The sequence below is a fragment of the Prunus avium genome, chromosome 7 (assembly GCF_965620075.1).
Source record: "Prunus avium chromosome 7, drPruAviu1.hap1.1, whole genome shotgun sequence".
Taxonomy (NCBI): domain Eukaryota; kingdom Viridiplantae; phylum Streptophyta; class Magnoliopsida; order Rosales; family Rosaceae; genus Prunus; species Prunus avium.
Window position 1 is genome coordinate 19,020,770 of NC_142290.1, and position 144,179 is coordinate 19,164,948.

The window sequence follows — 144,179 nt, forward strand, 5'->3', positions numbered from 1 at the left end:
CAGCAGCTGCTTCTCTTGCTTGAGGCCCAAAGCCAAGTTGGTCAAAGAGTGACTTGAATTTTGGATTCCTTTGGAGGACTTGTGAGGCCGTGGGTCCCTGCTTCAGACCTAAATAACGTTCCATCGCACTTGCTTCAGCCTTCGTAAGATTGTGAAATGTTACAGCAGCTGTTTCCTGCAGCACAGTCGAAGCCCCCAAGTAGCATCCTTCCGGCACGTCCATCGGGAATACTTCATTGGCTGTGCTATCATCCCAACCATCAGCAAGGGGCCATGGGATGTTGTAGCTGGAAGGTTTCGAATATTTGCACCAGTAGGCTTTCTCCATGTTTCCACAAGGCTCCCAAATAGCCTCGGGCGGCTTCGGGTCATTCTTCCAGGGGTGGCACAACTCATCGTCGTCGAGCAAATCATCAGAGCATGTGATGACAGCAGCTATCTCTTTTCCCCTTTGTTTTGGCAAGGGGTCTTCATCAATAGTTTGCTTCCTAGAGGGAAGTTCGAGGACTCCCCCATGTATTTTAGCATGTAAAATCCTCCTTAAGCTTTGACAAGCCGTGGTTGGGTGCCCTACAAACTGATGGTAACGGCAGTACCTAGGATCATTTTTCTCCTCTCGGGTAGGAATTTTGTAAGGTCTAAGAGGCTTGATTGAACCATCAACAATCATTGTGTCGAGAATGGCATGAAATTCTTCGTCTTTGCAAGGTAATGGTGGGTATGTCTCCCTATCCCTTCGCTTGCATGAGTTGTAATCACCTGATGATTTATAATCCACAGCCAATGTCTGATGCGTCTCCTTCTTCTCACTCCTCCAGCTTCTTTGCCCAGCTGGTTTGACAGACATACTTGTCTTCCTCACTGCTTCCAGCAGCCGAGAAAATTGACTGATGCCAATATTCTCCAAATAAATTCTATAATCTGCCATGATATTGCTAATGCAGATTTCAACCAGCGCCTCCTCATCTTTCTCGTCATAGCAATCCAAGGCCAGGTCCCGGAACCTGCGCACGAAGTCCACAGGATCCTCCCCATGTTTTTGGCGTGTGTTGTTGAGTTGAGTGGTTGTGACTCTCTCTTCATGCTGGAAATACTTTTTACAGAACCTACTTGCCAAATCTTCTCATGAACGAACAGACCCTGGTGCTAGTGTTGTATACCATGTATAAGCACGGTCAGTAAGGCTCTTTGAGAATTCGCGAAGCCGGAGGTTATGGTTGCCAGCATGTGGTCCCAAGGCATCAAGGAATCGATTAACGTGCTCCTTCGGGCTTCCTTTCCTCCCATCAAAGAGGACAAAGGTTGGTGTTTCATAGCCCTTAGGATATGGCTGCTGAAGCAGACTTGATGGATACGGTGGTTGAGGAATATACTTCCAATCCTCTTGGCTTCTACTCAGTTCTTTTTCCAGCATAGCAATGACATCTTCTTGGGTGACAAAAGACGGTCCCGTTTGTTCAAACCCCTTCCTGAGAGCAGCAGACTCCTCTTGTGGGTGTTTCTCATATTCTTCGCTTGGCTTAGAGACCGAACTTTTCAGCTCCTTGATCGTGTCTGCCATCTCCTTTTGAGTTTCTCCCATGGCATGGATGGCAGCGATGAGGTCTGAGAGGGTGAAAGCTCCCTCACTTGCACGTCCTTCTTCTCTAGAGGAGGCATTTTGCCTTGATTCCGAATCACCATGGTCTGGCCCTTCTTGAGAAGTCGTGTTATTGCTTCTAGTCTTCTTCTTTGAAGGCATTGGTTCAGATATTGGCTTAATCCCTAGCAGAGTTGCCAATTTATGTAGGGGCCTTTTTCTCCTGGCAGCAAGTGGGCTAGGCTGTTGTGAAGAGCAATCTGATGCAAGTGTCCCCTTTGTGTCTGAGTTCGAAGATTAAGCCCCAAAGATGTCTCGAAAGGGTGATGACGCCTTAGGAAACTCTTTGGTTACCTTCACCAATGAAAACAACAACAAATTACAGAGAAATCTTCTAGCTTTGCATGAGAAGATTATGGCATGGGAGCAAAATTATCATGGGTTTAGCACTTGAGGAGAGAGAGCTGTGAGTTCCTGTGAGAGACATAGGTTCTAAGGGAAAGAGAAAGTGATTCTAAGGAGGTTTGATGAACGGGGAGAAGGATGGTGAAGAATTGTGGGTAATCTTAGCAGTTTCCGGCAGCTTGACGGTAACTCTGTCAAAGCTATGCCAATCTACCAGAACAAGGGAAATAAGGGAAATGGGCAAGGATAGCACAAAAATTACTAGGTTTGCATGTGAGAGAGGAAGCTTGCTCTCTGAAGGTTGTGGGTTGTGTTGTGTTGGGTAGAAGGGGTCCTACTTATAGTTGCTGGGGTTTGTTCTTCTCCAAGAAACCCTAATGGTTTCTTCCCAATCTTTCTAAGCTTTCCTCTTCCTTTCTTCTCCTCTTTCTTGACTTACTTCATGGTGGCAAGGTCAGCTCTGCCCAATCCCACAAAATCAGAGATTTTTGGGAGCTCCAGGCTTCTTCCGGCGGCTGCCTCAGAGAAGAGCTTCCATTTTCATCCATCTTCTTTCTCCTCTTTCTTCCTCTTTCCATGGCCAAATCTGCTGAAGGAAAGAAAATGGGTGCGCCTGCTGGTTTAAGGGATGGCATCCTTCCTTGCGTGCCAAAATCCCTTGGTCTCTTGGATGCTTTCACTTGGAACTTGTTCGTTAGCCTCTCAACAGCCCTTCACATGTGGATTCCCCAAACCCCTGCGTGATTTTGTCTTTCAGCCGAATGCCAAGGTTGGTGGTGCTTTTTTTATTTTAATTATATGGGCTTTTTAAGACAACCACATGATCTATCTAATGGATGAGATGGCTTTATCAAATGTTGGGCTTTTTGGTTGGCTTATTCTAATTGGAGCAATGGGCTACTTTGGTTGGGCTACTCTAGTTGAAGCAATGGGCTATTTTCTCTCTTGTGCTTACCCATGTTTGGGCCTAAGAAAATGGGCTTGAGTCCCGAGGCCCCCAAGCGGCCCGGGACTTCTATTTCTTGACCCATCGACGGGCCCCATGACAATTTGTTACCATCCATACCACAACCCACTCAAGCAAGCCCCAAGCATTTGAGTGGCTTGGGCCCACTTAAGCTTGTAGTGTGATTGGGTGCGAAATAATAATTTCCTGCTTGGCATGGCATGTCGCTTGGCATGGCATATCACTTGATAGGATAATTGGCATGAATTTGCAGAGCTAAATACATCTTTATGATTTTAATCTCAATTTCTAGCGTGACAGATTTTTATTCGGCATGACATGCAGGGTACGGCTTGTGCATGGTAGACTTTTGTGTACTCCAAACCGGGTCTTTTTTCAATAATATATTGTTTTGGGCTAGGAATTTATTCGGGCCCAACCATGGATTTTTTGGGCCTCAACAGTAGTATTTAGTTTACTTGTTTTACAAGCTATCTTCACTTACACAATCTCTCTCTCTCTCTCTCTCTCTCTCTCTCTCTCACTCTCACTCTTTTTCTCTGCAATTGCAGTTATCTGTGTTTCTACTAAAATGGCTGGTACTCTCTGGAATCTGAATTTCTGAAATTTTTTTGTGATTTAGACGACGGTTTATTATTTACCGTCGTTTAATGTTATTTAGACGTCTGTAATTATTACATACCGTCTTCTGTTATGTTTTACCACGATGGTTTATTTAATTGTTTTTACTTTTTGTACGAAGTCATTTTTCTATTTCTTTATTTCTTAAAACAGAAATCCGGGGATGTAGTAGAAGGAAAGATAGTTGAACAGATAGAAGGAAAGATAGTTGAACAGGTAAATTCAACTAATTCTTACATACCGTCGTCTGTTATTTATTACCACGACGGTTTAATTTAATGTTTTCACTTTTTAATTTTTTTTACTTTTTGTACAATGTCTTATATATATTTCTTTATTTCTTATAACAGAAATCCGGGGATGTAGAAAAGATAGTAGAAAAGATAGAAGAAAAGAAAGATGAAGAGGTAAATTCTCATAACTTTGCCTTTTTCATTTGTTTTTCAATTTTCAGACGTCGATATTTTCTTTAAACCGTCGTTTGTTTTAAATTTCCACGGCAGTTTTTCTTTAATTGAATGTTTAAATTGTTGTACAAGCTTTCTTATATATGTATCTCTTTATTTATTAAAACAGCAATCCAGTGTTGGAGAAAAGCAAATTGAAAAGCTAAATTCATTATCTATGAATTTTGCATTTGAATTAGACGTCAGTCTTTTTTTATACGACGTAATAAATTATCATTACGACGGTATATTTTTCCCGTCGTGTAACTTATTTTCAAAAGACGTTTTGTTATTTAAACCGTCATTGTTATTTATTTACCACATCACTTTATGTTGCTTTATTTCTTCAAACAGAATACTGAACTACCAGATTATTCAAAGCTGGAGTTGCCATCTTCTTTACAATCCCTTTGTAATGCGGAAACGACACTAAAGCCTCAGGAGAAGACTATGACCTTTACAATTGAGAAGGAGGTGTTTGGCATAGATCGTACTACCTTCGTCTTGCATGAAGATATTACACAGTTTGCTGGCATGGAAGAAATTGGGGCTACTGTGCACTACTACAAAAAGGGCAAAAGACGACCAGTAAACAACGACGGTAGATCAAAAAACCGTCGTTGTTTTTTAAAAGACGACGGTAATATAAACCCGTCGTAGAAACATACTTTACACACCTAAAAAACGGGTACATGTATAGATATTTTTAAACCACGACGCACCAAATTTAAAAAGCGTCGTCTTATTACAAAGGTATTTTTCAGAGTTAAAATCTGAACCTAAAAACAACGACTGCATCTATGAAATCACCGCCGTAGAAAGTAAAGACGACGATATAAAAATAAGACGCCGTGTTAATTAATTAATAAACACGACCCAATTTTCTTAGTCAGCGATGCATAAATTCAAAAGAATCTACGACGGTTAATTACAAAAAAAATCGCCGATTTAAATTAAGTTACCACGACTGTAAATATAAATTTATCGACTTTTTAATTATACTATACTACGACGGTATCCATAACTCTATCGTCGCATAATTTCACTAACCACGACGGTTTGTTAAATTAACGACGTACAAATTTTTTACCATTATTCGTCTATCATTACCAGAATGAACTCTGTTCCTCATTATAATCGAACCATTATTTGTTTTTTACCATTGTTCCTCATCATAATCGAACCAGAATGAACAAAGGCAATGTTTTAGAAGTGGATGATGTGCCAATTACTCTCACAAGGAGTTTGAGGGCAAGAAGCTTGTCTCAGCCGCCAAGGAAGGTCTCAAGCTTGATGAGAGTGAAGACGAGGCAAAGAAGAAGGAAGAGTTGAAGGAGAAGTTTGAGGGACTCTGCAAGGTTGTGAAGGATGTTTTGGGTGACAGAGAGAGGTGAGAAAAAGTTCAAACCCTAATTGAAAAATGAAGACGACAGAAAGACAGAAAACCCAATATTTATAAAAAAAATATTATATACCACGTCAGTTTTTTTAAATTATCGACGTTTATAAGATAACATAAACGTCGTTTAAAATTAAATATAGACGTATAAATAAATTAACAACGACGCTATATAAAAATGACGTTGTAATTTTTTGGAAAATTAATTTATTGTGTAATTAAAAAACTTACACGTCGGTATGAGTAATTAAAACGACGTGGTTATTATTGAATATAAGGTCGTTGGGTAAATTGGAAAATGACGATTCATCTTTTTGAAGAAAAATGCGTCGTGTAATTCGATTTAACAACGTCGTTTCATTAAAACATAGGGTCGTGTAAAGTAATATTATAGGGTAGTGTTAACACTAGCACCGTATAATGTTTCATACTAGGGCGCATACTATTAATAGCGTCGTTTTTATGAAACGGTTTTTTATTATTTTAAACTTTTCGCCTTACTGACCCATACTTGCACTGTTTCCAAACCCGAGAAAAACTTTCAAGCTTCTCTCATTTTTCATTTTCAAAGAACTGTTTCAAACTTTCAAGCTTATCTCCGAGAGAAAACTCTTCGTCTTCCTCTCCTCTTCATCTTCATCTCTGAACTGAAACACCAAACTCCAGGAGAAAGCTTTCATTGCAAGCAAAGGGTAAGCATTTGTAGAAGGATTTTTGTTCCTGTTTTGCATGCGCATATCATTTTCGTTTTTTTAAATCTTTTTACATTTTTTCTTTCCAAGTTTGATAAAATTTGCAGACAAAGACGGAAAGTTTCCAAGTTTGAACACTACTCTGGTTCTTTTACTTCAACTAAATAAGACGACGGTGGCTTGTTATTTACGTGGTTAGATATATAGACCACAACGGTTCGTCAGTCACCCTAGCGTCGTGTGAAAGTGTTCTTCGTTGTTTTTTAAATTATATTCTTTTTTTGTATTTGATTTTTAAGGATATATTCATCGCAGGTTTGATTTCTCTGAACAATGGTTTTTGTTTCGAAAATCTTTTTAATTATTTTTCTGTTGAAAATATTTTACGTTTTTCTTAATTTGTTTTTGTGGTATAGACGACGGTATATTAATATTTACGTCGTTTTATTTTCATACCATGGCGAATTTTTATTATTAACGTCGTTGTAGTATTTAATACTCTGTTTTTGATTATATCATAAGACGTCGGTTTTTTATTATTGACGTCGTTGTAATATTTTATCACGTCGGTGGTTAATTACGTCGATTGTTTTGTTCTTACGTCGTTTGAAATATTATAATACGTCATAGTTTATAAATAATCGTCGTGTTTTTTCTTAATTTCACTGATATATTTTCACTTGCAGGTTTGATTTGTCTGTAACCATGGTTTCTCAATCCCAAAGTAAGGAGTCTGACTTGAAAAAAAATGAAAGTAAGGAGCTTAGAGTTGTAAATCCTCAAGCCAAGTCCTCGAAGAAGATGAAGTTTGTTTCATCTTCTGAGACAGAACCAGCCAGCATGGCAACTATTTCAGAGGAGGCAAAGTCAGGTCGGGGTATGAGCACAATGCCCCGTGTTGTGAAGAGAAAATTTCAGAAAATTAAGCCTGTTGTTGAGTACAATGAAGAAGGGAAACCATTTGGCCTTGCACATAGTGAAATGATGTCCTACATTGGTGTGTTGGCATGCTCTAGAGTCCCACTTGTGGACAAGAAATGGGCTCAAATATCCAAGGATATAAAAGAGCAGATTTGGGAAGCCGTTGACATGGCTTTTGTGGTTGGTCAAGGGGGCAAGCAAATGGTGCTATCTTCTGCCGCCAAGAAATGGAAGGATTTCAAGTCTACACTAACGAGGGTTCATATCCTTCCATTCATCAAGGAGAAGGAGAAATTAAGGCAACCCCCTGAAACATACAAATTCATAGAGAAAGCTCAATGGGATGCCTTTGTAGCTTCAAGGTTATCTGAAAAATTTGAGGCTGTGCATGGGGTACAATCACAGAGGAGGGAGAAACTTGAGTACAATCATCGATTGTCTCGAAAAGGATATGTTGGTTTTAAGGAGCAATTGAAGGAAATCATGCCTGGGGTAGATATTGATCGATCTACCTTATGGAAAAAAGCTAGAGAAGACAAACATGGTAACATCTCGGATCCAAAGTCTGCAGAGAAAGCAAAATTAATTGTAAGCCTACTCACTCTGTTTTAAAAAATTTATTACGTCTGCTGTTATATTTTTACGTCGTGTGAAAAATATTACTACGTCGAAATATTTTAAAACGCGTCATTAAAGGTCTGAATCTGGAATCACTACTCTGTTTTTTGTAATTATATCATAAGACGTCGGTGGTTTATTATTGAAGTCGTGTTAATATCTTAATAACGTCGGTATTTAGGTAGCGTCGTCTGAAATATTATATTACGTCGGTTGTTATGTTATTGAGTCGTGTGAAATATTATATTACGTCGATATTTTTATAAATACCGTCGTTTGTTTCCTTATTCTGACTTTTTATTATGTCTTTTTGTTAGGATGATTTGCAAAAGCAAGTCTCTGAAGGCACTCTTTCTCTGTCAGGAACCAATGATGTTTTGACATTGGGTTTGGGTCTCGAGCATCCAGGAAGAGTTAGAGGGGTAGGGGCTGGGATTTCCCCTAAGCAATACAATTTACCTAGACAACAGAAGGTAAAGTTTGCCGATCAATTGAAGGAAAGTGTAAGACTTGTCCTTCAAGAAGAGACTTTGAAAAATGGAGGCTAGATCAAGGGAAGAGAGGTTAAAGATGGAGGCTAGGACCAAGCAATTGGTAGAAGCTGAGAGGGAAAATTTGCTGAGTCAGCTTTCCAAATACATCCCCAATTTTGATCCAAGCGTGCTGAAACTGAATACAATGTCCCAAATCCAAGGGCAAAGTCCCAAAAATCCAATGTCGGACAAAGCAAGCTGCTCTGGGGCACTTGATGTTAGAGCCCTTGAATTTGAGAAGGATACTGCCAAGAATGGGGAAAAGCATGAAGAAATGGTAACGTTTTTTAACTTTGAATTCTCTGTTTCTCTGTTTATATTTACCGTCGTGTTAAAGTTATACAACGACGCATTTTTTATTAAACCGACGTTTGATGTTATTTAGACGTCTGTAATTATTAAACCGTCTTCTGTTAACGTTTACCACGACGGTTTATTTATTTGTTTTTAATTTTTGTACAATATCATTTATATATTTCTTTATTTCTTAAAACAGATGTCCGGGGAAGTAGAAAAGAGAGTAAAAGGAAAGATACTTGAGATAGTTGAACAGGTAAATTCTCATAACTTAGCCTTTTTCATTTTTTTTTCAATTCTCATTACCGTCGTAATTCTTTATTTAACGTCGTTTAATGAATTTTACACATCTGTAATTATTACATACAGTCGTCTGTTATTGAGTACCACGACGGTTTAATTTAATTTTTTACTTTTTGTACAATGTCATATATATTTCTTTATTTCTTATAACAGAAATCTGGGGAAGTAGAAAAGATAGTAGAAAATATAGAGGAAAAGAAAGATGAAAAGGTAAATTCTCATAACTTTGCATTTTTCATTTGTTTTCCAATTTTCAGACGTCTATATTTTCTTTAAACCGTCGTTTGTTTTAAATTTCCACTGCATTTTTTATTTAATTGAATGTTTAAATTGTTGTACAAGCTTCTTATATATATATCTCTTTATTTATTAAAACAGCAATCCAGTGTTGGAGAAAAGCAAATTGAAAAGGTAAATTCATTAATTATGAATTTTGCATTTGAATTAGACGTCGGTTTTATTTAAACGACGTAATAAAGTATTCATTACGACGGTATTTTTTTCCCCGTCGTATAACTTAATTTCAGACAAAGTTTTGTTATTTAAACCGTCGTATTTATTTATTTACCACGTCACTTTATCTTGCTTTATTTCTTCAAACAGGATACTGAAGTACCAGATTATTCAAAGCTGGAGTTGCCATCTTCTTTACAATCCCTTTGTAGCTATGTGGAATCGACACTAAAGCCTCAGGGGAAGGCTATGACCTTTACTATTGAGAAGGAGGTGTTTGGCATAGATCGTAATACCTTCGTCTTGCATGAAGATATTACCCAATTTGCTGGCATGGAGGAAATTGGGGCTACTGTAGTTGCAGTATATATGAGGTTTGTCCTTATTTTTATATTCATTTGACACTCGCCTTTATGTTGAAAAAAAAAAAACACTCATGGTTTCAATTCATATCTTTAGGTGCCTATTTGATCATTTGAAAGCTGCAAATATGGTAAATATGGTTGGCTTTATAGACCCTGCTCTAGTTAGTGCCGACGCTGGTTCATTAACTGAAAGATCGCGTATCATATTCAGTCGACTTCAAAAAACAGATGGTGAACAGATTTTCCTGATGCCTTACAATCCAGGGTTAGTCTCCAAACAAAAAACTGTATTTTGTTTGCTCTGCATATAAAACTATTTAACCTTTATATTTATTTTGTGCAGCCGTCATTGGGTCTTGATCATTGTGAGAGCAAAGAAGGAGACCTTCTATTTTCTGGATCCACTGCCTGGCAATCGAGTTGTGGATGAGGAGGGGAAAAACATAGTGAACAATGCTTTAAAAATGTATAATTCACATATAGGCAGAGTAGGCCGTAAAGCAACTCTTTGGAGAACTCTGCCCGGCACTCCAAAGAAACTAAGCAGCGTAGAATGCGGGTATTATGTCATGCGCTTTATGAGAGATATCATAAAGGATACTTCCCTGGAATTTGAGAAGATGGTAAGAAGAAAATTTTCAAATTTATTTTTATGTGGGTTTTTATATTATCAACGACGGTAAATTAAAAATACCGTCGTTTAATATATATACTACGTCGGTAAATTAAAAATAGCGTCGTCTGTGAGATTAATCTTTGTTTATGGACTGCAGTTTGCCAAGGGAAAGGATCAAGCGCCATACCCCCAAGCTGCCATTGAAGAAGTTAGGAAAGAATGGGCAGAGTTTGTTTGTGTTCATATGGAGTAGAGGAATTTTAGCATACTTAAACATTTTTATAAAATGTACAAATTTTGTTAGAATTAGACAAGTTTTTGTACAAAATTGGTTAGAATTAGACATAAACATTCTTCAACATTCTTTTTTTCCCTATGAATTTCAAATAGGTTTTCATTCTTTTTTAAAAACGGAAATTGTGTGACCGATGTGTAAACGCACTTGCAACGACATAATTATATAGAATACCATCGTCTTTATAACTATCAAAATTCAAAATATTCATAATAAATTTAAAATATAACCAAAAAATGCACCGTCAACCTCCCTGTAAATTTGTTGAGGTTTTCATGTTGTGAAAAACCCAAGATCATGCTGAACCAAATTTGTTGAGGTTTTCATGTTGTGAGAAACCGTAGTTTTTTAAAAAGACGTACACACATAACAACGTCACAGTTTTAAAAAGCGACGTAAAAGGTTTTTCAAACGACGTTGTTGGTTCTATAGACGACGTTGTTTTCTTGATTTTAGACGGCGAGAAGTTAATAGTTGAGGTCGTGGAAAATGGTTTGTACGTCATTTTCTGTGTAAAAATGGCCATGGTTTTAACTTTAAATGACGTTTGTTTAAAAATTACGTCGTTTATTATAATTTAAAAGCGACGTGGTTTGTGGGTTTTTAAAATAATATTTTATTCTATTTAATTCGAAATATTCATAATAAATTTAAAATAAATCCAAAAAATGCAACGTCAACTCCTATGAAGTCATTGAGATATTTTCTTCCCCCTTAAGCTTTAAAAAATTAAGTTTGAGTTATACAAATTTAAAATTACCACAAAAAAGAAAAATGCTTTCATGAGTCACAACATCACTTATACTTTAATGGTTTAGGGTTTAGGGGGATAAAGGTTTATTTTTGGGGTTTAAGGTTTATGGTTAATATATATTAGGCAGTAAAACCATAAACCCTTTTCTAAAATTATTTAAACATATATATATATAATTTAGGGTTTATATTTTATGGTTTAGGGTTTAGGGTTTAGGGTATAGATGTAATAAGCGTCATGTTTATTTATATTTTTAACGACGGTTTTTTTGTTTTCCGTCGAGGATTATTGAAGGGCGCATTTCTAAACCGTGGTTTCTTTAAAATGACGTTGTACACACATAACAACGTCATAGTTTTTACAAAGCGATGTAAAAGGGTTTTCAAACCGTCGTATTATAAAGTTATAACGACGGTAAATAATTCATAACTGACGTAGTTATCACAACTGCCGAACGACTGTGTATTTTAATAAACCGACGTGGTTACTTTGGGGTTCTGAAAACGACGTTGTTCTCTTTTTAATACTCGCCAAATGACTTTTGGATTTCCGATGTAGTTATGACAGCGCTTGTTTATCTAAACTGACGTTGATTAGTCAAATATGACGTCGCTATGTATATTAGAACCAACGTGGATATTTACGATATTTTGTTTAAATATGAATTTTTCACGCGTTTTTTAACTCTCAGTTTTCAATTAGGATTGCAGAATGATTCCTCACAAGACCAAGCATGGGTTTGCTAAATCCTCCTGTGTAGCAAGGGTGAAACCAGCTTTAGAACCTGCATGGGTTTGCAGCCGCACTCAGGTGGTGGTGGCTGTAGTGGGTTCCTGATGCTCCTTATGATAAGATAAAGCCCTAAACACTCACAGAGACGGACTCAGGTGGTGGCTGTAGTGGGTTCCTCCCAAATAAGAGAAACGTCTATTCATTCTGAACCTCAAGCCCACTCCCAGCTTCTTCCTAGCCCCCACTCTCCCCACCCCAAAGGCACAACCCACAACAGGTTCTAAGGCTGGTTCCACCTTGCTACACAGGAGTTTTGAAGTTGATCACTGTGGAAAAGGGGACTACAATGTAACCAGGAATCGAGGAGTGAGCTTTTCACACTTTGTTGATTTTGATTTTCTGAAATTATTAGATATTCATCTGTGGCTGTGCAGGAGCTTGAGAACAAGAGGAAGGAGAGGGCCCAGCTTGCATATGAGAACAAGCTGAGGGTGAAGGCAGAAAAGAAACCACGATGTATTTGCCAAATTTGTGTACATATATTGTGTAAATATTGATCAATATTTAACACGAAGAGATTTGCCTTTTAAGATGAAAATGTTGTTGAGGATTGAGAATTAAATTTTGTTTTGTGTTAAGAAAGATATTACCAAAATAAAAGAAAAATTAATTAATTTTAAAAAGCTATAAAAATAAGACGGCGGTTTACAGAGAAGGCAGACGTATAAATTGAAAAAATACGATGGTAATTTGAACTTAGGACGTGGTAAATAAACACGACAGTAGTGTTGTAGATACCGTCGTAGTATACTCCAAAATAATAAGTCGATAAATTAATCTCTCGCGTCATGGTATATTATTAAACACGTCGTATTAATTACATTATACACGTTTAGGTCGTGGAAAATGGTTTGTACGTCGTTTTCTGTGTAAAAATGGCCATGGTTTTAACTTTAAACGACGTTTGTTTAAAATTACGTCATTTATTATAATTTAAAACGTCGTTAATTTATTAACGCCAACGTGGTTTGTGGGTTTTTAAAATAATATTTTATTCTATTTAATTCGAAATATTCATAATAAATTTAAAATAAATCCAAAAAATGCAACGTCAACTCCTATGAAGTCATTGAGATATTTTCATCCCCCTTAAGCTTTAAAAAATTAAGTTTGAGTTATACAAATTTAAAATTAAAACCAAAAAGATAAATGTTTTCATGAGTCACAACATCACTTATACTTTCATGGTTTAGGGTTTAGGGTTTACGGTTTAGGGTTTATATAAATTTAGAAAAGGGATTAGGGTTTAGGGTTTTATGGACGAGATATTTTAGGACATAAAACCCTAATCCCTTTGGAGAAATTATTTTTTAAAAAAATATATATATAATTGTGGTTTTATTTATTAGGGTTTAGGGTTTAGGTTATATTTGTCTATTAGGGTTTAACGACGGTAGTTTGGTTTTGCGTCGTAAGGATATTTACAACAACGTCATTTTTTAAATAAGCGTCATGTTTAGGTTGAACTTTTAACGACGGTTGTTTTGTTGTTTCCGTCGATGTTTTTTAAAAAGCGCGCTTTCTAAAAATTTCACCTTGACCTAAAATTTTCAGATTTTGCTCTAACTCTTATACTTGTAACCCTGAACCAAGTTGGCCATAGTCTGTGACCTAAAACATTTCGCTCCGCTCTCTCACTTTAACTCTAATTCAAAGTTGGGCTCTTCGTCGAATCCAAGTTGGCCATAATCTGTGAGCTCTGCCTACCTGTAAGTACAAACCCTAATCTCATGTTTGTAAATTCATTGAATGATATTCAGTTCTGTGGTAAAGGGTTTTGTGATTTTTTAATGTTGTCGACGGTATGGGTTAATGTGTTTAATGTTTAATGTTTTCATGAATCGTGAATGGATATAATGTTGTCGGATCTTTTAATCACTCTCTGTTATTATGAATCGGGAATGAATTTAATGTTTTCATGCTTAGTATATGTTGGTTTCGTGCTTAGTATATGTGTTCTTAATACCCAACATAAAAATTAATGTATATGTTGTGTTCTGAATATATTTTGGGTTCTTGAAAATAAATTGGGATTTGGATATCTTTTTATGCATACGACGACGGTTTTTTTAACAAACCGTCGTTTGTAAATATATACCACGACGCAGTTTTTAACTACCGTCGTGGTTCAAGTTCGCTGGCGTCTGTTTCTTGCTAGCATTAGACGACGTTTTTTTAAAACCCATCGTCTATATATGTGTAATACGTCTTTTGTTGTTTAAAAACCGTCGTCTGTATACTATATTATTTGCTATTAAAACCTTATATAATCTGCTATAGTGATAGTCATTGCTTGTCTTTTCACCTTATTATAGATAATAGGATATAGTGTCGGAGATGGATAAGTCATGGATGCACTCGGATAGAAGATCGAAGGCATATGAGTTAGGGGTGGAAGCATTTTTGCAATTTTCTGTAGAAAATCTTCTAACTACAACGCATATCCGTTGTCCATGTGTTAAATGTGTGAATTTGAAATTGTTTGGGGTTGGAATTATAAGGGATCACTTATACTTTAATGGAGTTGACCAAAGCTATAAGAATTGGACATTTCATGGAGAACCTTGGGAACCAACTACTAATGCTAGTAGAAATGTTGAAGAAGATGATGACCATAGTAGGTACAGTTTTGTGTCTGAAGAAATAGAGATGGATGATAATGATTTTGGTGATTTTGGATCCGATCCTTATGAGTTTGCTAATGTGATTGGGGATGGAGATCAACCATTGTAACCTGGTTGTAGAAAGTACACCAAATTATCGGCATTAGTGAAGTTGTATAATTTGAAGGCAAAACATGGGATGAGTGATGTATGTTTTGCAGAATTATTGATACTTCAGGGCGAGTTGCTTCCAGAAGGAAATACAATACCGGCCTCTATGTATGAGGCAAAAAAGACTTTGTGTGCATTGGGGCTGAGTTATGAGAAAATCCACGCATGCCCCAATGATTGCATCTTGTATAGGAAGGAGTATGAAGATTCAACTAATTGTCCTACTTGTGGTATCTCAAGGTGGAAGGAAACCAAAGATGGATTCTTGAAAGAGGGTGTGGCAGCAAAGGTGTTGTGGTATTTTTCCTCCAATTCCAAGGTTTAAAAGGATGTTTCAATCACATGAGACAGCTAAGAATTTGACTTGGCATGTTGCTAGAAAATTAATTGACGGTCAGATGTCTCATCCGGCGGGTTCCCCGTCTTGGAAACTTGTTGATGATAAATGGCCCGAGTTTGGTAATGAGCCGAGAAACTTGAGATTGGCTCTTTCATCTGATGGATTCAATCCCCACAGTTCTCTAAGTAGCAGATATAGTTGCTGGCCAGTTATCTTAGTTACATATAATCTCCCACCATGGCTGTGCATGAAATGAAATTTCATGATGTTGACTTTATTGATTTCCGGTCCTAAACAACCTGGAAATGATATAGACGTCTACTTGGAGCCTTTGATTGATGATTTAAAATCTTTGTGGGATGGGATTAGAGGAGTGTATGATGCACACATAGGAGAATACTTTACACTCAGAGCTGCATTACTGTGGACCATTAATGATTTTCCCGCCTATGGAAACTTATCTGGTTGTGTTGTTAAAGGATATAAAGCTTGTCCAATATGCGGCGATGATACACCTAGTCACAGGTTGAAAAATGGCCACAAAATTTGTTACATTGGGCATAGAAAATGGTTACCAATCAATCATCCATATAGGAGGCAACGTGCAGCTTTTAATGGGAAACCTGAATATGGCACGCCTCTGGAGCCATTAAAGGGAGAAGAAGTGTTGCATATGGTTGAAGATATTAATTACATATGGGGCTCGAAAAAAGGGGGAGGTGGAGGTGAAAATGATGGTGACAGAGTTTGTTGGAAGAAGAAGTCAAAATTCTTTGATCTTGAGTATTGGAAATACCTTCCAGTGAGGCATATCCTAGATGTTATGCACATTGAGAAGAATGTTTGTGATAGTATCATTGGTATATTGTTGGAGATCCCTGGAAAAAATAAAGATGGGATTGCTGCTCGGTTAGATTTATTGAACATGGGGGTCAAAACTGATTTGCAACCCGAGTATGGAGAAAGAAGTACTCGTTTGCCTCCAGGGCCTTGGAATTTGTCAAGAGCAGAGAAGAGAGCGGTTTGCAATTCTTTCTATGGTATGAAGGTCCCTGAAGGTTATTCTTCAAATATAAAAAATCTTGTATCTTTACAAGATTCAAGATTTCTTGGCCTTAAATCACATGATTGTCATACCTTAATGCAACAATTGCTCCCTGTGGCAATTCGTTCTGTTTTGGAGAAGCCTGCAAGGTATGCAATAACTCGTTTGTGCTTCTTCTTCAATGCTATATGTGCAAAGACGGTTGATGTTTCCAAGCTAGATAAGTTGGAAGAAGATGTAGTAGTTACTTTGTGTTTGCTTGAAAAATACTTTCCACCTTCATTCTTCGATATCATGGTTCATCTAGTAGTACATCTTGTCAAAGAAGTTCGTCTATGTGGGCCAGTATATTTTAGATGGATGTATCCGTTTGAAAGATATATGAAAGTTCTAAAGGGGTATGTTCAGAACCGTACTCATCCCGAAGGTTGCATTGCGGATCGTTATATAGCTGAAGAAGCTGTAGAATTTTGCACTGAACATTTATCTGATATTAGTACAATTGGAGTGCCATCAAGTCAGAAGATAGGAGTTTCAAAGCCATTATCAGGTTGCACAGTGAGCGTAGTTGATCGGGACCTGTTGAACAAAGCACATCTATATGTCTTGGAGAATACGGAGGAAGTCCTACCTTATATTGAGTATGAGTTTTATTCTTTAAGTTTCCATTTTAAATTATTCCTTATGTTAAATTTAAGGTATGCAATAATTGATTTGGACCGTAATGCTTGAATTTTTCGTGTCATGTAGGGAACATATGATCCACATTAAGGCTGCTTATCCAAAATTTAGAAAGAGAACAAAGTGGCTACAAGATAAGCACAATAGCACTTTTATTCAATGGCTACACTTCAAGGTATATGTTATTCAATAACATATTGGACTTTTAATTTTCTTCTTTCTATGTTAGATTGAATTAAGATATGATTAATTTGCAGGTTCAAAGTGAACTTGATGAGGGAGGCAATCATGGGGTATCAGAAAATTTAAGGTGGCTAGCAGCTGGTCCAAACATGGCAGTGCCATTATATAGGAGCTATCTTATTAAAGGTGTTAAATTTAACATCAATGCACAAGATGATGTGCGGACAGTTCAAAATAGTGGAGTTTATTTACTTGCACATACCATGCAAGTTGCTAGTGCCAAGGATAAAAACCCAATTCTCTCAAATATGGGTTTTTATGGTGTCATTCAAGAAATTTGGGACCTTGACTACCAAAAGTTTACAATCCCAGTCTTTAGGTGTGATTGGATAGATAGTACTTCCGGCCTTGTAGTCGACGAACTTGGATTTACCCTTGTAGATTTGAGTAAAATTGGACATAGGAATGACCAATTTGTTTTGGCTTCTCAAGTCAAACAAGTATTTTTTGTTGACGACCCGATGCATCATGGTTGGTCGGTAGTGTTATCAGCGCCTAATAGAGAATATAATGATGTTATTGGTGATGATGTCTTAGGTGATGTGAGAATTGAGTGTGAGCCATTTACTAGAGGGATGCCAAATGTTGACACATTTGATGAACTAGTGGGTGAGTTTGGGAGTCAAAATATTCGAGATGGGTGTGAAGATATATGGATTGAATGATGCTCTTGTAATTTATTAAATTACTTATGCCCTAAACAGCACTACTGTATGACATTAATTTTGTAATAAATTGTAATGTGTTTTCTTCACTTTCATTATGCAGGTTTTGGCCACAAAACAATCAGTACATAAAATACTGGTTCAGTATTATAAAACGACGGTCCTCATAAAACTGTGAAAAACAGACGTCTGTTTTCATAAAATTGTCAATAAAAAACGATGTTTTGGAGCATTCAACGACAGCATTGAATTTACCGACGTCTAAAAGCGAAGTAAAATTGAAGAAAGACGAAGGTATTGTGAAACAGTTATTAACGATATCACGTCGGGGAAGCATAAAGAGCCGACATGTAATTACAAATAACACGACTCCAGTACCATAATACCGACGTCTAAAAGGACAGATATCGAACCTGAACGTTACAAAAGACGATGTCTTAGAGCATGAACTCGTTCGTAACAAATCAAAAATCGTCGTCTTAAAATTTTACCACGTCGCTTGTTATATCAAAAACGAAGTAAAAAATAAACAATTCACGACGTAATTTGATATCCATAGGTAAATTTGTCGACGTAAAAAGATATTTTGACGTCGTTCTTTTACAAAAACAACGTTATATTAAATATCCACGTCTCTTTTTTTATTCTTATGTCGTTACATATATTTTCCACGTCGATTGGCTGAAAAACTTCGCCGTCTCAGATATATTAGACGACTATTCTTTTGGTAAAGACGACGTATAAATAGAGAAACACGGCTGTCTTTTACATGATCACGACGTTGTATATAAAATACGACGACGTTTATAGAAATAAATATGTCGTAAGTCATGAGCCTAACATATTTTCCACGTCGTTTATTTTATATACAATGAAGTGGAAAAACCATATTATGGAGTGGCTGGTGTATTGCATAGTTCTAGCGTTTGGATTTCACTCAAAACTCACCGAATGACTCCTCCCACCATATTATGATGTTTCCAAAGTTGTGGGCTCGATCTGAAATCCATAGGTTTAAGAAATTGGACAATAGAAGTTCGTACTCAGTTTGTGCCTTAAATGGAGTGGTTGGTGTATTGCGTAGTTCCAGCGATTGGATTTCGCTCAAAACTCGGTGAAAAACTCCTCCCACCTTGTTATGACGTTGCCCAAGTTTTGGGCTCGATCCGAAATTCATAGGTGCAAGAAATTGGACAATTCAAATTCGTACTCAGTTTGTGCCTTAAATGGAGTGGTTGGTGTATTGCACAGTTCAAGCAATTGGATTTCATTCAAAACTCACCGAATGACTCCTCCCACCTTATTATGTTGTTGCTCAAATTTTGGGCTCGATCCGAAATCAATAGGTGTAAGAAATCGGACAATTCAAGTTCGTACTCAGTTGTGCCTAAAATGGACAGGTTGGTGTATTGCATAGTTCTAAAGATTGGATTTAACTCAAAACTCACCGAATGACTCCTCCCACCTTATTATGATATTTCCCAAGTTTTGGGCTCGATCTGAAATCCATAGGCCATAGAAATTGGACAATTCAAGTTCGTACTCAATTTGTGCCTTAAATGGAGTGGTTGGTGTATTTCATAGTTCTAGCGATTGGATTTCACTCAAAACTCTCCGAATGACTCCTCCCACCATATTATGATGTTTCCCAAGTTGTGGGTTCGATCCGAAATCCATAGGTTTAAGAAATTGGACAATTCAAGTTCGTACTCAGTTTGTTCCTTAAATGGAGTGGTTGATGTATTGCATAGTTCTAGCGATTGGATTTCACTCAAACGTCTCCGAGTGACTCCTCCCACCGTATTATGATGTTACCCAAGTTGTGGGTGTGATCCGAAATCCATAGGTTTAAGAAATTGGACAATTCAAGTTCGTACTCAGTTTGTTCCTTAAATGGAGTGGTTGGTGTATTGCATAGTTCTAGCGATTGGATTTCACTCAAAACTCACCGAATGACTCCTCCCACCTTATTATGATGTTGCCCAAGTTCTGGGCTCGATCTGAAATCCATAGGTTTAAGAAATTGGAAAATTGAAGTTCGTACTCAGTTTGTGCCATAAATGGAGTGGTTGGTGTATTGCGTAGTTCTAGCAATTGGATTTCACTCAAAAGTCGCAGAATAAGTCCTCCCACCCTGTTATGACGTTGCCCAAGGTTTGGGATCAATCCGAAGTCCATAGGTGCAAGAAATTGGACAATTCAAGTTCGTGCTCAGTTTGTGCCTCAAATGGAGTTGTTGGTGTATTGCATAGTTATAGCAATTGGAATTCACTCAAAATTCACCGAATGACTCCTCCCACCTTATTATGTTGTTGCCCTTGTTTTGGGCTCGATCCGAAATCCATAGGCCGTAGAAATTGGACAATTCAAGTTCGTACTCAGTTTGTGCCTTAAATGGAGTGGTTGGTGTATTGCATAGTTCTAGCGATTGGATTTCACTCAAAACTCACCGAATGACTCCTCCCACCTTATTATGATGTTGCCCAAGTTTTGGGCTCGATCCGAAATGAATAGGTGTAAGAAATTTGACAATTCAAGTTCGTACTCAATTTGTGCCTTAAATGGGGTGGTTGGTGTATTGTATAGTTCTAGTGATTGGATTTCTCCCCAAACTCACCGAATGACTACTCCCACCTTATTATGATGTTGCCTACGTTTTGGGCTCGATCCGAAATCCATAGGCCATAGAAATTAGACAATTCAAGTTCGTACTCAGTTTGTGCCGTAAATGGACTGGTCGGTGTATTGCATAGTTCTAGCGATTGGATTTCACTCAAAACTCACCGAATGACTCCTCTCACCTTATTATGATGTTGCCCAAGTTTTGGGCTCGATCCGAAATCAATAGGTGTAAGAAATTGGACAATTCAAGTTCATACTCAGTTTGTGCCTTAAACGGAGTGGTTGGTGTATTGCATAGTTCTATAGATTGGATTTAACTCAAAACTCACCAAATGACTCCTCGCACCTTATTATGATGTTTCCCACATTTTGGGCTCGATCCGAAATCCATAGGCCATAGAAATTAGAGAATTCAAGTTCGTACTCAGTTTGTGCCTTGAATGGAGTGGTTGGTGTATTGCATACACTACTACAAAAAAGGCAAAAGACGACTGGAATTCACCGTCGTTTATCGGGTTTTCAAACCGTCGATCGACCGACATCTTTTCCAAAGTAAAACCCCGACGGTAAATCACCGTTGTTGTTATAACAAACAACGTCATTAACAAATAAGAACCGACGTCTGTATACTAAAAAATGAGCCAAAAAATTGTCTAGGATAAGAAACGTCGTTTAAATAGATAAAAGACGTCTGTAAATAAATAACAGACGACGTTATTAATACATACTACGTCACATCTATTTATATCACCGTCGTGAAATAAGTTTTCCACTTCGTTTTTTTCATTAATATTGACGTGGAAATAGCGGTTAGGGTAATTACTTACGACACATGTATTTCTATAAACGACGTTATATTTAATAAACAACGTCGTCCACAAATAAAAGACAACCGTGTTTCAGAATTTATACGTCATCTTTAAACACAAAACCGTCGTTTCATATCTTTTACATGGCACAAATTTCCAGTCGTTCGCCGTATAAAATTATATTAACGACATGATCTGAAAATAAACGACGTGAAAAATATGTTAGGCTCATGACTTACGACTAGAACTACCCAATACACCAACCACTCCAATTAGGAACGAACTGCCTTTCAACTTTAATTGTCCAATTTCTTACACCTATTGATTTCGGATCGAGCCCAAAACTTGGGCAACATCAGAATATGGTGGGAGGAGTCATTTGGTTAATTTTGAGTGAAATCCGATCTCTAGAACTACCAAATACACCAACCACTCCAATTAGGAAAGAACTGCTTTTGAACTTGAACTGTCCAATTTCTTACACCTATTGATTTCTAATCGAGCACAAAACTTGGGCAACATCATAATATGGTGGGAGGAGTCATCTGGTCAATTTTGAGTGAAATCCGATCTATAGAACTATGGAATACACCAACCTCTTCAATTAGGAATGAACTGCCTTTGAAGTTGAATTGTCCAATTTCTTACACCTATTGATTTCGAATCGGGCCCAATACTTGGGCAACATCATAATATGGAACATGACGCTTATTTAAAAAATGACGTCGTTGTAAATATACTTACGACGCAAAAACAAAATACCGTCGTTACAATGTCAAAAGAAATATGACGCCTATTAAAATAATTGGGTCGTGGTATCTCCATACGACGTAAAAAAAAACAGACATATTAGAAAATTAAATAGACAAATATACCCTAAACCCTAAACCCTAAACCCTAATAAATAAAACCTAAATTATATATATATTTTTAAAAAATAATATTTCAAAATGGATTAGGGTTTTATGGCCTAAAATATCTCGTCCATAAAACCCTAAACCCTAATCCCTTTTCTAAATTTATTTAAACCCTAAACCCTAAACCCTAAACCATTAAAGTATAAGTGATGTTGTGACTCATGAAAACATTTTTCTTTTTGGTGGTCATTTTAAATTTGTATAACTCAAACTTAATTTTTTTAAAGCTTAAGGGGGAAGAAAATAGCTCAATGGATTCATAGGAGTTGACGTTGCATTTTTTGGATTTATTTTAAATTTATTATGAATATTTCGAATTAAATAGAATAAAATATTATTAATAAAACCCACAAACCACGTCGGCGTTAATAAATTAAAGACATTGTAAATCATAACAAACGACTTACTTTTAAAACAAACGTCGTTTAAAGTTAAAACCATGGCCATTTTTACACAGAAAATGACGTACAAACAATATTCCACGACCTCAACTCTTAAGTTCTCGCCGTCTAATATCAACCAAACGACGTCGTCTATAGAACCAAGAGCGTCATTTGAAATACCTTTTACGTCTCTTTTTAAAAAACTATGACGTTGTTATGTGTGTACAACGCCATTTTAAAGAAACGACGGTTTAGAAAAGCACTCTTCGTAAATCATCGACGGAAAACAAAAAAACCGTCGTTAAAAATATAAATAAACATGACGCTTATTACATCTATACCCTAAACCCTTAAACCCTAAACCCTAAACCCTAAACCCTAAACCATAAAATATAAGGGAAATAGCGGTATATACCACCAAAATTATAATCTCAATTAAAAATACCACCGGCTCCCAATTTTTTTACAACTAACATCTATAAATATAAAATTATTGTCCACTTATTGTACCTGTTAAGCTCATAATTTCATAAATATACATGCCCTATTTACTTACTTCTTTTGCTTAGTTTCCTAGATTTCTATGTTATTTGCCTCCCTTTGTGTGTTTTGTACGCCAAAAAAGCATGAGAGCATAATTCATGCAATTCAAGCATGTTAAGGCCTAATTTGGATGAAGGGAAGAAGAGCAAAAAGACAAACTCATTTTTGGCTACAGCCCCCTGCCAGTCCAGTTCCGTAGGTCATATTGCAAGCTTTGTTTCAGCAACCTACATAGCTCGGATGAGGCAGCATCCTTCATGAAAGTTGTTCCAATGGGTGTGTACTATAACATATCCAAAATTCAGCCCCATTGGATAAATCTGGAGTCCGTCACCTAGCAAACACAGATCCATGCTCAGGATGGATTTTTGTTAGCGAGCAAACTGAGTTAGAATTTCATTTCGGACTTATCTTCTTCATCCAAGCTTGGATTGGGCCAATACTTGTGTGGTTGGATCAGACACATTCTGAACTTCACAAAGGACATCTTAAAGTCGTCATTTGCTTAAGAGAAGCCCAAGTTGTAAGCCCTTGAAGTTGCTGGTCATGCTGACCTCAGGATGAGCTATTGTTTCTGGTTGGAAGCTTGGTCATGGTGACATGAAGATGAGCTAGGGCTGCTGGTGGGATTTATTGGTGAAGTGCATCAACCAATTCAAGATTTTATAATACAAGTGTTGTATGCATTAGCCATATTGAATTCAGATTTTCACTTCCCCTAGGCCTATAAATAGGGATGTTCTCTAAGCTTGTAAACACACCCCAAGGGGGGGAGCTCTCAAACACTTCTCTAGAGCTCCCTTCCCTTCTCTCCCTCAAATTCTCTTAGTTTCTCTTTCTAGTTTTCAATTGTTATAATGAGATCTTTGTGCTGAAATTTTCCTTTAAGTCTTTCCAAGTTCTACTTTAATTTTCATTGTTATGTAAATTCTTTTCTTTAGTTTCAAGTTTGATTAGTTTCCAAGTTTCAATTATGATTTTTGTTCTTATTCATTATGCTTATAAGTTAATATGCTAGTTTGAATGATTGATCACCATTTAGGCTTGCATGTTAGCTATCTTGGTTTGAATTAAGAGTAGACACCATACTTTAATTCGAATTGAACTATGAATAGGAAGAGTATGTATGGACATTCGACAACAGGGATTAGATACATGCTTGGTTGTTTAAATTGTTCTTCTATGCTTAATGGGTTCCTAATGCTTAATTTTAGGTTAGACAACAAATGATCAAATTAGGGAATTAGGAACACAAGGTTATGACCACACACCATGGCTTAATCATACATTAGCTAGAATCAATCCGTTAATCTAATTGAACTTGGGAACTTATCTGCTTGAGTTAGTTATTTTCTTTCTTCCTTGTTTTATTTATTTCCCTTCTTTTTCATTTCTGTTTTGTGTAGGGAAAATGAATTGAATCATTCAATCACCAATCCTCGTGGGATCGACCTCGCACTTACATACGCTATACTACCGAACGGCTCGTGCACTTGCGAGTATCACAAGTTGAGGATGCAGCTGAATCCATTTTGGTGCAGCTGAAATCTACACAACAGTACCCATATCAATTTTTCAGAAATTGGCTTCTCTCTCTACTCTATCTCTTCGGCCCGTCTCTCTCCCTCGTGTACCTCTCTCTCTCCGACGCAATTGTCTTTCTCCCTCAGCAGTGGCTGTTCATCCTCTCCACCGTTGACATCCATGAGGTACTCTTCATATACCTTTTCTTTGAAATTTGGTTTATGGTGTACAGATTTGTAAGAAATTGGTTTAGGGTTTTAGTGTTTAGGGGTTACTCAGAAATTGGGTTTGGGTTTATGGGTTTCTATGAACTGGGTAATAACTCACACCCACTCTCACTCGCTCGCAGGCACTGTTTCACAGAAATCAAACTCTTCATTTTGTCACAGAACGTTTGGGCTTCGTTCAGCTTTGTATGGGTAAGTCCCAACTATCTATATTGTTTGATGAGATTTTAAGCTCTGGGCTCTGTGATTTCTACAAGAATTAATTCCACAATATTCTGATTTTACTTGTTCAAATCAAAGCAAAGGAAGGGACGTTGTTTATGGATGGGTAATTGTCAAAAACGACTTCTGGAATCTACATGCTTATAATCAAATTTTGCAGATTGTCAATGGTCCACAGTCCACATTTGAGATTGAGAATTTTGTATGTTCTTGTTAGGCTGGTTTTGTTTTACCTCTTCAATCATTGTTAGCATATGGTTCTCTGGAACTTTTGAATAAATTGTTTAATCAGATGTCCAAACCGTTGGAGTTAATATCTTACTGTCGTAATGCATTTCATTTTCAGGCAATATGCAAGGATAGCCGCATTGTTCCTGGAGCGGCAACTACTGAAATTGAGTTAGCTAAGAGAGTAAAGGAATTCTCTTTTACAGAAACATGGTAAATGGCGTGAATTATTATTTTCTCAAGATGTTGTCCCTGAAACATAAAATAAAATATTGATGTCTAGACCAACTATTGGAACTTGATTTTGTAACCATTTTCCCAATCATAGATTTCTGATTGGGCAGTAGTGCAATAACCTACTAAAGAAACAATGGTTTTGCAGATTGGATCAGTATGCTATAGCAAAATTTGCCGAAAGCTTTGAGATGGTGCCTAAAACGCTAGCTGAAAATGCTGGGCTTAATGCAATGGAGATCATATCTTCTCTATATGCTGAACATGCATCAGGAAATACCAAAGTTGGCCTCGACTTGGAGGAAGGCCGTTGCAAAGATGTGTCAACTCTTAATATTTGGGACCTCCACATAACTAAGTAAGCTGCTCTTTGTCTTGTAACAGTTCATGCTTTTATGTGAAAGTTCTCAATACATTGAATGCTGTTACAGCTGTGATGTTTGATGCAATTTTGGTTCTGAATTTTCATTAATTTTGGATCTAGAATTTGTTTGTAGAGGAAGCTTTTATTAGTAATCCCATTTTTGGTGGTTTTGATAGCCAATTAGTTCCTGTTGCGTACATTAGTCTCTCTTGGCTCTCTCTGTCTCTAGCGCAACTCTGTGTCTCTCTCTTTGCTCTCTTTCTTATAGCGCAACTCTTTCTCTCTCTAGCTTCGTTATGTCTCTTTCTCCCCCTATTCGGTCTCTTGCTCTCTGTTTGGAATCGCGAACCCCTCCCTTTAGGTATGTCTTCTGAATAGTTGCTTGCAACCTTGAAGCTCTAGTGGATTGCCGACCTCGAAAAGGTAGTGTTGATGGTTATTTTTTTAATATCAGTGGGATTATGTGAAATGGGTTATATTTTGATTGTTTGGGTTTGTGTTAAATTCGTTTTGGTTTTAATTGCTTTGGGTTAGGTTTTGTTGAATATTCATGCTCATTCATCTGGGTTTGTACCAATTGCATTTAGATTGGTCTGGATATGTGAATCTTGAAACTTGGGATTTTCCATTTGATGTAGTAGATCTGTATAGTGTGATTCTGATGAATTCTGGTTCACTGCTGTGTTAGTGGTGTACTGCTGTTGTGTTTGTGTTATTTTGCTATCGTATTGCTGTTACGTTGCTGTTATATTGCCATTATATTGCTGTTATATTGCTGTGATATTGCCATTGTATTGCCTGGTTATTGTGGTTATATTGTGTTAAGGTGGGCTTGAGTTCAACTACAGTTCTTGAATGCCAACAAGGATTTGAGCTTGAACTGTAATGGTTTGAGAAGTTATTAATTTTGATTGGCTTGCCTTAGTTAAAGGACTCAGACTAGTGGCAATTTGAGTTATATTGCCCATTGCGTGTTTATGCTGGCTGTGTCTCTGTTAGGTGGGCAATTATCTGACCGAAGTCTTGAGAAGGTTGGCTTGAACATGAGGCACATGATCTGAAAGTTAAGTCATGATTGTTGATTACGTGTGCCCTCATGTGATCAAAGAGACAAAAGCCACCCCATTTGATCTGAGGGATAAAAATCTTACCCCCCCCACCAAAAAATAAATAAAAATCTGTCTTAGTTATGAATAAGTTTGTAATGGTGTTAGGCGGACTTGACTAGTTATGAGTAGTCAGTAATGGTTACATGCATCTCAGACTCTCTATTTCTTTACTAAGCCAATGTCCCAAAAGCATATTGATCACCGTATTAATTTCTTATGACCACATTCTCCAAAGGATCTTATGAGTGCTTTCAATTTGTCAACAATGGCAAAAAATGGCCTACGTTGCACCAAGTCCTTGTTGGCTGTACTTATGACAAATATTTTTGATTCATGGTTTTTGAGGGGACGATTATCTTATGGTTGGTTACAATGGGATTCCATTCAAAATTATAAAGTTTTTTAATATTTCATTTTTTACTTATTCTTTGGTTTTCCTTTTGTATGTTTGTCTCTTGAATGATATCAAGAGGTTGCATGTTGATTGATGGCGGTTAGTTGGGAACAGTGGGTTCTAAAATTGACCTCATTGTTTGTATTTTTCTTCTTCTTCTTATTAGATCATGGAGAAATATCTATTTTGATTTGAAATTCTGCATTTTTGAAATATATTGCGTTGGTGTTACTTGTGTACCTTATCTGTTAATATTAGCGTCATAACAAATTTTCTTATGCCACAGAAATCAGCTGGAGGAGTTTTGCTGCCCAAATCAGCCGTTAAATTTGAGCGGTATCTTATGGGAGTAGTATGCCTACTGTTTCTGTCTCGTTATGATTAATTTTTTTTTTGAAGTAACAAGTTGAATATCAGGATATTCTAACGAGCATTGTTATTCTCAGATTCTTTCTGTTGGTGCTGAGGTTGGGGAAGTCAAGGCTGGAAAGAAGGTGAGCAATTAAAACATTCTCAAATAATGGCAACTGTCTTCTGGTCTGAAATAATGTTGATTTGTGACATATATTGTTGCTTAGACAATAAGTTTCTGAGCTAGTGAAGTTTTTTGTTGTTTAATGGTTTATTTCCAAGTAGTGATTTAGGTGCTTACCATGTCATCTGAATTTTGAATCCTTATCCTTTTGCAGGTTCTTTTCGCGGACATAAATGCATATGAGGTAAGTAGAATTGATTCAGTTGAAAATATTAGGGAAATAGCGGTATATGCCACTGATTTTATAATCTCAATTAAAAATACCACCAGCTCCCAATTTTTTTTACAACTAACATCTATAAATATAAAATTATTGTACACTTATTGCTCAGCTAACACTTTTTCTGTAAATCACCTCTCGCGATCAGGTCTCTCTTTGGCTCCGTCTCGCTCTGTCTCTGTTTGGCTCCGTCTCTCGCGCTCTCAGTCTCTGGTCGCTGAGGTCTCACTCTCTCTTCTCTCTTCCTCTGCCAGCGGAATCCGTTAATTGAAGATGCATGCCATCGATTACCTGAACCAGGTACTGTTGATCGACATTTTCTTACGGCTTAGGGTTTATGGGTTTGTTTGAAATTGGTTTAGGGTTTAGGGCTTTCTCTGAAATTGGTTTAGTGAGTTCTCTGAAATGGGTATAGGGTTTAGGGGTTTTTCAGGGTTCAGGGTTGCATATTGGATATGGATAAGTTATCTTTGTTTTTCATATTCTGTTGTGATTATTTGGAATTTCAGTTTGGGGAGGAATATTGAATGTGTAAACAAAGGGCAAAGAACCATATGCGGGGATGTATATTAGTTTTTGGTGCACAATGGGCTAGTTTAGAAGTTAGAGTACCTGCAGATGTGTTGCTTGTGCTATCTTTTAAATGGATTTGAAGAGCCTATACTGAAATAGCAGCTCCTTCCCATTTCCCTTCTCATTCGGGAAGCATTTTCGTGTTAGGCCGTTGGTTTATCAGTGACTTATTTGTTCAAACAATATTGGATGTAACTAGTGTTTCGTATCTAATTGTAGAAACGAATTTGCAGGTTTCTAGTGAGCAGAAGTCACCATAACTTTATCTTTTGGAGAATATTGTAAAGAATAGCGGACGGGACTACATAAAATATTTTGTTGTCAGACTCCCTGAGGTTAGATTTCTGTTTTTTGTGATGCCTCTCATTTCTCAGCATGTTTTTTGTGGTTACGTAACGCAACTTCTTGATTTATTGACATGTAACAATGTCTGAATCAACCTGGAATACACAACATATTTAGTTTGAGGTTTAACTAATGGCAATTGGGATTAAATTATCTTTGATATCCACACTGTTCACTGCTTATGAATTACATTGTTTGTTTGAAATAAAATGATGTTTTTCTGCACAATGTGTCATTATTACCCCGCTGTGTCAAATTGGACGATAGGCTTCACTTCACTTCACTCCGTAGTTACTTTGTAGTCAAAAGTTTTTCCTATTTTTTGCACTTGTAGGTGTATGAAATGGGAAAAACTTTTGTAGGAAGCCTTTTGAAGATAAAATATAAGAGAAGGACGTGGGAAAATATAAGAGCACGGCTTGTGGACAGAAAATGTAACATAAGGAAATTGGAAAATATAAGAGAAGGAAATGGGAAAATATAAGAGCAAGACTTGTGGAGAGAAAAGATAAGGGTTGATTCCACAATGAATGTGTATTTTTTCTGTCATGGGCCATTGGTGAACAAACATGAAATGCATATAAAGTTCTATTGGGGCTGTATTGTAGGTTTATCACTGATATATCTAGTGCATATTGCCATGAGATGCATCTGTATTGTGTGTTTATTGCTTGTAATTGTGTATATTTAAAAGGCTTGAAATTATTTGTATAATGGTGGTGTGTAGGGAAATATGGTCTCGAAAGCAAAGTTGATGATTGCTGCGGATGAAAAAATCCAGGGAAAGGCGTTGACCCTTTCCCATACAAAAACAGCGATCTGTACAATTAAGGACAAATTTAGTGGGCAACAGTTACAAAGGTTCAAGGACAGTTGTTTTGGCCATTTGTTAGTAATTGAGGACCTGAAGTGGACAACACAAATTATCCATGGCTTGTTGTTGAGAAAGGCAGACCCGAGGACAGTTTCTCAAGTCAACGGGATCAAATTCATCGTTGGCAACAAGGTCATACAGTTCACAGCGCAGCAGTTTGGAAAGCTTCCCTTCATTCCGACTGCAACTAATGACAACTGCTCATTGAAGAAGAAGTATTTCTGCAACAATAAAACGGTCAGCCTTTCCGAACTCGAACAAGCCTTCATCGACTGCAGTGATGAGGAGGACGTCTTCAAGTTTGGGCTGTTATATTTCGCTGTTTTTGTGCTGTTGGGCAGTGAAAAGCATGTCAACATTGACATGCGCTACTTGAAATTGGCCGAAGATGTTGAAGACTTCCAGAAGTATCCGTGGGGTGCTGTGTCATATGCCAAGACAAATTCGTCATTGTTGAGGGCACTGTGCGCAGAGTACCAGCGAGTCAAAGTGCCCCAGAAAGCCTTAAAAACCCAAAAATCAGCAAAGCAATCCAAGACAATGGCAAGTGGTAGACCAAGGGAGTACCACATAAAAGGATTTGGCTTTGCACTTCAGGTGAGGAAATATTCGTTTATGTATAAGTTCCATTTACTTTGTTTACAGTGATTGATATATTTTTCTTGAAAACAGATATGGGCTTTTGAGGTGTTTCCAGCATTCGCTGCATTGCATATCGTTGTGCGCGAACAGAATGCCCAAGTCCCTCGTATAGTACAATGGAGAATCAATAGTTTGCCTCGTTTTCACGAAGTCATGAGTCAAGTCTTTGAAAATGCAGAGGTTAGTTCTGTTTATAATACTAATGTTATGCTTCTGATTCAAATTATAGGTTTAATAATATGTTTTTTGTCTCTCTAAATTGCAGGTTGATGTGCAACCTCTCCGCCCATCTGTAATTGAGAAGCAGCAGCCGTATTGGAGTTGGGGTGACGATGTTGACGACACTGAAGAAGTTGTTGAGTTGTTTGGCGATGATGAAGAACCGAAAACCAGCACTTCTGCCTCTGTGCAAGAAAAAGACGAGGACATTGCTGAAACTGCTAGCCGTCCATCGTCTTCTAAGGCAAGCATTACATTTTTTCCAATATATACGTCATAATACAATAGGAAATAAACTGCTGTTGATGGGAAATATTTTCGAAATATTGTAACATTTGCGTTATAACTTAATGCAGGGTAAAGTCGCGTCCACTGATTTACGCTGTTTGAAGCCTGAGTTTGAAAGGACAAAGGATGAATTGGCCAAAGTAGCCGATTCGAATCGAGGACTTCGCAAGTGAGTGCATCAGTTGGAAGAAATTGTACGGACGGAGTCCTTGAAACGTGAGACAGAGTCTGCAAAATATAAAAAGTCAGTGGAGGATTTTGGCAAGAGCCTAGCTTCCATGGAACAGTATTTCAAGGGGGAGATAGAGCAGCTGAAAAAAATAAGTAGTGGGTTGAATGAGGGTGGGGAAGGACATGAGGACCTCCGTAGTCCTCATATGAATGAAGGACCATTACATGACTATGGTAGTCCGCATATAGAACCGGCAGCAATGGAAACAAAAATCCCCGGTGATGGAGCCGAACCATCCGCAGCCTTGGTAGTCGAAGAGGCACAAATGGTCACGTCCGTTCCTCACTTAGAAGTGCATGAAGCAGCTGAGCATGCACTTCTCGAGAAGCTGCCTACCCCGGAAGATGTGGCCGGGTGTGACGAAATCTGCAAAAGACTGATGTTTTTATTAGAAGATTGGAAAATAAGTGATAGTATGGCATCGGGAGGTCCGATCAATCCTCCAAGTATACCCAAAGTGAGTAAGGCTGGTGATGGAGAAGGGTCTAAAAGTGTTGAAACAAAAGAAGAGAAAGGTAAAGGCTGTAGACAGAAGCGTCCGTCCCACAGTTTGTGTAGTCCATTTACTGATCCGTTGAGGAAGAAGAGGACGATGAGTGTGTCGGATGCGACTGAAACCCCGCCAAGTTTTGATCCATCAAAACCCCTTCCCATTGAAGATGTGAAGGCAGTAATGGAGTTTTGCATTGGCTGGAAAAACGAGATCAGGTTAGGATTCTTTACCTTCAAAATCCAATGTTCATGTTATGCTAGTATGTGCTGATATAGAAATGAGAGAATTACCAAGTTCACTTTAATATACATGTGTATATTTGTGATGAACAAAATTCAGACTTTGTTAAAGCAAAAAAACATATTGACTGCTGCTGTGAAATGTATTTTGTTAAATATAGGTACTAAGAAATTTTGAATTGTAGTTTATTATTATAACATTTAGACTCAAAAGAAGACAATAAAACAGATTTAGAAGAGGTTGTAATAGCGGCTCCTTCCGCCCATGGCATCTGGTCTTCTCCTCCATGTTATGTTCCTCATGTTCCTCGACTCTGCTAGTGTCTTTCCTCAGTGATATTAATGCAGTTGAGGATCTGGAACATTTGGATGGAGGGCAATCGAAGATTTTGTCACGGTCAGTTAGGAGTAAGGGCTGAGGAGTTATGGGATAGAGTTAAATTGCGGGCTTCTCTTTGGGCATCGGGTTCTAGGCAGTTCAAGGATTATCATTACTCTATAAACTTGAGAGACATGGCTGCTGTCTTAAGATGATGTTACCTAAAGTCTTGTTTTCTTCCTATAGTTTTATCTTCAGTCATAGCTGCCTACATTTTCTTTAGTTGTTCTGGAGTTTTCCTTTTCATTGTTTAATCGAGGTTTTTTCCTCTTGATTATCAATAAAACGTTTCTATTCATTTAAAAAAATATTAATGCAGTCGAGGATGTTTTTAAAGTGTATATGGCAGTTACCTGTTGGATTATGGTTATGTGTTCAAAGAGTTTCTTAATCTAAAACAAATTATTACTCGAACAAAGAATTCAACTTACGGTCACATTTGAAGTGAAGACAAACACTGTTGAAATAGAAGACAAATAGAATTGCTTGGTTGTCGTTACAATTTGAAGGCTGAGAAACTGGGCCAGAGATAAGTAGTTTACCTAAGAATACTCAATTGGTCCTCAAGGGGACAAAAATGGAGACAAATAAAGTCAAGATGATTGGGCACTAAAACATGGAGATAAAATGCAACAATTTTTTAGTTTTCTGTTTTATCATGTTTCTTCATATTTATATATACAATTTGAAAGTTTTGTTACAATTGAGGCAAAATTATTCCACTCCCCAGTGAAGTAGCTTCCTACTTACCAAGAATTCTATATTTGTCTCACCTAATTGCTACATATAAGTCAATTCATTATTTGTCTCACGTAAGGCCCATATATAACTCCCTCATTGTAGCCGGACTGTAGCCGGATTTCAACTTCTGCCCGTAGGGCCTCTGCATGACGGCCATGTTATTGATTGCTCACGGCCCAATGTGCTTATAGTATAATTTGACAGCATGTATACGACTAATATTTTACAATATAAACAATTTGAAATGGGAATTTATGTTTCTGCCTAAGTTATGAAAACTTTTATTTTAAATGGGACAATATTATTTTATATATGTTGTGAAAACTGTTACCAGCTAAGTTCTGATCGGGAATTTACGTTTTTGCCTCTTGTAGTGCGGAGGTGCAGTTGGAATCATGTTCGGTGGGCGCTGATTTTTTCTACAAATTGATCGATGATACGGAATGGATTAGCTCAAGGGTAAGAATACACAAATCTCTACTTTATTACGATACTTCAAATGTTTTCTAACCTTTATTAAGTGTATAGTTGTATGAAAGTGTGCTCACATTATATACGTGAACTTTCAGCACTTGGACATGGCAACCTTTCTCATCCGGAAAAGGCAACTTGCGCATCCGTTGGTATTTGGAACTCACTGGACAACGGCTGATTGTTGCTTGCAGGTCAACATGTTACCATTTGACATTCACTGCTTCATTTGCTTTTGGTTGTCATTATGTAATATGCCTTCATTTCAATGTGTGCAGCAATTTCTAGAGCCGGTGAAAGCGACTGGCAAGACACGTGGAGCGAAGAAGGCAGCTGCTGCAAACATCAGTGAGCTTACACCCAGCAAATTGAACAATATACATCACTATGTGCGCGGTACGTGGCAACACGGGTATGGCCAAGCTTGGACAAAAGTTAGGAAGGTGTATTTTCCATATAATCTGAAAGGGGCCCACTGGGTTGCAATCGAACTTGATTTCGTCAATCATACTGCAACTGTGTATGACTCGTACTCTGATTTTACCGCCACAAAGAAGCCAGTTGGACTGCTTCGCCCTATTTCCGAGACGCTGGCACGAGTGCTGTTTGAAATGCACTTTTATGAAGCTTCTGAGCTTGAAGACGTTAAGCAAAGGGGGCTGCAGATGTCACGCTTTACGGCATTCTCAGTTTGCACCATTGGAGATGTGCCACAACAACGAGATGGGTAAGGTTTGTTAATTTAGTCGAGTTTAGAAAATATTTTACATAAATGCATTTCTAATTTCCCAACTTATTGGCTTGACAGTGCGTCTTGCGGAATCATGACGGTAAAATTCTTGGAGCATCTCAGTGCTGGGATTTCGTTAACAACAATTGACCCTTTGAAGAGCAAATATTACAGACTGAAGCTTGCAATAGAGGGTTTAAGGGGGGAGGCATATGTATGAGGTATATGTCTTCATGTCTGTGAATTTTGTTGACTGTGGACTTAGGACTTGGGAATTGACTGTGCTGATTAATTATGCAAAGGAACTCCTTTATATGAAGATGCAGACGTGGATGCTTTGCTGGAAATTCCTGCGTTTTTGCTAGAGCTACTAGGTTTAGTTATTATGTGTAGCAACCCGGGTCTTTGCCCCTGCTGTATAATGTGAGGTGTAATATTGTACAGTCTAAAAGCAGTGGGTAATTGCCTTACATGGCACACACACTGTTTCGATTTTGAAGGTTACCTATTTTGTACACCTCCATATATAAATATTGTTGCTCTTTATGGATGCTTTTGTAGCCATTGTTCACATTATCTGTCTGTGGTTTTGTTTGCAATTTATGTGATATAGGTAAAATTCCATTTCCTATACTGGGAATCTGTTAGTGGACTTACTGAAGCATACAGCTTTCTTCATATTTCTGAATTTAGTTTTGACTTAGTTCGTTTGAAATAATGTCGGCCGCAATTCTACTTTTGTGCGTAGCATTATGTTGTTATTGGCTTGGCACTATGAACTGACTCGGTGGTAGTTACAAATTAACATACGTCTTCTTTCTGGAACTGACATTCATAAACTCTATCTATGTACTTCACCCAGTTGTTTTTGCAGGTCGGTCTCAACCAAGTGTTGATTGCAATATTGTAAAGAAGATGACCATACACTGTTATTTTCTGTGGGCATACGTATGAGATGCCTTAGCTTTAATTGGTTAGGTTGTTCGAAGTTTTATGTACACAATCTCACAGTCACGGCCAAGTTGTTTTTCATTTCATGTACTTCTCCGGCCTTTTTTATCCCCCATTATTCTGATTATGGAGATGAAGTAAATACTATTGTGGAGCTTATAGCATGTTTACTTTATTTTGTGGGCTTAATTGTGTGAGAGATGCCCTTATAATGGCAAACAAACAGTTTTGACATCAATCGTTTGAAACAATTGAAATCACACCGTGTATTATTATGAATATTTTTGTTTCTTCGTCCGAGAACAAGCAAATTGGTTAGAAATATCAAATTCCGCATGGACCTAGAGTTCTACGGTACCATCCTAGGATACTTCACACTGGTCTTGGAAGGACATCTAAAACGGTTAGTGTAATGGATTTTCTTTTGTCTTCTATTTGGACCAAGCATGCCAAAAATCATTCTTGTTTTCAACCTTACTACACCAAATGACATGGACATATGATATAATAGCAATATCAGGCCAATATACATGCACTATAGAGGCAATATTAGAGCAATAGAAGGATAATACGATAGAAAAAATATAACAATATACATCCAATAAGGTCGCAATATGAATACACTATATATACAATACAAATGCAATATGAAGCAATAAACATACAATATACATACAATATAACAGCAATATTAAGTGAATCTACATACGATACACACACATCCATTACAGACTACATTTTACACATGCAAAATAAATCGTCACCGAAGCTTAACAGTACTATCCCGCGAAGGGAAAACGAAGAAGCAGTAGAGCATTACATTAACAACAATAAATTTGGCTTACAAACGAAAAAAGCAAACCTTAATGGGAAATTGGAAATTGTGGATTTCAACCCAAAATAGGACTATGTAAACTGCAAACTTGGAAAATGGGAAATAAGGAAACTTGGAAAATTTATAACTTGGAAATATAGAAGAAAAGGAAAATTGGAAAATCCGAAATACGGAAAAATGGGAACTTGGAAAATTGGAAAATTGGAAAATTGGAAAATTGGAAATAGGAAAAAAGGAAAGTAGGACATAGGATAAATGTTGGCGAGTAGAATAAATCCTATTCTATTTGGGTTTTATTTATATTTCCTTTTGTATAGATATTATGTAATTAGGATTCCACTTATTACTACAGGTCACCCTACTAGGGTTTGTAACCTGTATTATAAATACCTCATTTCAGAGAATGAAATATATATGAAAATATTCTACCCATATTGTTTGACTATAAAAGGACACTTGGAAAATTGGAAAATTGGGTAATTGGAAAATAAAGCAACTTCCAAAATTGGAAATTGAACAGAAGGAAACTTGGAAAATAGGAAACAGGAAAAAAAAGAAACTTTCAAAACATGAAAATTGGAATAAAGGAAAATTGGAAAAATGGAAATAGGAAATAGGAAAAAAGGACAGTTGGAAAATATGCAAATTCGCAAATTGGAAAGTTGAAAATTGGATAATTGGATAATTGGATAATTGGACTATTGGACTATTGGACTATTGGACTATTGGATACCGGGATAATTGAAAAATAGCAAATAAGGCAACTTGGAAAATAGCAAAATTGGAAATAGACCAAAAGGAAAGTTAGCAAATTCGAAAATTTGAAAATTTGAAATAGGAAAAAAGGAAAGTAGGAAATAGGATAAAAGGACACTTGGAAAATTGGAAAATTGGGTAATTGAAAAATAACGCAACTTCCAAAATTGGAAATTGAACAAAAGGAAACTTGGAAAATAGGAAACAGGAAAAAAAACAAACTCTGAAAACATGAAAATTGGAAAATTGGAAACAGGAAATAGGAAAAAAGGACAGTTGGAAAATAGGCAAATTCGCAAAGTGGAAATTTGAAAATTGGAAAATTGGATGGATAATTGGATAATTGGAAAATTGGACTATTGGACTATTGGATACCTGGATAATTGAAAAATAGCAAGTAAGGCAACTTGGAAAATAGCAAAATTGGAAATAGAACAAAAGGAAAGTTAGTAAATTGGAAAATTGGAAAATTGGAAAATGGAAAAAAAGGAAACTTATAAAATAGGCCAATTGGAAAAAAGAAAATTGGTTAATAGAACAATTGGATAATTGGACAAAAACAGAAAATTGGATAAATGGAAATAGGAAACAGGGACACATGGAAAACGAATTGAAATTGTGGAAATGGGAAATAAGACAATTACCATATTGGACAATATTAGTTACTTTCTCCATTAGCCAAAGCAGGCAACTTTTTTTAATTACATAATGGGAAAATAGGAACATTGAAAAATTGGTAAACTTGAAATAGAACAAAAGGAAACTTGGGAAATATAAGGATGGATAACAATTGTCGTGTCCGTGATATTTGAAATCAAGATAACTTTGAACGAAGTGGACTGTTATTAGACCAAATGCCATTGACATACGATATAATAGCAATATAACAACAATATACAGTCACTATAGAGCCAATACTGATACAATATGTGGATGATACGATAGCAATAGTTTTACAATATACATACAATAGGGTAGCAATAGTCAAGCACTATATATACAATACAAATGCAATATTAAGCAATATACATGCAATATTAGAGCAATAGTAAGTTTATCTACATACAATACACACACATCCATTAGAGAATACATTTCACAGATGCAAAACAAATCGCCCCCGAACCTTCTACAGGTCCATCAAAAGATCCATGTCTTTGTCCTTTGTCCTCGCTGCATGCACGAGAGTATGATGAGCCATTCCCTCAGCACCCATATTCAGCACCTCCCACACACCAGCTACATCAATTTCACTCCACTTGTAGTTTGGTGAGATGACCGAAGCATAATCTCGGAACATTTCAAAGCCGTTGTTGAAACATTCAACCATTTCATGGTTATATTCTTCAGATTTTGTGAATTTTTCGACGGCATCTTTCTTTCGCTGTTCCAATTTCAACTTCAACAACTCTAACTTTTTGCTCCGACTTTTTGCTTTTAGAGTTTGCTTAACTTCTCCAGCAAATGCTTTGTTCAACTTGTTGGCCAAGTTTCCCATAACTTGGCCATCCAGATCGCATTTGGTCTCCCACCAATCTGTTGCCTTTGACAAATATTGGAGCTCGTGCTTGACCGCAGATATTTGGTCAAGCGGATCAGTGCTCTCGGCCTCACTTCCAGATGAAGTGGGATCATGCTTCGGAGTCAGCGGTGGAGATGGGAATGGCACATGCCACGGCAGGTCCCCCGGGTAACTGACTTGGTCGTTTGGAGGCCGTACATCCGACATGTTGAAGTATTGAAGTATTGAAGTATTGAAGTACTACAAATCACAGCTGCCGACTGCAACAAAACAAATAAACGTAGATTCTGTGTCAAGTTGTAAACGACAATATGGTTAGCTTTAGTGGACAATGTTTGGCTTTGAGTAAGACTGATATGAAGTACTGATATGAATGTGGAGACTGTTTGCCTTTGAGTAAGACTGATATCAAGTACTGATATGAATGTTTGCCTTTGCCTTTCAGTCAGACTGATATGAAAGTTTACCTTTCCCGTCAATTAAGCTGCCTATGTTGCAGTTATATATAGGAAGGTTCATATAATGGGTATGTAGTGGGTGCATTAAATTGATGGGATTGCAAACTACACCATTAACTCCTTGGCTGTAATTTACAGCAATACAGCATTACATTAACAACAATAAAATTGGCTTACAAACGAAAAAATGCAAACCTTAATGGGAAATTGGAAAATAGCAAAATAGCAAATTAGCAAAAGTGCAAAATTGGAAATTGGGAAATAAGGAAACTTGGATAATTGGAAAATTGGAAATAGAACAAAAGGAAAATTGCAAAATTGGAAAATTGGAAAATCGGAAATACGAAAAAATGGAAACTTGGAAAATTGGAAAATTGGAAATAGGAAAAAACGAAAATTGGAAAGAGGAAACTAGGAAACTAGGAAATAGGAGAAAAGGACACTTGGAAACATGGAAAAAGGAAAAAAGGACACTTGGAAAATAGGCAAATAGGAAATAGGGAAAAAGGACAGTTGGAAAATAGGCAAATTCGGAAATTGGAAAATTGAAATTTGAATAATTGGAAAATTGGATAATTGGAAAATTGGATAATTGGATAATTGGAAAATTGGACTATTGGACTATTGGACTATTGGATACCTGGATAATTGAAAAATAGCAAATAAGGCAACTTGGAAAATAGCAAAATTGGAAATAGAACAAAAGGAAAGTTAGCAAAATGGAAAATTGGAAAATTGGAAAAAGGAAAAAGGAAAAAAAGGAAACTTAGAAAATAGGCCAATTGGAAAAAAGAAAATTGGTTAATAGAACAATTGGATAATTGGACAAAAACAGAAAATTGGATAAATGGAAATAGGAAACAGGGACACATGGAAAATAGGAAAATTGGAAACGAATTGAAATTGTGGAAATGGGAAATAAGACAATTACCATATTGGACACTTTGAATTACTATCTCAATTACGCAAAGTAGGCAACTTTTTTTAATTACATAATGGGAAAATAGGAACATTAAAAAATTGGAAAACTGGAAATAGAACAAAAGGAAACTTGGGAAATTGCAAAATAGGATAAAATAGGCACAAAAAATGAAAAATTGGATAATTGGAAAATTGCCTAATTGGATGACAGATGGAAAATAGGAAAATTTGAAAAATGGAAACGAATTGAGATTGCTAAAATGAGAAATAAGACAATAACCATATTGGTCAATTTGAATGAGTTGATCAATTAGGCAAATAGGCAAATCCCTTTTTTGAATTACATAATGGGAAAATGACCAAGTTCGGAACATCCAAAATAGAAATATATGACAAAAAGGCATACAGTGAACTGGGTAATAACTCCCGCCCAATACTATCCCGCCTAACACTCCCGCGAAGCCCTCCCGCCAATGGCTCCACCTAATCCCTCCCGCCACTAACTCTCTCTGTTACTCCAGGTCATTAAAACCTGCCTATATTAATCAACCCAGCTGTTTGAAATGAAAGCTTCCATCACATTAACTCCTGCTTGCAGCCATTACCTTCCCCACTGATTTCACTCACATCGCATTTAGTCCCCCTTTTTTCCAATGAAGTCATACACCAGCCTACATTAAATAACAAAGACGATGGACCATAACCTCACACCAAACCCAACGCTTTCAATTACTGAAGGAGGGGAGACTGAAACAGAAGCCAACTCACCCAATTCACTCACTGCAGACTTGGTCCATGGCATGCAGCAATGTCGAGGCAATACCATGTTTTGGAAAAATCGTCATGCAGACATAGTATCAAAAATTGTGGAGGGCCAAGCTAGATGGGATGTCATAAGAAAGCGCACAATTCGCTCTCGTTATCATGCCCGCATGCATCTCGTACATATAAAGGCAATCAAACGAAAAATTGAAATTGGCCATACCACTGCAATTATGGTATTCAAGGAATCAGAAGAAATGGCCAAGTTGAAGCAACAACAAGTGGAAAGGGGATTTGAACTATTTCGTAAGTTTGCAAAAATAGTGGATCCAGCAGGAAACTGGGCCAACATCACTGTGGCCGGGGTCATGAATTTCATGGGTCGTGGTCGCCGCACTTGAAGAGTATGCAAACTTCGAATTTGTCAATAGCAGGGAAATGGAACTATGAGGTGGCCTCTTTTTGTATTATGTAACCATGGGGTGGCGTGTTGTTGTATTATGTAAGTTTGGAAATAGGATTTTATGGAATGATCATGCCTCTTTTTGTATTTGTGCATACACAGTTTATCGGTGTCCAGTTCAGTGGCGATATAGCAGCAATAACTATACAATAAACATGCGTATAATGGCAATATTATGTCAATACGGGTACAATACAGAGGTGATAGAGTTACAATATGATCGTATTACAGTATGTACTGCATCAGAATATGTTTCAAATTATTTGGTCCTAAAAAAGTCAAGAACAAAATTATTAAGTAATTACAACCTGGAAAAAGGATGAAGTATACATCCCTTAAAAGACATATGGCCTACATTACAGACCTTAAAAATGAACTCTCTATATATAATGCATGCCTTGTAGCACCATCACATCCCCCCCTAAATTACACAAACATGACACCCCAAAACCTCATGCTCCTTCCTCTTTCAACCCCTAAATTATCCATTGGATGCCCACTACTAGATCATTGCTTGGGGGGTGGGATACCCTGCAACTCCATAACAGAATTGGGTAGGGGAGAGTGGTTCCGGGAAGACGCAGCTTTGTCTCCAACTTACGGTACGAGCTCAGCTCCCACCCTCACATGGCGGACTAGGGGGCTCCTCCGTCTACATATTCACAGAATTTAGCTTCTCATTTCGTCGATTGCAACAACTAGGCAACCTTTATCATGCATCATACCCCAACTTAATAAGGTTGGAGCCATTGGAAGACATATATGTTCGTGGTGTTCATGATGCTCAAGAACTCATCCATGTCCTTGGAGACATAGAAGCATTTATTGCCATTGATCACACCCGCCTACCTGTCAAACTCATTGTCGTTGATTCCATTGCTGCATTGTTCCGATCACAGTATCAGACAACACCGGCAGATTTGAAACGGCGGTCGGAAATGTTCTTCAACATATCTGGGACATTGAAGGGTTTAGCAAATAAGTTTGGGTTGGCGGTGGTTGTCACCAACCAAGTGGTGGATTTTATTGGGCCACATGATGGAGTGAATGGGGTGAGGTTGGGAAACTTGGAGTCCCTGGACACATCAGGCAGACGGGTGAGTCCAGCTTTGGGACTGGCTTGGGCACATTGCATAAATTCAAGAGTGTTCTTGGCAAGCCATGAGCAATCTATTGGGGTTAACATTCGTAATGCTCATTCAACAACTATATGTAGTCAAACACATAGGACATTTCACCTTGTATTTGCCCCACATCTGGCCTATGCATCCGCCAAATTTGTAATCAGAAAAGAAGGTTTAGTCGGAGTATCAGGGTAACTGTGTAATAAAGGAATTCTAAGAACTTTAATGTTTTGGATCCTTTTGGAATTACATTCCAGGCCCTTTAATTTCGCACTCAAATTATAATAGCAATCTGGAAGCAATACCAGTGCAATAAAAGTACAATAAAATAGCAATCTGGAAGCAATACAGCATGCTGTAGCAATGCAACCCAAATTATGCAAATTTAAAACAATTCCCATTCAACATAACACGAAACCCACCACAAATAAAAGTAAAGTTTACATGACCTACCAAAGCAACACAAATCATATTGTCTAAGATACATTGCGCAATGGAATATTGTTTTTACAGGTGCTTTTATTGTGGCCTCCGGAACCACACCTTGAGCACTTTCTTCTAATGGTGCCCTCTCCTTGCGAGGGAATTCTTAACTTCTTTCGTCTGCCTGGCATGACCCTTGCAATGGGAGGCAGCACAACTTGACTTCGAACATCTTCAGGAATATCCCACCTTCCGTGAGGCTGTACCGGGTAGATGCTATCCGAATAAGCATCCATCCAAGTTTTCCGAGTGTAATACCGAGAAGCCTTTGAGTATACATTTACTTTCAAGAAGCGGCAAACTGCAACTACATGCTTGCAAGGTAGCTGCTCAAGCTGAAACTTTCTACAACTACAACTGTTGTTCGTCAAATCTACGAGGCCGTCCATATAACCGTCCAAAACATTATACTGCGCATTATTTAGTTTAACCACATTCATCCTTGCAGCATCCTCCAACCTGTTCCTCAACTTCTTCTCTCCAAAATTGGGGCACAATGTTGTTGTGCAATTCAAAGCCAAGTCACGACGTTCGGTGAACCATTTCACAAGGAGATTCATAATTTCCCCTATCAAATGAACCACTGGCATCATCCTTGCAAACCTAAGGACTGAGTTGATTGACTCCGCAATATTTGTTGTCATTACATTGTAGCGGCGTCCATCCATGTGAGCTCTAGACCACTTATGTAAACCTGCCTCTTCAAGATATTGAGCAACATGTTCCTTTCGCTTGATCTTGTGAAAATGACAATCAAATTCAGCAATGGAATAAGATTTCGCAGCCTTCTCAAAGTGCATAAGTATGTGATCATACTTTTTCAACTTGCAAGTGCGTTTCATGTTCCCCTTCATATGATAAAAGCATATGCCATGTTGCGCCGTTGGAAAAACTTTGTTCCACACATTCTCTATGCTAACATTGCGATCAGAAATAATAACAAGATTGGGACACTCACCAATGGCTTCATGAAGTTTAGTGAAAAACCAATGCCATGATGCATCCGTCTCCAAATCCCCGATCCCAAAAGCAAGAGGATATATATTTCGATTACCATCAAATGCATTTGCTACAAACATAACACCCTTGTACTTGGATTTTAAATGAGTGGCATCCACGGCTATCACTGGGCGCATGGAAGAACGAAACCCTCTAATACATGCGCCAACCGCCATAAAGAAATACACAAAGTGATTGTTCTCATCAGTTTGGATGTGTGTTTTTGTGCCGGGATTCATACGCTCCAATTCATAGCAATAAGCTGGAAGGATATAATATGCCTCCTCCGCTGATCCTCTAATGGACAATAGAGCTAACTCCCTTGCTTTCCAAGCTTTCGAATAATGGATGTTGAAACCAAAGTTGTGTTTCACATCTCTCATAATGTCACTTGGTGTGTATATTGTCCGAGAATCCTTAAACTTCCTTTTAAATGAAGTGGCTACAAGTGCTGCAGTTGCTTGACGATGGTTGTCACTTACAACCCTCAAATCACATTCATGGACAGTTGTACACCTCACAATCATGAAGCTGTTATCTCCAAATCTCGATGCTCGGACTCGCCATGGGCATGGACGTTGACAACAAACCACAACCAACCTCTTAGTGCAAGACAATTGCACCTTAAATTCAAAGTGGCCTCTTAATGCCATCAACTGTAACTCCGTCAACAATGCTTTCTTAGTAGAGAAAATTTGCCCAACTGTAATTTTCGGATTCCAATCACTTCGCGAAAACCCCCCATCCAAATAAGCTTCTCCATCATTTACACCGGCTTCATTGTACCGGTTCTGTTCACCTATTTCATTCGAATAATGTTCACGAATGGGTTCAAATTCTCCTCCTAAACGCATTATTGGCAGTTGGGCAGATGTGTTCAAGCAGCCCAAAATAGGAGGGGCAGAGTACACTGACACTTCATTTCTTTCAGTACCATTATCACCACCATGCATCTGATCCACCTCGCTAAAATCAATCATATCCATAAAATCTGTCCCTACTTCACCTCCCACATCAGTGCCATTTGTATTATTCCAAGTTACTTCATTGCTTTCAACAATGGCAACTGAAGAACGACCCATCCGACTACTATCTGTCGTGATATGCATACTATCAACTACATCATTTCTCAGTCCTTTATCTTCTATACTCACGAGTAAGGGAGCTAGTTTTGAAGGTGTTACCTCAGAATTGTACTTCATAAAAAATTTTACATCATCATCGTCCTCAATCTTTATGTGCTTCCACTCATTCGAGGCCAGCAAAACTGAGAATTTTAAGCTAACCTTGTCTTCGCTGCTGTTTGTATTACCAATCTGATGCACACGGTCCAACAGTTCAGCAAATTTGATGGTCCGTGGAACTATTAAGCCTTTTGACTCACCCCCTTCGTATTTGCACATCTTCTTCGAGGTGACCCATTTTCCATTGTAGCACACGAGAATAACAATTGTCTCCATTTCTGACCATGACAAAACAACATTTCATTAACACAATATAACCACAATAAACACACAATACAATAGCAATATAACTACAATATAAAAACAATATAATAGCAATATAACGTCAACATAACAGCAATACGACAGTGAAATAAGAGGAACGCAACAGCAGTACACCAGTAACACATCAGCAATCACACTATACAGATATACTACATCAAATGGAAAATCCCAAGTCTCAAGATTCACATATCCAGACCAATCTAAGTGCAATTGGTACAAACCCAGATGACTGAGCATGAATATTCAACAAAACCTGACCCAAAGCAATTAAAGCCAAAACGAATTTAACACAAACCCAAACAATCAAATTATAACCCATTTCACATAATCCCACTAATTTTAAGAAAATAACCATCAACACTACCTTTTCGAGGTCGGCAATCCACTAAAGCTTCAAGGTTGCAAGCAGCTATTCAGAAGACATACCTAAAGGGAGGGGTTCCGATTCCAAACAGAGAGCAAGAGACCGAATACAGGGAGAAAGAGAGAGAGAAAGAGCTGCACTATGGGAAAGAGAGCAAAGAGAGAGACACAGAGTTGCGCTAGAGAGAGAGAGCCAAGAGAGACACAGAGAGCTGCGTTAGACAGAAACCTAAGAGAAAGAGAGATGTGCCAGAGAGAGAGAGAGAGCTGAGTGACCTCAGAGAGACCAAACTTTCTGAACTTGTGAAAATTCAGCAATAAGTGGACAATAATTTTATATTTATAGGTGATAGTTGTACAAAAATTGGGGAGCAGTGGTATTTTTAATTGAGATTATAAAATCAGTGGCATATACCGCTATTTCCCAAAATATTATACAGCTCTGATGTTAAGAGTCTAAAATAAACATTGATGAAGGACTTCCACCGTTTTATATGAGTATATTCCATCACATTGTTAACCTGTGCGTTGTAACTTCTGGACACTTAAATGGCATAGAACGAACTTATTTACTTAACAATTGTCTTGTTTCATTTGCTATGACATCAAAATTATCAACTATCTAATCTCGGTTGGCTAGCATGATTGTCTGATACAATCACAGCTTATCTTGTGCCTGTTCCAGAGCATGCACAATTATTGTGTTGAGCATTTCTGACACAAAATTGGCACACGTTCTGTCTTGACTCCCAAGAATGGCCGACTGTAAAACAAGGAGCTGACATTTTTATCTTCTTTATAAACTGAAGTCTATGTTGTGCAAATGGTCTATGAATTGTTGCATGCAATGGGTGCATATGGATGCTTGCACTATGGATTGCCATTTTCTTTTACTGATAATGCATTTTTGACGTCTCAGGTGGATTTGGGAACAGATGGCAGGCACTGCTTCTGCAAAGAGAGTGAATTACTGGCCGTAGTTGAATAAAGTTTCAGCTACGGGTAGGTACATTGTTTTACAGGATTATTTTGTGAAACTTTTCATTGTCAAGATGGTTTTCCATGCAGTGTCTCCAACTCCCAAAACTATATATTAAGTTCAAATTTGTTAAGTACATGCTATTTCTGCATATGCATTGATTGCATGGGTTTTTGTATTATTTAATCTCCAATGTTGACACTTTAGAAATATTGGTAGGAAATTGGAAGGAGTGGGGAGAGGAAGGCATGATTTTACAGGAGGTCTTCCATCTGGATTTTTAAAAACCTTCTGAGAGAAAAGGTCTTGATCGTTGGATCAAATCCACAGTTGGGATTAGCTTAAAAAGTTATAGTAAAACTTAAACCAAAAACTGAAGCAGATTTGTTTGCTGTTTAGTTGGTTCAATCTGATATAGAAAGCATTCGAAATGGAATTGCGAATCCGATTAGAGGTTTTAAAGATGTTTAACTCATTTTCTGGTTGAATTTGTTTTAATCTGTACCATACGTACAATTTCTCCACAGCATTTTGAATGGATCAAACATCATATGAATCCGTCCAAAAGAAAAACAAATAGAAACACAGCTAATATAACAAAGCATTCTTTAGCGATCCCAATATCGGGGTATCAAAATGTATAAAAAATAGGCCACTACAAAAGAGCTTATAAAAAATCTTTAAATGAAAATGAACAAGAAATGGTGAAAAAGGTACGAGGAATATCGCTTGTCTTAAAAAAATAAAGATACGAGGAATATTGCTCTCAACTCCACACAATTGATCTTGGTTACAATTCACTGGTAGGGAGAATTCCTGACGAGCTTGGCACCTTGTCAAAGCTATTAAAAATAGCAGTTGACAACAACAACCTGACCAGGAATGTTCCTTACTCTTTCAGCAACTTATCATCTCTTGGCTTTCAGCAACTTTTAATAATTTGAATGGAAGCATTCCAGATATCTTTGGCCAAAAGACCAATATTAGCTATCTTGCTTTGGATGGAAATAGCTTGTCAAGTATGATCCATCCCTCCATCTTCCTTTTCCCTTCGCGGGATAGTATTGTTATGGTTCGATGGCGATTTATTTTGCATGTGTAAAATGTAGTCTGTAATGGATGTGTGTTTATTGTATGTAGATTCACTTAATATTGCTGTTCTATTGTATGTCTATTGTCTTAATATTGCCTTTGTATTGTATAGATAGTGTATGCATATTGCCACCCTATTGGATGTATATTGTAATACTATTGCTATCGTATTGTGGTTATATTGCTCTAATATTGCCTCTATAGTGTACGTATATTGGCCTAATATTTCTATTATATCGTATGTCAATGGCCATTTGGTCTAATAACAGAGCCTCCACTTCGTTGAAAGTAATCCTGAATTCAAATGTCACGGACACGACAATTGTTATCCATCCTTATATATTAGCATGAATTGATGTTGACCTTTCAAATGATAGTTGGAGTTGCACATCGATTCATATTCAAAAGAAAAGTAATTCTCTCCCTCAATGAATCTTCGTTCAAAAGAAGGCAGCTATCAAATATTGGGTACAAAAATGCAAGATCCACGGTAAATTAATTGGGCACAAACCACATATTACAAAACCAGGATGATTTTTGGCATGCTTGAAAAGAGAAGGACCAAATACAACAGAAAAGAAAATCCATTCAAGCTTTCTCACTAAACATGGCTCAAGCACTTGACCATGGTTTCAATCCAAACCTACCCAACAAGGGCATACCGCGTGTCCATAGTAACAGAAGAGTGGCATTTACAAAGCATGAACTGCAATATGTTTCTTTTTCTCCTAAACAAAATTGTTACTAAAATGGAACAAAAGATCCCTAACATAGAGCAATACAAGCAAAGATAGTCAATTGTCATACACACAAAATTAGTCCTCATCCATCCCTACAGGCTGATCTCTCTTACTAGGGCCACCTGCTGGTTTTCCCATTATAATCTGCAAGATAGTCAAAGCACTGTCAACAACCTTTTTTTTAATGAAGGTATTAAACATTAAATAGGCTGCAATCAGATAGATTCATCATTTCTCACACATTTTTAGCTAGCTAGAAAACCCCCAGCATATAGATTTTCTATTTACTATCAAGCCTTCTGCACTGAAGCCATATTCATTATAAAAGTTCAACATTTCCCAAACGTAACTTTCAATTTTATTTTATTTTTCCAAGTTAAAAACTAACATTTGCGACCGTTCTTTTGAGTTATAAAGGAGTTTGTGTTCTGAGTACACATGTGCATACATGCATCTGTGCCAAGTTAGGGGAACTTTAAAAAAAAAAAAAAAAAAGACTTCACAAAAAGTCTAAAAGTATAAAATTAAATAAATAAATAAAAAGAATAGTCAACTAATTCATAAAGCCTCAATTTTTTTTATAAAAAAAACTGTATGTATAGCATTTTTTCTGCTTTGGCCTCAAAGATGCAATCAGGGATTCAAAGATGTAGTTCATACCAAATTTGGGTACTTCAAAATTAGGAAAACCATTGACAAATACGTAGTTACTAGTTACCTGATCTACCCGTAGAACAGTGCAGGCAGCATCTGCAGCATACTTGAGAGAAAAGAACCTGCAACAAACAGCCCAAGAAAGAAGATTGATACCTATATCTCATACGAAACAACTTCCTGGCCAACTTAAACATGTTGATTTCAATAAATTAATGAAACAGAACTATCTAAAGTTCATAAAATACCCAAAATGTTTGAAGTCGAGATGTTTCCAAGTTACTATTTATCAGTTATCCAAAGAAATCCTCACTTATTCCCGAATGCTATAATTCCTAAAAATCCTAAATGCAAACCATCAATGCTATTTGTAAAACAAATAAAAAATAAAAAGGTTGGCATTGTCACTCTATTATCCTCTAGAAACCAACCATTTACTGAAAAAGAAAGATAAGAAACCTTTCGTAGTGGATATGTGGCTTAATTATTTACACAAATGAAATATAATAAAGAAAATAACAGAATGACTGGGTCCCCTGGTGAATAAAGGCTTTCAGCACAAAGATGTAGTTGTTAGACCACCAAATCATGAACTAAATTTTATACATCATATATGCATAACCTCCTAGCCCTATTAGCCGGCCAATGGACTTCAAAATGCACCACAATCCTTAAAACACCCATGCCAGTTAGTCACACTTTGATACAGAAAATCAACAGAAAGGATACCAATAAGATGAACCATTAATGTACGCAACAGGAACTAATTGGCTATCAAAACCACCAAAAATGGGATTACTAATAAAAGCTTCCTCTACAAACAAATTCTAGATCCAAAATTAATGAAAATTCAGAACCAAAATTGCATCAAACATCACAGCTGTAACAACATTCAATGTATTGAGAACTTTCACATAAAAGCATGAACTGTTACAAGACAAAGAGCAGCTTACTTAGTTATGTGGAGGTCCCAAATATTAAGAGTTGACACATCTTTGCAACGGCCTTCCTCCAAGTCGAGGCCAACTTTGGTATTTCCTGATGCATGTTCAGCATATAGAGAAGATATGATCTCCATTGCATTAAGCCCAGCATTTTCAGCTAGCGTTTTAGGCACCATCTCAAAGCTTTCGGCAAATTTTGCTATAGCATACTGATCCAATCTGCAAAACCATTGTTTCTTTAGTAGGTTATTGCACTACTGCCCAATCAGAAATCTATGACTGGGAAAATGGTTACAAAATCAAGTTCCAATAGTTGGTCTAGACATCAATATTTTATTTTATGTTTCAGGGACAACATCTTGAGAAAATAATAATTCACGCCATTTACCATGTTTCTGTAAAAGGGAATTCCTTTACTCTCTTAGCTAACTCAATTTCAGTAGTTGCCGCTCCAGGAACAATGCGGCTATCCTTGCATATTGCCTGAAAATGAAATGCATTACGACAGTAAGATATTAACTCCAACGGTTTGGACATCTGATTAAACAATTTATTCAAAAGTTCCAGAGAACCATATGCTAACAATGATTGAAGAGGTAAAACAAAACCAGCCTAACAAGAACATACAAAATTCTCAATCTCAAATGTGGACTGTGGACCATTGACAATCTGCAAAATTTGATTATAAGCATGTAGATTCCAGAAGTCGTTTCCATAAACAATGTCCCTTCCTTTGCTTTGATTTGAACAAGTAAAATCAGAATATTGTGGAATTAATTCTTGTAGAAATCACAGAGCCCAGAGCTTAAAATCTCATCAAACAATATAGATAGTTGGGACTTACCCAAACAAAGCTGAACGAAGCCCAAACGTTCTGTGACAAAATGAAGAGTTTGATTTCTGTGAAACAGTGCCTGCGAGCGAGTGAGAGTGGGTGTGAGTTATTACCCAGTTCATAGAAACCCATAAACCCAAACCCAATTTCTGAGTAACCCCTAAACACTAAAACCCTAAACCAATTTCTTACAAATCCGTACACCATAAACCAAATTTCAAAGAAAAGGTATATGAAGAGTACCTCATGGATGTCAACGGTGGAGAGGATGAACAGCCACTGCTGAGGGAGAAAGACAATTGCGTCGGAGAGAGAGAGGTACACGAGGGAGAGAGACGGGCCGAAGAGATAGAGTAGAGAGAGAAGCCAATTTCTGAAAAATTGATATGGGTACAATAAGTGGACAATAATTTTATATTTATAGATGTTAGTTGTAAAAAAATTGGGAGCCGGTGGTATTTTTAATTGAGATTATAATTTTGGTGGTATATACCGCTATTTCCCTTATATTTTATGGTTTAGGGTTTAGGGTTTAGGGTTTAAGGGTTTAGGGTATAGATGTAATAAGCGTCATGTTTATTTATATTTTTAACGACGGTTTTTTTGTTTTCCGTCGATGATTTACGAAGAGTGCTTTTCTAAACCGTCGTTTCTTTAAAATGGCGTTGTACACACATAACAACGTCATAGTTTTTTAAAAAGAGACGTAAAAGGTATTATACAAATTTAAAATGACCACCAAAAAGAAAAATGTTTTCATGAGTCACAACATCACTTATACTTTAATGGTTTAGGGTTTAGGGTTTAGGGTTTAAATAAATTTAGAAAAGGGATTAGGGTTTAGGGTTTTATGGACGAGATATTTTAGGCCATAAAACCCTAATCCATTTTGAAATATTATTTTTTAAAAATATATATATAATTTAGGTTTTATTTATTAGGGTTTAGGGTTTAGGGTTTAGGGTATATTTGTCTATTTAATTTTCTAATATGTCTGTTTTTTTTTACGTCGTATGGAGATACCACGACCCAATTATTTTAATAGGCGTCATATTTCTTTTGACATTGTAACGACGGTATTTTGTTTTTGCGTCGTAAGTATATTTACAACGACATCATTTTTTAAATAAGCGTCATGTTCCATATTATGATGTTGCCCAAGTATTGGGCCCGATTCGAAATCAATAGGTGTAAGAAATTGGACAATTCAACTTCAAAGGCAGTTCATTCCTAATTGAAGAGGTTGGTGTATTCCATAGTTCTATAGATCGGATTTCACTCAAAATTGCCCAGATGACTCCTCCCACCATATTATGATGTTGCCCAAGTTTTGTGCTCGATTAGAAATCAATAGGTGTAAGAAATTGGACAGTTCAAGTTCAAAAGCAGTTCGTTCCTAATTGGAGTGGTTGGTGTATTTGGTAGTTCTAGAGATCGGATTTCACTCAAAATTAACCAAATGACTCCTCCCACCATATTCTGATGTTGCCCAAGTTTTGGGCTTGATCCGAAATCAATAGGTGTAAGAAATTGGACAATTAAAGTTGAAAGGCAGTTCGTTCCTAATTGGAGTGGTTGGTGTATTGGGTAGTTCTAGTCGTAAGTCATGAGCCTAACATATTTTTCACGTCGTTTATTTTCAGATCATGTCGTTAATATAATTTTATACGGCGAACGACTGGAAATTTGTGCCATGTAAAAGATATGAAACGACGGTTTTGTGTTTAAAGATGACGTATAAATTCTGAAACACGGTTGTCTTTTATTTGTGGACGACGTTGTTTATTAAATATAACGTCGTTTATAGAAATACATGTGTCGTAAGTAATTACCCTAACCGCTATTTCCACGTCAATATTAATGAAAAAAACGAAGTGGAAAACTTATTTCACGACGGTGATATAAATAGATGTGACGTAGTATGTATTAATAACGTCGTCTGTTATTTATTTACAGACGTCTTTTATCTATTTAAACGACGTTTCTTATCCTAGACAATTTTTTGGCTCATTTTTTAGTATACAGACGTCGGTTATTATTTGTTAATGACGTTGTTTGTTATAACAACAACGGTGATTTACCGTCGGGGTTTTACTTTGGAAAAGATGTCGGTCGATTTCACGACGGTTTGAAAACCCGATAAACGACGGTGAATTCCAGTCGTCTTTTGCCTTTTTTGTAGTAGTGTATGCAATACACCAACCACTCCATTCAAGGCACAAACTGAGTACGAACTTGAATTCTCTAATTTCTATGGCCTATGGATTTCGGATCGAGCCCAAAATGTGGGAAACATCATAATAAGGTGCGAGGAGTCATTTGGTGAGTTTTGAGTTAAATCCAATCTATAGAACTATGCAATACACCAACCACTCCGTTTAAGGCACAAACTGAGTATGAACTTGAATTGTCCAATTTCTTACACCTATTGATTTCGGATCGAGCCCAAAACTTGGGCAACAACATAATAAGGTGGGAGGAGTCATTCGGTGAGTTTTGAGTGAAATCCAATTGTCACATCCCGGGATCGGCTCCGCCGTAGCACAATATCGTCCGCTTTGGGCCCCCCTCTCTGCCCTTACGGTTTTGTTTCTAGGAGCTCACGAGCAATTTCCCAGTGGGTCACCCATCCTGGGATTGCTCTTTCCCCTAACTCGCTTAACTTCGGAGTTTCCATGACTCCGAAGCCAGTGAGCTCCCAAAAGGCCTTGTGCTAGATGGATGTGGGCATGTACATAGAAGGCACATCAACGCCTTCTCCGTTGGTCTATGTGGGATCTTACAATCCACCCCCCTTAAGGGCCCGATGTCCTCGTCGGCACACTCGCACCACATGGCAGAATGGCTCTGATAAAAAATTGTCACATCCCGAGATCAGCTCCGCCGTAGCACGATATTGTCCGCTTTGGGCCCCCCTCTCTGCCCTCACGGTTTTGTTTTTGGGAGCTCACGAGCAACTTCCCAGTGGGTCACCCGTCCTGGGATTGCTCTAGCCCCCAACTCGCTTAACTTCGGAGTTCCCATGACTCCGAAGCTAGTGAGCCCCCAACTCTAGCACATCAACCCCTTCTCCGTTGGTCTATGTGGGATCTTACACCAGTGGCTAGAACTATGCAATACACCAATCACTCCATTTAAGGCACAAACTGAGTACGAACTTGAATTGTCCAATTTCTATGGCCTATGGATTTCAGATCAAGCCCAACACATGGGCAACAACATAATAAGGTGGGAGGAGTCATTCGGTGAGTTTTGAGTGAAATCCAATCGCTAGAACTATGCAATACACCAACCACTCCATTTAAGGCACAAACTGAGCACGAACTTGAATTGTCCAATTTCTTGCACCTATTGATTTCGGATCAAGCCCAAAACCTGAGCAACAATGTAATAAGGTGGGAGGAGTCATTCAGTGAGTTTTGAGTTTTGAATTGTCCAATTTGTCTATATGAATATTAAACATTCTAATTGCCCTGTTACAAGAAAACAAAGGGTGTTAATGACAAAACGAAAAATTTAAATACAAATAGTAACCGTCGTGTTAAATCAGTCAAAACGATGGAGTTTTAAAACAAACGACGTGGTATTTTGTTTCAAACGGCGGTAAAAAATTACCATCGTTGTATAACAAAAAATTAACGTCAGTTAGAGGAAAACTTCGTATAACAAAAAATTGAACATAAAAAATTAAAACATTCTTAAATAAAACCCAAACGACGTGGTAGTTAAATTAACACGACGTTTTTAAGACAATACTGACGTAATAAATTATTTAAAACTTCGGTAATAACTTACCATCGTTGTATTGTCATTATAACGTCAGCATTATAAAAAACCATCGTATATTCAAATGCTTTAAAGGAAAAAAAAATCTTAGATCAAAAGAAATCAACTTACGTATTCACTATATTTTTCATGTCGTCGTCAACGGAGCGTTTTGGCAGTGAATTCATGTAATAGGCAGTCTCCGTTGCTGAGTTAGCAAGTCTCCCAAGTCTCCCAAGTTGCTGAGATACACCAAAACCTAAGAAACGCATTGGTGTCTTTGAAGACCACATTGTCCATAGGTTCGGTATACCTGAAACTATCACGGCCGATAACGGCCCGATTTTCACTTCCGCCGAAACCCAGGAATACGCCGAGAGGATGGGAATCAAATTAGTTCATTCAACGCCTTACTACCCTCAATCTAATGGACAAGCTGAGGCAAGCAACAAGGTGATCAAGGGCATCCTCGAAAAGATGATTAAAGAGAAACCGAGGGCCTGGCACGACCTACTTCCTGAAACCCTTTGGGCTTACCGAACCACAAAACGCTCGGCTACTGGCACGTCCCCTTATGCCTTGACCTACGACCATGACGCTATTGTTCCAATGGAGTTAAAGGTTCGGTCTCTTCGCGTTACCGAGTGGCCTAGACAAGATAAGAATGACTACGCGCAAGCCATGGCCCAGGAGTTGGAAGATTTAGAGCAGTCAAGGCTTGATGCTTACGATATGATGCAAGCTCAAAAGAAAATCACAGCAAGGGCCTACAACAAAAGAGTCAAGCAGAAGACCTTCCCCAAAGGTAACCTAGTATGGCACGCCGTACTTCCTATTGGGACTACGGATCCTCGGTTCGACAAATTTTCACCGAACTAGGAAGGGCCGTTTATTATTGAACGAATTCTCGGCCGAGGGGTGTTTCAATTAAAAGATGGAGACGGAGAACATCATAACTTGCCGATTAACGGCCAATACTTGAAAAAATATACCCCATCATTATGGGAGACGACCAAGGTGAGGGTTTGAAGGTTGCAATGAACGAACAAAGGGACTGGACAACAATTTTGATGAAACAAAAAAAGACAATCAAACATTTGAAAACAAAAAGGACAATCAAACATACAAAAAAAAGGCTTATACTTCATTTGAAATTGAAAAGGTTCATATTTACAAAGAACGGCCATTTGTGGCCGAGTAAAAATATTACATGTTATATATCCTAAATCTGTGAACAGCCGCCTAAATCCTCTCACTGAACATTCCCCAGATCAGGGAAGTGATCCTTCTCCAAGCAATGTCCCTGCTGTCCATGCCCCGCTGTCCATGTCTTCTTCTCGGCCGCTGTCTTGAGGAGTTGCTTGGCCGAGGACTTCAGCTCGGTGCTGGCCGCAACTGCACGGTCTCGGCGCTCGAGGATGAGATCGCGTCGGGCCTGGAGTTCGGTGATTTGGGCCTCAACCTGCACAAGCTCTTCACTTTCTCTTCGAACGACGAGGTTGTTTTCCCTCAGTCGAGCCATCGGAGGTTGGTCCTGTTGTTTTATCTCCGCTAGTTCATGTTCCAGGGAACACCCTTCAGTCATCTTCATCCCGGCTTCAGCATATCGGCCGATCATCTCTTCACCCTCAGCCAAGCGAATTTGTAGCTCGTCTAGCTGGGCCGAGTCCAATAGACCGAGAGCCATGGCCGTGTCAAGGCAGGACCGGAATTCCTGAAAGGTCTGGGCGTTGACTATATGATTGACCCCCATATGCAGGAAGTCCCGAAACTGTTCAGGTGGGCAATCGAGGTCGAGCTGCATCCCTCCTCATGGAGGCTGGCGTACAGCTCAGCGAGGTCGTCCGAGGAGGCAGGATCCTGAAAAGAATGAAAAGAGTGGAGAAAGTTAAGTATAAAGCAACAAAGGAGGAAGGAGGATAGGGACGCTAAAAGAGCACTCACCTCAACGGCCGGTGGTACAACGAAGGCCTCGGTAACCACAAGCTCGGTCACGACCGTCGACTCCTAAGACAGTGGCATCTGCGGCATGGGTACGTTGACCGAGGCGAGTGGCGTTAGGGTTGATGTGCCAAAGGCCGAGGACTCAATGACCACAAGTTCACCCTCGGCCAACGGCTCCTGAGTCACGACAGCTGAAGCAATTGGCGGACTCGATGCTACAACGGCCCTGGACAAAGGCAGAGACAGCCTGGGGGGCTGAGAGTAAAAGTTCAGTTAAGGGCGCACAGCGAAATCTAAAATAAATTAAGTGCGATAGGAACAACACTTACCGATCGGATCACGATGCCACTAGGCCGCCGGGGGATGACCGGGGACGGCTCAATTGGAGCCATGGCGGCTAGCGGGTCCACGGTTGCCACGACCGGTGAAGGTCCCACCGAGGCAACCACAGAGGGCTCTGCAGCAGCCTCAACATCTGGCACCTCCATCACAACGACCTCGGCGTCTGGCAACGACCTCGGCATCTGGCACCTCTGCGGTGGCTGCTTCCTCGATCGCCACCTCGTCCTAAGAATGGGACCAGATTATCAGAATATGTTAAAAGGGATGCAGCCTGGAACAAAGAAGAGGAAAGAGACGGGATTTACTTACGGTCACAGGAGGGACTTCCTCCTCGTCCTCACCCTCGACCTAGGTATGGTGAGGAGGTCCCAGTCTGCATTTTTCAAGGCCCCCCTTAGAGCCTCCCCAACTGGCTGAATGTACCTGGCCGAGATGAAATCCTCATACCAGACCCTCCCATCTTCGTCAAAAGCATTACGACGCATCCACGGCGTCAGGGTCAGGAAGGTCATCCCCTTCTGGAGCTGAAAGGAGATACCAGCCACGTCGTGGTTTTGGGCAACGTCAACTCTCCAAGACGAGAGCTGGTTGGTTGATAGAGGGAAGAGGGGGACCATCTGGATTAGGCCAAATTGCCTCGCCACGCAATTCGGCAAGTAAACCAAGGCCCCGGCCTTGGAAAGGCCGCAGTGAAGATCGCGCGTGACCCCGAAGGAGCCCCAGAATCACGGAGAGGTCATGCGTCAGATACAGAGGAAACGGCCGAGCACGGCATATGCCAATTTGTGACCCTGTCCTCTCGGCCAAATCATAGAAGAACTTGAAGCAGAAGGCCGTCGCGTTGTGCTTCCTGGGGGCCCGGGCCGGGGTGTTGGCCAACGGCTCTGTATCGGCGGCTGTGGCCGCTCCCCTCAGCTTTGGGAAGTAGGCCTGGAGCTAGAATTGGAAGGCCCAGAGTGGACCGCCGAACTTTGGCTTCATCCCATCAGTAACAATGTCATGAAGCATGCGGTAGATGTGGCCGAGGAGGAATGGGCTGAGCGCCAGCCTTCCACCCTGCGTGAGATAGTCGGCCAGTTGGGTGAACTCCAAAGTTACCTTGTTCGCCTGCGTGCAGAACACGAACTTGCATAGACAGTACAGCAAGAACGCGGCATGCTCAACTCCACGCCAAAGTTGTTATAAAAGCTGGAATAGTTGAGCGTGTTCTTCACCTTGCTCCCAGCTAGCTTGGTGACCATAGGCCACGCGGCCTTGAAGCTCCCTTCAGCCTCAGGAGTAACCAGTGCGGCGTTCACTTCCACGCCGAGAGGAGAGAGGCCGAAGAAGGCGGCCATATCAAGGACGGTTGGCGTCATCATGCCGAACCGAAAGTTCATGGTGTTCGTGGCCGAAGACCAGAAACTCAGAGCAGCTTTATCAGGTGGTAGATGCCTTGATCTCTCCACTGTTGACCAAAGAAATGCTCCATCCTAGGCAGCCATTTCTCCCAGTCCGGGGTCGAAGTCGGCCATTGTGGCTGCAGCCGAGCAACGTTCCAATCTTGGTAGTCCCCCCCGTCAAAGGCCGAGAGGTCCACCAAGTTGTCCTCCAGGTGGACTGCCAGCCTCTCTGACATGCCACCCTCCAGAGAAGGGCCGAGGACACAGGAATCACTGGCAGCACCGTCGTCATCGGTCCAAGGCATGACGATGTTGGGCAAAACCGAGCCTTGGATCTCTCGGCAGATGTCTTCAAACCCAGTTTGGAAGACTTGGGAGCGAGCTTCAACAGATGAAGAGGTGTTGGATGCCATTGAAACGGAGTGAATTCGAGTGTTTTGAAGAAGAGTTTGAAAGAAGAACGATGAACACGAAGAACACCGAAGAGCTAGAAACCCAGAAAAGAGGTTTAACGAACTTGTGTTTGGAAAGAGCGGCTGAAATCGTGGTCACAAACAAAGAATCTCTTAACAGGGGGAGAAGAGTTTGAAATCCGAAGTTTGAGAAGATTGGAGAGTTGAGAGGAAGTTTTGGCAGAGTTTGGGCGTTTGAAAATTCTGAAAGCGTAAGAAAGAATGGAGATGGCTGGGTTTTTATACTAACACACAAAGTCGAAACGAACCGGCGTGGCTCCCTCGAACAACGTAACGTTCTCTCGAACGACGTAACGACTTGGTAATGCACTTGAACGTGCGATGACGTGTCGAAGCCCTGGAGTCCGTCATTTCAGTTGATGAGACGAAGCGACGGCTCGCGCGAATCAAAGCAATGATAGCCTAAGCGACGTGCTTGCGTATTGAAAGCGCCGACTGTCTGACTCACGCTTTTAAGGCACCAACTGTCACTTCATAGGAAAACAAAGGGTCCATCCCCTGGAATTCATTCGGCCTTCATCCGTGCCGCGACCAAAGAATCCGGGAATGTGGGGGCAATGTTTGTGCCTAATAAATCTCGACCGAAGGAGCTGACCGAAGGAGGCTGACCGAAGGAACTTCCTCTCGGCAATGTTTGTGCCTAATAAATCTCTTGCAGGTCTTTATTTACTTCCATTTGTTAAAAACGAAGGTGAGCTTATAAAGGCAAAATCATCACGGCCTCGGCGGTACTGGCCGAGGACAAACTCCTTAGATACACGGCCAAAGTGGGAAGGCCAAGTGGCGTTGAGGTCCCACGCCTCATTTAATGAAGTAACGCCTCTGACCACAGCAGAAAGCCCATGATTCACGTAGGGGCATTTAATGAGCCAAGAAAGAAGGGACGTGACTGAAGTCAGGGTATGGCGAGTAAAATCAGGGATTAGGTGCGAAAATCTCACGACTTATGGGATTAACTCACCAACCATCAAAGCAGGGGATTAAATGCTCCTCCAAGGCCCGAGACGCAGAGCCCACCATTAGGACGGCGGCTAGGATTTATGGGGGTCACACCACCACGCTTCACGTTCCCAGATACCGACTCGACTACCCACTAGCTCTGATCAACTGCACCATGCAGATTTTCAGCTTCATTGTCTTCTCAAGACCTTCTCTATAAATACCAGGCTCCAACTACATTTGAAGGTGTTTGTGCCTAATAAATCATGGCCGTGAGCTGGCCGAAGGAGCCCCCTTTCTCGGCCCTGGCACTTGCTCATAAAACTGAAACGCAGCGTTTCAGCAAGGTGCTTTGCCTTCCTGAAGACAAAAGAAAAATGCTAAGGCATGATCATCTCGGCCTCGAGTGCAGGCCGAGGCCGAGGCCGAGCAAAATCGCGGCCAGAAATATTAAAGTCAGCTCATCACGTGATAGCAGGGACCCATGCTTCATTTAATGAAGTAGTGCCTGTTTAATGCAGCAAACCCACTGGCCACAAATAAGCATTTAATGCATGAGGGAAAGTGGGAAGTGACTGAAGTCAGGTTTTGGCGACAGAAGACAGAGTGATTAGACGTAGACATTCTCTCAAGAATTCTTGCAGCTTGAGAGATTAGGTCACCAGCTATCAGAGCAATAAATGCGTCTCCACGGCCAAAAGCTCAGAACCCACGATCAAGAGCGGCGGCCAAGATTCACCAGGATTTATGGGGTCACACCAGCATGCTTCACGATCCCAAATGTCGATTGGACTACCCACTTGCGCTAATCAGACTCCACTATGCGTAAATTCAGCTCGAGCTACATTCAAATGGTTCAAACACCAAACAAAAGCCTCCCACGGGGCAACTTATATTTTCCTGTAATGCACTTTCAATATTTTACTTGCTTTCCAAGGAGTAGTGATAGTTTGTAAGGAAAATTCATCCATCAATAAATCATACGACCCTTGATTTTCAAGGCGCCGGAGCACAATCCCTGTTATTCGCTCACTCACACCAGATATCATATCACCGTCGCTCCCTGAGCAGCGCGCCGGAGCACCGCCCAAAACCCACCAAACAGCACCACCCAACGGCCTTGTAGTTCAGGCCGTGAACCTAACAGCCGAGACTAGTTCCTCTCTCGGCTACAATCGTTTGATTAGAAGACGAGTTCAAACAGGCGCACCACTCAACCATTCTATCCCCATCAACCAACTCGACGCACGGTAGACCGTGCTGGCACGCTCGCGCACAACCGCACCGCACCCAAAAGCAGGAAACCGCATGTCAACGCACATCCCCTCGGCTCGGAACTCCAGGCCGTGAGATTTGCGTGGCAGACACTTTTGGCACGCCCGGTGGGACACTTGTCAAAACTTATGGTGGAAACTAGGGCACAGGCAAAGCTCAAAAACAAAGCAGTAGAAATGACTTCTGAGACTCCTGAGTCCACTTCACCAATCACCATCACCGAGACCGAACATACGATCGGGATCTCGGCCAGCGTTCCAATAACGACGGATCGTACGGCCGAGTCCATGCAGGAACAGGCAGTAGTGGAGGAGCTGATGTCCAAGCAGGCCTACAGGATAGAAACATCCTTCATGGCCGCAATGGACAGGTTCTCCTCAGAACTGCGAACGCTTTTTCAGGAGAGGATGCCGGTAGCCTCGCCCGCGACACCTCCCGGAGCCGGACCGAGGAGCCAAGAGCGCGAGAGAATCGAGCCTTATGGCGAAAGCAGCAGCCTCGGCGTATCGGCCCACACCCAAGCATCAAGCTACGGCCAGCATTCTTTGCCGCCGACAAACAGCTGGGGGCAATCCCAGCCCACATGGGCGAATTCGGGACCAACCTACTCGGCAGAGACGACGCGCGGACCACTCCATGCTTTGGCCGTATCACTAGGGCACGGTAGCCTCGCGCATCCTGCGACCCATCCACTCGGCCCAGTCCACACTGCGGCCGTCCACACCCATCCTGGCCCAAGCAACGCGACAGCCGTATCATCACAGCAGTACGGTCAGAGCAATCCAACCGTTTCACCACCATTACAGGCGTCGTTGTTTTCATTAGGCTCTCACCTTCACTACGGTTCGGCCAATTCACCGGCAACGCATACGCACCTTGGCCAGACCCACGGTGCTCATCTGGCGTCGCCCAGCGCGGTCATCCCGACCGAGCCCCTTGTTCAAGTGGTCCAACAGGTAAGGCCACAGAATGAGGTGCAACAGGTCACGCGGCCGAATGCGGCCCAGCAAGAGGCGCCACCTCAAGGGGTCCGATTCGAAGACGTCCGGCGGATGATCGAAGATGGCCTAGCCCAAAGGCAGCCGAACGTACCAAGATACACGAGGCCGTACCCGCCAGAAATCGACCGAATCCCTCTTCCCCGGAACTATCGATTGCCAGAATTCATGCTATTCTCCAGGGATGGGCAGACCTCCTCCATTGAACACATAGGCCGTTTCACGGCCCAGTGTGGAGAAGCCGATTCGGACGCCCAGAAGCTACGCCTATTTGTTCATTCTTTGACCGGTGCTGCGTTCTCATGGTTCATAAACCTTCCGCCGAACTCAATAAGGGATTGGTCTGATATGGAAAGGGCGTTCCACGAACATTTCTATCAGACCAACCGAGAAATAACGGTCGCCGAGTTTGCAAGGATGAGCCAGGCCTCGGACGAATCACCTCGCGATTACCTACAACGATTCAAAACATGTAGGAATTGGTGCCGCACGAACCTACCAGAGAGGGAGTTCGTCAAGATGGCCGAGGAAGGCTTGGAATTCGAATACCGGAAGAAATTCCAGGGAATCGAATTCCGGGACAAGCATGACTTGACCAACAAGGTGGACAGGTATGCGTCCTTATTGAAGGAAGAGATGCAGAAGATGATGGCCTCAAAGGGGACCTACTACAGGAATCCCATCGTTAGCTACGCCGAAGCAGACGGCTCCGCAGGGGCCGAGAGCGATGAGGTAGAGATGAGCTCGACCGAAGTCAACATAGATAAACCCTTCGTCTGCAAAGGGCTTGTTAAGACTGACAACAGCCGCACAAAAATCCCCGACGCTAAGTTCGCAACGCGGGAGACAAAGGCATACACTTTTGACTTAACAAGGGCCGAGGCTATCTTCGACCTACTGTTGGCCGAGAAAATGGTCAAATTATCTTTCGGCCATAAAATTCCGAAACCCGATGAGCTTAAAGGGAAGACGTTTTGCAAATACCACAGTTCTTGGTCTCACAACACCAATAACTGCGTTGTCCTGAGATTTGCGACGCCAACAGTTCTTGAAGGTGAAAGAGAGGGTTTCTTCGTTAAATGCTCTCTCCCTTCAACAATCTCTCAGTTCCCTCTCTTTTCATGTCTTCAATTGACGTCTTTCTCTTCTCCTCTTCTCCTTCGCGGGATTGTTCCTCCTTTTCCGGCAAGCGGGAGGTGGTCCCGGAGGACTTGGTGGGCTTGGTGGGCCTATGGACTTCAGAAGGTCCAAATTGAAATTCCAAGAAGTTCCAGAGACGGGGGTGAGTTTCTCTGATGTAGCTGGAGCTGACCAAGCAAAGCTGGAATTGAAGGAGGTAGTTGATTTCTTAAAGAACCCAGATAAGTACATTGCCCTTGGAGCCAAAATCCCAAAAGGCTATCTTTTGGTGGGTCCACCTGGTACCGGCAAGACCCTTCTGGTTCGGGCAGTGGCCGGCGAGGCTGGAGTGCCATTCTTCTCTTGCACAGCTTCAGAGTTCGTGGAATTGTTTGTGGGAGTGGGTGTGTCGAGAGTGCAGGACTTGTTCGAGAAGGCCAAGTCGAAAGCACCATGCATTGTGTTCATTGATGAGATTGATGCGGTGGGAGGAATGCTTTGATGCAAATTGGTATGTCTTAAGGTTGTCGTAAGAGTTGGCAGAACGACGTTACTAAGTTTTATGCTGAAAAGAATTAAGAAGATTGAAAATCATGTAATTGGAAGATTTTTTAAAATTCCATGCCAATAAATACATAATTGAAACTGCTATTATGATATTTATTTATTTATGTGGCGTTAACATATTAGTGTACTCATCAATAACTGAGTTTGATGTTTCTGTAGTATGTAAGGTTTTTGATTGTGTTAGCAGACATAAGGCTATTTTTAAATAAAAATAGTAATGTGAGATACCTTAAGAAGGTAAACTGAACACATAGTGAGGCAATGAGTAAGACTATTGGAAGCAGGTAAGCCTTGGTCTTTGTTCTGAAAGTTTTGTGAAATGCCCTTGCTAGTTTGTGTAAGAAATATTTTTCTCCATAACTTGACATGATATAATGTGATAATTTTCACCGCATGGAGATTATGTTTTATGAAGAGTCCTTCTTGGCTTTATGAATTACTTTGACTTCCCTACTGTAACAGGGGTGAAAAACGCCTTTAATTTTTCAGCCCTTGTCCGGCACTTAGACTCCTCCTAAGTCAGCCTTCTCTTCACATCTACACTTGCGAGGCTTCAAAGTACACGCAACGGAACACATAAACACCAAAGCTTACGGGACAACTCACTCCCAACCTTTATATTACTCCACAATAAAAAGGAATACAAGCTTTTGTTTCGCATTGGGTCACCACAACACATTTGGTGCCTCAATGCCGCCCACCCTAAGGCACGGTGCCTCTCTAGACACTCATTCACAACTCAATGGGTTTCACTCGAGACATGGGTAGGTCAGCACAACACTTGCTGCCTTACCCCTCTCTATGTCTCTCTATGCCTACTCTAGACACACTCCCCCATTTTGTTGCCCAGACTAGTCTCCCTTTGACTAGTCTCCAGTGATCTCCCAAGAGACTCTACCTCCTAAGAGTCCCCACCTAGTATCTCTAGTTTTCACTAGTTGTACCAGTTGTACCACCTTGTCTACAATGCCTACACAAAGGCCTATTTATAGACTATCATGACATAGGTAGTTTTCCTCCTAAAAACCGCCATGCCACTATCCCACTAAGGAACCCATGAACTCCTATCTTCAAGGCTTCCTTTTTGCTTGTGGCGCCATGTGTCAATGTCAAGGCCATGACATGCCGTCATGCCATGTTGTATGCCTACAAAGGTGCAAGGTAACCGCCCACTCCTTCCACTGACATTGCCTTCTCCACATGATGCATCCCCATGCATGCCACTCTGCATAACCGCCCAGACATGCCCTTTAATCTTGCTGCACATCTGCTGGAAATACTCCTCACAACTGCCCATGTAACTGCCCACACAATCTGCCAGCAACCGTCACACAATCTGCCAGCCAACTGCCTACACGATCTGCCAGCACTCTGCGCACCACCTGCCAGACAACTGCCCACACGATCTGCCCACGATCTGCCTGCGTGCTGCCTGCATGCCGCCTGCATGTTTCTGTGCTGCACGGCGCTACTTGTGCTGCCAATGTGCGCTGCGCACCGTTGCGCTGCGCACTTGTCCCACATGCGCTGTCGAGGCTTCCAAGGCACTTTGCCAACGCTTCTCGCAAGTTTCTGCCGACACCCTTCGACATCCATCTTGCCACGCTTGTCTTGTCCTCGTGCCCACTCATGACACCTTACCTTGGCATGGTCCAAGACATCAAACCATGTTGCCGCTTATGGCAAGTGTCAAGGGTCTTACACCTACCAACTATAATATGTGTCTGCATGAAGAGTGACTCTGGAAAGTGTTATCTTCAGCTTTGGGACTATCCTTTTGGATCTTCTCAGTGGGAAACACATCCCTCCTACTCATGTGAGTATTTTAACATGTCATGCCCTTGTTCTCCACTCAGTCAGTTTGGAATGGACCCATGGTCTGTAAAATTAAAGTGCAATGCTTCTGCCAATGAGTTATGCAGAAGTCCATACACTGTATGGTAAATTGGTAATAGAGGAGTTGTTTGTTCAAATGCCTCTTACTCGGAAGTCTTTAGTACTCGGCAATAAGGGGCCCTTTGGATGGATGATCTTTTAGTTTTTAATAAATAATAATGTAGGCTGACTTTGGATTACAGAATCTCCTTTATAATTTATGTTTGTGTTGCAGGCTCTTGATATGATTCGTGGAAAAAAACATTATTCTCTTAATGGATTCACACCTGGAGGGAAAATTTTCCACTGAACAAGTGATTGGTTTTTGATCTTGCCTCACGATGTTTGCAATATGAACCCAGGGAGCGGTCAAATACCAAAGACCTTGTTGCAACAGTTGCCCCACTGCAAAATAAATCTGATGTAAGTCTTCCATGCCTTTCCTCCTCATGGATGCAATTACATGTTGTTTTTGTTAGAATACAGAGACTATTATCTTGTATTTGATTCTTAGATGAGAAAATGAGAGCTGAAAGGAAAATGAGAGAGAGAGCTTAGGGAAGAAGAAGAGCTAGCTAGATACTAGCTCAGCTCCAAAACAATTCATGCGTATATTGCCTTCTGACAAAACCGTTAGGAATAGAACATTCCTCTTACATCATTCAAATCTTAGCATATTCACTACCCTATGAGATAGAGACACGTGGCATACACTATTATATCCTAGCTGCACAGTTGGACTGTTATCCAACGGCTACATTTTCAAACTAGAATAATAAACCTATCTCAGCAGCTGCACTTATAAACTAACACTCCCTTCTAAGTGTTGTGCTGAGATAACACATAAAGCCTTCCTTAGATACTCAAACCGATCCCTTGCTAATGGCTTGGTGAATATATCAGCAACCTGTTCTTCAGTTTTGCAATAAAGCAAATCGATCTCACCATTCTGAAGAGCATCTCGAATGAAATGAAACCTGCGATTGATGTGTCTGGTTTTGTGGTGATGAACCGGATTCTTTGATATAGCAATAGCCGAAGTGTTGTCACACAGCAACTGAGTTGGTTCTACCTGTTCCTCTCCAAAATCTGATAACACAAATCTACGCCAAACAGCTTGTGTAGTTGCTTCTGCTGCACTTATGTATTCTGCCTCTGCAGTGGAGAGAGCCACACTGCTCTGCTTAATTGAGGCCCAAGAAAACACTCCTGACCCCAAGTTAAATGCATAACCTGATGTGCTTCTCATATCATCTTCACTTCCACTCCAATCGCTGTCACAATAGCCAATTAACACAGCTCCTTTTCCTTTCTCATAAGCAATGCCATAACTCATAGTGCCTTGTATATATCTTAACACCCTTTTTGCTGTTCCCATGTGCTTCTTGGTAGGGTTGTGCATGAATCTGGCCAAAAGACTAGCTGCAAACATAATGTCCGGTCTTGTTGCAGTTAAATAGAGCAAGCTTCCTACCATTTGTCTATACAAAGTCTCATCTGCTAAGTCACTCCCATCCACTTTAGACAGCTTTTCATTCACTGCCAATGGTGTTGCAACAGATTTGCAGTCCTTGAGTCCAAACTTGTCAAGCAAAGTCTTTGCATATTTCTTTTGATGCAAGAAAATGCAAGTGTCAGTTTGTAAAACCCCAAGGCCGAGAAAGTGATGAAGCAATCCAAGATCTGTCATCTCATATTGTCTCATCATCTCATTCTTAAATTCAAACATCATCTCCTTTGAGCTCCCTGTATAGATAATATCATCTACATAGAGTGACACAATAAGAATACCACTTGTAGACCTCTTAGTGTATAAAGTAGCTTCACTTAAGCTCCTATGAAAACCAGCTCTAGTAAAATAGGAATTTATCTCTTCGTACCAAGCACTTGGAGCTTGCTTCAAACCATATAAAGCCTTCTTAAGCCTCTACACCTTATCTTCACTTCCTTGTATCACAAAATCGGATGGTTGATCCACATACACCTCTTCACTTAGTACTCCATTGAGAAAAGCTGATTTCACATCTAATTGGAAAAGCTTCCAATTCTTCTGTGCAGCCAATGCTACCAAAGCTCTCACAGTGTCAAGCCGAGCCACTGGTGCAAAGGTCTCATTGAAGTCTATTCCAGGCTTCTGAGAATATCCCTTTGCAACCAGCCGAGCCTTATTCTTCTGCACATATCCATCTAGGTTTAATTTAGTCTTATAGACCCATTTGACTCCAATGATTGGTTCATCAAATGGTCTATCCACAAGCTCCCATGTATTGTTCTTTTCAATCATGGTGATTTCATCTTCCATTGCTTTCTTCCAAGAGTCATCCTTTGCTGCCTCTTCAAAACTTTCTGGTTCTATAATGCACATATTGCATTTTTCATAAATTTCTGCAATGCTCTTGTATTTGAGAGCAGTATGATCAACATCCTGTGGACCTATGACCCTTTCTTGATCACTGATTTCAGTGTTTAAGCTAGGCACCTCATTCACTTCCAATTGTTCTTCAAATTCACAAGAACTCCCTTCTTCTCCTTGGTCTTCTTCTCGGATTCCAGTGAGCTGAATGTTCACACCAGTTTCCTTCTTTGCATTCCAATCCCAACATACATTCTCACTAAATATTACATCTCTTGAAACAATCACCTTCTCAGTTTCAAGATTATACAGCCTGTATCCTTTCTCACAGCTGCCATACCCCAAGAAGATACACCTCTTGCTTGTCAGATCTAGTTTCTGTCTTTGCTGTTTTGGTACATGAGCATAACACAATGAGCCAAACACCTTTAGATGCTTAACTCCTGGTTTCCTTCCAATATAGGCTTCGAATGGTGTCTTTTTGCTCAAGGCTTTAGTTGGACACCTATTCAAGATATACACAGATATGTTGACTGCCTCAGCCCAAAAATCAAATGGAATTTTCTTCTCCAGCATCAAACACTTGGCCATTTCTACTATAGTTCTATTTTTCCTCTCTGCCACACCATTTTGCTGTGGTGTGTATGGGGTTGTAAGCTGTCTTTCAATGCCCACATCTTCACAGAAACTGTCAAACTCCACTGAAGTGTATTCTCCCCCTCTATCACTTCTCAACTTTTTCAGTTTATAACCACTTTGCAATTCCACAGTGGCTTTGAATTTCTTAAACACATTTAGAGCTTCAGACTTGTGCCTTAAGAAATAGACCCAACACATCCTTGTGCAATCGTCTATGAAAGTGAGAAAGAACTTATTTCCAGCTTTGGTAACTGTCTGCATAGGACCATAGATGTCACTGTGAATAAGTTCAAGTGGAGTTAGTGCTCTAGTGGTAGCCTCTCTTGGAAATGCTTCTCTACACTGCTTGCCTAGAACACACCCCTCACACACCTCTTTAATCCCTTTAATTTCTGGTAGTCCTACTACCATATCTTGTTCTTTCAACAATTTCAGACTGCTCATATTGAGATGTCCAAACCTTCTATGCCAAAGTTCAGTAGAATGATCTACACTTGCTCTATAAGCTAAGTGCATTTCAGCCTGTAGTTTCATGGGAAAACTTCTATTACCTCTCATTTGTACCTTTGCAACCAGATTTGAATGAGAGCTGTCATTGTAGATTTCCACCTTGTGATCTCCAAATACCAAATTGTAGCCGTGCTCTATCATCTGACCCACACTGAGTAAGTTCTCTTTCAGTCCAGGTACCAACATTATTTCTTTGATATATCTCTTGCCTACTTTGGTTTCAACCACAAGAGTGCCTTTGCCAGTTACTTCTACACGCTATCCAGTTCCCATTTCAACCTTTGCAGTCACATTTCTGTCAATATCCACCAGCAGATCCTCTTTTCCTGTCATGTGATTACTACACCCACTGTCCAAATACCAAACTTCTTCATCCCTTGTTATACCAACACCAATTGCATTGCTAGCATAGAACATAGTTGGTGCAGCTTCCACTTGAGTAGCATAGTTAACCTGCTGTGTTGTTTTCTTGCTATAGCAGTCTTTTGCAATGTGGCCGAACTTATCACAGTTATAACACTTTGGCTTGCCCTTGAATCGACACTCACCAAAGTGTAACTTACCACAGTGCTTGCAGGGAGTTTTAGTGCCTTCACTTGTCTTGTTATCCCACTTCTTGCCTTTTGACTTCCAATTCTTATGCTGCTTATTGTTCTGATCTCCAGTTTTAACCGGTTTAGCATCTACACTAAGGCTAGCAAATGCCTTCTCTATTCTGTTTTCAGAATGTCTATCTAACCTCAACTCAAAACTCTTTAGTGAGGCTACTACCTCCTGCACCTCAATTTCATTCAGGTCTCTCGAGTGTTCAATAACTGAGCAGATAGAGTCATAAGCAGATGGCAAACTAATTAACAATTTCTGTACCACTCTTTCTTTAGACAGTACCTCTCCATAGCTACGCATTTGGTTAATCACATCAAACAATTTGGTAATGTAGGCAGACAAATATTCATCATCTCTCATTCTAGTATACTCAAACTCCCTACGAAGACTTTGTAATTTGACATTTCTTACCTGTTTGTCACCTCGAAATTCTTGCATCAAGAGATCCCAAGCTCCTTTAGAAGTTTCTTCATGAGAAATCCGGGGAAAAATCTCATCAGATACTGCCCCTTGAATCAGCCCCAATGCCTTTGCATCTTTCATCAGCTTCTCTGTTTCAGGACCACTCGAAACATCCTTTTTCATCTTCTACTCACTAGATTCACCAGCTCCCTTCGATTCTTCCTTTTCCTTCTTCTTTTCAACAGATGCATCAGCTCCTTTCGAATCTGACCACTCTAATCCTTTTTCAACCAGATCCCATAATCCATGCGACCTGAAGATGGTTCTCATCTTTATGCTCCAAAACTCATAATTATCGCCATTGAAGATTGGCGCTCTCACCTCCCCTCCAAATCCAGATCCAGCCATGTTAGACGCAGACCTTCACACACTAGCTTCAAAACGCAGCTTCTTCACAGAGTCGAACGCCCAGTTTAATTGATCAAACCTGGCTCTGAGGCCATGTTAGAATACAGACACTATTATCTTGTATTTGATTCTTAGATGAGAAAATGAGAGCTGAAAGGAAAATGAGAGAGAGAGCTTAGGGAAGAAGAAGAGCTAGCTAGATACTAGCTCAGCTCCAAAACAATTCATGCGTATATTGCCTTCTGACAAAACCGTTAGGAATAGAACATTCCTCTTACATCATTCAAATCTTAGCCATTCATTCACTACCCTATGAGATAGAGACACGTGGCATACACTATTATATCCTAGCTGCACAGTTGGACTGTTATCCAACGGCTACATTTTCAAACTAGAATAATAAACCTATCTCAGCAGCTGCACTTATAAACTAACAGTTTTCGTTCTGTTCATTTCTTAAACATTGCCTTTTTGTAAATATTATCACCACCAACATTCTGAACCAAAAGTAGTGCAACTATGCTCCCTAAATAAATGCAGTTTATTTTCTTTATACTTTTAACGACCTTGTAGGTCCCATCTTATGCGATGCTGGGAATTCCAAAGCACGAGGAAGCACCTCCGACTCCACAACATCCTCTTTCGGCCATGGGCGATGCCTGTTCAAGGATGGACCTCACAGCCATCCATCAAATTTTGTTAATGACACACTACAAAGATGATGAAGGAACCAATGAGGTAATTGGATTGTGCACACGTAGGTTCAGATGGTTCTCTGATGCCTTTCTGAAACTGTTTGTCTTTGTGTTAGTTGTCTTTCCGAGAATGGACTCAGCAAATGAAGGATATGTTGGAGGTGCAAAAGCGTGGGGACTTAGCATTTCGTGACAAAGATTTTAGATCAGCAATGAACTGTCACTCTCAGGTATGCATTCTGCAATATTAGGTAGAGTATGCATTCCTGTCCCCCATTTAACAAGTTTACACTGGATTAGTATTTTGATGCCACAAGGGTCAGGCACTTCATTTTTTCCCTCGTAGATAATGAGTTTCAAATTTGTTAGTATTTCGTAGTACAAAGGACAGGGCTGCTTGTGAATTGTATAAGAAAGTAAAAGGTTTTATGCGATGTTGGTAAAAACCGGTATTCATATCAGACTGTACCTGATAAAAAAGCTGTTTTCATAAGTAGAAAATAGGATAGGATGGCCATCTTAATTTCTTTTGAGGTTCTGAGATAGAGTTAGGCCTAATCTATGAAGGACAATTATGTTAGTGATTTATCTGAGTTCTTTGGCATTCATAATGTACTCAAGTGTCACTGGTTATGCCTATGTATCTCTGACTCTGTTTTTTCCCTCAGGCTGGATTAGCTCTTGGAGAGTTGTGAAAGGAAAATAATTTCCTAAGAATCCTTTGGCCAGTAACTAATCCACCTTCAAGTCAAGAACATCTTTTACATCCTCAACTTTTACAGAAGCCTCTCCGCCCATTCCTTGCTCAAAGGTATTTTGATGATGTAGGAGTGTAAAATGTGATTCCATTAAGGACGTCATGTCCTTTTTGTAATATGTTGTAGATTATGAATATTTAGTGGGAATGTGGAGTTTTTGTATTTCCATTGTATTGCTCCCCTATTGCATTTGTATTGTCATCATATTGCCATTTTAGTGTTGTGGTATTGCCTGGTTATTGCACTTATATTTGTTTCTTATCACCTGTTTTTTCAAGTTTATCTTGTGAAGGAACTTATAAGGATATTTTGTAAAAGAAAACACTTGATCGTGTAAGTTTATTTTGTAAAGGAAAATGCCAGATCATTATTCATTATCATACAAATAAGGTACAACAAGCACCGTATATGTATCTCTTCAATATAATTGATTTGTGTTCAGCTATTGGTGTAAGAATGTGATTCCATTATTGCTTTTTTATTGAGTATTTATTATTTTAAGAATGTGATTCCATTAAGGGCGTCACGTTCTTTTTATAAATCAAACTCATAATTGCTTCCCCTGCAACAAATTATATTAATTAAGAAAACCAACCAAAAAGCAATACAAAAGCAATATGAAAGTAATGGCACATAGATTATGAAGTGGTAACAGACATGCAATACAAAAACAATACGATAGCAATAAACAAGCAATAAAGTGACAATAGACAAGCAATAAAAAAGCAATAACAATACAATAAACAAGTTGGGCGCGATTTTTCTTTTTCTTGTGCAATCGAAAAAGAAAGGGGGAAAGAAATAGAAATTGTCAACACAAAACTGCAGAAAGAAACAGAAATTGATTATATCAGACATTTCCCCTTACATTTTTCCTACCAATGATATACATACCCAACGAAATTGGAGACATTGTTGACATTGAAAGTAGCTGAGGCATGCATCATTTTGCAAACACAATGATGAGATTGAGATATGATGCATATTTCACATTTTCCACCTTATTATAATGGAATTTTAAATTATAGATACAAAATTCTATACTGATAATGATAACCACCCCAAGCTAAGAACGGCTCGGCATAAATTAATACAACTTTAGTCAGACTATGGCATTATATATATCCTTGAAATACAATATACAAATTGCTGGCTCAAAGAAGAGTAACAAAATTTTGATTCCAAATTCAGCATTTCAGTACAATACTAGAGGAAGTTGCAACAAATTGATGACTATAAGTCAGCGTTCATCTTGAAGATGACATTCTTTCCACCATCTTGGAGGCCTGACATAATGCTCTTTCATAGTCACCCACCCTTCCCTTAAAAAAGTTTGTCTTTCCTCTACAGGAAAAAAGAAAGAAAAACCAAGATCAAGATCAATTGTCCTCCAAAAATATCGCTTAATTCTGAAGGAACAAAACTCTGTGTCCTGGTTACTGCAGATGTATTCTTAGGGCCAACTGTCTCCCATTCATCTTCTTCTGCAGAAGATACTAGAGATGATTTGAGCCCATTAATACTCGAGGGCTGTCCTTCAAGCTTAAGTAATTCATCATGCATCTGATCCATAATGAAGCTAAGGAACTCCTGAGCATCTTCTTGTCTGAAAAACAAAAATAGTTTCACTAGGCAACTTAAAATAGAAAGTAGAATATAGACATGCTGACATAAATATTTACATTAGACAGAGAAGAAACTAAACAACGCAAATTTAACCCTTCGGTAATTACTCTTGAGGTGTTATAGGTTTCTTCTTTCCTTGGTCCATGAAAATATTGGCGAACTCAGAATAATACAGAAGATTGTTAACTTCTAAAATATCTCAGTCTAACCCATTATTTCACATTAAATGGGTTGCAACAGGTGTAATAAACCACAAACATATAAATAAACTGGAAAAAAGTGTAACATGTTTTCAGAAAATAAACAATTTAATTAAGTGGAGACACTGTAACTGCAGGCATTTTAGTCATGAGCTATGTCAGGTAGTGGCACTTTTTCAAGCCATCAGACAAATTGTAAAGCTTGAGAATTATAAATCAAGCCTAATAATACTTAAGGAAAACCATTACCGATCAATACAAGATTTATGAGAATCACAAAGTAACAAAATTGCACTACATGTCTGGACAGAAAGGAAACAGTGCATAAGGGATTTAAAAGAAAAAAAGTGGCAGGGAAGGACAACTTTTGCGACTACAAATAGATGCATGTGTCTAAATCATTTTGCAATAATCGTGCTTTACAATTTAAGCTAGCAATACCATCAAGGATTAAATTTGCAATCAGAAGGCTCAACATAGAAATACAAAATACAAAAAGACAAAACCTAGAACAGAAAATTATTGACCCAAATCAGATACAAACCTTGGCCTGCCCGAGATGCTAGTTGGTACATCTGGAGTAAAATTTTTAAGAACACCTTCAAACATGGCAGGGCTAAAAGGCTTGCCAGTCTCAAGAACACTTGCATCTTTGTTCTTGAAGTTGAACCACTAGGCATGTCAAATTCGGAGACGAACTCTGCAAATGCACCCAATGTTGGATAGCCAACCTAATAAAATCAAATTCAAATGGACAACATATTAGTTAAGTGATTAGCCAGAAAAAGAACAAGCATTAGGCAGCAGTCTATATAAATTTTGTTATTTGCAAATAGCAATTCTAGATGACAAATGGAACTGAAAACACGCATCACAAACGAACCAATCCTAGATGACAAATAGCAAATTGAGGCACTTCGTCGTCCATAGAGAAAAATCAATCAGACCAATAGAAGTTTCATCCAAGCATGAAGTAATTCACAGTTAAAATACAGAAATTTCCAATCCCCCTAATTACTAAACTTCACAAAATTAGTCACAGGTTAGTGAAATCATCATTCTCAAATGAAAACCATACAAAAAGACAAACTAGTCAATAAGAAATACAAAACCCACCTTAGAATCACTCCTTTTGCGCACAGAACCGAATTGGAAATCCCAAAAACACCTAAAGAAAAGCACGAATTTTGTCTGTGAGAGATTGAGAATGAGGAGGAAGTATGTGAAATAAGTCGGAACCAAAACCAAGAATTAGGGTTTTTTGAGGCCCTGAAGGAGCGGAGGAGAAGAGAAAGACGTCGATTGAAGACATGAAAAAATAGGGAACTGATAGATTGTTCAAGGGAGAGAGCATTTAACGAAGAAACCCTCTCTTTCACCTTCAAGAACCCCCTCAACAAACCCTAACATTGGCTGCAGACAGAGAACGAGAGAGTTCTGCTTAGGTTTTCGCGACAGAGGGAGAAAGAGAGTAGTGGTGGTCGATGGAGAGAGAAAGCGACGATAGAGGAAGAGCGAACGGTGAGAGAGAGCTGAGACAGAGAGAGAAGTCAGAAGTGTTAGGTCGCCAATAAATATGCTTTTATATGGAGGGCACTTAGGTAATTTCATGTCCCCAAGTGATTATATCTGAATAGAATTTATAACGTGATCATTTCAGAATACAATTTGTAAAAAGTGATTATATCAGTATATTTCCCTTTTTTTTATTTGTACTGTAGCAAAAAGTACCCCTACGGTGGTGTTGCTACAGTACCGGGCTTTTTAAAAAGAATTTCTTCTTTTTGTTTTTTTTCCCTTCCTCTCTCCTTTCCCCACCCCCCACGAGCTGTCTCTCACTTTCTTGCACAGCCGCCACGACCCAGCAGCCTTCCGACGGAGATTCCGGCCAACTCCGGCCGTCTCCGGCCACGAAACTGGTCCCATTCTCTTCGTCTCTCTCTCCTCTATACACCTATGCCAATTTCCAGCTGTGATTCTAAGTGTTAATACCAGAAATTCGAACCCAAGATGCTAAATGGGTCATGGGGCAGCGTTTCCTTAGAAGTCTCGTGAGAAAAGTTGAGGCTAGTGTAGTGTGCTCTGCCTCTTCTCTCCCCTAGTCAATTCCAGCTGCTCCCATCGCCACCAGGTTTCGCCATTTTTGTGCTTTCATTCAATTTGGGGTTTTTCCCTTTTTCATGAGGTTGAATGACTTGTTTTGTTTTTCATTTTCTTTATGCACTTCTGATCCTTTAATTATATCTTTTTGGTATTCAAGTATGATTATTTGTTTCTTTTTATACAAATCTCTAAATCTGATGTGAAATCTGTGTTCTTTGAGGTATAATTAATTAATGGGTTTCCAACAATCTAAAGACGTAATGCATCTCTACAGTTGAAACAAAACTTCGCGTGATTACTTGCTTGCTTGCTTGCTTCTGTTTTAAGGTCATATGTGTCACTGTGTTCTATTGGAACTTTTATTATGAAAATTATAAACGGTTCAAATACAAAACCCAAGATTTATCCCACCAGAATCTGTCTTAGTGTTATAATTTGCTAAATACTTATTTGTCTACACTCAGTAATTTGTCAACCACAATCTGTTTATTCAATTTACTTTTATGCGAAGTGTGCAATTTGACGTACTGCAATACTGAAAGTTTATTTAGCATTGTAATCATCCTTCTTAGACTCCGAACCTAATGTTGTAAAATCTGCACGGTTATTGTCCGTGTTGTGTTCTCTACTTATCTGTTCAGTTTCATGTAGTTTGTAATGGTACTTGAATCTTATCTCTGTTGAACATTGCTCAACTACTTTTTCTAAAATTATATTTTGGGACGATGAGAAGTGATATTTGGAAGTTTTATTCTGCGGTAGTTAGCACATGTCAGATTTCTCTTCCTACATATACTCTTATGAATGTCTTGCAGTGATAAGAAAGTAGTTTTGCAGTTATTTGTTATTGCTTGCCTTCATAACATGTTATAATTGTTTCTTGAACTTTGATGGCTAACACCAAAAGTTATAAATAAATAAAAATAAAATAAGAAAGAAATTGGAGAAACGATGTTACAATGAAGGGACATGCTTTTTCTCTAGTTACAAGAACTAACTATTTGGTTAGACTATCATCACAGGCTAGACTATCCTAACTCTATTGTCTATTCATTTGGTGTGTTTATAATTGCGTGTGATTTATGAATTTGGATAGTAATTTATTTTCAATTTATTATGTGTTTCATGAGTTATTATGTAATCAGACTTCGACGTGAATAATAAATTAATTAAATATCTAAGTATATCTATATTATTCTATATACTCATTGGCTTGAAAATGATGAATTATGGACACTAGTTCTCAACTGTATGTGGTGTAAATTCAAGGGTAGTTGAGAACTAGTTTTTGGAAAGTTGAGAAAATATTTGAAATATGGATTTGTGAAATAAGGGAAAAGTTATGATGACTTTCAGGCTACAGTTTTCAAACCCACCACAGGAGTAAACCCCCCCCCCCCCCCCAGTTGCCTTTGAATCGGATTTGTCATTTGTGACATTGCCCCACGAGTATCGGGGATGCCTGAATCGTGTGGTGCGAGGAATGCGGCTCAGGCTAACTAATGGTCCCCTGAGGCCTACGAGGAATGTGGCTTGGGTTGGTTTTGTGTTCCCGAGGCCTATGAGGAATGCGGCTCGGATTGATTTTGTGTTACTGAGGCATGCGAGGATGTGTCATATAAGGTGGCACAAGGAATTGACGGAATATGGATGGGGGTACGTCCATGTGGAGAAATTTTCTAAGTTTAAAGGATTTTATATAGATCACAATTAATTTCTTAAGCAATGAGTGTGTTTTACAAGTAAAAGGGAAAAACATATGTTTCAGTTAAGTGTTATTAGTGACATTAAGATTTTTCTTGGTCAATGTTATTTGAATAATTTACTTGTTTCATGTTTCTCTATAATAAGTTGATTATAAATCTTTATATGTGTGTATGTATGTATTTATAATTGAGTTTTATGTGAGTTTTGTAGGAAAGGTTAAAACTATTTTCGGCGGTGTTTGTTTTATTTTCTTATCTTTATTTTTATTTTTATTTTATATATATAATATAATAATCTAAGCCAGTAATATATTAAGTGATTTACGAATTAGAAGAAGTTTAGTGAGTGAAACTTTGTTTTCTAAATAAATTTTATGCGATTAAGGTGTTATGTAATGATTATGAATGAGTTACTATGAATTCTACCTTCCAAGCATAATTATTTGATTTCAAATATTTTGATTGTATTCTGTTTATATAGTCCTGATCTCTTGAACTATAGGGGTTCAAGAGATTTGTGGTTACTCACCTTTGGATATAAATTCAACGGTTCACTTACTCTTGCACTCCTTTTAAGAAATTTTTTTGAACCATTGAATTAATATCCAACGGTGGGTGACCACAATCTCTTGGACTCTTGTGGTCCAAGAGATTGGGACTGTTTGTTTATATTTAAAATAAGAATGGTTTGGAAAGTAGAAGGATAATGGCAACATGGTTCAAGGGTTTAATGAGAAATTGTAGTATAATTTTTTAGAATTGCAGATCAGGTCGACTAAACGTCCCCGGAGTCCTGCGAGGATTGCGGCTTGGGTCAACTCTGTGTTACCGAGACTTGCGAGGACATGTCACAAACTATGACACGAGGAATTGACGTATAATGATAGGCACACCTAGGTTGAAGAGAAATCTTTTTTTGGCAGTGTTTTTAATTGGTGTGAAGACTTATGCAAACGCATGAATTGTTATATAAATACCAATATGCATGCTCGATTTCTGTTCGTGTATAGCAAGTGTAACATAAAAAGAGAAAGAACTATGTGTGGCTTGATCCCTTGTTAAGGGTACGTAGGCAACCTAGAGTTACCAGGTGCAGCCACGAGACCAAGTCTTTGAATACATTGCTGCTGGTAGAAAATTTTATTTGTTTATGAGAGGCTTGAGGCCGTTTAATTGTAGTTGGTTTGTCTGGATGAAAATTGAATACATGCTGGCAGTTGTGATATACATATATATGCTTATTTGACAGGTAAATTTTTTGGGAAATGAGCAATTTACAAGGGAGACTGTCGGATTTCCAACAGAAGTCAAACCTGAAATAAGTTTGGATTTTAGTTAGAAGGGTAATTTGGTCATTTGTGCCCAGCACATGCCAAGTGTCGGACACACATGGTTCGGCTCGGATTCCAAAGTGGAATTTGGGTCGAGTCCTGTCATATGGGATATTTGGAAAAGTTGGAACCCGGGCACCCTTGACAGGGTGTTTCATAGACCCTTAGCGTGGTTAGTCTGCGTGCGTAAGACTTGTCACAGGTGCACGAGTATTGAGGATTGTACTGTACGTGCTGGTGAGCTTAGTCGTAATTGGACGGCTCGTTCTCTAGCCACATGGTCAATTGAGGATTCTTCCATGTGGACTAGTCAAACAATGCCCCGGTTGGATTGTTTTCCCGGTACAAACTTGATAGTTGTCTCACTTATATATATATATATATATATAAATACTTATTCATTCGTTTTTGTTTATCAGTGAGGATACTTCCTCGCTCGTCGTGCTAACAGGCACGCGTTTAGAGAGAATAGTTTGGGAAAGGTTCGAATGGGAAGAGTAATAAAGTATCATTATGGGATTTCATATTTCATTATGGTTTTGACTCAACTATATATATACATATGGCTATATCGGTTTTTAATGCATATGGTTTTCAGCATCGTTTTCTAAACGGTGGGGTTATATTATATTGTTTTCAATGTGTACTAAACCTTGTTTTTGTCCACTCACACCTTTCTATTTTGCGCCCCCCAGGCAGTTGATCATCTTAAAATCGAACGGCCGTAGCAAGTTGTGAACCCAGAGACGAGTTTATGTAGGATAAACTTTTGAATCATTTTTGTTTGAAAATTGAATTATGTTAGATATACTCTGATGTCGCCCCTGTTAGGGATTGATTATAAGGTCGGAGGCCTAATATGTAAACTGCAAGAATTTATCTTGTGCATGCTGCTTGTTGGGATGTATAAATGTTAGATATGCTGTCTTGTTTCTTTAGTAAGTGGGCCCGACATCATATTCATGGCCTCCTCCCAAGGCCTCTGATTGAGACCATGGGGTCCTCATCTTCAATTGCTAGCGAATCCACCAAGTTCTCGTCCTCTGGAAGATTCTCAACTGGAACTGGATGGGCCTCGACTGGCAGATCATCAATCAGGTGCAAGAAAAAATCTATGGCATCTATCCTTTCAATCATCATATTCATGATCTCCTCCCAAGGTCTCTGACTGAGACCATGGGTATTCCCGTATAAAACAACATTTTGAAATTCATACTAGTAGCCATAGTCGTATGGAATATCATACTCTAGTAATGGATTACCCTCCAGCAACAGTAATATAGCATCCTCCAGCTCCTGGACACTTTGATAGTTTGCAACATTAATCTGTCCTATGTAATGATCTATTCCATAAGAAGTCTGTCGATTTACTATAGCTAGCCCTTGATCCCCAACCGCATCTCCCTCGCTGCCCCTATTTTCTTCCTCATCATGTTGGCCTCTTGATCCTGTTGAAACAAGACAACTGCATTAAATAACACACGTATAATATCCTATTGAAACTTTATAAAATAAAAAAGACAAGCCCATTAAATCGACACTCCTGATGGAATGGATCATTACATAGGATAGATTAATGTTGCAAACCATCAAAGTGTCCAGGAGCTGGAAGATGCTATATTATTGTTGCTGGAGGGTAATCCATTACTAGAGTATGATGTTCCAGACGATTACAACTACTGGTATGAATTTCACAACGTTGTTTTTATACGAGAATACCCATGGTCTCAGTCAGAGACCTTGAGAGGAGGTCATGAATATGATGATTGAAAGGATAGATGCCACATATTTTTTCTTTCACCTGATTGATGATCAGCCAGAAGAGGCCCATCTAGTTCCAGTTGAGAATCTTCCAAAGGACGAGGACCTGGTGGATTCGCCAGAAGTTGAAGTTGAGGATCTCATGGATTTGCCAGTGGTTGAGGACCCCATGGATCTGCAAGTGGTCGAGGACCAGCACCTGGTTGAGGATGAGAGTGACAAGAGCACAATTACATATGGGTGACAACGCATATTTTGTTCATTTTCTCTAGTAGTGACTTATGTAGCCAGAAGCATAGTTAGGTGATTAAAAACATAATTGGCTTGCTGAAATTCTTTTCGCCCTTCTAGATCTTATATTCCAAATGTGCAACCAACTAATGGGTCTTGTGCACGTCCTTTGCTTCCCTTTTTTTGATGGATTTCTGAGCATAATCAAGAAGATTAAAGCACAGAGTGAACAGGTAACTACTTCTCGTCAATGTCAGGATTGTCATTTCTTGCAGCCTTCTCCAAAATCACCTGCACATGCTCATATTAGAATAGAGTTATGTCCATCAGATGCCTATAAAGTAAACATATTTGGATTGTTACTTGCCTAGTTAACCATAAGGAAGAGGATGATGAGAAAGAAATTTTGAAGAAGTTTAAAAGTTTAGGTGTATTCAATCACGATTTTATAGAAGTGTATTCAATTCTTGGTGTATTCAATTTTGACTTTTTAAACTCCATTCAAATTTGAATGTAAATAATCACGACTTTAGAAGACTTCATAAAGGTTTGGGTGTATTCAAAAACTCATTGACTTTAAAGGAAATACAAAAAGTGGTAGATTTCGTTTGATAATAGACTAATTTTAGACTATGACAAATGTTTGCTTCCCCCAGAGATTATAAATATATTATTTTTATTATCAAAATATGATTTCACCACTTCTACTACCACCATCTTATCATGACTATCACCATGGACGCCGCCGATGCCGCGCCCCCACCACAACAGTCATCGTCGTCGGCCCCACTACCACTACCATCGCCACCACCCCCACCACCACCACAATCGCCATTGTCATCACCACCACCCTCATCGCTATAAACTCCATTAAAATCAATAATAAAATTCTAACAGACTTAATTAAAATCTATACACGTATTCAGTCAAAATCTATGTGGAGTTTGTAGAATTCAGTCAAATTCAATAGAACTCCATCAACTTCATAACTCTTTTACAATTATTTAAAATCTAAATTGAATACACCCTCCTTAATAAACATCCAAATCTGAACCCCTCCCATTGTAACTTCCTAAACCCTAAGACCATTATCCTCGACCTCTTTCTCTTCCTCTAGTTTGGTCCCACCCTCCTCATGTAGATACAGCCCACTGTTTCAATCTTAAATCCCCCAATTTCCACCCAAATCGGACTCCATTTTCCTCAACTATATTTTGTTTCTTTTTGTTTTCATTTATGATTGATTTCTTTGGGTGAGAGAGAAAAAACAAGAGGGATTTTATCTACCATTTAATCGGTTTGTGTGTGAGTAGACTAGGGGTTTTGCTTTCTCCAAAGCACAAGTAAAGAATTTGTTTATGTAACAACCCAAACCTTAATTATTATTTAACTATTAATTTAATGAAGGAAAAGACTAAACTACCCTCGGAATAATTTATTAGGTTTTAAGTTGACTTTTTGACTGAGAAAGAATTTGGAAAATCCACATGTACCATTGCGTAGAGCACGACAAAACGAGTCCGTAGACACGTAATGGGCTCAATTCCGAGTCGTATTGAAGAAAATACGAGCAAATGACAGAAAAAGGGCAAAATGGTATTTTCTGAAAATCAGATTTTTAAAAATCTGCTTCTCTCTCTCCTCACTCCCTTCTTCCTCGCGCAAACCCCTCCCCCCTTTAGACAATTTTCCAGCAGCTCCTCCAAACCTCCATAGCCACCACCCCACCTCACCGCCTGACACGAAACCGGCCAAGATCGGACCAGCCCAACCTCGCCGTCGCACCCCCGACCTGCGCCGCCTCCGTCGACAGCTCCAGCCACTGGAAACAGCTCGGATTTGGCTGGTTTTTCCCCGAATTTCAAGCCTCTCGTTCTCTCTCCTCCGATCACCAAATCAAGCGAGTAAGGTATGGATTTCTAACTATTTTTCACGAACTAGCTGATGGTTGGGTAGGATTGGAGAGATTTTGAGGTTTGATAGGTTAAATTACGAATTGAAGTTCTGCCGGTTTGCGTCGCCGATTTCAGCCACTTCCGGCCACTTTTTGGCCAAAGTCCAAGAATAAAAGTGGTTCCAAATAGGGTGTATTACCTAGGATAGGAGTTTGGTACGGGGGTTTGGAGATTTTCCGGTCGCCGGAAATTGTTAGGCACCCGCGCGTGGGCTGCGCGTGGCCCAGGTAGCAGGGACCACTCTTGGTCCCAGAACGATCCTCGTGTCCTCACGAGCGCGTAGGATTTCACAGATCTCAATTCGGATAACGTTTGAACCCTGAACGGATCTCGCATAGTGTGCGATTTCCGGGTTCATTATGTTCAGACCGTTGGATCGTAGTCAAACTGGAGTATGTTGATCTAGGTAATTTCAAGATCTTGTAGGTTTTGACGGATCGTCAATCGGAGTCCCGGATACTCCGAAAAGGCCAGCCCTAGGGCTAGGATTATAGAAAAATCACTCATCCGTCCGATCGTGCGATCGTGAGCAATCCGACCGTTCGATCGAGACCGAAATTTCGGGACATGTGTCCTACGCCTATTGGAACCTCTAGGAACGATCGGATTGGAAATTCTGAGGTCGTGGACCCCACGGGGTCTTGAGTTGACTTTTAGGGACTTTATCGCTTTTGAGTCCCGAGATACTTCTAAAGCGTGTCCACTGAGAGGAAAAGCTAATGTGGGCATAGGAATGACTTTTAAAGTGATGCACGCACTTTTAGGAGCTGGGGGTCAGGGTTTTTAATTTAATATTATTTTCCTGAGCAGATTTATTAATAAAATATTCATGAGGGTTATTCAGGCACCCGGGCACCAGGTGACCCGCAGGAGGGACCTTCAAAGGGTCCAGCTAGCTCAGAGTATCTGTGAGTGGACTATTTGTTTTATAAACGTTAATATATATATATATACATACATACATTTATTTTAAGCCACCATAGGTACCCAAGGTTGCCTTCAGTATAATAAATGTTGCCTCGGAAATAAAGTTGCCTTCGGAATAAAATTATGTTGCCTTCGGTTATATTGATGTCAACGGACATCCAGTTGCCTTCGGGTAAGTCAGCATGCTAGACACCGCCCCACGAGTTTCGGGGACGCCCAAACCATGGGTGTGAGGAATGCGGATCAGGCCGACCAAGTGTCCCCTGAATTCTGCTAGGATTGCGGCTCGGGTTGACTTTGTGTTTCCCGAGGTCTGCTAGGACGTGTCACTCCGGTGGCACGAGAATGGAATTGACGGAAATTAAAGGAATTGACAGATTATAAGGAATTGACGGATTACTAAATGGGTACACCTAGGTGGTAGATTTAAAGTGTTTTCAATGTTTTCAAAGACTTAATAATTGATCAAGTATATGATTGATATATATATATATATATATATATATATATATATATATATATATATATATATATAGATATATATAAATATGATTACATTGATTTCAGTACAATTATGAATAAAGAAATGTTATAGTTTCTTAACTGTTTTTACAGAGGGGTTAGTATGTTCTTATACTATTTTTTTCTAAAACTTTATTTTTGGTCCACTCACCCTTTTAATGTTTTGCGCCCCCAGGCAGTAAGCGTGCACAGTGAGCCACCACCAGGCCGAGTTCATCTTCCGCCACATTCCTTGACAATGTAGGGTTTTGTTTAATTATTTTATACTTGTAACCTAATCTGTATAGAGCTCTGATATTGCCCTAGATTGCATGTCTGACTGTTGGAATGTAATTACTTGCATGCTGACAGTTGGCGTATATTTTATATGCATGTTTGACAGGTGAAATCTTGGGATTGGTTTAACTGTAGGGGAGACCTTGCTGAATTTTTCAGCAAAAGTCAAACCCCAGTTTTAGAAAGTTGACTGGAAGGGCAATTAGGTCTTTCATGGGTTGCCAGGTGTCGGACACAAACAGGGTCCGGCTCGGATTCCAAAGTGGAATTTGGGTCGGGTCCTGTCAGTTTAGGCCTAATTTTTGCGCGCTGGCCCATGATTAGTTCATAATTGTATATCATTTTGTACCCCTCTAGCTTATGATTTGGTTATGTTATTGAGTTAAACTTGTGCTTTTAATCCCTTTTCTGTTTATCATTCAGTTCATTGGGCTTTAGGTAGCAATGGTGGCTTTGGATAGGAAAAGATGCAAAATGGTGCAAAAAACGAGCAGACTAAGTTAGCAATTTGTTTCGGCCTTAACTTCCTCCTCCCAACTTGTATTGGCCCAATTAATATGTGGTTGGAAAGAGGAGATTCTGAACTGCAAGATGGACTGCTCAAACGTATCAATTGATGAAGCCAAGCCTAATCCGTGGGCCCATCAAAATGCACACCATGCTCAGGATTGCAGCTGCCAGCTGTTGAGCCTTATCACCTCCTTTAAGCCATGTGCCTCACCCCAGCTGTAACTGACTTTGGACCCAACATATTGAGTAAAGTAGGGAGACATTCCAGCTATGAAAGTCTAAAGGAGCAAAAACAAGGCATTGTGGGAAATATGTTTGGATAAATCAAGAAGTTCATGTTGGAGCTATTAAAGAGAAAGAATGTGCATGCATGTGAAGCAAAAAGAAGGGAAAGAAAAGAAATGAAGTCAATTCCAGTCTATTTTCGGCAGTCAACTTGTAAGGCCCAAAACATACACTTGCAGTGCTCAGATGGGAATACATTCTTCATAAAAGTTGTTCCAATGGCTGTCTATTATGACATCCAAATTTGAGCCCCATTGGATACATATTGAAATCTCAGGCCTTCCTACACCAAGCCTGGTTCAGAAGAATCTTTTTTTCCAGCAACCAAAAGAAAACTCACATGGGTTGGCAACAAAAGGCAGCCACAATTAAACACCTTTGAAAACCCAAGTGAAAAAAGCTTGAGGTGGAGCAGCAAAAGAAGTATGGGATGGAATTGATTCCAACCACACTAACATAGACAAGATGAAGTGGGAGTTATGGATTATATTAAAAGAGGAATGGTGGTGTTGGAATTCATCAAGATGTTCCTCCATCTTAGCCCTATAAATAGAGAAGTCTTCAAGCTACAAAACTGACTCCAGCCATCCTCCACACTTCCATCATTCCATCAACACATCCATAAATCATCCTCATATATTCCCACAACCCCAAACACTCCAGCAATTAACCCAATACTCTAAACTGCCCGAAATCACCAGAACAGCTCCAGAAAGCCTCCCTTCCATTTCCCTACGAATTTCCTCTTTCTCAGCCATCACCACTCACCCAAACTCATCCCAAATCACCTACTAGCTGTCATACATCATTCTAGACGTGGGGAAGCTCTTGGAGAAGCATTAGCCGTGAAGAAGTACTTGAGGAAGTCTTGGACACCACAAGAACTTCAGAAAAGGGGTTTTTCTACTCTTATTGCATTCCTTATGTTTTCTCATTTCTATCTAAGTTTCTTTTCCATTATGAGTAGCTAATTTCATAACTAGGGCTTCGATGTAACCTAACATGAATATTCTAGGTTTATAAGTTTGAAGTTTGGAGTTTCAAGTTGGATTCATGATTCATGTTCTTATTCGTTATGCTTATCAGTTAATATGCTTGTTTGAATGATTGATCACCATTAGAACTTGTATGGTTTGAATTAAGAGTAGACACCATGCTTTAATTCGAATTGAACTATGAATAGGAAGAGTATGTATGGACATTCGACAACAAGGATTATACATGCTTGGTTGTTTAAATTGTTCTTCTATGTTTAATGGGTTCCTAATGCTTAATTTTAGGCTAGACAACAGATGATCAAATTAGGGAATTAGGAACACAAGGTTAGAACCAGACACCATGGCCTAATCATACTTTAGCTAGAATCAATCTTTGAATATGAATTAGACTTGTTACTTGACTCCTTATAACCCAGAATTGAATTGTTATGGTGATTCGAATGCCCTAGTCTCCAAATCTGTTTTCCAGCTCTTAAAACCACTCTTTGTTACATTTGTTTACTTGTTTTTGTTTGCAATTTCATTTTGCTTCTTTTGTTCAACAATCACAACCACTCTTGCTTTAAATTCTGTTTTAGACATAACCTCCTACTTTCTTGAATTTGGTAATTTAAGTACATAATTAGTTTTAACTTCTCAGTCTTCGTGGGTACGACCTCGTACTTGTCTTGCTATACTATTAATTGCCCCGTACAATTGCGAGTTAACATAATATTAACAACAGCCCATCTGATTATTGGACCATATTGACGGCATGAGTTTGGGCTTTGTTTTACCAAAATTGAAAGTAAGCCCAGACCATTTCAAAACAGGGGAAGTAGAATGGAACCAATTACAAAATTAATCTTCTCAGGATAAAGGTTAATTGCCATTAAATGGTTATTTAAATATGAAAAAGCCATATTTAATTGGTTTAAATTCCTACCCAATTTCCAAATTATATTCTCAAAGGTCCAAAGTTTGATTATCACCGTTGATTGCCAATTCAAAACTAGATTAGCATATAAAGGGAAGGATTTTTCTCTATAATACCCATGTGATCCCAATGACAAGACGTCAACAGGAAACAGGCAGAGGACATTCAAGGGAGTTGGTAGAAAGGTGAAACAAAAAACCACTCCTTCCCATACTTGTGAGGGTCTCGTCAAAGCAAGCTTAGTTTACAAGAGACGAACAAGAAATAAGAGAGTTGGTTGTCAGAAGGTCAAAACTGATCATTATAAAAACTGACTCTTGGCGTGGGCTTCTCTTGTCATAATAACTACTACTCACTTTTTTGTCTTGGTTGGATTTTTTTGCTGTCCTTTATCTAGTTCACATCCTCCTATATTTATAGGAAATCTGCATGAGTGATGATTCTCTAGTATCTGGAGGATATTTGCTAAGAGGTTTCTCCTTTCCTTTGTCTTCTTCTTTTTTGTTCTCTTCTTCTTTACTTTTTTTCTCACTTTTTTTTGTATTTTTCTCTGTATAATTCAAAAAATTTGTGTTTTTCTGCATCCAATTTCTAAAAATTATTTTCATACGCGCCAATATATATATATATATATATATATATATATACATATATATTTTAAAAAAAAGATTTGTCTATTCAGTCCAAACTGACAAAAATCAAATAAGATCACACAATCCCAAAAGTCTTCAAACTCTGAAGCAATCAAGCTACTTGATTTGTAAAAGCCATCCAACTTCCAACAAAACAGGCATAACTTAGATTTCTGACTTCAGTTTAGTTCGAAGAAGCAGTTCACAATGGAAACGAGATTTCTCTCGTTACAAATTTGGTTCAGAGTAGGTGAATCAAATGGAGTTCAAGTTTTTTCATAATATGTAAACCTCAACAAATTTCCGGAGACACCTTGATGTCTTAGAATCACAAGAATAGCTCTTAGGTGATCCACAGTCAAGTAGAATAGGTATTGAAGTGCAATTCCAGGCCATCGATCACCAATCCAGCCACTTCCAATCCAATCCAGACATGAGATATCTCAGTTCTACCCACTCGACAAGCCTCCCCATGGCTAAATCTAATTAAAGTTATGCCAATCTCAACATTGGTATCGATTTCTAGCTGATCCACATTAGTTGAAGGTGCTAACATGCAATTTCAGCATAGATATATCCAGTCTAGCTTGAATCACAAACAACAATCCAAGCAGAAATCGAAGTCCAATGTTTTGATGTCCTTCCGGACTTGGCAGTTCTCTTTTGTTTGATGGTGTAATAGATAGTTCTCTTTGAACTAGTTTATTTTATTTTCAATATTTATTTTGATTAGACTTACCAGTTTTATTGTGGGAAATTATAAAATCCTCACCCGTCTAAGGCAAGAAAAGAACGTACTTGGGAGATATTCCTCACCTAAATTCACAATCTCTTGATCAAAGTCAATAACTTGCACAAGTTATTTCAATTCATAGTCTATTAGGGTGTTTTAACCATTAAAAGTGGCACTCTCGCACACAAAAGAAAGTTGACTTGTTGACCATCAATGGTTTTTAGGTCAATGGGGAACTTTACCCTACCACAACAGGAATTACATCAAAACGGGTAAACAAAAATTAAGAGAGAGAGAGAGAGAGAGAGAGTGGTGAAACTTGGATTGTTGTGCTAGGTCAACTTAAACAATTACAATGTTTACATATATTTATAATTTTGATGACCAATACCACCAAAAAGTTTGCTTCTCTGAACATGCGTCTGATTAAATCTCTCAAACAATCCTGCCAATCGACGCCAGGGAGTATCACATTGGTTAAGGATTTAGAATCCCCTTATACAATAATTGAGGTGAGTCCATGACAGGCATGAGAGATCGTGGCCTTCAGAACTTCTCAAGCATAAGCTTCCTGTCAGGAGCACTTAGGAAGCGCCGAGAATTCGTTGGTTGGACTTTATGAAGGATGGATGGCATCTCCATCAAGGGTAACACAATAAATAATAAATGTATATCTTAATAAGAAATAGTAAAAATGCTGACATGTCCTTTATTTATTTCTTAATTGTTACCATTGAAAAAATTAAAAGAATAAAAAATGCATAAAGTTTCATTCAAAAGAATATGGTGGGGAGGAGCGGAACAATACCGCAACTCCAATTACTCGACCACCACCAGATGCCATGGATGCTAACTTCTGCTGCCCAAATGAAATTGGCTCAGTGATACCTTTACTCTGAAATTTAAGAGGAAATGACATCTACATCAAGGGCAGTAATTAACAAATGTGTATCTTAATAAGATGACATGCCATATTTCAAAAATGCCAACATTGATAGAAGTCGAACCAATTGATTAAAACTAACATCCTTATATTCTTCCTTCCCCTTCTCTTGCTCAGGAGCAGCAGAGGGAGCTGCAGGGACAGCACTGCATGAAAATAATGCCAAAACGAAAGTTATTATTCAAAATTAAGATTCCATCTACACTGATAGAGGAAAAGAGCATTACATACAAAATTAAACCACATGGTTTTCACATATGTAATCCCCATTGCTATGGTAAGTGTCTCTTTTTAGTTGTCTGTAATCATTATTGGAGCAGACTGTCCAATTAATGCATGACCAAATGCCAATTAAACAACAATTTAAGTATGAACAACCATGTTTGTAACACTAATTTCCCAAAAGATACAGGTCCAATCAAAGTTACTATTCACATTAAGATTCCAAATACACTGACTGAGAACGTAACCAATTTCAGTCCAATTCACAATATCCTAAAAACATAAATCAGTAACACTTTACTCATTTAATCTGGTTATGATCACAAAAATACCAAACCATTCTTGAACAGCTTATGATCACAATGAATCAGAAATTGTCTATAATCTGATTGTCTGATACTAATACAACAGAAAAGATAAGACCCATAATGAAATCTCCTTTACCAAAGCTGATGTGGCCTACCTACAGTCATAAGATTATTTGAATGTCCCAGATTTTGCAAAATGCGTGTAAATGCACACTGTAAATGCGGAGGCTCGGGATTCCCATAATGAAATCTCCTTTACCATAGACCAGAACATAACCCAATTCCTCATTCAGACAAATAACATCTAATCCAATATATCTTGAACCACATTCACGGCCAGCAGTAAACCACGGATACCGCACAACAAGCATCAAATCCGAAAACTCCAAATTAGGCATCAAGAAAAGCAGTGTGTATAAAAGAAAGGAAAGAATAAGGCATATATGATGTTAATAAACAGGTAAACCTTTAGGCATCAAGGTTAAATTTAATCCGAAAACTCCAACAGCCTAATTAAAACCGAAGCCCCAAACTAATTTCTACATAAACCCTAATATAAATTTCACAGAATAAACGTAATTTCACTAAATTGGAAAGCACATACCGGGTAGGTTGAGGAAGAGAAGGTTTATCTGAGACTGAGATGACAGCGAACACCCGCTTCAAGATTCGAAGGGGTTGACGCCAAGATTGGAGATTGAGAGGCTAAGACTGAGGGTATCGAAATGAGAGAGAGAATTAGAGGAGGCTGAGATCATCGAAATGAGAGAGAGAGAGAGAATTAGAGGCTGACCTGACGTGGGTGGCTGGCTGAGAGAGCTGAGCGTCGAGTCGAGAAGGAAGAAGAAATTTTCGACAAAGAACGAAGTCGTTTTCGAATTAACACCCCCTAAAACCCTTTCATGTTTTGAAAATTACACAAACACCCCTTAAGATTTCAAAACCTTACACATTAAAAAAAGAAAAAATAAATAAAAGATGAGAAGTTACTATTGTGGTAGATGATAATCCAATTTCGTCTAATTTAGATTTGGTCAATAGCTAAAATATAATATTCAATTTTACAATAATGCAATTAAAATATCTTAAAATTACACACTTCCATTCTAATATTTTAACAAATTTATTTAAAATCAATCACACAATGTGAGGACCCACTTTTGGCGACCACCCACTGCCGATTGACGCCACCCACCGCAGAGACAATCACCGCCCGACCAAATACCACCACCACCTCCGGTGCCCTTTACTCACCCTTAAAAAATGTGCAAATTTTATGTTCATTAAGAGACTCGAACCTTGACCCTCAATATTATTTTTGTGATATTTTCTCATTCACAAAATATTTATATTAACAGTAAAAGGTTTATAGAATTGAAAGTACGACATAGTGTGTACTTTTTTGGTACTCTTATATTGATATGTTTTTTTAGGTTTATAATAGAAACTCCAAAACAATGTGTATTTTTATGTTACTATTATATTAATTTCTTTTTAGTTTATATAATAAAAACTGGAACACATTGTTTATTTTTATGTTACTGTTATCTTGGTATTTTTTTTAGGTTTATCTATATATATAAAGCAAAAGGGAGAGAAGAGTGAAACATTCAAAAATCCCGAAATTACCCTTGCTAAACTAAAATTTTTAAACACACCGATTTTAATTAAAGCATGGTATAATTGTAAAACAACAATTACGCAGAACTTTAAAAAAATTAAAAAGAAAAGAAAAGAGGTACAGAGTACAGACCCAACTCCAGAGCAGTTGCTCATCTTATCAGTTTCTTCTGGCACGTTCTATTGAAATAGGATGAAACCGTCGAAAACCCACCATGGCCCTCAAACTTGGAAACGTATTTCCCCCCCTCCCATGTTTTGCAGAGCAATAATCCTTATCTACTCACTGCATAAAAAGGTTTGAGGTTTCTACCTACCGTCATAAGATTATTTGAATGTCCCAGACTTTGCAAAATGCGTGTAAATGCACACTCTGTAAATGCGGAGGCTTGGAATTCCCATAATGAAATCTCCTTTACCATAGACCTGAACATAACGCAATTCCTCATTCAAACAAATAACATCTAATCCAGTATATCTTGAACCACATTTACAGCCAGCAGTAAACCAAGGATACAGCACAACAAGCCTCAAATCCGAAAACTCCAAATTAGGCATCAAGAAAAGCAATGTGTATAAAAGCAAGGAAAGAATAAGGTAGATATGATGTTAATCAACAGGTAAACCTTTAGGCATCAAGGTTAAATTTAATCCAAAAACTCCAACAGCCTAATTAAAACCGAAGCCCAAACTAATTTCTACACAAACCCTGATATAAATTTCACAGAACAAACGTAATTTCACTAAATTGGAAAGCACATACCGAGTAGGTTGAGGAAGAGGAGGTTTATCTGAGACTGAGATGACAGTGAACACCCACTTCAAGATTCGAAGTGGTTAACGCCAAGATTGGAGATTGAGAGGCTAAAACTGAGGTATCGAAATGAGAGAGAGAGAGAGAGAGAGAGAGAGAGAGAGAGTTAGAGGCTGAACTGGCGTGGCTGGCTGGCTGAGAGAGCTGAGCGTCGAGTCGAGAAGGAAGAAGAAATTTTCGACAAAGAACGAAGTCGTTTCCTACGACCATCTCCAACCATGTTGAGGCTAAACTCAAATTTTCACCCTCTAAAATATAACTATTCATGTATCTTTAGGATTCAAATTGTTTTTTGCTCCAACCTTGCAGACTCATAATTTGAGTCCGCAACTTTATTAAATTGTTTAAGAATGGTTAATCCTTATTTTTTTTTTTTTATCGTTAATTTTTCTTGACATTATTTTTGTTTCAACATTCATGATTTAATTTTCTGAACATAAAAAATCTAAAAATAATTTCACTTAAAGAATAAAAGCAAGTATAACAAAAAGATGGATATTTATAGAGTTTGGGATGAGTTTTGAGGTTAGATCTAATTTAGATTAATTACAAAAATTATTTTACCATTGGATTTAAATTTCGGCCATTTGATGTGAATTTTTCCAATCGAGATTGCCTAAAAATAATCGTGGCCATTGATTATATATAGATGTTGGAATTTAAAATAAAATAAAATGGGAAACATCAACTTCTTTGGAATAACTGTTGGTATTTTAAAAAACAATGGATCATGAACTTTCAAAATGGACTGTTGGATTTCAACGCCTCCTTGATGTGCCCATGACACTTGTCACACGGAAAGGATGGGAGTGGTCGACATCAATTTGCAGCACATGGCCAGCTTTTTTTTCCTTTCACGTGGGCTGCACAGTTGGCTATTGGGCTCCACAAAAATTATCAGTCCGGGCAATATCCAGACTAGTATCCCGCCCAATATTCTGCCTGGGTTGGAGATGGATTTTGTGCTCAAAACTCAAATTTTGACATTTCACCTCTTGGGTTGGAGATGGTCTAAAACCTTTCAAGTTTTGAAAATTACACAAACACCCCATCAGATTTCAAAACATTACACATTAAAAAAAATAAAAAATTAAGGCAGCTTTAGTTTAAAATCAAAGAAAAATTATGTATTAGACATAACTAACTTTACTAATTAGTATTTGGGACATTGGGTATTTTTGTTTGGGTTTTAATACCTAGGAAAGAATTTTTATTTTGGATTAGGCCAAAGAGGAGGCCCAGATTCATTGGGCCAGCTTAAAAATAAAAATTGATGTAGGGGTCTTTTTGGTTCCGGCAGCTATTGCGGGCCTGGGCTGCCGTAAGGAGAAAACTAAAGAAAATATCCCCCTTGTGTCTGAGTTCAAAGATCAAACCCCAAAATATTTCGAAATTGTTGTAAAGCCTTAGGAAACACCTTGGTTACCTTCACCAACGAAAATAATGGCTGCTTACAGATAAATTCTTGGCTTGGCATGAGAAGCTTGTGGCATGGGAGCAAAATCGACATGAGTTTAGCATCGAAGAGAAAATTATGCGTATTTGGGGGAAAAGGGGAGTGTTAAGGTAAGAAATGGAAGGTTTGCAAGAAGATTTGGCTGAGAAAGGAGGGAGAGAAAGGGATGGGTGGCTTGATTGTTTCTTCTGGCAACTTGACAAAGACTCTGTCAAGTGTTGAAACAATCTGCCAGAAGAAGAAAAATGGGGGAGATGGGCAAGCAAAGCACGAAATTACTGAGTTTTGCAGGTGAGAGAGGAAGCTTGCTCTCCAGATGTGTCTTGTGATGATGGGTAGGAAATGTTTATTTTTATAGGCGCTGGAAGCTACTATTTTCCAAGAAACCCTAATGGCTTCTATCCAATTTGGCCAAGTCTTTCCCTTCCTTTCTCCCCTCATCCCTTCAATCATCCTATTTTTGTGAAATCCACTCTGCCCAATCCCACAAAATCAGGGATTTTTGGGAGCTCAAGGCCTTTTCCCGCAGCTGCCTCAGAACTCCCATTTTCAGCCATCTCCTTCCTTTCCTTTCTTCCTTTTTTTTATGGCCAGGTCTGATGAGGGAAAGAGAATGGGTATGCATGCTGGTTCAAATGGTGATCTACGCTCCAATATCCCTTGGTCCTTTGGAAGTTTTTACTTGAAACTTGTTCCTCCCATGTGCTGGAACTTCCCAGCAACTTTGCATAGTGGACCTCCATACTTCCCTTCGTGGCTTTGTTATTCAGCCAGGTGCTGGAGCTTTGCAGCTTCTCATTTCTAATTGTATGGGCCTTCTAAGATAATGGGTTGGTTTGTCAAAATAAATGGGCTAACCTCAACAAGTGTTGGCCAATTTTTTGTTGAGGTGTTGGGCTAATTTGGTTAAGCTAATGGGCTATTTCGGTTGGGCTTTTTGGTTGGGATATTTTCTCTTTGTGCTCACCCACATGTTTGGGCCTAAGAAATGGGCCTGAGTTCTGAGGCTCCCAAGCAACCCCAGGACTTCCATTTATTGGCCCATCAATGGGCCTCATGTCAACTTATTACCATCCATACCACAACCCACTCAAGCAAGCCCCAGGCATCTTGCGTGGCTTGGGCCCACTTAAGCTTGTAGCGTGGCGTGTTGCTTATTTGCTTGGCGTGGCATGTGTGCAAGCGCATATGACGAACTTTCGCGTGCCCAAATCCGATTTCTTCTCGGTAAGGTATTGCATTGAGCCGAGAATTTATTTGGGCCGAACCGTGACTTTTTTGGGCCTCAACAACTGAAAAGACAATACTATCCTTCTTCTTAAAAAGCCTGGCCCAACTTTAAAACTTACAAACTAAATGACTTTTTTACCCCTGGCTGTTTAAACTACGCACGATTTTAGCTTCTCTTTCGTTTTCGTTCAGCTTTGAGGTTTTGGAGCTCTGGTTCACTTAGCTGCAATTGGAGCTTTGATTTTCTGGTAGGTTTTCGTTTGATTTTCTTCGTTTTTATGTTTTATTCTGATTATATTTTCTGTTATTTAGATTGATCTTTATGTTCTGGGTGTAATTTTGCTTTCGCATGCAGAATCAAGGTCACTTTTGGGCGATTTATTTCTCCTTAGTTCGGGTATTTCGAGCTCAGTTTTGTGGCTCGATTTTGTGGCGCAATCTTGTGGCATTCAATGCTAAACCCTATCTTCTTCGTTTTGTGATTAGATTTGATTTTGAGCTGCTGTTTGGTTGGGGAGATTTTTGGCAGTCCTAGGTGTTGAGGTATGAGTACTTGAGAACCTTTTTTCGTTTATATCGACTTATATGTTTTTGGAATTTAGTTTTAGTACTTTGATGGTGGTTTCCTTTTGGTTTCTATTCGAAGTTTTTTTATTTTCTATCATAAATTGCATTGTCATTTCTGTTTGTTGCAATTTTTGCAGTTTCTTGTTTCATAAACTGCATTGCAAGTGTATGGGAATGTTACAACTGCTTATGGACTTGAATATGTTTTGAACTTAGTTTTAGTACTTTGAACATGACTTTTCCTTTTGGTTTCTATTCAAATGTGAGCATATGTTTCCTCAAAAATTGCACTGCAGTTGCTGTTTATTTCAGTTTTTTTTATCAAAAACTGCAGTGCAGTTTCTTGTTCCATATTTTAATTTCAGAATAATTTTTGCTATTATCTGAGAATGTTACAACTGCCTATGGACTTGAATGTGTTTTGAACTTACTTTTTGTACTTTGATCATGGCTTTTCCTTTTGGTTTCTATTCAAATTTGAGCATATGTTTTGTCATATACTGCACTGTAGTTTCCGTTTATTTTAGTTTTTTATCAAAAACTTGCAGTTTCCTGTTCCATATTTTGATTTCAGAATAATTTTTACTATTCTATGGGAATGTTAATTGTGTTTTGAACTTTGTTTTAGTACTTTTATCATGGCTTTGCCTTTTGGTTTCTTTTCACACTTGAGCAAATTTGTTTTCATAAACTGCACTGCAGTTTCCGTTTGTTGCAGTTTTTGACTAGACATTGCAGTGCAGTTTCTTGTTTCATAATTCGATTTCAGACTAATATTTGCAAGTATATGGGAATGTTACAACTGCTCATCTACATTATTTACTGATTTGAATTTTTTTCTATTTTTCTTTGTTGTTTTGTTTGCATTTTCAAGGCTAATGAAGGTTTGGGTCATAGCCAAGTGCACATATAAGTTTGAAAGCATTATGTTTTCAGTTTCAGCAAAGTCATCCATAGTTAATGTTTCGAAGACTTTGTGTCTAAGGTTTAGGGGTTTACAGTTGGGTAGTTTCACGTTACGGTATTCGCTACCCGGTTATTCGAGTTGTTTACTAGAAACGGATAGTGATGTAGACATGATGATGGCATATTTGTCGATATCAAATGTGAAGAGCGTGGAAATTTTAGTTAAGGATTTATGCAGGAGCAGTGTGGATAATGGTGATTTTTTGGGAAATAAGGAGTTGATAGCATGTGAAAAGGGCGAGTCATCGTGTTCTAGTACTGCTGAAGATAGAAATAAATTTTTGGGCAAGTCAAAGAGAGCAAGTGCTAAGCCTTTGTTGTCGAATGAGTGGGAGACGTACATACATTATGTAGGCAAAAGTTCGACAGTGGTGTAGAGGAGTTCCGGTTGAAATTGTGCAAGTATGCTCTTGAAGTAGGATTAAATTTTTTATTGTTCGAATAAGAAGTTGTTGGGTTGTAGTTGGCTTGTTTATGCTTCTAGTTGTGAAGCTACTAGCTGTTTTGTAACATGTGCGGTCGAATACAGGAATCAAAGAGTAAGATGATGAGGTCTTGTGTGGTGTCTGCTCTCTTTGTGGACAGAATTCGTGCAAAACCAGAGCTAAAGCCAGTTGAGATTATAAATGAGTTCATAGATTATTATAGTATAGACATTTCATACTACCACGCATGATTTGGCAAAGAGTTAGCGAAACTAGACGTTCATAGTGACGAGTCGAAGTCCTTCAACGAGTTAGTGTGGTATGCGGACGCCGTAAAGGAAACCAACCGTGGTTCTCTGTGCAAGCTTAAATGTGAAGCTGGAATTAATAGCTCTGTGCAAGTTTTTTGTATCGTTTGGCGATTCCATTGCTGGATTTCAATATTGCATCCCCTTGTTGTTCATTGATGCTACATTTTTGTATAGCAAGTATAAGGGGCAACTTCTTTGTGCTTTCGGAAAGAATGGGAATCAAGGTATGGTTATTGTACTGTATTGGATTTTTGTGTAATCTGCATTACTGTTTTTGTAATACTGCTGTTATTTTCTGTACTCTGCATTGCAGTTTATGTTTACTGTTTTGTGTTATCAATTGTTTGTTGAGCATTCATAAACTGCACTGTAGATTCCATTTGTAGCATGTTTTAAATAGAAACTGCACTGCAGTTTCTTGTTTCATAATTCGATTTTCGAATAATTTTTGCAAGTCTATGGGAATGTTGCAACTGCTCATGAACTTAAATGTGTTTTGAACTTAGTTTTAGTACTTTGATCATGGCTTTTCCTTTAGTTTTCTTTTCACACTTGAACAGATTTGTTTTCAAAAATTGCATTGCAGTTCCATTTGTTGCAGTTTTTTACCAGAGCAGTTTCTTGTTTCATAATTTAATTTCATAATAATATTTGCATGTGTATGGGAATGTTACACCCGCTCATGGACTTATATGTGTTTTGAACTTAGTTTTAGTACTTTGATCATGGATTTGCCTTTTGGTTTCCTTTCAAATTTGAGCAGATTTGTTTTCATAAACTGCACTGCAGTTTCCGTTTGTTGCTTATACTTGTGCTTTTGGTTTTGTTTTGCAGAATTTTATCCTCTAGTTTTTGGAGTTGTTGATTCTAAAACAGAGGAGAATTAGACTTGGTTTCTTCAACATTTGGCTACTATATTGTTACCAATGGGGAGAAAGGTGACTTTTTTCTCGGACCGTAATAAAGGTTTGTTAAATGCAATGGGGGCTGTGTTTCCTGGATGACCGCATTCCTACTGTTACTATCACCTCAAACAAAATTTGATATTGAAGTACCTGAAGTCAAGTTATGAGAAACTGCTCCAAGACTGTGTTATCAATCTATTTAGTAGATGTGCATATGCTGTTATGGAGGAAGAGTTTAAAGTAACAATGGATGGGTTGGTGATTGTTGGGAGTTCGAAAGTGAAGACATTTATTTCTGACTTGTCTAGAGATCACTATACCAATGCATTTTTCAAAGGAATGCGTTATGGGGAGATGGCAAACAGTTTAGTCGAGTCGTTTAATAACTAGGTTGGTGTATTTCGAGATTTGCCGGTGCTACCTTTGATAGAAGGGATTCGACAGAAATTGATGGTATTGAATTCTCAATGACGAATTGAAGCCGAGAAATGGACATCAATTATTTGCAATGCAGAAAACAAAAATATTTGATGCTTTTCCTCTTTTAAAAGGAGCAACCAAAACGCAAAACATCAAACATAATAGAAATATAATAGGAGCAATCCAAAACACAAAATATAACAGAAAATATACATCTACTTGACATGAAATGGAAAGATCAGCATAGTCAAAACAAGAACTACAAACTAAACTGGAAACTTCAGTGCAGTTTCTATTTTCTTCAGTGCAGAAAATAGATATATTTGATGTTGTTTCTCTTTCTTTGGTGATTTTTTGGTTTTTAGAGGTTTTCAAACCTAAACTACATTGTAGAATGAAGAATGAATAGTAGGTAAAATTTCTAAAGTCTTTAATCCCTATAAACGAAGGCAAAACCTAAACCAAGAGTAGTTGTGAATCCAAAGAGTCATCCATTTTTCCAAAGGAAGCATGCATAACGAACAGTAGCTAAACTGTCTAGAATCCTAAAACCCTAAAATCGAAGGGAAATTTGTGTTAGAGCGTTGATTTTCTTAAAGTTTTTTTTCAAGAGAAAGAATCGGCTTCGATCGTTCGTGGTCGTCGTTGATCGTGGTTTACCATGAACGATCATCGTCTGAGTTTTTGGGAATAGTGTGAAAATGTGGAAGGTGGTTTCTTGAGGTGAAGACGAATACTCACGCGAATGGGATAATGGCATGTTTTGTAAATTTGAAACTAAATATTGAAATTTGAATTTAATGGCATAATGGGATATGTTGTAATTTTAATGTTCTTTAATTATATTATGGTAAAAGCAAGTACTATATTTTGGCTTTTGGCATCATCCTAATTAGCTGAAATTGAATTCCTATTTACCTAAATAGTAAACTATATTGTGTGTGAAAACTAAAGCTCCCTAAATGAAACCTATAATTTCTGACTATAATTATGACAAACTTCAGGGGTCTAAGTTGAATTTTTCCTTTTTTCAATGATATCACACTTCCTTATATTAATTTTTTATTTAAAATTGTCGAAAATCGATAATTAATACCTTACGGGGGTCGTTTGTTACACAAGCTTGGCTTGGACTAAATTTAGTACCATGTTTGTTTTATCTAATCTTAGTCTTAAATGAGATTGCTAATACCAGGCCCACCAAAAACCTCCTTATGAGGGGACTATTAAACCCATGTGAAAAAGGAGGATTAGCTAGTCCCATGCTCACCAATGTATAAAATGCATATATTATATTGTAATACTAATAACATTTTTTATTATTATTATATTATATTATATTATATTATACTTACATACACATATACTATAATGTATATATATACACGTATATATACATATATAATATATGTATATATATACATACACATAGATAAATAAATATATATATATATATATGCACATATATACATATATAATATATATAACATACATATACATATATACACGTATATTATTATTATAATATACCCATATACACATACATATTAATATTATAATAATAGCATACGTGTGTATATGTAATATATATATATATATACATATATATACACATATATATACATGTGTATATATATTATACCCATGTATGTATTATAATATAAATATACACACCTATATACATACATGTATATACATGTATATTATTATTATAACATACCCATATATATATATTATATATTATAATATAAATGTAAATAAATAAATATATATATATATATAGTTTTGAAAAAATAAAAAAATCTAGTCCTAATCCAAGCATAAACCAAATGCAGGATAAGTATTATCCAACTTAAACCAAGCCAAGCCAAGCTAAGCCCAGACAGTCCCTAAATATAATTCATGCCAAGACAATCCTGTGTAATAAACGAGCCCTGCATGTCCAAAGAACCTTATAGTCCATCTTTCCTAGTCTTAAAAAATGAATAAAGGACCCAAAAAAAAATTAAAAAGTTAAAAAAGAAGCATATGTTTTTAACTCAAGTACTTGAAAATAGTTTAAAGATAATTTTTACCATGTTGACAACGGTTCAAATCCCAGGCCTTGCAAGCACGCGATGGATTTTCTTAAATAATTTTTGACATGTTTATATTTATTTCACGATATTATCGAAATTATAGCGATGTATTTAATAAATAAATCAACATAATGAAGGAAAATATCAAGGTCAGAATTCAAAACTATAATATCGAAATTATCACAATAACTAGATAGTATTTCGCCAAAATATTGCCAGCTCAAAAAAATGATATTTTCTTCGAATAGCAACAAGGACATGGATATTTTACTATGATAGTAATTAACAAATAGCAACAAGGACATGGATATTTTATAGTAAACAAATACATTTTCAACATAAAATTTTAAAAAAATAGAGACATGACACTGCTAAGAACACTAGCTTTAAGAGACGAACATGCCTAAGCCCCAGCTTGACTTGTCTCTTAAACAAACCGAGCTTGGCTTTAGCTTGTTTCTATTACAAACCGAGGGTTTGCAAGAAATATACATGCCCTAGAGAGGCTAGTTTTGTGATTAAACATTGTCGTCACCTCACCTGCACAGGATTGGACCACATTTTTAGCAGCTAGCATCGGCATCTTCAGTCATAACACGCCGATAAAAGAGTACATATGCAGCTCCTGACTTCACCTCTTCTTCATTTATGGGCGATACACAACTATCATCAAAACTATACCACCTGTTCTCATCTAGAAGCTGTACAACAATGACAGTCGATAAGAAGACTTATACCAAATGCAGCTGATATTTCAACCAAAGAAATCCTTTCAGATACTCACCTTGATATGTGCAGTGTAGTGCCCGCTACCCATTCCGCCAATGTGGTTGGTCAAGGCATAGAGTTCGTAAAGTTGACGTCGAGCATTTTTCTTGCTAGCTACATAATTTGTTAGATCAAAGTCATGAATCGGAAAGTCAACAAAGGTTTCCAGTTTATGCTTCATCGACCTACTGTACGAGAACCTCTTTAGATGGATGACTAACACTTCTGGAAGCCTCCATAGATCAAGCTTTTTACTTGCTTGCCTTCGCTCCTTGCACTGGGGACAGTACCTTCACCGTATATTTTATTAATAGGTCATATTTCGTAGATGAATGGCAATGTTTCCTCTTTCAACAAAAGGAAATAACTAGACAGATGACTCTTTATCAGATACCAGCATAATATTTTGACAGTTTAGATACTTTGCTAGACTACAACCACAGAACTATTTTATACTAGAAATTTAAAAATGCTTCATTCTAAAGTTGCTTCATAAAGCTCAAAAATCTGGCTCCCTAAGTATAAGTTTTAACAACTCGTTCATCTGTAAAGTAACAATTGTAAGGCATTTGCAATCATGTAACAATTGCACTCAAATTCCAAAAGAAAATACTCGCACCATCTTCTGTAGCAACAAAGGTGGAATTCTCACAAAAGTTCTTGGGGACCAAAGGTGAAATTGACACTGCCAAACCATTTGAAAAATAAAACTATTTGGTTCATCCCACAATGCAGAAAACCATAAATTTCCTTCTAATCCATCATGGATATAGTGATGCATGGATATATAGTTATCATTAATCTGCTTGTTAAGCAGGATACCACACTCCTGGATACTGCTCCATCCAAATAGCACCTCTTGATGTTCAAAGGGCACATTAAATGTGAATAAAATGCGTCCGTTTAGGTCTTAGCTCTAGGGTTTTGGGTGCACAAAACCCAGGAGCTAAGCCCTAAATGGCAATTCAACACCGAAAAAATAATAAACCCTCTAGGCGAGAGCTAAGCCCTAAACGATTCTACACCTAATTAATATAAAAAAGGCATTGGATCCCGCACACACCTGAAGCCTTATGTAGTTACCTATAATTCTATATTATCATTTGTGTGACTTTGAACAGAGAGAGAGAGAGAGAGACTAACCACATATCTTCAGGTACTAGTGGTTCTTCCCTTAGAAAAGCTTCAAGGCAGGTGTACAACGAGAGAGGTTCAGTGCGGGCTTTCTTTGTTACAGGTCCATACTTAAAAACTTCTGGCAAGTTTTCCAGATAATGGGTGTCATACTTTTCTAAAAACTTCTGTGACCAATCAACATATATTAGTATTGATGTTGATGATGAGGCCAGCCTGATGGCTTTCTCTACCCCCACCCATAGATCAGTGCATGTATTATTTTCACCGACCAACTGAAGAGGCAATTCTAGAGAAGACACTGGTTTAGAACTAGTGATATCCTTATTTGCTGAATTTGATACAACAGAATCAGTACATGCTCCGCCGGAACACAAATCAAGAGAGGGGTCTGATCCTTCTGTTGCAGAGCTTAGACCAGATATCTTAGTATGCTCCAAACTTTTAGTTCTAAGCATTGGAGAGAGCATTTTATGAACCATCATCAGTATGTTGCCTCCAATAATTTCATCGTCACATGAGATTGGCAAGACAAGAGGTGTTCCATAGGGTTTCCATCCTGATGTGATCTGCGAATCACTATTTCCTCTAGGAGACAATTAAAAGTTAGTAGAAGAAGCTATAAAATGATCAATCTACCAGATAACTCCAGAAAAACAAGTGCAGTTGTTTATAGTTCAGAGTGAAAGACAAATCAACACCACATCAATTTTGTTGTTTATGATTCAAAATGAGAAAGACAAGTCAACACCACATTAATCATTTTACATGCTGTTCTGATTAGGAAAATGTGACAAACTGCTCTTGGAAAACGACATTTTTGCAGTCTTAACTAAACAACCAGCCTTTTTTCAGGATACATATAAAAATGGCTAAATTAGTTAAGCGCAAAATGTTTAAGATCAGGGACTAATCAAACAAGGAAAACACGGGAATCAAACTTGGGGTGAGTGGGTGACAGCCTTTCTAAGCACAGTGCAGACTATAAGGCCAAGATCAAAGTATACATACTGCTCTCGACGGCGGTGTATCAATTGAAGATATTTTGTGTTTGCCAACTTTGGAACCTTAAAAGCAGCAAGATGGTCGTCATCTTTGATGGTAGATAATGATATTAATGGGTCTTCTAAAAATCTCTGAATCATATGGTGTTGTATCTGTGAACCACAAATTGAATAAGTTCAACCAACCATACACATTCTGAAAGAAGAACAGAAGCATCAGATTCCAAATGTAAATGCTACAGACCTCCACAAGCAAAAGCTTCTCACTGTGCTTTACAGAACTAGCATTACTAAGCATCTGGATCAAGTCCCTGCAACGTCCCTGTTTAGGGACTGTGACAGTACAAGCAGATGGCAATGCACTTCCATCGGAAGTAAAAACTGTTACTGTCATTGTTCTAGTGGTGGTGGACTGGAGTGGCAACGAAAGGTACATAAAAGGATCAAAAGTAACAGAGACTTTATTGCAAATGGGACAAACCAAAGTTGACTTATACTGGCCCTGTAAAACAGGAAACATCATAACCGTGAGTAAAAACTATTTTGTACTTGTATATATGGATTGAAGTAATGAAGTTTTAAAAACACATTCTGTAGGAGCGTTTAATTAGGGGATTTATGCTGAGCTGACATATAAAGACAATCTTGTTAGCACTTATCAAACAATATTTTCTTAGTCCTTATAAGCACAGCCAAAAATGTCATTTATACAAACTACCAGGATAAGCATTTCGATTAGGATCCAGATTCAGTAAAAACATATCTAGATTTGAAAATGCCAAGCCATGACTCACTGACCTTCATAGCATTAAACAGTAAAAATAGGATTTTATTTTGATAAATGAGATACAAAATCAGGAAGCTTATAATTGATGCATCATATAACGTAATCAAAAAAATAAATTCAAAGAAAAGTCAAAAACCATCATTTGCTTATTCCATGAATAGAATTGTCAGAACAAATAGGCCATAGAATTATCCCACTAGGAGAAGAATCATACAAGGGATAAGGAAACACTTACAAAGTACAAACCTAGATTTACAACCAACATATTTAAACTTAGGCACCAGCTAAGCCAAATGAGTGGCAAGTTGCCATATACTGGTTTGAGGTTTACTCATGATGAGATTTTGAGGTTGACGAGCCTCAGAAGGTTATGAGCAAAAACCTTAGGATTGTATGTCATCCTGGAAGTGTCACCTAACGTTAACTAAGTGTTGCATGTGACTCGTGGCAGCAAATCAAAACAATTGGTATGTCAACAGACAACAACTTAGAACTTTAAAGAGGAAAATTCAAGGGGTATTTAACAAAAAATAAAAATAACTTCTATGTTTCTGTCTAACTCAGACAATAACATAAACTTCCCTGTGGTTTGCTTAAACAGCACACGCTTTCCTATCGAAGTGTTCAAATAACAGGCCCCACATTTGAACTTTTCAGATGTGATGCTAACCTCCAGAAGTTAAGGAGCTGTCACTGGTCATCAATTTGCACTCTACCACATCCCTGTCTTTTGTCTCTGCCTTTTTTTTCGGATCAAAAGACACTCTACAGCAACTCATCTTGAAGCTACCTCCACCACTCTTGATATCATGCTAAATTTCTTCGGATTCCAGACCCACCCAAGCTCCAATACAAATCCATCACTTGAGTCCCCAAGATACTAATTTCCCAAATGCACATAAAAGCTCTAATCAATTACCTTAAGATATAAACCAGATAAGAATCCAAATACCCCAAACCTACAAGATTGTCTTAAAACTTCGAAAAACCTAAAATTTCATAAGCCAGCCTCAAAAATCTATTTAAAAAGAAAAACATGTTTAAAGTTTGACAAAACCACTCCAATAGCTGGAGATGAGAGGTTCAAATGACAAAACATTAGTAAACGAGCCTCGCTTGAGCATCCAACGATAAAGGTGCAAAACTAACCAAATCTCCATGACATATAAGTACCACTAAACCTCCACATTGCTCAAACCAGAAGTTCCTTAGACTGAAAACATAAATCCAGCAAAACTGTCAGAGACTCAGAGCAGTACTAACTTACCCAATATAGCGACAACCTTTAAAACCAATGCCCATAAAGGTTATGCCAATTGTGTTTCTTGTTTTGTATGGCTACAAAAGCCATTGGCTTTGATCTTCCCCTTGTCAAGGATAATATTAAAATATGTCTCTGCTTTTGGAATAGATTAGCATTGGGTTTCTTTACTGCAGGTGAAGGAATTGTGACGAAACTGGACAGAAAAGAGAGAGAACATATGTGGAAGGATTAGATGGACCATACAATTGAGTTAATGTAGGTGGTACAAGGGTGGGGTTGACAGAAGATTGGGGCAGTGGTGCAAGGTGCAGGAGTAGCAGTTGTTCTTAGGAGATCCGTAAGGTGATGAGGAGTTGATGCAGGGCAGCGGCTATAAGCTATTGTCCAGCAACCCAAACACACCCAAAATACAGAGAATAGAAGGATAAAACAGTAGAATCGAAGTTGGAACGAAGATAATTGAGTTCTAGGGCAAAATCCCAATAGAAACTCTAAAGACTAAAGTCTGAAATTATATTCATCAACAAAAACTCAATACAAGAGTCTCTAACTAGCCTAATTATACTAGAATACAGAAAACCTAATTGACATAGGAAATTAAAAACCTAAACAGGAAATTAAACCAAATCCTAGTAAGAATAGGAAAACGAAAGAAGTAACTAATAATTTAAAGTAAATGGAACCCTAGCCCAATTGAGTCACGGGCCTAAGTAATCTTAGAGAGCTTCGTAGATGCTCCTGCATCAGGAGTGTAAGAAAGAACAAAAGGGTAAGTTCCTCACCTTGAAAGAACATTTTCATATCAAATAAAATTAAGGTTGACCACCAAGCTTTATCCACATGTTGGATAATAATATACTTTTAATACATTAATAACATTGTTCAATGACAATGGTAGCAAGGGAGGTATGCATCACCTACCTACGTTGTGGGGAGGGCACGCATCATTTAACAAAACCTCATAATGTAATCTTCAACTTTCCAAGTATAGAAGATACTTGTTCAATAAGAAGAAAACTGTACAATCAAGGGAAAAAGAATTGCAAGCAAAATACAAGTAGGAAGCAAGATAGACATCTAGCACCAAATCCCAACAGTGTACAGAAAACAGCACTTGAAGTTGCAACACACCAGGTATTGCAAGAATCCAGGTATCCACATCCACCATATGGAGAGATACCCAGCACAACCAAAGGCATATCTCTTTCTTTACAAATATACCACATCATGGCAAAGATTGACACTATTTTACAAGCGTTGTGTCTTGCAAACCCTATCTAGCATTATCTAGTACGTCTTTGATTGAAAAAGCATAAAGGAAGAAAAGATAACAAGCAGAATCAACTTCAAATTCAAACAAAGAATAACAATAAAAAATACTTGAAGCAGCAGTGTAACAATGGCAGCACTTTTGCAAGTTTACATACAAGTTAAGCACTTTTACAATGAGCAACATTAACCAACAATTTTTTGACATATAATTTTTTCAATGACATACTCACTTGGCAGACATCAACAATTATAGAATCATTGCGAGCAATGTGGTTTGCCCAATACTCATCAGCTACGTCTTCATCAGGCCGGCCATCAGCATCTCTAGACTTTATATATGGTTTGTGTTTCACACGATTCAGATCTTCATGAAGACCATCTAGCAAAAATGCCAAAAGCTCCTGATACAACAATTAGCTTTTAAGTTCATCCAAATTGCATGTGTGCACGCTGCTGAAAACATAGTGTTAAGTACCAAACCTGAGAATCGTGCTGATTGTAACCACTAAACTGAGGTGCAAAACGAGCAAGTTTTGTTTTAAAAGGTCGAGGAGCAACCGGTGTTCGTCCAGGTGCCCATAGCTTCCGAAGTAACTCACCAAATGCTAGAGCTAGCTCACCCTACATTTTGACCAATTCAGTGAAATAATTCAGCCAAAAAAGCAAATCAGTAAAATTTTGAAAACACAGAAACATCAACACCATCTCAGTACATCCTTCAAATCGCTTGCTTGGATTTCAATCAACATGCTAATTTTAACAAGATATCTACAGCAATACCCTCAAGAAGAGTCAAGGTACTCCTTGAAAATATGTTTGACTGAACATAAAAGCAATCATGGAGGTCTCACTACTAGCATTCATAAAGCTCTCAGTACTAGCATTCATAGGCATGTCACTTATGCTCAATTTTTTCAACTTTGATCCCATCTATTGACAGGTTTAATTGTTTAAGTCATACTTAAAACCTAACATTTACGCGATTAAACAATCCAAGACTAAAACACCTAAAAATGTAATATGCATTGATGAGTATTGACATGTTATTGAACACATTATTTTTGCACGTTTGTTAAGAAAAAAAAGGATTCCCTCTCGAGAAGCGCTTTCTACATTTAGGAATATGTATATCTATAGATACATGCAAAACAAGGAATCTTGTGGCTGCCTTTGTTGAGTTTAGCTGAGTATTCAATCACCACAAGCATGATGCAAGGTAGCTAGCTAAGCTAGTTTTCTATTCATGAGAAACAAAACCAGGTTATCAAAATAAAGTGGACAAAAATATAACTGTCAACAACATATCCACAAGAGGCACCCAAAAAAAACTTGTGGCTAAGTCAACTAGAGGATAACTGGAAATATTAAAATCAATTGTGTGTTTCCATAACTACACAAGTCATGAACGACATAAGCTAATAAAAATTCTCACAATATGTACCATATATTCAAGATATCCTAATAGCGACTCATCATTCATGTGCTTATTGAATTTTTCTCAATCTAGAAAATCCTAAAATGCTCAACAAAAAGGAGAATAAGGAGCAGAAATTATGTCTGACCTCAATAATTTTGTGCAAGTGTCACATACAGCTAGATATTGGATGCTTCATAAAATAAACTTTTTGAGTTTAGCAAATGGCAGCAACAAAGCCACTTAGAAGACAACACTAGGAAAAAAAAAAAAGGATATTATATTTTAAAAACTGATTCACAAAATTTGGCTGTCTTTTATAACAACAAAATTATAGGTTTCAGGATACTCAGATAAAAAGTAACCATGCAAATATACTATATTAGAAACTTACAACCATGCCCAGAGGATTTTGCCAGTTTATCTCCTGATGATAGTCTTCCCGAAAATATCTAGCAAACTCCGGAGTATGAACAAGGCACTGTATAGCACTATTCATAAAACAAGTATTCCCAAGGTTCTGCAACCCTGTCAAGCCACAAGACGACCCCCTAGTACTAACACCAATTGTCCCATATGGAGTATCCAATTCTCTAGCAATTAGGCCTTGACTTTGTATGAGCTCCACGCTGTAGCTTCTTGATGCGCCCTTGGTTGCAGATAAACCTCCTGCAATCGACAAGCTTGACTTAGAAGGCTCTACAAGAACAGAGGCACCTTCCTTCTCTAAAGATCCATTGTAGCGAACAGAACTTGTGGATCTGCCCAATGTGGTACCATTGACAGGGTTAAGCACCTCCACCAGAATCTGTTTTAATTGATCACAAAACAAAACCAACATGAAATTAGGGGGGAAAAAGACAAAAACAGAAGAAGAAGAAGAAGAAGAAGAAGAAGAAGAAGAAGAAGAAAGAAAGCTGTAGAGTAATAAGCACTTGCAGTATGGAAGCTTTCCAGCATTTAGACATGGGGCCAAGCTACACATTTTACTCTCTATGACTTTTACCAAGATGTTAAACTCATCAAGTTTTGTGTAGCAATGCATCATTAACTAAAAATGATAGACTGAAAGAAATTATTAACTTCATAGGAAGCTACACATCTTACTCTCTAACTGGAACAACACAGATCATGAGCTTCTGCATTTAGCATCGTGCATTTATGTGCAATTAAATGAATCTTTACCATTCAATTAAGCTAAGGGCCATTTGGATGGGGTGATTTCAAATCTAAGAATTTAGATGACATTATAACATTAAACTGTTTATTTTGACTACTACAGTCCATGTATGCCAAGATTTGAATAAGAAGGAACTAAAGAAAACAAATGGATTTCAAATGACTTGATGCATATAGTCATTTCAAATTCATTTCAAATGTATTACATCAAGTTATTTCACATACATACAATCCAATGTTTTCTAATTTTTCTTTAGCAAATTTAGCTTTGTTGTCGAATCCAATCATTTCTTTCAAATACTTCCATCCAAATGAAACCCACTTCCATCCAAATGGAGCCCACTTCCACCCAAATGGAGCCTAATGGAATTAATCAGTACACGTCAGATAAGAATAAAACTCTCTTTTTGCACCTTAGCCCTAACCAATTCCAATGACAGTCTCTTCTCCCTTCTATCTAGTAGTCTTCCCCTCTATTCTCCAAAATGTCAAGTAGTCAAATAGCTACAGCCGCTGTTTCATAAGTATCCAAATTTAGAATTTGATTCCCATAAACAATATCCCATTTGCCTTCTTCTTAAGAAAGATTAGAGTGGTTGTTATGGAAATGGGTGTTCTTCATAAAAATTTAAATTTAAATTTAAAAAAAATAAAGGAAGAAAAGAACATGGGTGTCGTGTCCTTCAATTGAATCTGAGAGGAAGACAGAATTAGTAGGATTCACTAATGTCATCAACCCAAGAATTAAAAAAAATTATAGACTTCCAGAGTAGGCCTTTGACGCCCTCATCCATCCATACATATTATGGATCCTGTTATACTTTTAGGATAAAAGATAGTAGATATTTGGATACTATCAAACCACACAGCTGTGTAAAGTTTTTTGTGATTTTACGGAAGAGGTGGAAAGATGACTTGAGGGAAGGGAAAAGAGACAGGCAGAGAGATGGAATTGTGGTAAGGTGAAAACGGAGAGTTTTATTCTAATCTTACATGTACTGATTTAATTCCATCAGATTAATCGAATGGTCAAGATTTGTCAAAATGCACATCAATGCACCAATCCTAAATACAGAGGCTCATGATCTGGCAACATACCTCTTAAAGAAAAAGTGTGCAAACAAAACAGATGCTTTTGTAAACCAACATGGTAAATAATAATATTAAACATTCTGTTTCTGGTGCACAGCAACACAAAAGCAATATATCCATACTTGATGCTTTGAAGCAAACTTCAACTCAAACTTAAACACCCATAACCTATTTATGAATATAGGAATCTTCCGATGATATCATGCAAAAGGAGTAATATGTTCGAGATTCCAAGATGAAGAAACATCTTTATGGAACTGTAGCCTTAAATCAGAACGTGAACGTACGAAAGGTCCTATGTACCATCATATGAAAATTATGAAGCCCTATGCTTAAGCAGAATTTTGCACGGTGGTTCTAATAAAGTGGTGGAACAAACTAAGACTCACATCCTGATCCATCTGTATATTGGCATCATCAAGTGTTTTATCCATGTCGTTCATCAGTGCATGTTTCCGGCGGCCATAGTAATCCCAAATGCATACCTTCAGGTGAGGAAACTCTTAAGTAACAAAATAGCTGGAGTAAATGAGCTGCTGAATAAAAGATTTAAAATAAAGACACTGAAACTAGATGCAGTAGTAGCAGAGTCATAGGAAACTTTTACTTGTTCCATGCTAAGATCAAAGATATCACAAGCACTTCTGTGAAGTTCTGCAATGGTTTCCTGCCCAAAATATTTCAATCTTCAGGTTAACAAAATAAATAAATAAATAAATCAGCATATACTTAGTAAGACCTTACTAAAGAGGCACAATTGCCACTGAAGAAAGTGGTATATCAAGACCTGCCTATTTTACCTTCTTGCTTATTCTTATAATAGAGCGGTCACCTTTTGGCATCACAAGTAATTGAAGACGCAGAGGGTACACTTCTACTGCCATCTCCGTCTGAGAAAGACCTGAACTAATCACTTTCCTTGGCAATGTTGGACCACCACCATACCTATAACCAGCAAACACTATTAATTCTATTTACACTTCATGTTGCAGGAATACAGCACATGTAGTCTACACCTAAATTTTATTTTATTTTTGAAGGGAATACTCTAGACTAAACATTATCCTCCAACCACACTTAGAAATTGATAAATCCAACAGGTCGAAAACACAGAGAAGAAACTTGACTTCAGTTCACAAGGGTAATCATTTAAGAGTAAGGAGAGAAAGTACAGTCTTCATTATTCCTTCCAATCCAAAGTATGTATATGCTGTACAGTCACTGATGCAAATCTAAAGGGATTTTACAGAAGGCTGGTTTATTCAGAAAATGTTCACTTTTCTCAATCAACTGTTTGCATTGCAACAATAAAAAAAAAGGAAAGAAACAAATCTCTAGAATACAATTCATTCAATTCAATTAGTGGTGTCTCAGTATTACTTCTGAGTTTGCTTATATAAGGCATGATGCAATACCTTTCTCATCATTTCCTAGTAAACAAAATGACATCAACCAGAAGTCTAGTAATATTTCCCACATCTGAACACATTACATTTACATAGATATATATATGTGTGTGTGTGTGTGTGTGTGTGTGTGTACAATAACATCTATGTGAATACGAATTTCCAGAGTGGTAGGGATAACAAAGAAAGGCATGACATTTCCACACCATGTATGCAATTGGTTCCAAACTTCTTGTGGCAGCAACACATAATCACGGCCTTCTAGTAAAGTATCATGTATGTCAATGCCCGAATTGGTATCCGCTGATGCTGCATCATATATTAAGTCAGAATTATCAATACCAGCAGGCCTCTTCAAGGTACTGGAACCAGCCGAATCATAATGCTCTGACACAAAGGATACATCATTTGGGTTATTGGGTTGGTCCTGGTTCACATAATCAATCCAATGTTGCCACCATCTATATTGGGAACCAATTAAAAAGACATTAGAAGCAATTTTCATATTCAAGATGAGCCCATAAAACAAAAGCATTCATTAGAACATATGAATTTACAGCCCCTTTTGCAGCAAACCAAGATTTTTCTTTTAACAAAAACCAATTTAAAAAACACTGAAACATGAACATTTCACAAAGAAGAACAAATTTCTGATAATTTAAAAAAAGTAATAATCAAATGCAGCATGCTATTAAGGAAAAATAATATTATGTTTAGACAAACAAGACACAAAGTTCAAACCTCTGAGTAAGCAAGTAGAAGATGTCACCCTCTTTGGAATTAGCTTCAGCAGCCAAAGCAATGTCTCTTATCAAAATCCTTTCTTCCTCTGGCGAAAGCTCCATACTTCTGCTCCTGCTACGCATAGACACTGCCGCCATACCTCACCGACCTGAATGGTACTGCTGTCCAAATTACAAAATTACAAAGGTTTTCTTGTTTTTTTTTATATATGCTCTCCAGTTGCATCATATTAAATGGCATTTTCAGGTTCTAAATCAAGGTTGTAGAACCCCAGAATATATTTGAAAACTCATGAGTTCCACTCTAAGATATAAATACAGTAGGCTAAGATCAAAATGGCACGACTGGACTTCCACTAGACTATTGCACCACACTGATTGATCAGAAACCAAACTCTGCTCAAGGAAGTTGCAATGATTTTTATTTTATTTTTTTTTTTATCAAAAGTTGCATTGATCATTTGAAGAAGCTAAATCTAAACATGGTTTTAAGAGATCCCAGCCTTTTTTGTTTTGCTTCTCATGGTAAATGTGTAATGCAAATTTCAGCCATATCAATAAAACCAAATCCAGAATTTCCCACTTGAATGAAAGTTCAACTTCATACTCAACCCACCATCTTAATCAAACCCAAAATGCAAATTTAAACAAATTCATCAAATTTACCAAGCTAATATTAAATAGAGAAAAAGGAGGGAGAACTGCTACCTGAGCTGACAGAGAGCGACCACCTCCTCGATCCAAGAGAGCTACCACGTTGTAGATGTAAGTGAGAGCAAGTAGGAGGGAGAGCGCGAAGAGGAGGGAGAGGCGGTGAGCAGGAAAAAGAGAGATAGCCGAAGTGAGCGAGAGAGCGGAAGAGAGAGCTGGAGAGAGAGGCCGACGGAATAGAGAGCGATGGAGTTTCACGCTGAGAAGACGAAGAGAGGGCTCGCGTCCAGATGGCCCGAGAGGTCACGATGGGCCGAGGATTTCAAATAAGGGCCTTAAATTTGGGCAGAGCAGATTCAATAATTGTATGTGAATTTGCGCTCGGATCAGGTGAGAATGAGAACCAAGAATCAATTGCAGCCGTTGAAATGCATCTGAATTGTTTAGGAGAAAAAGCAATCTTACGGTGCAAACGGGTGGGCTGCAGTTTCCCCTTAGCCCATGTGTCAAGTCACGTCTCTTTCGAAAAAAAACATATCTTTGTTCTTCCTTACAGTCGCGCCTTTCTTCTTAATTAATTTATGAATGAACCCAAATCATAACACCAAAAATTTCACCTACCCAAGGATTGAAATATCGGCCGATACACCGATATATTGGCCGATATATCGATATTTTCAGCTGTCGACATCGATACTGGGGGGTAAGGCTATATCTTCCCCGATATCGACGATATATCCCCGATAAGTGCGATATCCCCGATATTTCCCGATACCCATAACAAAACCCAAAAAAAATTCAGAAGTTTTGAAGGCAATTGAAACAAATTAGAACTGAAAAATAGCTAATTCTTGCCTAGAACCCTATAATTTATTAATATGAAGAAACCATGCACAGTCCACTACCCACATACCTCCAATCCATCTAAAGAGGACATGGCGATCAGTTTTGGATCTATGAGCATAGGAACTAAACCTAGTACTAACTCAAATGAATCTTATGATGGCTATGGTTATGTCATGTCTGATTATAGTGGAACTAGTTATGGAGCTTAAGATGATGAAACAGATTATGGACCTATTAGTTTGGTTAATCCTAACTATCCCATATATGGGAGGACATTAGGGAGCTCAAGAGAGACGTATGTGCACCATGTTCAAACATGGCTTACAAAGTTGTTCCTCATTGTTTCAACCTCATAGGAGCTATTCATTTAGGTAGATGGACACTTATCTAAATTGTAATCCAATGTTTAAACAAACTATGGATTTATGCATGGTTTATTCATTCTAATCAACATTTTATTTTCAAACTTTTCATTAACGCGCGTTACATACCACTTATATTTCATCATATGTATATCTTATTATTAGTAAATTTTGAGTTCTATTTGTTCTATACATTAATTAATAATGTAAATAACATCTATGAAAGTTTTACACCAAAATTATGTGTTTCAATGCCTATATCTATCATTTTTGTTAATTTTTTACCGATACCTAAAACAATAACGATATATCCCCCGAAATATCCGTAAATTGGAGGCCCGATATTATCTGCACGGCCGATATTTTAATCCTTGCACCTACCAGACATAAATTTGTGTATTCCTCTTCTCTTATCGCAGAAACTTCTTGATCTACTCTTTCTCTTTCACTTCCTCTTTTGTTGTCGCAGAACTTCCCTCATCTAGTCTTTCTATTTCCCTACCATCCAAAGTCATCTGAACGTCTAAATCAGTACGTTTCTCTCAAATTCCCTCTCTCTCTTTCATATTAAGATTTGCATGTTATATAACATTCACTTATTTGTTTAGGATTTTAGGACTTTGATTTTCTGGATAAGAATACTCTTTCTCTGTAGTTGTTGTGTTTGAAAAAATATAAATTGGCTTCAGTTGCTTTTTTGTGTTGTGTTTTCTAGTTTCTAGTAATTTGATGAAGCATAGTAACTCTTTTTTAAAGTTTTGCTACGGTTTAAATATTCTTTTTTTTTTCCAAAATTTTGGGGTTTTTTTTTTTTTTTTGTTTGCAATTCTTTGTGGTAATTTGTTGAAGTGTAGATTCACAGATGTTGCTTCTTCCTTTTTTTTTTTTGCATTCTGCTTGTTGGTTGTCTTTTCTTAAAATTCCATGAATCTTTATATGTTTGCTTTGACTCTCATTCTAATCTTGTTCTTGAGGCCCAAAAAATCCAAGGCTAGGCCCAAATATATTCCCGGCCCAATGCGATACCTTAATGAGAAGAAACCTGATTTGGGTACGCGAAAGTTCGTCATATGCACTCGCACAAGTTATGGTCCACGCGACACACCAAGCAAATATGTAACCCGTCACGCCAAGAGTTGTAACGAGCCCGTAAAATATATCAGCTCTATGAACCCGTGCTTATTAACTCGTCAAACGTCATTTTGACTCGATCATAGCCCTTTACAAAATGATAAAATTCGAGCACGAGCACGCCAAACAACAAGCAATGCCAAACGAAAAACCCTTATTTTACACCTAGTCACGCTACAAGCTTAAGTGGGCCCAAGCCACGCAAATGCCTGGAGCTTGCTAAATGGGTTGTGGTATGGATGGTTACGAGCATTCATGAGGCCCATTGATAAGCCAAGAAGTGAAAGTTTTGGGCTGCTTGGGAACCCCAAAACTCGAGCCCATTTCTTGAGCCCAAATATGTGGATAAGCATGAAAGAGATAATAGAAAATAGCTCATCACCTTAGAAAATTGGCCCATCACCTTAGGAAGTGGCCCAAACAACTTAGAAAATATCTCAAGAAAGTGTCCAGCACATGGCCAAAGCTAAATCCAAGACAAACCATCTATAAAACCGAAGGATACTTATGTGTGCAGGCTACTGGGAGTAGAACACCCTTCATACCAACACCATTACCCACTTCTTTGTTAGAAATATGCCCTTAAAGCCAACTAATTATGTAATAGTGTAACATCCCGACCTAATTTAATCGTTTTAATCAATTTATTTCTATTTGTGAAATTACAATTTTGCCCTTAGGGGTAGGGGCTACTTTAGTCACTTTTTGTTCGGAATTAGTTTTGGCGGGGTGTACTAATTATTTAAGGCCCAAATAAATACAACCCAGTGGAATAGGCCAACCCAACATGAACATCACTCGGGTTATTAGATGGATCATGGATTCTTTTCTTTCAAAGCATTCTCGTTGGTTAGTCAATAAGCCCAATCAACCAGAGCAACGTGTGGTTTCTAAACCCATTGAGATGACCCAAGAATTTCGCTAAATTCTGGATGCTTCCCACTTTGTTTTTATTAGGCTTCTAATTCAGTTTTATTGTTTCTAGTTTTTATGTTTATGTAAACTTGCAGTAAAATATGCAATCAGAGTAAATACTTGAAGTGTCAAAATTTTCACTTTTGGTAAAATACTGAGAAATACACCACACCTCTCAGTTACAAAATAAGTTATGGACTTGGATATGCACTAACTCAAACCTTGTTCTTGCATGAAATGTCCTGCTAACATAGGTGGGTTAAAGCCCTCCTAAGAAATGGAAGAGGAAACTTCTTTCTTTGGGGGTCAAAGGGCTATTCTATTAAACTCCTACACTTATTCCCTCCTCTTCCCAAGTCTGACCATTGATAACTCTCACACAACACAAGTTTCACCATTATTCTCTCCAAGCCTGAGAGCTCTAGCTCTCATTCTTCACGTCAGTCTTTTGACTGCTTCGAAACCCATATCTCCTCAGCTCAAAACGAAATATTTCCTTCTTCATACTTGTTTATCTGCTTGTCGACTAGAACATATCAAAAATTGAGCCCCATCGAAGAAGTTTAGTTACCTAAAACGCAGTTTGAGTACAAGTTGTTCGTCACAGCCTGATTCTCTGCGTAAGGCTCGGGTTTGGCCTTGCACGTCTATTTTCCACTATTCTTTTGGTGAAGTAGTCTTCATTAAACTTGTTCCTCTGTTCAAGAGCTATGATATCCAAAATTCAAGGCAATTGGAGATGTCTATCTACCTCAAATCGTGTTCAAGGTAAGACTAGTCTTCACTTTCGTTCTGTTTGCTGGTTTCACTCTAGTGTGCCCTTATTCACTCTTGCATGTGGCCTTCCTCTGATCTAATGGCTTCGTTCCCTTCATCAACGTTGTTCATCTATGTCTTGGCTATAATCTGTCAAAATTGGAGCTTAAGCCAACAAGTGTAGTCATCTCAAAGCGTGTTGAAGTGTCACTTGCTCATTCCTGTCTGCTGTATCGAGGTAGGCTCCGAATTCTTTCTTGCATGTCAATTTCTATTGATCATTCGACACCAGTTTCTTCATACGAGCTGTTCCTTCATTAGAAAACTATTACATATCCAAAATTCACATCAATTGGAGTTCTCTAACCACCTGAAACCTTGTTCAAGGTTAGTAAGTCCTATGTTCTGCTGTTTTAACTCTACAACACCTTACTCACTCTTGCATGTCGATTTCCCATGCTTAGATAACCAAGGTTGCTTCTTGAATGTTTCTCAGTTTTCTGTTCTCTACAACATATCCAAAGATGGTGGCCATACAACAAGTTTAGGCCTCTCGGATGTAATATAACTGAAACAAGCTCCTCTCTTGTTATCAAGTGTTGTTTGGTGGTTTTACCCCTTGGGGGCCTTCTTTGTGCATTGCAGAAAGATTCAAAGAATTGAGGTAAAGTTTAAGTTGGTTCAATTGTTGGAAAAATCTGTTCTAAAGTTGTATTCATGGAATTGAATGGATTCTTGAGTTTAAAGCTAAGTTAAGTGCAATTTGGAAAAACTAGTGAGGACTATTTGAGTTTGAATGTTTAACTTGGCTTTGAAACTAAACTTGGCAAAAGGAAATTCTGGATTTTTGCCTAGGCATTTACTGTTTTGGCACCAGGGACCAATCTATAAAGGAAGTTACAGTGTTGGGCATATCTGTACTTTTATTGAAAGTTTGGGGCCAAAATGTAATTATCCAAAAGTTTAGTTAATGGGACATAAGTTTAATTAAGGACCTAAGTGGTTTTACAAAAGTCTCAAGGTCTAAGAAATGATAAAAGGAAATTAAAGGACAAATTGTGGAAACTTTGTTACTATATAGGGATGTTATAGTAACATGTGTTTATATTGTTCGACTAGGAACTCCCCATTCGTCGTACACACACTTTGAATTTTGGGAAAACTAGAGTTTTGTTTTAAAGTTCTCATTCGAAGTATTTTAATTAATCTAGCTAGTCTTCGTATTCTTCAATAGGTACTCAAGCTCCTCGTACTCAACATGCAGGACCTTCTCAAGGTTAAGCAGCTTTGGATTATCTGTGAGTGGACTTTGATTTTAAATAATAATCATTATTTTCAAGATGAAAAGCTATGCATGATGAGTTATTTGACTATTGAGTTTATTATATTATTTAAATGTCTGAATATAATATTGTTATGGGAGTATTGGAAGTATTGGAAGTATATTTGGATATTTACAGACTGTGATTATTTTGAATTGATATATGCTATTTTTGAGTGTTACTATCTATACTTGGATATGTGTGGGGTACATGGGGTTGTTGGAAATAGATGATGGAATGTGAGTGAGTTGTGGTTTATGTCAGTTTGGAGTGCTATTAGCACCACCCTATGTACCTTCCTGGTTTTTAAATATTTGGATTGGATACTTGGTGATATGGGAAACTTGCATATGTCGGAACCCGGGCACCCTTGACGAGGTGTTTCATATACCCTTGGCGGGGTTAGTTTGCGTGCGTAAGACTTGTCACAGGCGTACGAATATTGAGGATTCTGTTGTACGTGCTGGTGAGCCTAGTCCCCCGGTTGGACAGCTCATTTCCTAGCCACATGGTCAATTGAGGATTCTTCTATGTGGTCTAGTCAAGCAATCCCCCAGTTGGATTGTTTCCCCAGTATATATATATATATATATATATATATATACCAGGTACTGGCCCAGACTCTTAAGAGCAAAATTTTTCTCAATCAATTTTAAGCTTTCGAGCGGAAGGTAGTGTAGAGACGTAGAGAATAAACATAATTATTATGAGGAATTCAAACATACAAAGCCAAAACCAAGGATAATAATATAGAGAAATTAAATACGATATCAAACGTAGTATCATTAATATTCAACAAACTTACATAAAAGCAGGGAAGGCAGTAGTGCTTAACAGAAGCTTCGCAGAAGCAGCACTTGAAAACACTCAAAAACACTCCAAAACACTCAAAACACAAAGTTTATTTTCTGCTTGAGAGGCGATCTTTTTCGGTGCTTGCAAAGGAGGAGAAGCCCTTCATTTTTAAAGCCTCCTGGCTGTTGACGTGTCAATTAGAGGCAGAAGATCACAAAGCAGCCTACAGTAGAGCGGCATCTTCACTTTAATGATTCTGTCCGAACGTTCACGCAAGCGGCCAAAAAAGGAAAAAGGCGGACTCTTACAAAAGGCAAATAAAAACAGAGTAAAAGCAGGAACGTATTGCTTTTACCAGAAAAACGTAAAAGTAAAAAGCTTTATCACAAATTACAGTAAACACAAATTGTCTTCTTATCAGACATAATATTACTTGGGCCCACCATAAAGATCCGAATGGAGATCTGGATGAAAGTGGTCAAGCATGTCTTCATTAGCAAAAGGGTCCACCTCATCTTCAGGTTGAGTGGCGGAAGCTGATGCCATCGACTCGTCATCTAAATCCAGGATCTCGAGGACTTTCTTTTTCAAATCTTCTTTTGATGAAGAAGAGCCTGGCTGATCTATCAGCATCTGTAGCCTTTGCGAAACACTTAGACTGGCAGGAGAAGTGACCAAAGGCTGAGCAGCAACAGGATCAAAGGAGGGAATAATTGCTGGGGTAATCTTGACAGGAACTAAGTGGTCTCTTGTGAATTTATCCCACCAACGAATTAAGATGCTGCGGACTAAGTTAGGAATATAGGTCCATTCTTCATCAATGTCTTCCGAGATGACATATTCCCACTTTAATATCCAAGGTAGCTCATACATTATCATGAACCACATGAACAAAGTCCTTTGATCAGGATGATTCTTATTCCATTTACAAAATTTCATTTGAAAAGACTCCTTAATTTCAGGAGGAAGGTATTCCATAGTAGGACCCCAGATAAGGAAAAAGCTCTTGAACCAATTTGGGAGTTCTTTCAGAGCCCTAAGCTTAAATTGGATGAACCAAGTATGAGAATAGTTTTGATTTTGAAAACATAAGACATATTCCCATGCTTTTTTATAATCCCAGAAATTATATGAATATGGCCTAATTTCAGGATGGATAAATCTTTTAGCCCTTTCAGGGCTAGGACCCCATTCTTCCAAGGAAATAACATTTAGAATTTGGATTTTGGAAAAGGCTATTGTGTTGGTATTTTCACCCCTATGACGATGAACTATATTAACAGATTTAGTTTCAATTAGGAGAGTTTCATAGAATAGACGGGGCTTATTTAAGGGAGGAAGGTTATCCCTTAAATATTTTTCAGCTAGAAAATTTGGATGTTTGTCCAGATCATTCATTTCAATAATTGCTACAGACATATTCATATATTCACGGAATGGATTTTCAGCAATCTGCTTCTCCTTACCCTTATTATATGGAGAAGAAGTCATCAAGGGCTTTGGATCAGTCGGGGAAGACCTAGCAAGAGCTCCTGAAGAGCTCCTACTTGGAGTCATTTGTCTGGAACTCCTGGTTCGCACCCTGCAAAAATTCTCGAGTTAAGAAATCAGGGAGCGCATTAGTTTCACCTTTAATAAATTCAATATCAAAATCGAAAGCAGATAGTATTCCTTGCCATCTTGCGAAAATTTGTTTTGATGCTAAATTTTTTACATCTTTAAACAGAATGTCTTTTGCAGCCTTGCAATCCACTCTTATCAGGAATTTTTTATTTAAAAGATCACTTTCGAATTTAGAAACAGCATGGACTATGGCTAGCATTTCTTTCTTAACAGTAGAATAATTCTTTTGAGCCGGTTTCCAAACTCCAGAAGTGAATCTAACCAGTTGTTCTGAATTATTGACCTTCTGTTTTAGGATTCCTCCATACCCGATTTCTGAAGCATCTGTTTCTACTATTTTAAAGGCTTCGGGGTTGGCTAAGGCTAAGCAAGGAAGTTCTTTGACTTTAATTTTCAACCTTCTTACCGCTTTAGTGTGTTCTTCTGACCAGGGAGTTGGGTTCTTTTTCAACCTTTGGTATAACAATTTTGAATCTTGAGCCAAATCTTTATAAAAATCTTTTATATAATTAAGACTTCCTAAGAACCTTTGTAACTGTTGCTTGTCCCTTATCTCATCAGGGAATTTTTCAGCAAAGGATATTGCTCGATCAATAGGAACTATCAGTCCCTTATTAATATTGTGTCCCAAAAAACGAATCTTTGAAGAAAATAATTTCATTTTCTTTGCCGAAACCACTAATCCTGCATGCTTCACAACTTTCAAAAAGATATTCAGATGTTTAAAGTGTTGTTCTAAAGAATTAGAATAAACCAAAACATCATCAATATAAACAATGGTGAAAGCTGTGTAAGGATTAAATATATCATTCATAATATTTTGAAACTCAGAGGGAGCATTTTTTAGACCAAACGGTAAAACATTCCATTCGTAATGTCCGAAGGGGACATTAAAGGCTGTTTTGTACCTGTCTTTTTCTGCAATTTGAATCTGCCAATATCCCGATTTCATATCAAATTTAGAAAAAATTACTGCCTTATTCAATCTATCCAAAAGGTCCTTTTTATTAGGAATTGGATATCTAACCCATTTTAAGGCTTTATTAAGAGGTTTGTAGTTTATCACCAATCTAGGTACCCCTCTTTCTAATTCTGCTGCGTTTTCTACATAGAAGGCAGAACAGCTCCAGGGAGATGAGCTTTTCCTAATTAACTTTTTCCCTAATAAATCTTGAATTTCAGATTTACAAATTTCCATTAGCCTAGCATTCATTTGAATTGGCCTAGCTTTGGTTGGGATTTTCTTTTCATCAAAATCAGGCTCATACGGCAATTCCACTATGTGTCTTTTCCTATTCCAAAAAGCATTGGGTATTTCGGCACAAACTTGATTTTCAAACATCTTTTGGACTTCTTCTACCTTTTCTTTTACCCTATTGTCTTGCAGTTGTTCCTCTATTCTTTTGTACTGCAATTCTTCTTTCAGGTGATATAGATAACTTTCTTTCTTCTTTATCTTTTCTTGAATTTCATTAATATACTTATGCTTGGGTGGTTGAGAGAACCTAAAGACTATAGGTTGACCCTCTACCTCAGTTCTTATTCCCTCTTCAGAAACAGAGAAAGGATAAAGCATATTAATGAAAGGGGTTCCTAATATCAGGGACTGGTTTAATCCTTTCACCAAGACAAAAGGGGTTTCAAAGCAAATTCCTTGATTAAGTACAGCAGCGTTAGATAATTTAAACTGAATCCCCATCCTTTGACTATTGACTGCTGTGTGTAGGACTTGGGTAGTTTTCTGAAAATACCTCGTTGGTACAACACCTTCATTTATACAATTAAGATCGGCTCCAGTGTCTATCAGCCCTTCAACAGTAAACTTGTAGGTTTTATTAATAACAATAGTTATCATAGCATACCATTTTTGTGATATTACCTTATCTATGCTATTAATGAATCTCATAGTGTTAACTTGTTCTTCCTGTAGGGTTTCTCTTGTTACAGGTTCTATTTTCTCTTGAAATTCTTCCATTAGGTTTTCGAATTCTAATTGCTCAGATTTTTCTTCTGTATCTTTTTCTGAAAAAGGACGATAGAGTTCTAAAACTCTAACCCTATTTTTTAACTCTCTAAGTTCTTCTTTCACATCATGGACCTCGCACTGAAGGTCGTTGAGCGTAGGTTCCTTTTTATGAATTTTATCATTCATTCTGTTTACTATAGTCTTAAAACTATAGTTTTCAACTGGTTGTCTTACATTAGCTATGGCCGGTTGGGGATTATTTGGTCCGGTTCTAGCTAGCGAGATATAACTTTCCAAAGCTTCTCTCTTCTTTTCTGGATCTTCTATTTTATCAATTAAGTCTACTATTAGACTTTCTTCTTTTGTTAAGACACATATTCTCAGATCTTTAAATTGACAGGCGCACTCTTCCTCGCTACCTGAGCTAGTCTCAGTATCTGATTCAAACAATTCTTCATTTTCTAGTTGGGCTAGTTCGTCATCACTATCTTGTTCAGAACTAGATGAATTAAGCATTATTTGGCAAAGCTGTTGTTTAAGGTCTTCACTAATGCTTAGGTTACTGATTTTATCCTTCATTTTGCACTCAGATTTATAATGTCCTACTTTTCCACACTTATAGCATGTAGGGACAGCTCCTTTCTTTCCTTTACTAGCCTTTTTGCTAGTATCTCCTGTGTATTTCCTTTTTCTGAAAGTTCTATATGGCTTCTTGGGTTCAGACTTATATTTCTCGTATTTTTTAGTCTTACGCCCCCCAAATTTCTTTCCCTTCTTGTATGTTTTATGTGAATATGATTTTATTGGTTCAAAACCAAATTGTTCACAAAAGTCACCTAATTCCTTTTTTCCTAGGGCCTTTTGCTTATCAAGCTGTTTTCTTAATTTCATATCTGTGCAAAGAGCTAATCCTTCTGCGCAGATTTCAGAGGACAATTCCCCATAGGTGTAAGACCCATAAGGAATGACACCACCATTTTTCTCTTTAATTCTATTCCTAACCTTTTCAGCGAATAGAAGTGGCAATCCTGAAAGAAATTTCTCTTTCCAAAAGTCAGCATTACAGTCTTGCCTAGTGAACACCTTGGAGTAAAACACGTCCTTATACCACCTAAAATGGGACAAGGTAGGACACTTAAGGTTCATTAAGAGTTCTCTAGACCTGTCGTGCTGTAATTCTGTAGTTCCTACAAAATGTAGAGTAATTGTGTAAATTAGTGAATTTACCGCATCTTCCTGGTAAATGTTTTCACCTTTGATTAATCCAGTTACTGGGTCTTGTACATTCTGCTGACCAATAGCCACCTGGGCGTTCAGGATTTGGGCTCTTGCTGAGTCGCTTAGGTGGAAATCCCACCATCCTTTTAATTGACCTACAAAGCCTGCGATGATAGCTTCAGCCACCCTCTTATCTCCATTTCCTTTTATCTTAGAGGCTGTAGCGTACATCATCATATGTTTCATTGCATTAATGATCTGATATTCCGTTAGACCATCAATATTCCATTCTACTATGGAGCTTCCATCATACTGAGCGGAATTCCACATTCCATCTTCCTCAAACTGTAAATCTACTGGAGTGGGTCTGGGGTAGTAATTTCTTGTTTTAGCAGTTTGAGTGAATTTCTTTTCATTTGTTAACTTATTAATTTCAGGTCGTTCTTCCTTAAACATCGTTTCAAGGTCCTCTATTTCTCCTTCAGTGAGAACCGACACTTGAGGTCCTTTTCCTTTATCTGACAATTTTACTTCTGATAATTTCTTTGCCAGGATATCAACAAAATTTTCATCTTCTGACAATGTTCTTCCCATCTTAAAGTTTTTATTATCTAAAGGGGGAGGTGGTTTGAAGAACACCTGACTACTCATTTCCTTGATCCTTTTAGTTTCTGAGGGACCGGGGTCGGATTTCTGCTCCTTTACAGAAACAGACGTTTCAATCCTAGTGACTTGCTTTCCTAGAGACTGCAGAAACAGGTTGGTGTAATTATTCTGCTGAATAACTGCGCCTATATCCTCTTTACTTGCTGTGCGAAAATTATTGGCGCTATCATCAAGGAAAGTGGTTTCTTTGTAGGGAGCCGCTATCATATCTTTCTGTTTAATTACCATCTCGGGTGGATGTACGGCTTTTACTGATTTCCCATCTTTGGAAGTGTAAGTCGAGAATGGGCTTCCTATCATCTCTATATGGCTCCTATATTCAGGAATGTCATATTTCTGAGCACACCAATCTAACCACGTAAAAAAGAAACAATTGAATTTCTTTTCTTTCATAAAGGCGGTATGGGCTTTCCAGAGATGATTTTGCCTATGCTCCTGAAAGGCTGTTTCAAACCAGATTCTTTTATTAATATTTTCAATACTCAGATAATTTCTTTTTATCTTTTCGTGTTCTATTTCGAAGGATTTTAACATATTTATTTCAAATTCTACATCCGAGAAGGAAGGCTCGGGTTGAGGTGGATTCATCCTAATTCCTGGGTTTGGAAGGGTTTGCTCAAACCTGTAGGCTGGCCTTTGTGTCTGTTCCTGGGTTCTCCTAAGACCTGCCAAGATCATTCTGTCATGGTCTAGATCGTAAGCTATATCAGAGGAGGTGCTCGACCTATGGGGTTCTAGGTTGGATCTAGAGGGTGCTAGATCAATCCTAGAGGTACTCGACCTATGTGGTTCTAGGTTAGATCCAAAGGGCGCTAGATCAATCCTAGTTTTTCTAGCGTTGGAGAATTGTATTTCTACCTCTCCATCAGCGAATTGGGAGATCCGAGTAGGTTCTTGATTTTCAAGGGGCTTCTTTGGGACTATTTCATCCAAAATCCACTTTTCTGGTAGGGTTATATCACTCCACTTTATCATTTTTGGGACTGCTACGTTTGATTTTTCAAGGTTGGTTTGGAACAAGGTAGTTTCACCTTTGCTGTCTAAATCTTTAGCTTTGGGACAGACAGTGTTCATAACCTTATATGAAACCCTATAAATGATCGCTAGATTTTGGGATCCTGGGTCCATATCATAACCCTGAGTTTGAATATTTAATGTTAAAGCTTTTAAGACATTTACGTCGGAAAGTGCAACAGAAAAGTTTGGGAAACAGTTAAAGTATATCGGACCTTCCCCTAAGGTTGACTCAACTATTCCTAACAAGGAATCCGTGAACTTTCTATGTCTTCCATCTCTTACACAAAGCAAGATTGAACTGGGCAATCCTGTTCTGGTAAGTGGTTTCACCGCTACCTGCACCAATCCTATGTGCAAATAGTTATAATTTCTCTCCAGATGCTGGTCGATTTGACTCTGGGTGAATAGCTGAAAACTATCTTTTTTATCAATGACAGATATCGTTTTTTCAACAGTTTTTATTGCGTAATCAGATCTGAATTTGAAAGATCCTTTATAGTATATATCAGTGATGGGTACTCTGGGTATATCCCAGTTGCACAACTCCTTTTCTACGTCCCGCATGATTATTTCTTGAGAGTTTTTAACTCGTAGGGTTCTATGGCTAGGACTGTTACTAGAGCTTGCTTCTCCAGAAGAACGGATAGACAACATTCTCTCTTAAGAGTCTGGGCCAGTACCTGGTATCAGAGCCAAAAGTCCCTAGAAGAGTGGTTAAGTTTAAGGTTCAAACTAAGTTGTTGGTTTAATCTTCTGGTTTTTCTGTCAAGTTTCCTTTACTCACTAGTCATCGAGTTGTCTAGCTGTCAGATAGGCTCATTAGCCGTTTCCCGTTAAGCTAAGGCGTTGAGAGACCTAGGCAGGGACTAGCAACCTTGAATTAGGAGGAGAACAAAAGGAAAGCATAAAATCCAGAATTTTAAAATGGCAAGCCTTAGGAGAATGTTGTCTATCCGTTCTTCTGGAGAAGCAAGCTCTAGTAACAGTCCTAGCCATAGAACCCTACGAGTTAAAAACTCTCAAGAAATAATCATGCGGGACGTAGAAAAGGAGTTGTGCAACTGGGATATACCCAGAGTACCCATCACTGATATATACTATAAAGGATCTTTCAAATTCAGATCTGATTACGCAATAAAAACTGTTGAAAAAACGATATCTGTCATTGATAAAAAAGATAGTTTTCAGCTATTCACCCAGAGTCAAATCGACCAGCATCTGGAGAGAAATTATAACTATTTGCACATAGGATTGGTGCAGGTAGCGGTGAAACCACTTACCAGAACAGGATTGCCCAGTTCAATCTTGCTTTGTGTAAGAGATGGAAGACATAGAAAGTTCACGGATTCCTTGTTAGGAATAGTTGAGTCAACCTTAGGGGAAGGTCCGATATACTTTAACTGTTTCCCAAACTTTTCTGTTGCACTTTCCGACGTAAATGTCTTAAAAGCTTTAACATTAAATATTCAAACTCAGGGTTATGATATGGACCCAGGATCCCAAAATCTAGCGATCATTTATAGGGTTTCATATAAGGTTATGAACACTGTCTGTCCCAAAGCTAAAGATTTAGACAGCAAAGGTGAAACTACCTTGTTCCAAACCAACCTTGAAAAATCAAACGTAGCAGTCCCAAAAATGATAAAGTGGAGTGATATAACCCTACCAGAAAAGTGGATTTTGGATGAAATAGTCCCAAAGAAGCCCCTTGAAAATCAAGAACCTACTCGGATCTCCCAATTCGCTGATGGAGAGGTAGAAATACAATTCTCCAACGCTAGAAAAACTAGGATTGATCTAGCGCCCTTTGGATCTAACCTAGAACCACATAGGTCGAGTACCTCTAGGATTGATCTAGCACCCTCTAGATCCAACCTAGAACCCCATAGGTCGAGCACCTCCTCTGATATAGCTTACGATCTAGACCATGACAGAATGATCTTGGCAGGTCTTAGGAGAACCCAGGAACAGACACAAAGGCCAGCCTACAGGTTTGAGCAAACCCTTCCAAACCCAGGAATTAGGATGAATCCACCTCAACCCGAGCCTTCCTTCTCGGATGTAGAATTTGAAATAAATATGTTAAAATCCTTCGAAATAGAACACGAAAAGATAAAAAGAAATTATCTGAGTATTGAAAATATTAATAAAAGAATCTGGTTTGAAACAGCCTTTCAGGAGCATAGGCAAAATCATCTCTGGAAAGCCCATACCGCCTTTATGAAAGAAAAGAAATTCAATTGTTTCTTTTTTACGTGGTTAGATTGGTGTGCTCAGAAATATGACATTCCTGAATATAGGAGCCATATAGAGATGATAGGAAGCCCATTCTCGACTTACACTTCCAAAGATGGGAAATCAGTAAAAGCCGTACATCCACCCGAGATGGTAATTAAACAGAAAGATATGATAGCGGCTCCCTACAAAGAAACCACTTTCCTTGATGATAGCGCCAATAATTTTCGCACAGCAAGTAAAGAGGATATAGGCGCAGTTATTCAGCAGAATAATTACACCAACCTGTTTCTGCAGTCTCTAGGAAAGCAAGTCACTAGGATTGAAACGTCTGTTTCTGTAAAGGAGCAGAAATCCGACCCCGGTCCCTCAGAAACTAAAAGGATCAAGGAAATGAGTAGTCAGGTGTTCTTCAAACCACCTCCCCCTTTAGATAATAAAAACTTTAAGATGGGAAGAACATTGTCAGAAGATGAAAATTTTGTTGATATCCTGGCAAAGAAATTATCAGAAGTAAAATTGTCAGATAAAGGAAAAGGACCTCAAGTGTCGGTTCTCACTGAAGGAGAAATAGAGGACCTTGAAACGATGTTTAAGGAAGAACGACCTGAAATTAATAAGTTAACAAATGAAAAGAAATTCACTCAAACTGCTAAAACAAGAAATTACTACCCCAGACCCACTCCAGTAGATTTACAGTTTGAGGAAGATGGAATGTGGAATTCCGCTCAGTATGATGGAAGCTCCATAGTAGAATGGAATATTGATGGTCTAACGGAATATCAGATCATTAATGCAATGAAACATATGATGATGTACGCTACAGCCTCTAAGATAAAAGGAAATGGAGATAAGAGGGTGGCTGAAGCTATCATCGCAGGCTTTGTAGGTCAATTAAAAGGATGGTGGGATTTCCACCTAAGCGACTCAGCAAGAGCCCAAATCCTGAACGCCCAGGTGGCTATTGGTCAGCAGAATGTACAAGACCCAGTAACTGGATTAATCAAAGGTGAAAACATTTACCAGGAAGATGCGGTAAATTCACTAATTTACACAATTACTCTACATTTTGTAGGAACTACAGAATTACAGCACGACAGGTCTAGAGAACTCTTAATGAACCTTAAGTGTCCTACCTTGTCCCATTTTAGGTGGTATAAGGACGTGTTTTACTCCAAGGTGTTCACTAGGCAAGACTGTAATGCTGACTTTTGGAAAGAGAAATTTCTTTCAGGATTGCCACTTCTATTCGCTGAAAAGGTTAGGAATAGAATTAAAGAGAAAAATGGTGGTGTCATTCCTTATGGGTCTTACACCTATGGGGAATTGTCCTCTGAAATCTGCGCAGAAGGATTAGCTCTTTGCACAGATATGAAATTAAGAAAACAGCTTGATAAGCAAAAGGCCCTAGGAAAAAAGGAATTAGGTGACTTTTGTGAACAATTTGGTTTTGAACCAATAAAATCATATTCACATAAAACATACAAGAAGGGAAAGAAATTTGGGGGGCGTAAGACTAAAAAATACGAGAAATATAAGTCTGAACCCAAGAAGCCATATAGAACTTTCAGAAAAAGGAAATACACAGGAGATACTAGCAAAAAGGCTAGTAAAGGAAAGAAAGGAGCTGTCCCTACATGCTATAAGTGTGGAAAAGTAGGACATTATAAATCTGAGTGCAAAATGAAGGATAAAATCAGTAACCTAAGCATTAGTGAAGACCTTAAACAACAGCTTTGCCAAATAATGCTTAATTCATCTAGTTCTGAACAAGATAGTGATGACGAACTAGCCCAACTAGAAAATGAAGAATTGTTTGAATCAGATACTGAGACTAGCTCAGGTAGCGAGGAAGAGTGCGCCTGTCAATTTAAAGATCTGAGAATATGTGTCTTAACAAAAGAAGAAAGTCTAATAGTAGACTTAATTGATAAAATAGAAGATCCAGAAAAGAAGAGAGAAGCTTTGGAAAGTTATATCTCGCTAGCTAGAACCGGACCAAATAATCCCCAACCGGCCATAGCTAATGTAAGACAACCAGTTGAAAACTATAGTTTTAAGACTATAGTAAACAGAATGAATGATAAAATTCATAAAAAGGAACCTACGCTCAACGACCTTCAGTGCGAGGTCCATGATGTGAAAGAAGAACTTAGAGAGTTAAAAAATAGGGTTAGAGTTTTAGAACTCTATCGTCCTTTTTCAGAAAAAGATACAGAAGAAAAATCTGAGCAATTAGAATTCGAAAACCTAATGGAAGAATTTCAAGAGAAAATAGAACCTGTAACAAGAGAAACCCTACAGGAAGAACAAGTTAACACTATGAGATTCATTAATAGCATAGATAAGGTAATATCACAAAAATGGTATGCTATGATAACTATTGTTATTAATAAAACCTACAAGTTTACTGTTGAAGGGCTGATAGACACTGGAGCCGATCTTAATTGTATAAATGAAGGTGTTGTACCAACGAGGTATTTTCAGAAAACTACCCAAGTCCTACACACAGCAGTCAATAGTCAAAGGATGGGGATTCAGTTTAAATTATCTAACGCTGCTGTACTTAATCAAGGAATTTGCTTTGAAACCCCTTTTGTCTTGGTGAAAGGATTAAACCAGTCCCTGATATTAGGAACCCCTTTCATTAATATGCTTTATCCTTTCTCTGTTTCTGAAGAGGGAATAAGAACTGAGGTAGAGGGTCAACCTATAGTCTTTAGGTTCTCTCAACCACCCAAGCATAAGTATATTAATGAAATTCAAGAAAAGATAAAGAAGAAAGAAAGTTATCTATATCACCTGAAAGAAGAATTGCAGTACAAAAGAATAGAGGAACAACTGCAAGACAATAGGGTAAAAGAAAAGGTAGAAGAAGTCCAAAAGATGTTTGAAAATCAAGTTTGTGCCGAAATACCCAATGCTTTTTGGAATAGGAAAAGACACATAGTGGAATTGCCGTATGAGCCTGATTTTGATGAAAAGAAAATCCCAACCAAAGCTAGGCCAATTCAAATGAATGCTAGGCTAATGGAAATTTGTAAATCTGAAATTCAAGATTTATTAGGGAAAAAGTTAATTAGGAAAAGCTCATCTCCCTGGAGCTGTTCTGCCTTCTATGTAGAAAACGCAGCAGAATTAGAAAGAGGGGTACCTAGATTGGTGATAAACTACAAACCTCTTAATAAAGCCTTAAAATGGGTTAGATATCCAATTCCTAATAAAAAGGACCTTTTGGATAGATTGAATAAGGCAGTAATTTTTTCTAAATTTGATATGAAATCGGGATATTGGCAGATTCAAATTGCAGAAAAAGACAGGTACAAAACAGCCTTTAATGTCCCCTTCGGACATTACGAATGGAATGTTTTACCGTTTGGTCTAAAAAATGCTCCCTCTGAGTTTCAAAATATTATGAATGATATATTTAATCCTTACACAGCTTTCACCATTGTTTATATTGATGATGTTTTGGTTTATTCTAATTCTTTAGAACAACACTTTAAACATCTGAATATCTTTTTGAAAGTTGTGAAGCATGCAGGATTAGTGGTTTCGGCAAAGAAAATGAAATTATTTTCTTCAAAGATTCGTTTTTTGGGACACAATATTAATAAGGGACTGATAGTTCCTATTGATCGAGCAATATCCTTTGCTGAAAAATTCCCTGATGAGATAAGGGACAAGCAACAGTTACAAAGGTTCTTAGGAAGTCTTAATTATATAAAAGATTTTTATAAAGATTTGGCTCAAGATTCAAAATTGTTATACCAAAGGTTGAAAAAGAACCCAACTCCCTGGTCAGAAGAACACACTAAAGCGGTAAGAAGGTTGAAAATTAAAGTCAAAGAACTTCCTTGCTTAGCCTTAGCCAACCCCGAAGCCTTTAAAATAGTAGAAACAGATGCTTCAGAAATCGGGTATGGAGGAATCCTAAAACAGAAGGTCAATAATTCAGAACAACTGGTTAGATTCACTTCTGGAGTTTGGAAACCGGCTCAAAAGAATTATTCTACTGTTAAGAAAGAAATGCTAGCCATAGTCCATGCTGTTTCTAAATTCGAAAGTGATCTTTTAAATAAAAAATTCCTGATAAGAGTGGATTGCAAGGCTGCAAAAGACATTCTGTTTAAAGATGTAAAAAATTTAGCATCAAAACAAATTTTCGCAAGATGGCAAGGAATACTATCTGCTTTCGATTTTGATATTGAATTTATTAAAGGTGAAACTAATGCGCTCCCTGATTTCTTAACTCGAGAATTTTTGCAGGGTGCGAACCAGGAGTTCCAGACAAATGACTCCAAGTAGGAGCTCTTCAGGAGCTCTTGCTAGGTCTTCCCCGACTGATCCAAAGCCCTTGATGACTTCTTCTCCATATAATAAGGGTAAGGAGAAGCAGATTGCTGAAAATCCATTCCGTGAATATATGAATATGTCTGTAGCAATTATTGAAATGAATGATCTGGACAAACATCCAAATTTTCTAGCTGAAAAATATTTAAGGGATAACCTTCCTCCCTTAAATAAGCCCCGTCTATTCTATGAAACTCTCCTAATTGAAACTAAATCTGTTAATATAGTTCATCGTCATAGGGGTGAAAATACCAACACAATAGCCTTTTCCAAAATCCAAATTCTAAATGTTATTTCCTTGGAAGAATGGGGTCCTAGCCCTGAAAGGGCTAAAAGATTTATCCATCCTGAAATTAGGCCATATTCATATAATTTCTGGGATTATAAAAAAGCATGGGAATATGTCTTATGTTTTCAAAATCAAAACTATTCTCATACTTGGTTCATCCAATTTAAGCTTAGGGCTCTGAAAGAACTCCCAAATTGGTTCAAGAGCTTTTTCCTTATCTGGGGTCCTACAATGGAATACCTTCCTCCTGAAATTAAGGAGTCTTTTCAAATGAAATTTTGTAAATGGAATAAGAATCATCCTGATCAAAGGACTTTGTTCATGTGGTTCATGATAATGTATGAGCTACCTTGGATATTAAAGTGGGAATATGTCATCTCGGAAGACATTGATGAAGAATGGACCTATATTCCTAACTTAGTCCGCAGCATCTTAATTCGTTGGTGGGATAAATTCACAAGAGACCACTTAGTTCCTGTCAAGATTACCCCAGCAATTATTCCCTCCTTTGATCCTGTTGCTGCTCAGCCTTTGGTCACTTCTCCTGCCAGTCTAAGTGTTTCGCAAAGGCTACAGATGCTGATAGATCAGCCAGGCTCTTCTTCATCAAAAGAAGATTTGAAAAAGAAAGTCCTCGAGATCCTGGATTTAGATGACGAGTCGATGGCATCAGCTTCCGCCACTCAACCTGAAGATGAGGTGGACCCTTTTGCTAATGAAGACATGCTTGACCACTTTCATCCAGATCTCCATTCGGATCTTTATGGTGGGCCCAAGTAATATTATGTCTGATAAGAAGACAATTTGTGTTTACTGTAATTTGTGATAAAGCTTTTTACTTTTACGTTTTTCTGGTAAAAGCAATACGTTCCTGCTTTTACTCTGTTTTTATTTGCCTTTTGTAAGAGTCCGCCTTTTTCCTTTTTTGGCCGCTTGCGTGAACGTTCGGACAGAATCATTAAAGTGAAGATGCCGCTCTACTGTAGGCTGCTTTGTGATCTTCTGCCTCTAATTGACACGTCAACAGCCAGGAGGCTTTAAAAATGAAGGGCTTCTCCTCCTTTGCAAGCACCGAAAAAGATCGCCTCTCAAGCAGAAAATAAACTTTGTGTTTTGAGTGTTTTGGAGTGTTTTTGAGTGTTTTCAAGTGCTGCTTCTGCGAAGCTTCTGTTAAGCACTACTGCCTTCCCTGCTTTTATGTAAGTTTGTTGAATATTAATGATACTACGTTTGATATCGTATTTAATTTCTCTATATTATTATCCTTGGTTTTGGCTTTGTATGTTTGAATTCCTCATAATAATTATGTTTATTCTCTACGTCTCTACACTACCTTCCGCTCGAAAGCTTAAAATTGATTGAGAAAAATTTTGCTCTTAAGAGTCTGGGCCAGTACCTGGTATCAGAGCCAAAAGTCCCTAGAAGAGTGGTTAAGTTTAAGGTTCAAACTAAGTTGTTGGTTTAATCTTCTGGTTTTTCTGTCAAGTTTCCTTTACTCACTAGTCATCGAGTTGTCTAGCTGTCAGATAGGCTCATTAGCCGTTTCCCGTTAAGCTAAGGCGTTGAGAGACCTAGGCAGGGACTAGCAACCTTGAATTAGGAGGAGAACAAAAGGAAAGCATAAAATCCAGAATTTTAAAATGGCAAGCCTTAGGAGAATGTTGTCTATCCGTTCTTCTGGAGAAGCAAGCTCTAGTAACAGTCCTAGCCATAGAACCCTACGAGTTAAAAACTCTCAAGAAATAATCATGCGGGACGTAGAAAAGGAGTTGTGCAACTGGGATATACCTAGAGTACCCATCACTGATATATACTATAAAGGATCTTTCAAATTCAGATCTGATTACGCAATAAAAACTGTTGAAAAAACGATATCTGTCATTGATAAAAAAGATAGTTTTCAGCTATTCACCCAGAGTCAAATCGACCAGCATCTGGAGAGAAATTATAACTATTTGCACATAGGATTGGTGCAGGTAGCGGTGAAACCACTTACCAGAACAGGATTGCCCAGTTCAATCTTGCTTTGTGTAAGAGATGGAAGACATAGAAAGTTCACGGATTCCTTGTTAGGAATAGTTGAGTCAACCTTAGGGGAAGGTCCGATATACTTTAACTGTTTCCCAAACTTTTCTGTTGCACTTTCCGACGTAAATGTCTTAAAAGCTTTAACATTAAATATTCAAACTCAGGGTTATGATATGGACCCAGGATCCCAAAATCTAGCGATCATTTATAGGGTTTCATATAAGGTTATGAACACTGTCTGTCCCAAAGCTAAAGATTTAGACAGCAAAGGTGAAACTACCTTGTTCCAAACCAACCTTGAAAAATCAAACGTAGCAGTCCCAAAAATGATAAAGTGGAGTGATATAACCCTACCAGAAAAGTGGATTTTGGATGAAATAGTCCCAAAGAAGCCCCTTGAAAATCAAGAACCTACTCGGATCTCCCAATTCGCTGATGGAGAGGTAGAAATACAATTCTCCAACGCTAGAAAAACTAGGATTGATCTAGCGCCCTTTGGATCTAACCTAGAACCACATAGGTCGAGTACCTCTAGGATTGATCTAGCACCCTCTAGATCCAACCTAGAACCCCATAGGTCGAGCACCTCCTCTGATATAGCTTACGATCTAGACCATGACAGAATGATCTTGGCAGGTCTTAGGAGAACCCAGGAACAGACACAAAGGCCAGCCTACAGGTTTGAGCAAACCCTTCCAAACCCAGGAATTAGGATGAATCCACCTCAACCCGAGCCTTCCTTCTCGGATGTAGAATTTGAAATAAATATGTTAAAATCCTTCGAAATAGAACACGAAAAGATAAAAAGAAATTATCTGAGTATTGAAAATATTAATAAAAGAATCTGGTTTGAAACAGCCTTTCAGGAGCATAGGCAAAATCATCTCTGGAAAGCCCATACCGCCTTTATGAAAGAAAAGAAATTCAATTGTTTCTTTTTTACGTGGTTAGATTGGTGTGCTCAGAAATATGACATTCCTGAATATAGGAGCCATATAGAGATGATAGGAAGCCCATTCTCGACTTACACTTCCAAAGATGGGAAATCAGTAAAAGCCGTACATCCACCCGAGATGGTAATTAAACAGAAAGATATGATAGCGGCTCCCTACAAAGAAACCACTTTCCTTGATGATAGCGCCAATAATTTTCGCACAGCAAGTAAAGAGGATATAGGCGCAGTTATTCAGCAGAATAATTACACCAACCTGTTTCTGCAGTCTCTAGGAAAGCAAGTCACTAGGATTGAAACGTCTGTTTCTGTAAAGGAGCAGAAATCCGACCCCGGTCCCTCAGAAACTAAAAGGATCAAGGAAATGAGTAGTCAGGTGTTCTTCAAACCACCTCCCCCTTTAGATAATAAAAACTTTAAGATGGGAAGAACATTGTCAGAAGATGAAAATTTTGTTGATATCCTGGCAAAGAAATTATCAGAAGTAAAATTGTCAGATAAAGGAAAAGGACCTCAAGTGTCGGTTCTCACTGAAGGAGAAATAGAGGACCTTGAAACGATGTTTAAGGAAGAACGACCTGAAATTAATAAGTTAACAAATGAAAAGAAATTCACTCAAACTGCTAAAACAAGAAATTACTACCCCAGACCCACTCCAGTAGATTTACAGTTTGAGGAAGATGGAATGTGGAATTCCGCTCAGTATGATGGAAGCTCCATAGTAGAATGGAATATTGATGGTCTAACGGAATATCAGATCATTAATGCAATGAAACATATGATGATGTACGCTACAGCCTCTAAGATAAAAGGAAATGGAGATAAGAGGGTGGCTGAAGCTATCATCGCAGGCTTTGTAGGTCAATTAAAAGGATGGTGGGATTTCCACCTAAGCGACTCAGCAAGAGCCCAAATCCTGAACGCCCAGGTGGCTATTGGTCAGCAGAATGTACAAGACCCAGTAACTGGATTAATCAAAGGTGAAAACATTTACCAGGAAGATGCGGTAAATTCACTAATTTACACAATTACTCTACATTTTGTAGGAACTACAGAATTACAGCACGACAGGTCTAGAGAACTCTTAATGAACCTTAAGTGTCCTACCTTGTCCCATTTTAGGTGGTATAAGGACGTGTTTTACTCCAAGGTGTTCACTAGGCAAGACTGTAATGCTGACTTTTGGAAAGAGAAATTTCTTTCAGGATTGCCACTTCTATTCGCTGAAAAGGTTAGGAATAGAATTAAAGAGAAAAATGGTGGTGTCATTCCTTATGGGTCTTACACCTATGGGGAATTGTCCTCTGAAATCTGCGCAGAAGGATTAGCTCTTTGCACAGATATGAAATTAAGAAAACAGCTTGATAAGCAAAAGGCCCTAGGAAAAAAGGAATTAGGTGACTTTTGTGAACAATTTGGTTTTGAACCAATAAAATCATATTCACATAAAACATACAAGAAGGGAAAGAAATTTGGGGGGCGTAAGACTAAAAAATACGAGAAATATAAGTCTGAACCCAAGAAGCCATATAGAACTTTCAGAAAAAGGAAATACACAGGAGATACTAGCAAAAAGGCTAGTAAAGGAAAGAAAGGAGCTGTCCCTACATGCTATAAGTGTGGAAAAGTAGGACATTATAAATCTGAGTGCAAAATGAAGGATAAAATCAGTAACCTAAGCATTAGTGAAGACCTTAAACAACAGCTTTGCCAAATAATGCTTAATTCATCTAGTTCTGAACAAGATAGTGATGACGAACTAGCCCAACTAGAAAATGAAGAATTGTTTGAATCAGATACTGAGACTAGCTCAGGTAGCGAGGAAGAGTGCGCCTGTCAATTTAAAGATCTGAGAATATGTGTCTTAACAAAAGAAGAAAGTCTAATAGTAGACTTAATTGATAAAATAGAAGATCCAGAAAAGAAGAGAGAAGCTTTGGAAAGTTATATCTCGCTAGCTAGAACCGGACCAAATAATCCCCAACCGGCCATAGCTAATGTAAGACAACCAGTTGAAAACTATAGTTTTAAGACTATAGTAAACAGAATGAATGATAAAATTCATAAAAAGGAACCTACGCTCAACGACCTTCAGTGCGAGGTCCATGATGTGAAAGAAGAACTTAGAGAGTTAAAAAATAGGGTTAGAGTTTTAGAACTCTATCGTCCTTTTTCAGAAAAAGATACAGAAGAAAAATCTGAGCAATTAGAATTCGAAAACCTAATGGAAGAATTTCAAGAGAAAATAGAACCTGTAACAAGAGAAACCCTACAGGAAGAACAAGTTAACACTATGAGATTCATTAATAGCATAGATAAGGTAATATCACAAAAATGGTATGCTATGATAACTATTGTTATTAATAAAACCTACAAGTTTACTGTTGAAGGGCTGATAGACACTGGAGCCGATCTTAATTGTATAAATGAAGGTGTTGTACCAACGAGGTATTTTCAGAAAACTACCCAAGTCCTACACACAGCAGTCAATAGTCAAAGGATGGGGATTCAGTTTAAATTATCTAACGCTGCTGTACTTAATCAAGGAATTTGCTTTGAAACCCCTTTTGTCTTGGTGAAAGGATTAAACCAGTCCCTGATATTAGGAACCCCTTTCATTAATATGCTTTATCCTTTCTCTGTTTCTGAAGAGGGAATAAGAACTGAGGTAGAGGGTCAACCTATAGTCTTTAGGTTCTCTCAACCACCCAAGCATAAGTATATTAATGAAATTCAAGAAAAGATAAAGAAGAAAGAAAGTTATCTATATCACCTGAAAGAAGAATTGCAGTACAAAAGAATAGAGGAACAACTGCAAGACAATAGGGTAAAAGAAAAGGTAGAAGAAGTCCAAAAGATGTTTGAAAATCAAGTTTGTGCCGAAATACCCAATGCTTTTTGGAATAGGAAAAGACACATAGTGGAATTGCCGTATGAGCCTGATTTTGATGAAAAGAAAATCCCAACCAAAGCTAGGCCAATTCAAATGAATGCTAGGCTAATGGAAATTTGTAAATCTGAAATTCAAGATTTATTAGGGAAAAAGTTAATTAGGAAAAGCTCATCTCCCTGGAGCTGTTCTGCCTTCTATGTAGAAAACGCAGCAGAATTAGAAAGAGGGGTACCTAGATTGGTGATAAACTACAAACCTCTTAATAAAGCCTTAAAATGGGTTAGATATCCAATTCCTAATAAAAAGGACCTTTTGGATAGATTGAATAAGGCAGTAATTTTTTCTAAATTTGATATGAAATCGGGATATTGGCAGATTCAAATTGCAGAAAAAGACAGGTACAAAACAGCCTTTAATGTCCCCTTCGGACATTACGAATGGAATGTTTTACCGTTTGGTCTAAAAAATGCTCCCTCTGAGTTTCAAAATATTATGAATGATATATTTAATCCTTACACAGCTTTCACCATTGTTTATATTGATGATGTTTTGGTTTATTCTAATTCTTTAGAACAACACTTTAAACATCTGAATATCTTTTTGAAAGTTGTGAAGCATGCAGGATTAGTGGTTTCGGCAAAGAAAATGAAATTATTTTCTTCAAAGATTCGTTTTTTGGGACACAATATTAATAAGGGACTGATAGTTCCTATTGATCGAGCAATATCCTTTGCTGAAAAATTCCCTGATGAGATAAGGGACAAGCAACAGTTACAAAGGTTCTTAGGAAGTCTTAATTATATAAAAGATTTTTATAAAGATTTGGCTCAAGATTCAAAATTGTTATACCAAAGGTTGAAAAAGAACCCAACTCCCTGGTCAGAAGAACACACTAAAGCGGTAAGAAGGTTGAAAATTAAAGTCAAAGAACTTCCTTGCTTAGCCTTAGCCAACCCCGAAGCCTTTAAAATAGTAGAAACAGATGCTTCAGAAATCGGGTATGGAGGAATCCTAAAACAGAAGGTCAATAATTCAGAACAACTGGTTAGATTCACTTCTGGAGTTTGGAAACCGGCTCAAAAGAATTATTCTACTGTTAAGAAAGAAATGCTAGCCATAGTCCATGCTGTTTCTAAATTCGAAAGTGATCTTTTAAATAAAAAATTCCTGATAAGAGTGGATTGCAAGGCTGCAAAAGACATTCTGTTTAAAGATGTAAAAAATTTAGCATCAAAACAAATTTTCGCAAGATGGCAAGGAATACTATCTGCTTTCGATTTTGATATTGAATTTATTAAAGGTGAAACTAATGCGCTCCCTGATTTCTTAACTCGAGAATTTTTGCAGGGTGCGAACCAGGAGTTCCAGACAAATGACTCCAAGTAGGAGCTCTTCAGGAGCTCTTGCTAGGTCTTCCCCGACTGATCCAAAGCCCTTGATGACTTCTTCTCCATATAATAAGGGTAAGGAGAAGCAGATTGCTGAAAATCCATTCCGTGAATATATGAATATGTCTGTAGCAATTATTGAAATGAATGATCTGGACAAACATCCAAATTTTCTAGCTGAAAAATATTTAAGGGATAACCTTCCTCCCTTAAATAAGCCCCGTCTATTCTATGAAACTCTCCTAATTGAAACTAAATCTGTTAATATAGTTCATCGTCATAGGGGTGAAAATACCAACACAATAGCCTTTTCCAAAATCCAAATTCTAAATGTTATTTCCTTGGAAGAATGGGGTCCTAGCCCTGAAAGGGCTAAAAGATTTATCCATCCTGAAATTAGGCCATATTCATATAATTTCTGGGATTATAAAAAAGCATGGGAATATGTCTTATGTTTTCAAAATCAAAACTATTCTCATACTTGGTTCATCCAATTTAAGCTTAGGGCTCTGAAAGAACTCCCAAATTGGTTCAAGAGCTTTTTCCTTATCTGGGGTCCTACTATGGAATACCTTCCTCCTGAAATTAAGGAGTCTTTTCAAATGAAATTTTGTAAATGGAATAAGAATCATCCTGATCAAAGGACTTTGTTCATGTGGTTCATGATAATGTATGAGCTACCTTGGATATTAAAGTGGGAATATGTCATCTCGGAAGACATTGATGAAGAATGGACCTATATTCCTAACTTAGTCCGCAGCATCTTAATTCGTTGGTGGGATAAATTCACAAGAGACCACTTAGTTCCTGTCAAGATTACCCCAGCAATTATTCCCTCCTTTGATCCTGTTGCTGCTCAGCCTTTGGTCACTTCTCCTGCCAGTCTAAGTGTTTCGCAAAGGCTACAGATGCTGATAGATCAGCCAGGCTCTTCTTCATCAAAAGAAGATTTGAAAAAGAAAGTCCTCGAGATCCTGGATTTAGATGACGAGTCGATGGCATCAGCTTCCGCCACTCAACCTGAAGATGAGGTGGACCCTTTTGCTAATGAAGACATGCTTGACCACTTTCATCCAGATCTCCATTCGGATCTTTATGGTGGGCCCAAGTAATATTATGTCTGATAAGAAGACAATTTGTGTTTACTGTAATTTGTGATAAAGCTTTTTACTTTTACGTTTTTCTGGTAAAAGCAATACGTTCCTGCTTTTACTCTGTTTTTATTTGCCTTTTGTAAGAGTCCGCCTTTTTCCTTTTTTGGCCGCTTGCGTGAACGTTCGGACAGAATCATTAAAGTGAAGATGCCGCTCTACTGTAGGCTGCTTTGTGATCTTCTGCCTCTAATTGACACGTCAACAGCCAGGAGGCTTTAAAAATGAAGGGCTTCTCCTCCTTTGCAAGCACCGAAAAAGATCGCCTCTCAAGCAGAAAATAAACTTTGTGTTTTGAGTGTTTTGGAGTGTTTTTGAGTGTTTTCAAGTGCTGCTTCTGCGAAGCTTCTGTTAAGCACTACTGCCTTCCCTACTTTTATGTAAGTTTGTTGAATATTAATGATACTACGTTTGATATCGTATTTAATTTCTCTATATTATTATCCTTGGTTTTGGCTTTGTATGTTTGAATTCCTCATAATAATTATGTTTATTCTCTACGTCTCTACACTACCTACACTACCTTCCGCTCGAAAGCTTAAAATTGATTGAGAAAAATTTTGCTCTTAAGAGTCTGGGCCAGTACCTGGTATCAGAGCCAAAAGTCCCTAGAAGAGTGGTTAAGTTTAAGGTTCAAACTAAGTTGTTGGTTTAATCTTCTGGTTTTTCTGTCAAGTTTCCTTTACTCACTAGTCATCGAGTTGTCTAGCTGTCAGATAGGCTCATTAGCCGTTTCCCGTTAAGCTAAGGCGTTGAGAGACCTAGGCAGGGACTAGCAACCTTGAATTAGGAGGAGAACAAAAGGAAAGCATAAAATCCAGAATTTTAAAATGGCAAACCTTAGGGGAAGGTCCGATATACTTTAACTGTTTCCCAAACTTTTCTGTTGCACTTTCCGACGTAAATGTCTTAAAAGCTTTAACATTAAATATTCAAACTCAGGGTTATGATATGGACCCAGGATCCCAAAATCTAGCGATCATTTATAGGGTTTCATATAAGGTTATGAACACTGTCTGTCCCAAAGCTAAAGATTTAGACAGCAAAGGTGAAACTACCTTGTTCCAAACCAACCTTGAAAAATCAAACGTAGCAGTCCCAAAAATGATAAAGTGGAGTGATATAACCCTACCAGAAAAGTGGATTTTGGATGAAATAGTCCCAAAGAAGCCCCTTGAAAATCAAGAACCTACTCGGATCTCCCAATTCGCTGATGGAGAGGTAGAAATACAATTCTCCAACGCTAGAAAAACTAGGATTGATCTAGCGCCCTTTGGATCTAACCTAGAACCACATAGGTCGAGTACCTCTAGGATTGATCTAGCACCCTCTAGATCCAACCTAGAACCCCATAGGTCGAGCACCTCCTCTGATATAGCTTACGATCTAGACCATGACAGAATGATCTTGGCAGGTCTTAGGAGAACCCAGGAACAGACACAAAGGCCAGCCTACAGGTTTGAGCAAACCCTTCCAAACCCAGGAATTAGGATGAATCCACCTCAACCCGAGCCTTCCTTCTCGGATGTAGAATTTGAAATAAATATGTTAAAATCCTTCGAAATAGAACACGAAAAGATAAAAAGAAATTATCTGAGTATTGAAAATATTAATAAAAGAATCTGGTTTGAAACAGCCTTTCAGGAGCATAGGCAAAATCATCTCTGGAAAGCCCATACCGCCTTTATGAAAGAAAAGAAATTCAATTGTTTCTTTTTTACGTGGTTAGATTGGTGTGCTCAGAAATATGACATTCCTGAATATAGGAGCCATATAGAGATGATAGGAAGCCCATTCTCGACTTACACTTCCAAAGATGGGAAATCAGTAAAAGCCGTACATCCACCCGAGATGGTAATTAAACAGAAAGATATGATAGCGGCTCCCTACAAAGAAACCACTTTCCTTGATGATAGCGCCAATAATTTTCGCACAGCAAGTAAAGAGGATATAGGCGCAGTTATTCAGCAGAATAATTACACCAACCTGTTTCTGCAGTCTCTAGGAAAGCAAGTCACTAGGATTGAAACGTCTGTTTCTGTAAAGGAGCAGAAATCCGACCCCGGTCCCTCAGAAACTAAAAGGATCAAGGAAATGAGTAGTCAGGTGTTCTTCAAACCACCTCCCCCTTTAGATAATAAAAACTTTAAGATGGGAAGAACATTGTCAGAAGATGAAAATTTTGTTGATATCCTGGCAAAGAAATTATCAGAAGTAAAATTGTCAGATAAAGGAAAAGGACCTCAAGTGTCGGTTCTCACTGAAGGAGAAATAGAGGACCTTGAAACGATGTTTAAGGAAGAACGACCTGAAATTAATAAGTTAACAAATGAAAAGAAATTCACTCAAACTGCTAAAACAAGAAATTACTACCCCAGACCCACTCCAGTAGATTTACAGTTTGAGGAAGATGGAATGTGGAATTCCGCTCAGTATGATGGAAGCTCCATAGTAGAATGGAATATTGATGGTCTAACGGAATATCAGATCATTAATGCAATGAAACATATGATGATGTACGCTACAGCCTCTAAGATAAAAGGAAATGGAGATAAGAGGGTGGCTGAAGCTATCATCGCAGGCTTTGTAGGTCAATTAAAAGGATGGTGGGATTTCCACCTAAGCGACTCAGCAAGAGCCCAAATCCTGAACGCCCAGGTGGCTATTGGTCAGCAGAATGTACAAGACCCAGTAACTGGATTAATCAAAGGTGAAAACATTTACCAGGAAGATGCGGTAAATTCACTAATTTACACAATTACTCTACATTTTGTAGGAACTA

At 38.3% G+C, this 144,179-nt stretch overlaps 7 protein-coding genes, 3 long non-coding RNA genes and 2 pseudogenes across 18 annotated transcripts; 7 read left to right on the forward strand and 5 right to left on the reverse strand.

Annotated features, from left to right (window-relative positions):
• The first annotated feature begins 27,251 nt into the window (after positions 1–27,251).
• Positions 27,252–46,618, forward strand: LOC148293062 (10 kDa chaperonin 1, chloroplastic-like). The gene is made up of 5 exons (XM_088244563.1): positions 27,252–27,322; positions 27,639–27,732; positions 27,827–27,874; positions 28,070–28,099; positions 46,426–46,618. Exons 1-5 carry the CDS (start codon positions 27,252–27,254, stop codon positions 46,492–46,494), a joined length of 312 nt encoding a protein of 103 aa, XP_088100689.1. The 3' UTR covers positions 46,495–46,618.
• Positions 29,787–31,249, forward strand: LOC148293063 (uncharacterized). Its single transcript, XM_088243971.1, has 4 exons — positions 29,787–30,524; positions 30,600–30,749; positions 30,835–31,032; positions 31,145–31,249. Exons 1-4 carry the CDS (start codon positions 29,787–29,789, stop codon positions 31,247–31,249), a joined length of 1,191 nt encoding a protein of 396 aa, XP_088100097.1.
• On the forward strand, positions 31,688–34,581 carry LOC148293064 (uncharacterized). Its single transcript, XM_088243881.1, has 5 exons — positions 31,688–32,016; positions 33,535–33,619; positions 33,730–33,825; positions 33,910–34,358; positions 34,440–34,581. The coding sequence occupies exons 1-5, from the start codon at positions 31,688–31,690 to the stop codon at positions 34,579–34,581; spliced, it is 1,101 nt and encodes a 366-aa protein (XP_088100007.1).
• On the reverse strand, positions 38,033–38,632 carry LOC148293065 (uncharacterized). The gene has a single exon (XM_088256151.1). The coding sequence runs from the start codon at positions 38,630–38,632 to the stop codon at positions 38,033–38,035; it is 600 nt and encodes a 199-aa protein (XP_088112277.1).
• LOC148293066 (uncharacterized) lies at positions 42,468–45,132 on the reverse strand. The gene has a single exon (XM_088244452.1). The coding sequence runs from the start codon at positions 45,093–45,095 to the stop codon at positions 42,630–42,632; it is 2,466 nt and encodes an 821-aa protein (XP_088100578.1). The 5' UTR covers positions 45,096–45,132; the 3' UTR covers positions 42,468–42,629.
• A 1,525-nt stretch (positions 46,619–48,143) lies between the features above and the next one.
• Positions 48,144–50,957, reverse strand: LOC148293067 (T-complex protein 1 subunit theta-like; annotated as a pseudogene).
• A 3,939-nt stretch (positions 50,958–54,896) lies between these two features.
• Positions 54,897–55,394, forward strand: LOC148293068 (uncharacterized). Its single transcript, XM_088244564.1, has one exon. The coding sequence runs from the start codon at positions 54,897–54,899 to the stop codon at positions 55,392–55,394; it is 498 nt and encodes a 165-aa protein (XP_088100690.1).
• Positions 55,395–65,281: 9,887 nt separating this feature from the next.
• Positions 65,282–71,203, forward strand: LOC148293069 (uncharacterized). Its single transcript, XR_015837032.1, has 3 exons — positions 65,282–65,370; positions 65,665–65,852; positions 70,921–71,203. It is a non-coding gene; the product is annotated as an uncharacterized LOC148293069 (long non-coding RNA).
• Positions 71,204–75,349: 4,146 nt separating this feature from the next.
• Positions 75,350–86,287, forward strand: LOC148293070 (uncharacterized). Of its 3 annotated transcripts, none has more exons than XR_015825672.1 (4): positions 75,350–82,667; positions 83,558–83,621; positions 84,338–84,402; positions 84,545–86,287. It is a non-coding gene; the product is annotated as an uncharacterized LOC148293070 (long non-coding RNA). The 3 variants fall into 3 exon arrangements; XR_015825673.1 differs by having other exon boundaries at positions 84,862–86,287; XR_015825671.1 differs by having other exon boundaries at positions 84,338–86,287.
• A 2,535-nt stretch (positions 86,288–88,822) lies between these two features.
• LOC110744451 (uncharacterized) lies at positions 88,823–92,630 on the reverse strand. 4 transcript variants are annotated; one of them, XR_015837021.1, is made up of 6 exons: positions 92,369–92,622; positions 91,739–92,031; positions 90,779–91,240; positions 90,590–90,696; positions 89,520–89,601; positions 88,823–89,407 (listed from the first exon to the last, which is right to left on the reverse strand). It is a non-coding gene; the product is annotated as an uncharacterized LOC110744451 (long non-coding RNA). The 4 variants fall into 4 exon arrangements; XR_002524641.2 differs by having other exon boundaries at positions 90,779–90,882; positions 92,369–92,610; XR_015837020.1 differs by having other exon boundaries at positions 90,779–92,031; positions 92,369–92,630.
• A 1,411-nt stretch (positions 92,631–94,041) lies between these two features.
• LOC148293071 (uncharacterized) lies at positions 94,042–98,810 on the forward strand (annotated as a pseudogene).
• A 2,277-nt stretch (positions 98,811–101,087) lies between these two features.
• UBP5 (ubiquitin-specific protease 5) lies at positions 101,088–113,832 on the reverse strand. Of its 4 annotated transcripts, XM_021944425.2 has the most exons (15): positions 113,549–113,832; positions 112,839–112,999; positions 112,304–112,558; positions 111,492–111,636; positions 111,299–111,358; positions 111,081–111,176; positions 109,174–109,228; positions 108,815–109,089; positions 107,487–107,627; positions 107,237–107,407; positions 103,928–104,185; positions 103,691–103,836; positions 102,689–103,267; positions 101,562–101,835; positions 101,088–101,478 (listed from the first exon to the last, which is right to left on the reverse strand). In XM_021944425.2, the coding sequence occupies exons 2-15, from the start codon at positions 112,976–112,978 to the stop codon at positions 101,341–101,343; spliced, it is 2,733 nt and encodes a 910-aa protein (XP_021800117.1). In that variant the 5' UTR covers positions 112,979–112,999; positions 113,549–113,832; the 3' UTR covers positions 101,088–101,340. The 4 variants fall into 4 exon arrangements, with proteins under 4 accessions (XP_021800117.1, XP_021800116.1, XP_021800115.1 ...); XM_021944424.2 differs by having other exon boundaries at positions 108,815–109,228; positions 112,839–112,989; XM_021944423.2 differs by having other exon boundaries at positions 108,815–109,228; positions 112,839–113,002.
• Between the last annotated feature and the right edge of the window lie 30,347 nt (positions 113,833–144,179).

Excerpts from the sequence above, each read along its gene's own strand:
- LOC148293062 (XM_088244563.1), top strand. The coding sequence starts at position 27,252 with ATGGCAAAAAATGGCCTACGTTGCACCAAGTCCTTGTTGGCTGTACTT. Across the intron at positions 27,733-27,826 it reads AGCGGTATCTTATGGGAGTA|ATTCTTTCTGTTGGTGCTGA; the intron begins GTATGCCTACTG and ends TGTTATTCTCAG. Across the intron at positions 27,875-28,069 it reads AAGTCAAGGCTGGAAAGAAG|GTTCTTTTCGCGGACATAAA; the intron begins GTGAGCAATTAA and ends ATCCTTTTGCAG.
- LOC148293063 (XM_088243971.1), top strand. The coding sequence starts at position 29,787 with ATGGTCTCGAAAGCAAAGTTGATGATTGCTGCGGATGAAAAAATCCAG. Across the intron at positions 30,525-30,599 it reads GATTTGGCTTTGCACTTCAG|ATATGGGCTTTTGAGGTGTT; the intron begins GTGAGGAAATAT and ends TCTTGAAAACAG. Across the intron at positions 31,033-31,144 it reads GCCGTCCATCGTCTTCTAAG|GGTAAAGTCGCGTCCACTGA; the intron begins GCAAGCATTACA and ends AACTTAATGCAG.
- LOC148293064 (XM_088243881.1), top strand. The coding sequence starts at position 31,688 with ATGTTTTTATTAGAAGATTGGAAAATAAGTGATAGTATGGCATCGGGA. Across the intron at positions 33,826-33,909 it reads CGGCTGATTGTTGCTTGCAG|CAATTTCTAGAGCCGGTGAA; the intron begins GTCAACATGTTA and ends CAATGTGTGCAG. Across the intron at positions 34,359-34,439 it reads GTGCCACAACAACGAGATGG|TGCGTCTTGCGGAATCATGA; the intron begins GTAAGGTTTGTT and ends TTGGCTTGACAG.
- LOC148293065 (XM_088256151.1), bottom strand. The coding sequence starts at position 38,632 with ATGTCGGATGTACGGCCTCCAAACGACCAAGTCAGTTACCCGGGGGAC.
- LOC148293066 (XM_088244452.1), bottom strand. The coding sequence starts at position 45,095 with ATGGAGACAATTGTTATTCTCGTGTGCTACAATGGAAAATGGGTCACC.
- LOC148293068 (XM_088244564.1), top strand. The coding sequence starts at position 54,897 with ATGGGAATCAAATTAGTTCATTCAACGCCTTACTACCCTCAATCTAAT.
- UBP5 (XM_021944424.2), bottom strand. The coding sequence starts at position 112,978 with ATGGCGGCAGTGTCTATGCGTAGCAGGAGCAGAAGTATGGAGCTTTCG. Across the intron at positions 107,628-108,814 it reads AAAATCCTCTGGGCATGGTT|GGTGAGCTAGCTCTAGCATT; the intron begins GTAAGTTTCTAA and ends GTCAAAATGTAG. Across the intron at positions 104,186-107,236 it reads TAATTGTTGATGTCTGCCAA|GGCCAGTATAAGTCAACTTT; the intron begins GTGAGTATGTCA and ends CCTGTTTTACAG.